Source organism: Jaculus jaculus, chromosome 8, assembly GCF_020740685.1.
Source record: "Jaculus jaculus isolate mJacJac1 chromosome 8, mJacJac1.mat.Y.cur, whole genome shotgun sequence".
Classification (NCBI taxonomy): Eukaryota; Metazoa; Chordata; class Mammalia; order Rodentia; family Dipodidae; genus Jaculus; species Jaculus jaculus.
In genome coordinates this window covers 140518199-140659553 of record NC_059109.1, presented here as the reverse complement: position 1 = coordinate 140659553, position 141355 = coordinate 140518199, and the positions used below count along the sequence as shown (strand labels likewise).

At 48.2% G+C, this 141355-nt stretch overlaps 5 protein-coding genes across 14 annotated transcripts; 2 read left to right on the top strand and 3 right to left on the bottom strand.

Moving 5' to 3' along the window:
• Positions 1-16488: 16488 nt before the first annotated feature.
• On the top strand, positions 16489-17163 carry Bhlhe23 (basic helix-loop-helix family member e23). The gene has a single exon (XM_045155761.1). The coding sequence runs from the start codon at positions 16489-16491 to the stop codon at positions 17161-17163; it is 675 nt and encodes a 224-aa protein (XP_045011696.1).
• Positions 17164-43535: 26372 nt separating this feature from the next.
• On the bottom strand, positions 43536-44737 carry LOC101606237 (aurora kinase A-like). The gene has a single exon (XM_012951430.2). The coding sequence runs from the start codon at positions 44733-44735 to the stop codon at positions 43536-43538; it is 1200 nt and encodes a 399-aa protein (XP_012806884.1). The 5' UTR covers positions 44736-44737.
• A 3538-nt stretch (positions 44738-48275) lies between these two features.
• Positions 48276-62183, bottom strand: Slc17a9 (solute carrier family 17 member 9). Of its 4 annotated transcripts, XM_045157315.1 has the most exons (14): positions 62027-62183; positions 57256-57453; positions 56809-56948; positions 56209-56262; positions 55607-55706; positions 54336-54466; positions 53304-53400; positions 52962-53058; positions 52277-52364; positions 51786-51820; positions 51129-51244; positions 50288-50343; positions 50142-50171; positions 48276-49575 (listed from the first exon to the last, which is right to left on the bottom strand). In XM_045157315.1, exons 1-14 carry the CDS (start codon positions 62119-62121, stop codon positions 49412-49414), a joined length of 1401 nt encoding a protein of 466 aa, XP_045013250.1. In that variant the 5' UTR covers positions 62122-62183; the 3' UTR covers positions 48276-49411. The 4 variants fall into 4 exon arrangements, with proteins under 4 accessions (XP_045013250.1, XP_004669555.1, XP_045013252.1 ...); XM_004669498.2 differs by lacking the exon at positions 56209-56262; XM_045157316.1 differs by lacking the exon at positions 51129-51244 and having other exon boundaries at positions 49404-49575.
• Positions 62184-69159: 6976 nt separating this feature from the next.
• Gid8 (GID complex subunit 8 homolog) lies at positions 69160-79222 on the bottom strand. Of its 3 annotated transcripts, none has more exons than XM_045157713.1 (5): positions 79034-79222; positions 75018-75147; positions 72746-72966; positions 71550-71747; positions 69160-70082 (listed from the first exon to the last, which is right to left on the bottom strand). In XM_045157713.1, the coding sequence occupies exons 2-5, from the start codon at positions 75133-75135 to the stop codon at positions 69909-69911; spliced, it is 711 nt and encodes a 236-aa protein (XP_045013648.1). In that variant the 5' UTR covers positions 75136-75147; positions 79034-79222; the 3' UTR covers positions 69160-69908. The 3 variants fall into 3 exon arrangements, with proteins under 3 accessions (XP_045013648.1, XP_004669554.1, XP_045013649.1); XM_004669497.3 differs by having other exon boundaries at positions 72746-72942; positions 79034-79214; XM_045157714.1 differs by lacking the exon at positions 79034-79222 and adding an exon at positions 78576-78877.
• Positions 79223-79360: 138 nt separating this feature from the next.
• Dido1 (death inducer-obliterator 1) lies at positions 79361-137471 on the top strand. 5 transcript variants are annotated; one of them, XM_045155975.1, is made up of 16 exons: positions 79361-79485; positions 103507-103687; positions 105951-106782; positions 107474-107795; positions 109505-109717; positions 111362-111581; positions 119045-119516; positions 119624-119783; positions 121109-121225; positions 121329-121433; positions 122740-122875; positions 123108-123636; positions 123992-124145; positions 124696-124785; positions 125888-126083; positions 132916-137471. In XM_045155975.1, the coding sequence occupies exons 3-16, from the start codon at positions 105953-105955 to the stop codon at positions 136107-136109; spliced, it is 6738 nt and encodes a 2245-aa protein (XP_045011910.1). In that variant the 5' UTR covers positions 79361-79485; positions 103507-103687; positions 105951-105952; the 3' UTR covers positions 136110-137471. The 5 variants fall into 5 exon arrangements, with proteins under 5 accessions (XP_045011910.1, XP_045011908.1, XP_045011909.1 ...); XM_045155973.1 differs by having other exon boundaries at positions 79394-79522; XM_045155974.1 differs by lacking the exon at positions 79361-79485 and adding an exon at positions 92333-92458.
• The last annotated feature ends 3884 nt before the right edge of the window (positions 137472-141355 follow it).

Here is a 141355-nt window from a genome sequence, read left to right as displayed (position 1 = left end):
AGATGCACAAAGTGGCACATGTGTCTGGAGTTCATTTGCAGTAGCTGGAGGCCCTACAGCCCCATTCTCTCTCTCTTTCAATCTCTCTCTAATAAATGACTCAATTATAAAATACTTAAAAAATAAAAAACAAAAATATCCAAATTGTGCATTTCAGAATCATACTGAGTCCCAAATGCCCCAGCCCATGCTGCCTATTGCTGTCCTAGATGGGTGGTACGCAAGTCACCATCTATGAGTAGATGTGGGTTTCAAGGCCACCCTGAGACTTCATAGTGAATTCTAGGTCTGCCTGGGCTACAGAAAGACCCTGCCTCTCACCCTGGTGTTGGCTGGCAGATGCCACTATGGAGAAGGAAGGCAGGAGACAAAAAGGTGAGCAGTTTGCACACTCTTTGGTGGTGTACTGATGTGAGGGTGCCCTTCTGAATGAAAATAGAGGGCTTAGGGGCTGGCTTTCTCTGTGTTCCCCTAGGAAAATGAGTTTTGTGTGCAGAGAGCTATACCAAAACCCCTGCCTTGATGCTGTAGGAAGGGCAGGATGCTCCCAAGACTTTGAAGGCTTGAACTAGTGCCCCCCAGAGGGATCTGGGAGAGATGCAGGGGTTAGAGTGGGAATAGGGACAGAATCTCACCAAATTCTGGTCTTGTTCAGCCCCAAATCCATCCCTGGCCTGGACCAGGACTGACACCTCTCCCTAGCCACAGGACAACACACTAAGCCTCATCAGATTCACAGGGAACCAGACCCAGTCAGCAAGGAATTTGAGAACATTTTTAATGTTTCTAGATGAGGCACTATCACAGGAAAACATAACCCCAGAGAAAGATAGCAGCAGAAAACAAAATCAATGACAACCTGAAGTTGTCTCTACTCAGGGTCTGTGTTCAAGTTCTGCCATGTCCGGTAGTGCTCAATACAGCTTTCAAAGTAACATGTGCTGACCATTTGTGCTAAGATCAACTGGGCGTGGTGGCTCAGCCCTCTTTCTGGTTGGTTCTCTAGTGTGAGCCTTTGTAAACATTGTCTACTCACAGCCCTTTCTTCCCTGAGAAATTTTTTTTAAATTTTTTATTTATTTATTTGAGAGCGACAGACACAGAGAGAAAGACAGATAGAGGGGGAGAGAGAGAATGGGCGCGCCAGGGCTTCCAGCCTCTGAAAACGAACTCCAGACGCGTGCGCCCTCTTGTGCATCTGGATAACGTGGGACCTGGGGAACCGAGCCTCGAACTGGGGTCCTTAGGCTTCACAGGCAAGCGCTTAGCCGCTAAGCCATCTCTCCAGTCCTTCCCTGAGAAATTTTTATAAGCCCAGGAAAATATATATTTTGTGCTCAGTGGTTAAGGTACCATTGCAAATAAACTCCAGATGTATGCACCACCTTGTGCAGCTGGCTTACATGGGTCCTGGGAAATCAAACCTGCGTCCTTTGGCTTCACAGGCAAGCACCTTAACTACTAAGCCATCTCTCCAACCCATGCCTTTTTACATAAAGAATTAAACCTTTGTATACAGAGTAGCATATATGTCTGGAGTGTGTTGGCAGTGGCTGAGCCCTAAATACACATTATCTCACTAAAAAATAAATATAAATTTAATAAATTGTAAAAATGAATTTAATGAAATAATTAAATCTTGGCTAGATGTGTGATATTGCAAGATGGAACAATCTCAGTGTTTTGCAGAGATTGATGTGTTGTTTTTAAAATTTGTATTATAAATATCACTTTGCAGACATGTAGTACAAAGTGGCACAAGTACGTATAAGGCTGGAGTGAACGCTGGGGAGAGCTGCACCGCAGGCAGCCCTATGGGAGACAGAAGTGTGCATAAGTCTGGAGTGAACGCTGGGGAGAGCTGCACCGCAGGCAGCCCTATGGGAGACAGAAGTGTGCATAAGGCTGAACTGAACGCTGGGGAGAGCTGCACCGCATGCAGCCCTATGGGAGACAGAAGTGTGCATAAGTGTGAACTGAACGCTGGGGAGAGCTGCACCGCAGGCAGCCCTATGGGAGACAGAAGTGTGCATAAGTGTGAACTGAACGCTGGGGAGAGCTGCACTGCAGGCAGCCCTATGGGAGACAGAAGTGTGCATAAGGCTGAACTGAACGCTGGGGAGAGCTGCACTGCAGGCAGCCCTATGGGAGACAGAAGTGTGCATAAGGCTGAAGTGAACGCTGGGGAGAGCTGCACCGCACGCAGCCCTATGGGAGACAGAAGTGTGCATAAGTCTGAAGTGAACGCTGGGGAGAGCTGCACCGCACGCAGCCCTATGGGAGACAGAAGTGTGCATAAGGCTGGAGTGAACGCTGGGGAGAGCTGCACCGCAGGCAGCCCTATGGGAGACAGAAGTGTGCATAAGTCTGAAGTGATCGCTGGGGAGAACTGCACCGCAGGCAGCCCTATGGGAGACAGAAGTGTGCATAAGTCTGAAGTGAACACTGGGGCGAGCTGCACTGCAGGCAGCCCTATGGGAGACAGAAGTGTGCATAAGGCTGAACTGAACGCTGGGGAGAGCTGCACTGCAGGCAGCCCTATGGGAGACAAAAGTGTGCATAAGGCTGAAGTGATCGCTGGGGAGAGCTGCACCACAGGCAGCCCTATGGGAGACAGAAGTGTGCATAAGGCTGAACTGAACGCTGGGGAGAGCTGCACTGCAGGCAGCCCTATGGGAGACAGAAGTGTGCATAAGTCTGGAGTGAACGCTGGGGAGAGCTGCACCGCAGGCAGCCCTATGGGAGACAGAAGTGTGCATAAGTCTGAAGTGAACGCTGGGGAGAGCTGCACCGCAGGCAGCCCTATGGGAGACAGAAGTGTGCATAAGGCTGGAGTGAACGCTGGGGAGAGCTGCACCGCATGCAGCCCTATGGGAGACAGAAGTGTGCATAAGTGTGAACTGAACGCTGGGGAGAACTGCACCGCAGGCAGCCCTATGGGAGACAGAAGTGTGCATAAGGCTGAAGTGAACGCTGGGGAGAGCTGCACCGCAGGCAGCCCTATGGGAGACAGAAGTGTGCATAAGTCTGAAGTGAACGCTGGGGAGAGCTGCACCGCAGGCAGCCCTATGGGAGACAGAAGTGTGCATAAGGCTGAAGTGAACGCTGGGGAGAGCTGCACCGCAGGCAGCCCTATGGGAGACAGAAGTGTGCATAAGTGTGAACTGAACGCTGGGGAGAGCTGCACTGCAGGCAGCCCTATGGGAGACAAAAGTGTGCATAAGTCTGAAGTGATCGCTGGGAGAGCTGCACCGCAGGCAGCCCTATGGGAGACAGAAGTGTGCATAAGTCTGAACTGAACGCTGGGGAGAGCTGCACGGCAGGCAGCCCTATGGGAGACAGAAGTGTGCATAAGTGTGAACTGAACGCTGGGGAGAGCTGCACCGCAGGCAGCCCTATGGGAGACAGAAGTGTGCATAAGGCTGAACTGAACGCTGGGGCGAGCTGCACCGCATGCAGCCCTATGGGAGACAGAAGTGTGCATAAGGCTGAAGTGATCGCTGGGGCGAGCTGCACCGCAGGCAGCCCTATGGGAGACAGAAGTGTGCATAAGTCTGGAGTGAACGCTGGGGCGAGCTGCACCGCAGGCAGCCCTATGGGAGACAGAAGTGTGCATAAGTCTGAACTGAACGCTGGGGAGAGCTGCACCGCAGGCAGCCCTATGGGAGACAGAAGTGTGCATAAGGCTGAAGTGAACGCTGGGGAGAGCTGCACGGCAGGCAGCCCTATGGGAGACAGAAGTGTGCATAAGTGTGAACTGAACGCTGGGGAGAGCTGCACCGCAGGCAGCCCTATGGGAGACAGAAGTGTGCATAAGGCTGAACTGAACGCTGGGGAGAGCTGCACCGCAGGCAGCCCTATGGGAGACAGAAGTGTGCATAAGTCTGGAGTGAACGCTGGGGCGAGCTGCACCGCAGGCAGCCCTATGGGAGACAGAAGTGTGCATAAGTCTGAAGTGAACGCTGGGGAGAGCTGCACCGCAGGCAGCCCTATGGGAGACAGAAGTGTGCATAAGTCTGAAGTGAACGCTGGGGAGAGCTGCACCGCAGGCAGCCCTATGGGAGACAGAAGTGTGCATAAGTCTGAACTGAACGCTGGGGAGAGCTGCACGGCAGGCAGCCCTATGGGAGACAGAAGTGTGCATAAGTGTGAACTGAACGCTGGGGAGAGCTGCACCGCAGGCAGCCCTATGGGAGACAGAAGTGTGCATAAGTCTGAACTGAACGCTGGGGAGAGCTGCACCGCAGGCAGCCCTATGGGAGACAGAAGTGTGCATAAGTCTGAAGTGAACGCTGGGGAGAGCTGCACCGCAGGCAGCCCTATGGGAGACAGAAGTGTGCATAAGGCTGAAGTGATCGCTGGGGCGAGCTGCACCGCATGCAGCCCTATGGGAGACAGAAGTGTGCATAAGGCTGAACTGAACGCTGGGGAGAGCTGCACTGCAGGCAGCCCTATGGGAGACAGAAGTGTGCATAAGGCTGAAGTGAACGCTGGGGAGAGCTGCACCGCATGCAGCCCTATGGGAGACAGAAGTGTGCATAAGTGTGAACTGAACGCTGGGGAGAGCTGCACCGCAGGCAGCCCTATGGGAGACAGAAGTGTGCATAAGTGTGAACTGAACGCTGGGGAGAGCTGCACCGCATGCAGCCCTATGGGAGACAGAAGTGTGCATAAGTGTGAACTGAACGCTGGGGAGAGCTGCACCGCAGGCAGCCCTATGGGAGACAGAAGCGTGTGTCAGGCTGAAGTGAACGCTGGGGAGAACTGCACCGCAGGCAGCCCTATGGGAGACAGAAGTGTGCATAAGGCTGAAGTGAACGCTGGGGAGAGCTGCACCGCAGGCAGCCCTATGGGAGACAGAAGTGTGCATAAGGCTGAAGTGAACGCTGGGGAGAGCTGCGCCGCAGGCAGCCCTATGGGAGACAGAAGTGTGCATAAGTGTGAACTGAACGCTGGGGAGAGCTGCACCGCAGGCAGCCCTATGGGAGACAGAAGTGTGCATAAGTGTGAACTGAACGCTGGGGAGAGCTGCACCGCAGGCACCCCTATGGGAGACAGAAGTGTGCATAAGTGTGAACTGAACGCTGGGGAGAGCTGCACCGCAGGCAGCCCTATGGGAGACAGAAGTGTGCATAAAGCTGAACTGAATGCTGAGGAGAGCTGCACCGCAGGCAGCCCTATGGGAGACAGAAGTGTGCATAAGTGTGAACTGAACGCTGGGGAGAGCTGCACCGCAGGCAGCCCTATGGGAGACAGAAGTGTGCATAAGGCTGAACTGAACGCTGGGGAGAGCTGCACCGCAGGCAGCCCTATGGGAGACAGAAGTCTGCATAAGTCTGGAGAGAACGCTGGGGAGAGCTGCACCGCAGGCAGCCCTATGGGAGACAGAAGTGTGCATAAAGCTGAACTGAATGCTGGGGAGAGCTGCACCGCAGGCAGCCCTATGGGAGACAGAAGTGTGCATAAGTCTGAAGTGAACGCTGGGGAGAGCTGCACTGCAGGCAGCCCTATGGGAGACAGAAGTGTGCATAAGGCTGAAGTGAACGCTGGGGAGAGCTGCACCGCAGGCAGCCCTATGGGAGACAGAAGTGTGCATAAGTCTGAAGTGAACGCTGGGGAGAGCTGCACCGCAGGCAGCCCTATGGGAGACAGAAGTGTGCATAAGTGTGAACTGAACGCTGGGGAGAGCTGCACCGCAGGCAGCCCTATGGGAGACAGAAGTGTGCATAAGGCTGAACTGAACGCTGGGGAGAGCTGCACCGCAGGCAGCCCTATGGGAGACAGAAGTGTGCATAAGTCTGGAGTGAACGCTGGGGAGAGCTGCACCGCAGGCAGCCCTATGGGAGACAGAAGTGTGCATAAAGCTGAACTGAATGCTGGGGAGAGCTGCACCGCAGGCAGCCCTATGGGAGACAGAAGTGTGCATAAGTCTGAAGTGAACGCTGGGGAGAGCTGCACTGCAGGCAGCCCTATGGGAGACAGAAGTGTGCATAAGGCTGAAGTGAACGCTGGGGAGAGCTGCACCGCAGGCAGCCCTATGGGAGACAGAAGTGTGCATAAGTCTGAAGTGAACGCTGGGGAGAGCTGCACCGCAGGCAGCCCTATGGGAGACAGAAGTGTGCATAAGTGTGAACTGAACGCTGGGGAGAGCTGCACCACAGGCAGCCCTATGGGAGACAGAAGTGTGCATAAGGCTGGAGTGAACGCTGGGGAGAACTGCACCGCAGGCAGCCCTATGGGAGACAGAAGTGTGCATAAGGCTGAACTGAACGCTGGGGAGAGCTGCACCGCAGGCAGCCCTATGGGAGACAGAAGTGTGCATAAGTCTGAAGTGAACACTGGGGCGAGCTGCACCGCAGGCAGCCCTATGGGAGACAGAAGTGTGCATAAGGCTGAACTGAACGCTGGGGAGAGCTGCACCACAGGCAGCCCTATGGGAGACAGAAGTGTGCATAAGTGTGAACTGAACACTGGGGAGAGCTGCACCGCATGCAGCCCTATGGGAGACAGAAGTGTGCATAAGTCTGAACTGAACGCTGGGGAGAGCTGCACTGCAGGCAGCCCTATGGGAGACAGAAGTGTGCATAAGTGTGAACTGAACGCTGGGGAGAACTGCACCGCATGCAGCCCTATGGGAGACAGAAGTGTGCATAAGTCTGAAGTGAACGCTGGGGAGAGCTGCACCGCAGGCAGCCCTATGGGAGACAGAAGCGTGCATAAGTCTGAAGTGAACGCTGGGGAGAGCTGCACCGCAGGCAGCCCTATGGGAGACAGAAGTGTGCATAAGGCTGGAGTGAACGCTGGGGAGAACTGCACTGCATGCAGCCCTATGGGAGACAGAAGTGTGCATAAGGCTGAAGTGAACGCTGGGGAGAGCTGCACCGCAGGCAGCCCTATGGGAGACAGAAGTGTGCATAAGGCTGAAGTGAACGCTGGGGAGAACTGCACTGCAGGCAGCCCTATGGGAGACAGAAGTGTGCATAAGGCTGGAGTGAACGCTGGGGAGAGCTGCACCGCAGGCAGCCCTATGGGAGACAGAAGTGTGCATAAGTCTGAACTGAACGCTGGGGAGAGCTGCACCGCAGGCAGCCCTATGGGAGACAGAAGTGTGCATAAGTCTGAAGTGAACGCTGGGAGAGCTGCACCGCAGGCAGCCCTATGGGAGACAGAAGTGTGCATAAGTCTGGAGTGAACGCTGGGGAGAGCTGCGCCGCAGGCAGCCCTATGGGAGACAGAAGTGTGCATAAGTCTGAAGTGAACGCTGGGGCGAGCTGCACCGCAGGCAGCCCTATGGGAGACAGAAGTGTGCATAAGGCTGAAGTGAACGCTGGGGAGAACTGCACTGCAGGCAGCCCTATGGGAGACAGAAGTGTGCATAAGTGTGAACTGAATGCTGGGGAGAGCTGCGCCGCAGGCAGCCCTATGGGAGACAGAAGTGTGCATAAGTCTGAACTGAACGCTGGGGAGAGCTGCACCGCAGGCAGCCCTATGGGAGACAGAAGTGTGCATAAGGCTGAACTGAACGCTGGGGAGAACTGCACTGCAGGCAGCCCTATGGGAGACAGAAGCGTGTTAGGCTGAAGTGAACGCTGGGGAGAACTGCACCGCAGGCAGCCCTATGGGAGACAGAAGTGTGCATAAGTCTGAAGTGAACGCTGGGGAGAGCTGCACCGCAGGCAGCCCTATGGGAGACAGAAGTGTGCATAAGGCTGAACTGAACGCTGGGGAGAGCTGCACCGCAGGCAGCCCTATGGGAGACAGAAGTGTGCATAAGTGTGAACTGAACGCTGGGGAGAGCTGCACCGCAGGCAGCCCTATGGGAGACAGAAGTGTGCATAAGGCTGAACTGAACGCTGGGGAGAACTGCACTGCAGGCAGCCCTATGGGAGACAGAAGCGTGTTAGGCTGAAGTGAACGCTGGGGAGAGCTGCACCGCAGTCAGCCCTATGGGAGACAGAAGTGTGCATAAGGCTGAAGTGATCGCTGGGAGAGCTGCACCGCAGGCAGCCCTATGGGAGACAGAGCGTGTATCAGGCTGAATGAACGCTGGGGAGAGCTGCACCGCAGGCAGCCCTATGGGAGACAGAGGTTGTCAGTGGTGAAAACAGTGGTCACTGGAAGTCTCAAGTTGGCCAGACAGCCCAAATGATGGAATGGGTGCACTAGTGGCATGTCTGCCCTGTCATGTCACTCTCTATTTGGACTGGAGGCCCGCTCTATGGGATGGAATGCATGCCTGATACTAAAATCCTAATCAAAAGCATATGGCAGGAGAGGTCATGTGCTGCCTTGGCGGTATATAGCCTGCTCTTGTCTGGCTAAATGCATATATTATGCTCACCAAACTACCCTGAAAGCACCACACATAAAGTCCATATTCATATGTTAATGCTACTCTCACTTTTGGTTACAGAAGCTTCTCTTTTTAGATGGTGGTGACCACTGGGATGACCCAAAAGGCAACATAGTGCTGAGAAGAAGTGACAGAGCAGTGCTCAGCACTGAAACATCTCTATCACATCCTCCAAGGCTCAGTTTCCATTGCAGAAGAGGTGGTGGAAAGAATGTAAGAGCCAAAAGATGGGCACCACTCCTTACAATGCAACTGCCTAGACAGAAATTGGCCTTGATATCCATGACCTCACAGTGCCTAGCAATACCTTCACAAGACCCTCATAATAGGAGAAAAAGACAATGACATCAAAATAAAAGAGACTAATGGAGAGAGGGAAGGGATATGATGGAGAGTGGAGTTGTGAAGGGGAAAGTGGGGGAGGGAAGGGAAATATCATAGTTTACTGTCTGTAAGTATAGAAGTTTTCAACAAAATATTTAAACAAAGAAGTATATGTAAGGCTGCTGTTTCATAAGTTGTTGAAAATTCTGTCCAACCTCATAGTGCCTGACACTACCTACACAAGACCATCATAAGAGGAGGAAAAGATCATGACATCAAAATAAAAGAGAGACTGATTGAGATGGGGAGGGGATATGATAGAGAATGGAAATTCAAAGGGGAAAGTGGGGTGGAGGGTATTACCATGGGATATTTTTTATAATCATGGAAAATGTTAATAAAAATTGAGAAGAAAAACAAAAAAAAAAGAAAATTCTGTCCAAATGTCAAGGCAAAATTAATGTAATGATTCTTTTTTTTTTTTTTTTTTTTTTTTAGGTAGGGTCTCACTCAAGCTCAGGCTGACCTGGAATTCCAGGGTGACCTGCAATGACCAGGATGGCCTCTAACTCATGGCAATCCTCCTACTTCTGCCTCCCGAGTGCTGGGATTAAAGGCGTGCACCACCATGTCCGGCTGATTTAATGATTCTTTTATGAAACTCTAGTCAGTAATGCAAACAGCAATTTATAAAATCAAACATTCTAGGGCTGGAGAGATGGTTCAGTGGTTAAAGATGCTTGCTTGTGAGCCAGGCGTGGTGGCACATGCCTTTAATCCCAGAATTCAGGAGGAAAAGGTAGGAGGACTGCTGTTAGTTCGAGGCCACTCTGAGACTACATAGTGAGTTCCAGGTCAGCCTGGGCCACAGTGAGACCTTAATTCAAAAAAAAAAAAAAAAAAAAAAAAAAAAAAAAGGATGCTTGCTTGCAAGTCCTGCCAGCCCAAGTTCAATTCCCCAGTATCTACATAAAGCCAGATGCACAAAGTGGCACATGCATCTGGAACTTGTTTGCTGTGACTAGAGACCCTGCTGGACCCATACACTCTCCTAGCAAATAAATACATAAAAATATGTTTTTACAAAAACAGACATGTAGATCAGTGGAACAGAATAGAGGACCCAGATGTAAGCCCAAGTAGCTATAGCCACCTGATATTCGATAAAAATGCCAAAAATACTCATTGGAGAAGAGACGGCCTCTTCAGCAAATGGTGTTTTGAAAACTGGATAAATATCTGCAGAAGGATGAAAATAGATTCTTCTCTCTCGCCATGCACAAGAATTAAGTCCAAATGGATTAAAGACCTTAACATCAGACCGGAAACTTTGAAACTGCTAGAGGAAAAAGTAGGGGAAACCCTCCAACATATTGGTCTTGGCAAAGACTTTCTAAATACAACCCCAATTGCTCAGGCAATAAAACCACAGATTAACCACTGGGACCTAATGAAATTACAAAGATTTTGCACCGCAAAGGACACAGTGAAAAAAGAAAAGAGGCAACCTACAGAATGGGAAAAAATCTTCGCCAGCTATATATCTGATAAAGGATTAATATCTAGGATATACAAAGAACTCAAAAAGTTAACTAATAAGGAATCAAACAGGCCAATCAAAAAATGGGCTAAGGAGCTAAATAGAGAGTTCTCAAAGGAAGAAATACGAATGGCATATAAGCACCTAAAAAAATGTTCTACGTTACTAGTCATCAGGGAAATGCAGATTAAAACTACATTGAGATTCCATCTCACTCCTGTCAGATTGGCCACCATCATGAAAACAAATGATCATAAATGTTGGCGGGGATGTGGAAAAAAAGGAACCCTTCTGCACTGCTGGTGGGAATGCAATCTGGTCCAGCCATTGTGGAAAACAGTGTGGAGGTTCCTAAAGCAGCTAGAGATTGATCTACCATATGACCCAGCTATAGCGCTCCTAGGCATATATCCAAAGGACTCATCTCATTTCCTTAGAAGTACATGCTCAACCATGTTTATTGCTGCTCAATTTATAATAGCTGGGAAATGGAACCAGCCTAGATGTCCCTCAACTGATGAGTGGATAATGAAGATGTGGTACATTTATACAATGGAGTTCTACTCAGCGGTAAAGAAAAATGAAGTTATGAAATTTGCAGAAAAATGGATGGACCTGGAAAGTATTATACTAAGTCAGGTAACCCAGGCCCAGAAAGCCAAGCGCCACATGTTCTCCCTCATATGGGGATCCTAGCTACAGATGACTGGGCTTCTGTGTGAGAATGAAAATACTTAGTAGCAGAGGCCAGTAAGTTGAAAAGGAGACATAAAGGGTGGAGAAAGGAAGGGAGGAGGATACTTAATAGGTTGATATTGTATATATGTAATTACAATGATTGTAATGGGGAGGTAATATGATGGAGAATGGAATTTCAAACGGGAAAGTGTGGGGGTGGGGAGGGAGGGAATTACTATGGGATATATTTTATAATCATGGAAAATGTTAATAAAAATTAAAAAAAATATATGTTTTTAAAAAAACACTCTCACATATTACAATCCCAAGATATTTGATACTTACATACTGAGGAATGATGGTGGGGGGTGTCTTTGCTTTCCGTGATTAAGAAATGAAGTGTTTCTATGACAGCACAAAACCTTGTGTGCAAAGTAACAACACTACAACCATACCTTACACTGGTCTCAAGTCTGAGCCCAGATGGTTTGGGCAGCGTTCGCTGGTGTTGTGGGGTGTGACAGTGTGAAAAGTGAAAAGTACACATGTGTTTTCAGAATCAAGGTTGTGATGAACTCACGAAATTCAGCATGGATACACCCTGCAGAACATCTCGGATTGACATGTCTTTCAGTCTGAATTTATTTTTTGTCATGCACCTTCCTTTTATTGTGGCCAAAATTTCTGCAGCCCCCACATTGAGTTTTGTGTCTGTATATGACTATGCACAGTTTAAGAAGCCAGGCTCTAGAAGACACATGTGTCGTGCCACACACACTTCTTAGGCACTGTCTCAGAGGCTGGCTTCCTCAATGGTGCCATCTCTTTTCTCCAAGCAAGGAGCCATGAGACAAATGTCATCCTGAGCCCCTCTCCCCACATCCTACCTGGCTACATGGGCGCACCTCTTTGCTCCACATCAGCCCCTAGCCTGCCCCACCAACCCTCCCTTCTCCAAGACATGGTGCTGTAGTCAGCTCCACACTGCTGGGATGAACTTCCAAACCAGTGGCAGTTTAGGGGAGGAAGAGACTTATTTGAAACACAGATCCAGGGGAAGTTTCATTAATGGTGGAAGAAGCTGGCCTCCTTTCACAGTTCCACACAGAGAAATCCAACCAGCCAGCAAGCATGCAGAAACCTGTAGAGCCGAACCCCCAGAGCTCACTCTGCATACCTTAGGGCTGGGCCCCACGATCTGTCCCCACTGACACCACTTCCAGCCAGGTGGCTGGAAATCCAAGTTACAAGCTTTGATGAAACATCTGAGACTATTGGAAGATATACATGCAAGTTATTACACATGGTAACCAAAATCCAGCAGCCAGAACTGTGAGTGACAGCTATGTGGATCGTGGAATCTGTCCATCTGCTTCCCAAGGTTCAGATACTGCAGACAGATAGGTTAGGGCCCCACACAGGGACAGCTGCTGCATGTCACACTGTGACTGACCACAGGGAGGTGAGGGAACAGCACCACAGATCTAAGACAACAAACCACATGTGTTGTAGAGCACTGCCCTCCAATCACAACAGCCATTACCATCTTCCTCAGAGCAGCTGCGACTACTTGTAAGAGAAACTCCAGACAGGGCCTGTTGAGGCCATTGTCAATGCTCTGGACTGTCCATCAGAACTACATGGTAAGTCTCTATTGCTGAAAACAACACATATTTTGGTTTCAGGGCACCAAGAATTCAAGCTGGAACTGAACTAGAAGTGTCCTTCCTTTTGGCTATTTACCATAATGCTGGAAAATATTATGCAGGTTGCTGGGAGAGAAAAGTCATTAATCGTTTTAACCAGCAGAGGATCCTGTGAACTAGGCAGCTGACCAGCCAGGCAAGATGTGCCACTAGTGCAATAGTGGCATGACTGTTATCAAAGTAACACCATCTGCTGTCTGGATTCTAATCCCACTCCAAGAAAATGAATTCATACCTGGTACTGAAGACCTAACCAAAAGCCTATGGATGGTATTGGAGTGGTGGCTTAGGAGTTAAGGTGCTTGCCTGTGAAGCCCAAGGACCCAGGTTCAATTCTCCAGTACTCATGTAAGCCAGATCCACATGGTGGCACAAGCACCTGGAGTGTGTTTGCAGTAGCTAGAGGCCCTGGTGCACCCATTGTCACTCTCTCTCTCTCGCTCAATCAAATAAATAACTTTCTAAGGGTTTTTTGTTTTGTTTTGTTTTTCAAGGTAGGGTCATGCTCCAACCCAAGCTGACCTGGAATTCACTATGTAGTCTCAGGGTGTCCTTGAACTCGTGGTGATCCTACTACCTCTGCCTCCCTAGTGCTGGGAATAAAGGTGTGTGCCACCATGCCCAGTTAAAATATTTTAAAAATTAAAATTATTTTTAAAAGCCTATGGTTGGCAAGGTCATAGGTCCCTACAAGGTAAACTGCTACTAATTTTTGGCTAAATGGTTGTGTCCATCAAATTGTCCTTTAAATATTTATGTTTGTGCACATAAATTACTGCTGTTCTCACCTTCGTTGGAGAAGCTTCTTTTTGCAAATGGTTATGATCAGTCGCCACCAGAACTTGTGCAGGTGAGGGTCAGTCAGGCGCCCCTGCGCTGGACACCGAGTCTCCTCACTTCCCACAAGGGGGCGCCAAAGAAACACTCGAATCCGTTCTTTGCATTCCGCTACGGGAGCGATTTCTCCTCAAGCCAGCAGGTGGCAGTGTGACATCAAAAACGCCGCTTGTTTGTTGTGGCTGGTGGTCCAGCGCTGGCTACAGCTGGTGGCCAGCCTTCCCCTTATGCCAGGGCCCTGTTCCCTGACTTGCCCTGTCCCAGCCCTTCTGAGCTGGGAGGTACTACTTAAAGCTCTCGATTAACTTTCTAAGAGCTATTGTGATTTAGAAAGTTAGACAGCCCGAAGCTCAGGACAGACCCAGCACAGGGAATTCTGGCTTTGACACAGTCCCACTAGGAAGTGCCATTGGCAGCCATGGCTAGAACCCAACTCTGAAAGAGACTTGAAAGTCCACCTAACCCACGCCTGAGGTGTTCTGATGACTCCACTATAACATTTCCACTTCCTGACATTGTCCACTCAACATCTGCAGGACTGCCAGGCCCTCTTTCTGAGTATGCCCACAGCAGCACACTCTCCCAAGCCAGTTCTGCAGACTTGAGGCAGGCCCAGCAGGAGTGTCCTCTCCCCTACCTGCACCATAGCAGTCTTAGAAAACACTCTCCTTAGGCTGACTCGCTAAAGCCAACTGCCCTGTCTTCCAAGACACGCTCTCCTGGGCAGCTTCCGTGGCTCATAAGGCTGCCTTCCCCTTTATACTCCACCTTCCTCTCCATCTGTGGGTCCCACTGGCCCTGCTGCTCCTCCCCTGTGCCATGCCCCTGCCTACCACCTAGAGCTCCACAGCCCTGGCCCTGGATTTAAGCAACCCCTCACCTGTAGATCTGAGCCCAAGAACCACAGCCTTCAGTCCATACTGGGCTCTCCACCAACTCCCACTTGCATCTGACCTCATCCTTGGGCAGGTGCTTGGAACAGGCCTTGAAGAGAACCCCGGGGCTGACACCTGCCCTCCACAACACCAGTCAGATGTGGGGCTGCTCGTTGGCTTGTTTCTCTCCCAGGCCCAGAGGTTCCCATGCTCATATATGTGTCTAAGTTCTTGCACACTGGTAATGGCATGGGGCCCACAACTTTCCAGGGAGCACATGGTTCTCACCTATTCACTCCACAAACATGCACTGGAGGCCTATGTACCTTTTGAGAACACTCAGTAATTGAATCATTTCTTCCTGATGAGCCTGGAGAGCAGAGAGGTTGAGTGCCAAGGTCATGGGCTTTCTGAGTGTTTCTGTGTCATACTGAAAGCCAGGACGACCCCACCTCTCACTTAAGGGAGGAGCAGCATCTTTTGCCCATGCCAACAAACCTTCTGACAGGTTCCCACCTGAGAGAAGTCTGAGGTCCTAGCCCTTAGTCTTGCTGGAAGAAGGGATGGGCAGAATAAGGACTCAAGCTTCCTATCCAATGTGGCTGGACTTGCTGCACCTTCGGTACTCTGGGCAAAGTCCAGAACTCCTGAGCACCCTCCACATTAAGGGCTTTAGGCGGCAAATACAGAAGGGCAGCCAGCAGTGCTAAGCACATTCTCCAGCGCTCATCTCCCTGGACATGGAGGGTTGTGCTCTCAGCCCCAGCCTTCTACCTCCCCATGGTATCCAAACTCCATCTTCTCTGCCCCTGAGAACCTCCATTCTCCAGTGCACAGACTTTTCTTTTTTAATAAGTCTTTCCTCCTGTCAGTTGTTTCTCCCCAGGTGTTACAATTTTTTATTTGTTTGTTAGCGTGTGAGGGTTGGGGGAGAGAGAGAGAGAGAGAGAGAGAGCGCCAGAGCCTCTAGCCACTGCAAAGGAACTCCAGATTCATGTGCCACCATGTGCATCTGGCTTACTTAGGTACTGGGGAATCAAACCTGGGTCCTTAGGTTTCACAGGCGAGTGCCTTAACCGCTGAGCAGCTCCAGCCACAGTGCAAGACTTTGAGCTCCAGCGGTGTTCACTGGAGGGAAGCTAAGTCCGTGGCCATCAAATGTAGGCCTGTTCCTGGGGCGGGGGTGGGGGTGAGTGGGACAATCTCAGAACCAGACATCCTAAGCTAGTCAGGGCACCTGTAGTTGCCAGACAGCATCCTGAAGCAGTGCCTGGATGGGTCCAGGCTGGTGTTCAGGCCCTCCGCAGCTGACCCCACCCCACCCCAGTCTCTCACCGCCAAGCAAGAGCCTGGGCTCTCTTCTCCAGCTACCTCTATTCTGCCCAACCTCTATCTTCCCCTCCCCCTATCTCCAAGCCAGAACAGGGACCTCTGCTCTAACCGCTCCCTAGCTTGGGAACCGTTCGCCTGCAAATCCAAGGGAACAAAGGGCTTGTTCCAGAGAAGATATTTCATTCTCAGACGCCAGTCCCCGCCTCGAACCACGACTTGACGCGGGGGGACGTGGGTACCTCGCAGCAAACTGAACTGCTTGGCGGAGTCGCTCACCCAGCAAGCCCATTTGTTGGAAGGTGGCTGAGGGCCCAACCCGCAGGGCCGCAGGATTTAGCTGACTCGGAAGGGCGAGGCGACACGCCCACCCAGGAGTGCGGTGGGCGATCTGGAGGACAGCCCTGCGTCAGACAGTGAGTGCGGCGCGCTCCGGCTTCCGCGGGTGGGGACGCGGAACAGGACCAGACTTCGGCAGGTGCCTGGGAGACGCGCGCGAGCGTGTGTAGCGGCGGCGACACCCGGGACTGGAGGAGGGCCGTCGGCGCGCCGAGAGGCAGGTAGAGCGCTCTGGGGTCCCGCAGCTCCCGCGGCGGGAGGAGCGGGCTGGGTAGAGGCGGCCATCAGGTCCCCTCTGATTGGACGGCGCCAAGTCTCGGCGGGCGACTCCGGGGCTTAAAAACCAAGCTGGGGCGAAGGGGAGCCACTGCCGCCCGGGCCGGCCGCGCGCTGCGGCGAGCAGGCGGAGGTCGACGGCACCGGCCTCGAGGAAGCCCTGGGGCGGACAGCCGGACGCGCTCGCGGGCCTGGGAGCCGCACCGCGGCGGCGGCGGTCTCTGGTGGGCCATGACCGAGCTCAAGTCGCTGTCGGGGGACGCGTACCTGGCGCTGAGCCACGGCTACGCCGCGGCCGGCCTGGCCTACGGGGCTGCGCGCGGGCCCGAAGCGGCCCGCGGCTACGGCGCGCCGGGTGCGGGCGGCGACCTCCCCGCGGCCCCCGCGTCGCGCAGCCCCGCCAGGGCGGCCGAGAGCAGCGGCGAGCAGAGCGCTGACGAAGACGACGCCTTCGAGCGGCGGCGGCGGCGGCGTGGGCCCGGGGGCTCTGGGGACGCGCGGCGCCGGCCCCGGGAGCAGCGCTCGCTGCGGCTCAGCATCAACGCGCGCGAGCGGCGGCGCATGCACGACCTGAACGACGCGCTGGACGGGCTGCGCGCCGTCATCCCCTACGCGCACAGCCCGTCGGTGCGCAAGCTCTCCAAGATCGCCACGCTGCTGCTGGCCAGGAACTACATCCTGATGCAGGCGCAGGCCCTGGAGGAGATGCGGCGCCTGGTGGCCTACCTCAACCAGGGCCAGGGCCTCGCCGCGCCCGTGGCCGCCGCCGCGCCGCTCACGCCCTTCGGCCAGGCCGCCGTCTTCCCCTTCTCGGCGGGCGCGGCGCTCGGGCAGTGCCCAGACAAGTGCGCCGCCTTCTCGGGGTCGCCCTCCGCGCTCTGTAAGCACTGCGGCGAGAAGCCCTGACGGCTGCCCCTCCGCAGCCGCCCTCCTTCCACGGAGCCCGTGACTGACTTTGCCTGCGTCGGCAGGAAGGACCCCCGGGGTGGGGAAGGCGGCCCGACCGACCCCTTGCTTCCGTCCCGAAAGCGACGAACAGGGACAGAGCCGGAAGCCCTGCGCTGGCACCCGCACGGGAACCGCGGTGTCCACGGAGTACTGCGCCGGGGCTCTGGGGATGCGGATGGTTGGTGACCGGCTGGGCTCCTTCGGGCCTCTCTGTCCACCTCTGAAAAGAGGCCACGGCGGAGACGGGTACTGACGGGCCCACTCCGGACAGGCGGCTTTGTCAGGCCGCGACCCGGCCTCGCGGAATGGGAAACGATCCTCGGTCGGTTTGGAGACACCCTGGCTTGCGTCTTCTCTGACACACTGCAGGCTTGTTCCGACCACACGAGTTCCCGAGGACGCGCGTGGTCCTGCACCCCACTTCTGCTGGCTATGAGACCAGATCCCCGCCGCCCAGCGAGACCCCGCAACGCTCCTTCACAAAGGAGGTGGCGGCAGCTGCAGGAAAGCCGCGGAGCCACGAGATTTTCAGCAGTTTTCCAAGTTTGAATTTTTTTCTGTTTTCTTGCCTGCCCCAGAAGAGCAGGAAGGTGTTGCCGACCTCGAAGTCTGCGGATTTATCCCTAAATATCCCCGACCGTTCCCTGCCCACTCGGATGGACACCGGTTTGCGACTCTCTACCCAAGGGGGCTGCCCGGAGTTCGGGTCCTCTCAGGCCGCGGCACCAACACGAACCTGCAGGGTCTGCAGAGGACTGTAGTCTAGCTCCAGGACCAACCAAGCCCCCTCCCAACCAGCTCACCCACCTCCGAGGGAGCAGAGAGGAGGCTGGGCCACCGGTGAGTACCCCGCGTCAGTGAAGGCGACGTGCCTTCCTCAAGGTCGTGCCTGCCCAGAATGCCGCCGCTCTTGGTTCCAGCGACCACCTCCAGGACCGAGCTGTCTCCATCGGTTTGACCCCAGTAGTCCTTCTCAAGGTGCACGACCTTGGCCTTCGTTAACGCGTGCCAATGGGGAGAGGGCCACCGCCCTACAGAACGCCTGTCTGTAGCACATAACTTTAATTAGTACATTTCAAAAAGTCCCTTTGTATTTGCAAAATGATGTGTGATTAACCTTTACTCATAAAGACATACTCTTAACACTGCTTCCTGCTAATTTCCAATTTTATTTCTCCACAGTCCTGCCCCACCTCTGCCCCAACGGACTAGATTATCAATTTTGCACATTGAAAAAGAAACTGCTTTTCAAGCTCCCTTAGGATAAATTAAGACTAGAAAATTGTTTACTCAAGTGTTGCTTCTGGGGTCAATTCAAAGTAACTCCACATCAATCTTATAAATACATACCCATCATAACTTGAAAAAAATCCTGTTTCTGTGAAGACCAGAGATACAGGAAGCATTATGATATGCAGAAAGAAATATTTGATTTCAACTTATTTTACAAAAATAATATGATTAAATTTTAATATTAAATCAAATAGTGTCCATCTGTGACTTGATTTCTAGTTTCAATTTTTAGACAGTGGTGTCAACTTGGGATCCTGCTTCTAGAGCCCCAAAGGTCTCTAGATTCAGAAATTGACCATTAGCAGATATATGAGATCATATGAGAAAGGTGGAGGAATAGGGCATGGTGGACCATGTCTGTGGTCACAGCACTCAGGAGGCTGAAGCAGGAGGGTCAAAAATTTGAGGTCATAAACCAGGCATGGTGGCACACGCCCTTAATCCCAGCAGAGGTTGGAGGATCCCTGTTGAGTTTGAGGCCACCCTGAGACTACAGAGTGAATTCCAGGTCCAGCTTGGGCCAGAGTGGGACCCTACCTTGAAAAACAAAACAAAAAAGTCTGAGCTATATAGCGAAAGGGCAGAGGAAAAGAAAAGGTGGAAGCGAAAAAGATTATCTCTTCCCCTTGGGTGAAAAACAGTTTGCAAGAGCTGGGAATAGTGGATCATACCTGTAGTCCTATCACCATCGAGATGGAGGCAGAGGATTATTTCAAGTACCAGACCTGCCTGAACTACAGCAAGATCCTGTCTCAAAAAATAATAAAACAGGGCTGGAGAGATGGCTTAGCGGTTAAGCGCTTGCCTGTGAAGCCTAAGGACCTCGGTTCGAGGCTCGGTTCCCCAGGTCCCACGTTAGCCAGATGCACAAGGGGGTGCACGTGTCTGGAGTTCGTTTGCAGAGGCTGGAAGCCCTGGCGCGCCCTTTCTCTCTCTCTCCCTCTATCTGTCTTTCTCTCTGTGTCTGTCGCTCTCAAATAAGTAAATAAAAAATTAAAAAATAATAATAAAACAAAAATAAAGGGAGAAGGCTGATGTGGCTCAGTTGGTAGAGTGCTTGCCTAGCATGCTCAAAGCCCAAGGTTTGATCCCCAGAATTTCCGAAGCCAGTTGTAGTAGCACACGTCTGTAAATCCCACACTTGGGAGATAGAGGAAGGAAGGTGAGAAGTTCAAGATAGGCTACATAGTAAATTTGAGGCCAGGCTGGGATAGATGTCATTCTGTTTCAAGAGAAAAAAAAGAAAAGGCTAGGGTGAAGTGGCTATACCGTTAATCCCAGCCCTGGGGAGGCAAAGGTAGGATTGCCATGAGTTTGAGTCCACCTGGGGAGACTACATAATGAATTCCAGGTCAGCCTGGGCTACAGCAAGACCCTATCTGGGGAAAATAGAAAAGAAAAAGGAAGGACACATGTTTAAAACATATAGCCAAAATTTCTCTAGTTACATAATAAATTTTCAAATTAAATATTTGAATTGGCAGGCTGCTTATCTGCTATTCTCCAAAAGGTCAGCTAACCTTTGACTAGTGTTGAGTGAGTAAACTGAGGTTTTATCAGAGTGGAACTTGGTAGTGTTCTCAGTCATGACCACCAATAAAGCGATCTGATCCTAACAAAATAAACGTCATGGGTTTGCACAGCAAGCCTCGGGTTCCAAGTCCACCCTTCCTGGCCCCTGTGTCTACCAGCAAAATTCAACAGCCAGGGTGCCTGCTGCCAGCCTGTGTTGTTTCAAAGCAGCCAAGGGGGTTCTGGTTGTCTGTTCCTTGAGCCAAGCTCCTATGGGTGAGAATGGCTGGGGTCACCAGGGAAGAGCTTCAGGAAGATCTTTGTTTATACCTGGGATTTGAGGCAGTCCTCTGCTGAGCTCACCCCACCGCCAGACTCTTCAGAAAGGAGGTGTGGCTGCTGGGCAGAATAGAAGTGTGAGGCAGCGCTTCATCCTGGGGTTGAGCTCTTCCCTCCATCCCTTTGAATCAGCATGTCCCATTCCAAGAGAAAGACCGTGTGTAAAGGCTACATTTTCTAGTGGCCACATGGAAAAGAGAGCAGGGATGAGTGAAATTAGTTTTATTGATAGCTTTTATGTATCCTAACATATCACTCCAGACTTTCCTAGGTGCCCTTTGCTTTTCCTTTGTTTGATAATAACGAGGAAATGCCACTGATGCAGGGATCCAATTCTAGAACCAGGCAAAATACACAATGCCTGTCCTTATTTCTCTTCCTGTCTTCTTCAGGATGCTGCTGGGGCTGGGGCCAGCAGCAAGAAGAGAGGTGGTGGTGGCTGCTATCCACTGAGTCCCTAGCCCCCCATGTCCTCCCACTTCCTCACACTGGTAGACCACATCCAATGTGGAGGAACTTACCATCACCCAAGGCACAAAGCATGGAGACTAACTGGCTTCCCCCCCTTCACACCTGAAGTCCATTTTGGAGCAGTGCCACCATTTCCTCAGACCTGTGGGCTTCTGCTTGAGCAACTGGTAGACCAAGACTCAGAAGAACTGGAGTCATGAGCCCCTGGCTCGCTCTCCTTAAAGAAGGGTCCTTGGTGAAACATTGGCTTCTGTGAGTCCAGCAGTCCCCTAGGAGCTCCTTGACAGGGTCATGAGAGGCAAGATGCCCAACCAGGTGCTGCAACATCTTCGTTCTCTGATTGCCATGTTCATCCTAAACGCTGCCAGCTGGCCCTTCACCTCAGTTTACCACACAGGTCAGGCCTCCCCTTTCCTCTTTCCTTAAAAATACCCACATCACAGATAGATTCTCTTAAGCTTCAGTGCCTTGTGGTCAATGTAGCTGAGGCATGGTCGCCCCTTGACGTGCTCCCTGACCACACAGTTATCTACCCTGGGGCCTGTAGCATGTTCATTCTCAGCAGCGACCAAGAGTTTGCATGCCAAAAGGCCCTTGTTTCTCCCAGTTAAGAAACACACTGGGCTGGGCGTGGTGGCACACGCCTTTAATCCCAGCACTCAAGAGGCAGAGGTAGGAGGATTGCCATGATGAGGCCACCCTGAGACTACATAGTGAGTTCCAGGTCAGCTTGGGCTAGAGTGAGATCCTACCTTGGAAGACAAAAGAAAAGAAAAGAAACACACTGGGGACTGGAGATATGGCTCGGCAGTTAAAGGTGCTTGCTTGCAAAATCTATTAGTCCAGGTTGGACTCCCCAGCACCTAGGTAAAGCTGGACCCAGAGTAGTATGTTTGTCTGCTATTGGTTTGTGGCAGCAGGAGACCCTGATATGCCCAAAGAGAAAGACAGAAAGAGAAAAAGATAAATAAAAATTTTTAAAGAAGAAAAATACTTATAAAAATAAATTTACTTGGGTGGTACATACCTTTAATCCCAGCACTCATGAGGCTGAGGTGGGAAGAGCACTGTGAGTTCAAGGCCAGCCTGGGGCTATAGAGTAAGTTCCAGGTCAGCCTGGGCTAGAGTGAAACCCTGCCTCAAAAACCAAACCAAAACAAAAAGGGATGGAAAGATAGATGGTTTAGCAGTTAAGGCGCTTGCCAGAAAAGCTAAGTTTGATTACCCAGTATCCATGTAAAGCCTGATGCACAAGGTGGCACATGTGTCTGGAATTCATTTGTGGCTAGAGGCCCTGGCGCACCCATTCTCTATCTGCCTCTTCTCTCTCTTTTTAAGGTAAACAAATCAAATATTTAAAAAAAAAAAATGGGCTGGAGAGATGACACAGTGGTTAAGGCACTTGCCAGCAATGCCTCATGACCCAGGGTCTTATTCCCCAGTACCCACATAAAGCCAGATGCACAAAGTGGCACTGTGCATCTGGAGTTTGTTTGCAGTGGATAGAGGCCCTGATGCATGCATACTCTGTGTGTGTGTGTGTGTGTGTGTGTGTGTGTGTGTGTGTGTGTATCTCTGTCCGTATCTCTCTGCTTGCATATAAATAAATGAAATATTTCTAAAAATAAATAAATTTTAAAAGAAAAGGAGAAACATTTCAGTTTATATACGCCCCACTCAACAGTGCAAAGCCACTGCTGCAGCCCTGTGGCTTGGAGCTGGTGTGTGCTGGCCCCAGCCTCCCCCTTCCACCTGCCTGAGGCTCTCTGGGACTCCTAAACTCTCCAGGTCAAGTTGGCCTCGAAGCTGTTGCATTTTGTTGTTAATTTTGTCCTAGAGTTGAGGCTTTCCATCTTACATGTTTACCAGCATTACTGGGGAATTAAGTGGGTATCTCCAGCACAGACAGGCTCTCTCCCTGAAAACTGGGAGCTCCAACACAAGAGCTCCTTCTTCACAAAGAACAAACACTGTTCTCCTAAAAGGGTCGGAGAAATGCAAGCCAGCCCCGGAGCCACTCCAGTTACCGTCTGGCAAGGGAAGATTCCGAGAGGAATCGCTGAGCATAGAACCTCTAAACCCAGTTAATCCATCGGAGAATGATGACAGCAATTTTATAATGTAAATTTGTTTGTGATCTGTTTTTATTCATTTTTGGCATCCCTTTAGAGGGGATGGAAACAGAGGGATTTGTGGCGTATTAAATTATTTCTGAAACAATTGCCTCTTTGGACTTGTGACTGTGCTCCAGCACCGCAAGGAAAGTCTGTTCTATGGAGCTGGAAAGTTAAGACACATCTGTGAATTCAGCCCCAGAGGATCCATGCTACCATAAGCACAAAAGGCTCTGGTGACTGAGCAAACTGGCCTTCAAAGCCATTGCTTTCCCTGAAGTAAAAGTGATTCGAACTGGTTCTTTTCCAGCTTGAAGTGCCTCGGGGATTTTGACTCATCTACAGTAGAAAAGCTGTTTTTGAATAGCTAACATGAAGGAGGTGGTAGTTGAGGGGTACACAGTGGAAGGGGGGGATTTCTGAACAAACCTGCATTGCCCTATGCTATGGACTTTGTTCTTCATGGTCATGTTCCTGGAAATCCTAGGCACATCCTGACACAAGCAAAGACAAGCCACCTCTGTGGGTCAAGCAGCCCCAGTCAATCTGTCACAAAGCAATGCCTAGCCATACGTGAATCTTCTGATGGCCTCTGTCCCCCCAAGATACTCAAGCCACTGGTATGCCTGCCTCACATGGGGACAATAGCTCTGAGGTTCAGAGTCATGGCCAGCATTTTAGAGAAGCTCCCTCCACCCTCTCCATGCCCCCACACCTCTTCCTGGCCTGCCTCTGCCTGCCTCCATGTCCTGCTTTGTTCAAAGCAATGAGCCCACAGCTGTCTCCCTCTCAGGGACTCTGATTCAGCCTGACATAAAGCCAGTCTCTCCAGTACCACAAAGACAGCCCTTGCCGTTCTGAGATTTCAGCCAGCCTGGGTTTTTGGCCACAATGCTGAGACACACATGGGACCCTCGTTGTTTCCCAATGCCCACAAGGCATCTGACAGGACACACTTTTCTTGCCATCATCTGTAGCCTCTGTATGCTTGCAGCATCCAGGGCTGTGCCCAGCTTTCTCATTGCTTGCTGCTTTCTGACCATGGATTGCACACACACTACAAAATCCCTGGAAGCAAATGGTCTCTGTGCTTCACACATCAGGAAAATATCATCTTTCAAAGCCCCAGGCAACACCTGTGGCATTGTGTCCAGGATGGTTCCCAACCTGCCTCAGCCCAGGGGCTGTAGATGAGGATCAGAGGCAACCCTGAGGGGCATGCTACGACCCCCCTACCCAACTGGCATGGTGTGTGTTAGAACCAGGACTCCGCAGTCCACTTCCACCGGGGCCCTTGTAGATGTGCTTTAGTACAGAGCTGTGGGACACTGACATGATGCAACTGGCTGGGGTCTCAGTACTCCTCATGCTCTGTGGAGACAGAGCTGCCCTCACTCGATGTGTCCTCCACACCCTGCATGGACGATGCCAGGAAGCCAGCACTTCCAACATCGAGGACAAAAGAAGCATGTTTATCTTACATTTAAAAGCACATTTCTAAAATAAATGTCCTTTGCCTATAGCTAGGACACAGAATTCCTCACTCCCCCTAGGGCCCTTACCTAGCCTGTGGGTTGGCAGCTGCACGTGGGAAGGGAGGTACACTGGAACCTTTTAGTTTGCTTCTCCACCTTGATGACTCAGGGTCCTGGAGGGAGGAAAAGCAGCATCCCAGAATGCACAAGGTTTGCACAGGAGAACCTGTGTCCTGGGAGCAGGTCCTGCCAACGTGTATCCCCAGCGGCAGGCACATGCCAGGAGTCACCTCCATCTTCCTCTTTAGTCCCCGATGCTCCTGAAGGCTATCTGGAAAAGTGGGTCCTGCCACCCATCTGCCTCTCTCTGGACAGTTTGTTCCCCATAACCATTGATGGAAACGCTCCTTAAGGGCTGGGGAGATGGCTCAGTGGTTAACAGCACTTGTTTGTGAAGTCTGCCAGCCTGGGTTCAATTTCCCAGTCACCCATGTAAAGTCAGATGGGAGTTGATTGAATGAGAGACTCTGGAAAGCATGAACACACACACAAATAAACAAAAATTTAGTGCTGGAGAGATGGCTCAGAAGTTAAATGCACTTATTTACAAAGCCCGAAGGCCTGAGTTTGATTCCTCAGTGAAGCCAGATGCAGGAAGAAGCATACACATCTGGAGTTCATTTGTAGTGGCAGGAGGCCCTGGCATGCCTATTCTCCCTCTCTCTCCTTGCAAATAAATAAGTAATAAATAAGTAAATAAATAATTTTAGTTTTATTTATCCATCTTTTTGAGAAAGAGAAAGAGAGAGGCAGATAGAGAGAGAACGGGCACATCAGGTCATCCAGCCACTGCAAACTCCAGATGCATGTGCTCTTTGTGCATCCAGTTTATGTGGATACTGGGAAATAGAACCTGAGTCCTTAGGTTTCTCAGGCAAGTGCTTTAACCACTAAGCTATCTCTCCAACCCAATAAAATATTACTAAGTAAAAATTTTTTAAAGAAAAATGCTCCTTAAATATCCCATATTTCAGCTAGGCGTGGTGGTGCACATCTTTAATTCTAGCACAGGAGAAGCAGAAGTAGGAGGACTGCTTTGAGTTCAAGGCTACCCTGAGATTACATAGTGAATTCCAGGTCAGCCTGGGCTACAGAGTGAGACTCTACCTTGAAAAACCATATTTATGCATGTATGTATATGCATATCCCCCAAATACTTTGGGTTTCTGTCACTTCTTGTCCCCAGCAGAGGTCTGGCTGCAATGTCTGGCTACTCTGGACAGGGAGTCCTGGCTGGCCAAGAGGAATTGACAAGCTGTCATCAATCCTGCCTGGGGCAGGTAGACATGAGATGAGGCTGGTGTAGTGGTATTCTGGACATGTGTGTGTCTTATGCTTTATGTGCGCATGTGTGTTTGTGCCATGTGTACACATGCACTTGTGTGTGTCATGTGCATGGGCAGTACTTGGGTATGCACACGTGAGAGTGCATGTGTGCATATGGTTGCATGTTTGTGAACAAGAAGCTGCACACAGCTCTCTCCCTATAGAGTCCCCTGGGTTATGGGCTCCCGGACCAAAGCAAAGCCCCACAGGACAACCAGGTCACCCTTCAGTCCCCTGGCAGGCTCTAAGAGACCTCTGAGCTGCCTTTGCCCTGCTCACATCAAGTCTTATACAACTTACTCGTTAATGGGGACCCATCACCCCTATATCTAGAACACAGGGCCTCACTGTTAAAACCTGCAAAGTCTGACAGGACTGAGGAGCAGGTCATGTATCAAGGGAGGAGGAGCCCAGCCAGTGGCCTGAGCAGGACGATCAGGGCTGGGGGCTGGAAGCCTGCACTCTGCTCCTAGCCTTCTGCCTGTAGGCTTCCTCCCTGAACAGCATGTGAGGACTCAACTCAACTCATCTGTTCTCCACACTGCTCCTGTGCTCAATAGGCTAGAGCATAGGAAAGGGGCCAGGTTAGAAACCAAGGCCAAGGTATTCCAGAATATTCTCACACAGTTGGGGGAAGAGGACCAGGTGCAGCAGATCACAGAACCCACTGCTAGACCTGAGGCCAGAGGTGGCAGGGTCTCCTGTCTGTCGCAGAAACAAACATGGAAGAGGATGTGGAGGGAAGAGGGCTGGGGAAGGTCAAGGCTTGTTCTCACAGGGTTCCACCCACAGCTCCCTACTAGGTCTGGCCCCTCAGGGAGGGAAACGAGGAGCAGGGCTAAGTGGAGACAGAGGCAGAGATGAAGAGGTCCGCCTTTAGTTCCCAGGGGGTTCAGCATTGGCACATAGACAAAAGGTAGGTGAAGTCACCCACAGGTTCCCCATTCTCAAGAAAACAGCCTCTTAGCTGGCTTGAGGATAGGGGAGAAATGAGGACAAATGGCCTTACCTCAGCTGGAACCCCCTCAAACACAAAGGCACTGAGGCCCAGGTCTGTCCCACCCTGTCCCCTGGAGCCATGGAGGAAGTGGGGGTATTGGGGCATGGCACCAAATCCAGGGGCCACTTTGGAGGGTAGAGATGATCAGCTCACAGCATTAAGCAGACTGGCCACCAGAGCCAAGAGACTAAGGATAGAACTATATAGGGCTATTGACCCACCACGACCTCAAGAACCTGGCTCAGCAGCTAATTTGTCACTTGGAACAGGACCCATGCTAGTCCTAAGAACAGGATCCAAACAGTGTGATATGAGCCCAAGCTGGCAGCAATAGCCAAGCCCCCCATATGCATTCTTGATACCAGATGTCCACAGCCAGGGGAGAAAGAACTCACCCAGGCTCAGTGCCCTGAGAGCAGATTGGAATAAGAATGAGTTTTAGACATTCCCACTTTCAGAGCTCTCTGGAGCTGAGTGAAAACTAAGGACTGGAGACAATGAGCTGAGACAGGGGTCATATTGATGAGTTTCTCAGACAGGGAATGTTATTCTTTTGAAAGTAGCAAAACTCAGATTCTCTACTCATGTCTGTCCCACTCCAGAGGCCATAGCAGCCCCGTGCATGTTATCCCAAGGCGTGTAGCATAAGTCCATGGCCCAATTCCAAAGTCCTAGAGGACATGTGATGACAGCATAAAAATGTATGTGGGAGCCTTGCATGGAGACTCACTGCCACTCCCCAAGGTAGTGAGACCTTTCTATGCAAACCAGGAGACAGCCAAGACCAAGCAGGACCCAAGAGAGATGGTGTACTGATGGATGTTCCGCCATTAAACTACAGGAAGCAGGGGCTGGAGAGATGGCTTAGTGATTAAGACACTTGCCTGCAAAGCCAAAGGACCCAGGCTCGATTCCTCAGAACCCACATAAGCCAGATGCACAAGGGGGTGCATGCATCTGGGGTTCATTTGAGTGGCTGGAGGCCCTAGTGTGCCCATTCTCTCTCTCTTCTCTCTCTTTCTGTCTATTTCTTTCTCTCTCTCAAATAAATAAAGAAAATATTTAAGATAAAACTACAGGAAGTAAAAAGGGCCACATTTGGCTACTGTCAGGGTAGGCTCTGCAGGTAGGGGCCCTCCCATGAACTGTGGCCACTGCTGGTCCCCAGTGCTCCCCTGAAAGTACTCCTCCCACTTGGTCAGCCACTCCCCACTCAACCAGGAGCCAGGCTTTGGAAGAGACAGAAAAAGATTACTTCCCTCAGGGACCAATAGCCCAGGATGCAAAGGGAAGATCCAGGTTTGCCCAGACATCTTACTTGAGGAAAGGCCAGGGAGAAGGCACCCTGTGAGTGCTGACTGAGCAGAAATGATAATCATGCCTGGAAGGAGGCAGGCTTCAGGGCCATGCGCTCATCGCCCGGCACTGCAATGAAGCCCCTGTCAGCCCCTGGCTTGAAGCTTATGAAGCCACAGAATAGAAACCAGTGGTGGAAAAACTCAAATGGTGGAGAACCTCAAACGATGGACAGGCAGGGAGTGCTCATAGGAACCACTGAGTGCCTCAAAAGGACCATTACCACTCATGAGGTCACAATGGGCCAGGAAAAGACACTATTGAATGTGCACTGCTTTCAGAAGATGGGAACATGAGAGGGAGGGCACTTACTCAAATCTTGTTTTTAAATTTCCCTCTTCTTCTTCTCTAAACTGGTGATGTCTTTTTCCTTTCTTTTAAAGATGGCTGACCTGAAATTCACTCTGCAGTCCAGGCTGGCCTTGAACTCAAGACAATTCTCAGCCTCCCGAGTACTGAGATTAAAAACATACCATACCTGACACTACCTACACAAGACCATCATAAGAGGAGGAAAAGATCATGATATCAAAATAAAAGAGAGACTGATTGAGATGGGAAGGGGATAGGATCAAGAATGGAATTTCAAAGGGGAAAGTGTGGGGGGAGGGTATTACTATGGGATACTTTTTATAATCATGGAAAATGTTAATAAAAATTGAGAAAAAAATAAAAAAATAAAATAAAAAATAATACCATGCCGGTCATGGTGGCTCACGCCTTTAATCCCAGGATTCTGGAGGCAGAGGTAGCAGGATCACCATGAGTTCAAGGCCATCCTGAGTCTAATTCCAGGTCATCCTGGGCTAGAGTGAGACCCTACTTTGAAAAACTAAAAAAGAAAAGAGTCATACCCAGCCTGGTGTTGTCTCCTTTACTGGGGGTGGTGGAGGTCGGGGGTGGGGGTAATCAAGGCAGGGTCTCACTTTAGCCCAGGCTGACATGACTTGAAACTCACTGTGTAACCCCAAGCTGGCCTCAAATTCACAGCAATCCTCCTACCTCCTGCTCGAATGTCAGGTGTGCACCATCTTTAATAAGTAAAACAAGTCACCAGGAGCTAGTCACTGTCGAGGTGACAGAATACCCTGTATGGCCTTGAGGGTTATCTAAGGCCACTTCATGGTCCACCACAGGGCACACAGGCATTTACGATCTCTAGTGGCAGCAGTTATGCATCTAGCCAACGGATGCTAGGGATGAAGCTGTGATTAAATTTCCTCCTGTAACAACCCTAAGTAAATCTTTGCAATTTTCATTTTGCTGAGAATTAATATAGATCGGTGCCCTTGTTGCTGGCTCCCACTCTAATCCAAAATCGCTCATTAAGTGGAAACCAGCAGACGTCGGTGGGTGAGACCTGTGGCTGAGCCTAGGATGGGGCTACCAGCACAGGCTCCAGATGGACAGAAGCGGCTGCCCTCATTACGTGCTGGGTGCAGATCGGAAATGTTGACCTGCTTCTCTGCACATTACACATATTAAATGGAAGCAGAATTCCAGGGGTTGAGGCCAAATGCCTGAGCAGAGCCCTCTGCTGTGGAATGTCAGATTCAGGAGAACCTGTACCACACAGAGCTTCTTCAAGGCCCTACACAGGGAAAGCCAGCTTGTTTGTATAAAGTAGGGTGTGAATGTCCCCAGTGGTCTCATACAAGGAACTGCCTTTCTCAGCCCTTTCCAAGTCCTATCACTGCCCTCCCTCAAGGGTCTTCTCTTGCTGTCCTGAGACAATGATCACTGTCCTCTGGGTGGGTATGTCTTCCACCCCTCTTCAGGGATGTCCCCATCCTGGGGAGCCTGGTTGATGTGCCTAGTTCTCACAGGGCTCATCCAGGAACAGGACAGCATTTCCCTGTGTCCATGGCAAGGGGCAAGGCCTAATGTGACAGGCTGTGGCTAAGTAGTTCTCACTTCTCAGCAGGTCCCCACCTGTCTCCACAGGGTCCCTCTGTTCCCAATACCCATTCCCAAAAGCCTGCTGGGTACTGTGATGGCTTTTTCAAACCCTTCATTGTCTTCTATCAACAGCAGTAAATGCCCATATTCACTGACTGAAGGGATTAAGCATGATGATGATTTTATAGTATTATATATCTAATCTCCTCTGTGGTATACAGGTTAAGGTTTCACTGTTCTGAATCAAAACCCAGGTTCTACTATGACATTTCCAGGAATACACTGGAGCCTCATGCCCCATCCTCCACAAGAAAACAAGACCTCTCTGATTCTAGGATCCCTGTTTCACTTCTTCCAAAGAGAACTATGTTCCAAGCTTTCTGAGCTCAGCCTATAGGGGTGTAGGAGATGAGCAGAAGATTGAGATGTTCATAGTAAGGCCAAGCTGAAGGCCAGGGCCTGGAGAAATGCCAAGAGTCCTAGGTACACTGAGTCTCAGGGCCCTGGTCTGCAAAATATGCTTAAAACTCTGAACCTAAGCCTGGTGTGGTGGCTTGTGCATGTAATCTCGGCACATAGGAGGCTGAGGCAGGAGGTTTGAAGAAAGTTTGAGGACAGCCTAGTGAGACCCTGCATTAAAAAAAAGACCCCACTTCTAGGCTGAACCAGAGAACCTCTGCCACCATGAGCCTTAGGTCCCCAGGAAACACTTCCAAATGAGAGCTTTCTCCTGTGGAAGTCAGAATACCAGCCAAGAATCACACTACAGGGATGCCTGCCTCCAGAGCCAGAGACCTCCTTCACTGCACCTCCATTACCAGTACCCTTCCCACCTGCCACCTGTATTCCTGCCAACCTGCACCCCTTCCCATCTATAGCTCTTCCTATCTTCCATTTTTGCCCTCCCACCTGCTTTGTGCCACATGAAGACTTTCTATATACTGTGGGGCCATGAGCAGGGCCCAAGTCCATCGGTCAAACAAAGAGCCCAGACCCAGGACTCCCAGCCAGGCCTTTCCACAGGCAACATCCTTTCCATGCCCAGACTGAGCCAGTCTTCAGAAGGCAGGAGACACCATCCTCACCCTGAAGGTCTGTATCATTGTCAATTAAGAAGATAGAGGTACCCACAGGAAGGGTTCAGTACACGGTCACTAACATCAACATCCCCACTGCCATGGCAGATATCAGCCCCAGTAGTGGTGCCACTGGAATATGCAGAAAAGACCCCTCAGAGGACAGCCTCTGTGTCAAGACACTGCCTGTTCTGAACTCATGTCAGTTCTGGATCCTTCCACCTGGCTACATGTGTATAGTGGCTTGAAAATCAACCCCCTGGATTCTCAACCTCAGCTGAGGCGGGTGTCTCATTGAGCCTCACAGAGAGTTCTCAGACCTTCTCAGCTCTTTGCACAACAAACCAATCTTCACTGGGCTTGGGATCCATCCAGGAACTTTGGACTCCTCAGCCTTGCCCAGGCCTCTCTTTGCCCCTCTTCCTGCCTGTTTGAGACAAAGTCTGGCTTTGCTCTGGGCCCATGTCCCTCTACTCAGGGGAGAACTGAAGCCTTGATCTGTTTTACACATTCCTCAGAGGCTCCCAGACTCCACAGAAGTTTGCAAGGAAGCAGGGAAGCTGTTATCTCCAGCAAGCAGAACTGGGAGGCACAAACCTCAGGGAGACCCTGGTAGTGTGGTGCTGCCATAGTCTGGGCTGTGTCCTCTTGTAAGCCCAACTAGGCTCAGGCACGCTGATGGTACTCCCTCTGTACCGAGCCAGCTCCAGGCCTGGTGGTCCCACTTGGGCTGCTACAGAGCAGTGTTGCTCCAAGATCAGATGGATCAGGCTTTGTTGAGCGTCAGGCCACGCTGCAGCGACAGATGGACGCTAGCTTCAAACCTCTGTGCACAGAGCCTGCACAAAGGAGCCCGGGATGTTTTTAATATCACACACTTGCCTCAGGCGAGTTTTCTATCCCCATCTACCAGGGGCTTGGGCTTTTTATCAGGCAAACGCCTTAAGCACTTTGTCAACTTGGACATCTGGCCACTCGGTTAAAAATGTTCCTTTGCTAAAATATTTAGTGGCGTAGCAGGAGCCTAGCTGGAGACTCGAGCTGTCACACAGACACTTGCATACCTTCTCTCCAGCTAAGAACCACAGGCGCCCACTAACAACTGGGGTACCCAGAAAGGATAGGGTTGGGCCACAGTGACTACCAGGCCCTGGCCTGGGAGGAGCCTGCAATTCTCTGCCCATCAGGATTACTGCACCCTGGATAGCAAAATGGTTCTCTGCGATCTCTTTCTACAACATCAGCAACCAAAGGCCCAAGGAGCCTCCTTGAGCGCAGGAGCCACAGTGGTGAAGCACTTGTCAACAAACATGAGAACCTGAGGTTGGCTCTCCAGCACCCATGCAAAAGCCAGGCATGGGGTGTTCACCTGTAATCCCAGTGTTGGAGAAGCAGAGGCAGCAGCGTCCCCAAGCCCCTAAGAGTCACAACTAGAAGCAGGACCTGAGACAAACACTGCATGTTCACACATGGTAGCATTTCTCAGAGCACTCAACACTGCATAGCACTTAGCAGGAGCAACCAGTCAAAATGAATACCCACTAATGGCACAGATAGACATGACGTGGCCTGTGACATGGCCTACACCGTGGACCCTTGAAACGTGCTAAGTAGAAGGAGGCCCTGTGTGCTGTGAGTCCTTTCTACAAACTGCGCGACATTGAACAAACCCACAAGGACCAAGCAGGCATGGCTGACGGGGCTATTGGGGCAGAGGAGAAGGAGATTGGGACTGAGTACTACTGGGTATAGTGTGTTTTTTGAAAGTTGAAAAAGTTACAGAAGTGGGTTGCTGGTTGCAATATTTTTCATTTTTCTTTGGGGGCAGGGTCTCATGCAAACCATACGGGTCCCAAGCTTGCTACGAAGGTGAGCATGACCTTGAATTCTTCTTGCCTCCACCTTCTGAGCGCTGCATGCAGTGCTGGGGGTGGAACCCAGGGCTTCAAGTATTCTGGGCAAACCCTCTACCACCCGAACCACCTCTCTAGCCCTAGATGTATCATCTGAATGTGTCTTGTGTCTCTCTCTTTTTTTTTAATTTATTTATTTGAGAGCAACAGACACAGAGAGAAAGACAGATAGAGGGGGAGAGAGAGAATGGGCGCGCCAGGGCTTCCTGTCTCTGCAAATGAACTCCAGACGCGTGCGCCCCCTTGTGCATCTGGCTAACGTGGGACCTGGGGAACCGAGCCTCGAACCGGGGTCCTTAGGCTTCACAGGCAAGCGCTTAACCACTAAGCCATCTCTCTAGTCCTCTTGTGTCTCTTAAATGAGCCCTAAACAATCACTTAGATGGAGAACTTTGCATCACTCTTACTGTATCATGTTCACCTTGTGCATTCCGCTTATGTGGGTCCCAGGGCATCAAAACTGGGCCCTTTGATTTTGCCGGCAAGTGCCTTAGCTGTGATATCATCTCTCCAGCCCTGTACCATGTTTCAATTGGCAACCATTGCAAAGAAGAGATGCTGGGATATTGACACAGAGGCATAGGTCACTGCACCCGCTCACAGCCACTAGGGCTCGGCGAAGGGCAAAAGCGCCTGGCCATGCCCCAGGTTAATCCAGGGGGCCCTCCAGGCAGGTGACCAGTTCATACAGAGGCCATGAGACAGCACTGTGGCATTTAGGAGAAGAAAGGAGGATGTCTCATGTGGAGCATAAGAAGCTGAGGAGGATGGTACAGGTGCCCTGGATGGAGGGGCATCTAAAGACAGCCCACGGGGGAAGGGACTGGGGTCTGTCCTTTGTCATCTCAGTGGGCTGCTGCTGTAGGAAGGGAGGGATGATGAGGGCAACTGACCTCTCTATGACTAGCAACCCATGTCCCAGGCACCACTCTACCAGAGTGCCTCCAACAAATGCCTGGTGTGCTCACACCAGAACACCTGCCTGTACCTGCCTGCCAGAGCCTTACCCACTTCCCAGAAGAACAGCAGCCGCTGGAACCTACCCATTTCCCAAAGGGCACCTGCCATTGGGAACCAATTCACAATGGGCCGACTGAAGCTCAGACTTGGGCCACGTCTGCCGCTTCTAGGAAGCAGGCGAGGCCTTAGGCCCAAGTTTGGATCCAGAGCTCCAGCTATGCCACAGTGAGCCATCTCTGAAGATAGCAGGAGATCGGAGAGTGGCTCTGCAGCTCCAGGGAGGACCCCAGGGAAGATCCCAGAGAGGGAACACTGGGGTCAAATCAGGCAGTCCTTTGAAAGGGTCTCAGGAGCAGCAGGTTCTGGAGAAGGCCAAGGTTTGCAGCTTCAGACTGAGTCATCAATGTTCTGTGGGGCCAGTTGAGAAGGCACCAGCTCCCACACACTCTCTTTTAAAAATATTTATTTATTTGAGAGAAAGAGAAAGAGAGAGAATGGGCACGCCTTGGTCTCTAGTCACTGCAAACACTCCAGATGCATGTGCCACTTGTGCACCTGGCTTACATGGGTACTGGGCAATCAAATCTGGATCTTTTGGCTTTGCCAGCAAGCACCTTAACTGCTAAGCCATCTCTCCAGCCCTGCACACTCTCCTCAATCACCTTTATAACCACCACTGGGCTTCACATCCTCCCTGCCACCTTCATGGACATCCATGAGACTGGGTGTACTGTGAGACCTAACCACTTAACCTGCTGTCCCCTCAGACCAGGCCTGGGATACCAGCCTCCTGCCATAGCTGGGCTCTACTCTAGCTTCACATTGAAGTAGCCATAACATGGGTTTATTTTTGCCTATTAAGCAATAGCACATTGATTGGGAAGCTAAGGAGGACAAAAGCTATAGCCAGCAAAATGGCCCTAGAGTGGTAACCATGGGCAATGGGGCTTGGCAGAGTGGATGTGGAGGGGCACATGCCACAGTGTTACCAGTCTTAACCTACCACATTGTCTAGGCTTGCAACGGACAGCAAGGGCCATCAGCCCCAGTGCAGGCCAACTGGTGACACTATGAGGGACAGACTGGCTTCTAAAGGACAGTGATTCTTCATGAGGCTTTGCAGATGTAGCATTGGGAGGAAGTTCCTGGGATGAAGAATAGAGGAGGGAGGGCACTGGAGCACATTTGGGGCACCTAGGGCTGGACACTACCAAGCATGTGTCCACATGTCCCACTCCCAGCCACTAGCCAATATCTGTATCCAAGGCCTCCCAGTCTCCGGGTCAACACTGGGCCAGGCTTGCTCCCACAGCCCTTGTTGTCTCCTCTCTTATGTCACCCCCCTCTGCTAATGCCCCAGGCCCTCCATTGTTCCCTAGCATCAGGCCTGTTCACCACCCTGAGAAGATTCTCAGACCAGCTGCTCCCAGGCCCATCCTCATTCAACCCACCCGCCCCAGCCTCTCACACACCTCTACACACTGCTCATAGGTTTGGGGGGAAGGGAAGGCAGTCCCTGGCAACCCCATAGTGAGTAGATCTCTGCATTCCCAGAATCCCTTCTCAGCCCTTATAGAGAAGCGGAGAGCGCTGGGGGATCCAGAACTTCTATGCAGCCAGTTCCTCTGGACTGGTTATTCTTGGAGCCCTTCCTCATGCAGAGGTATTTTGTCATGGCCTTTGCACAGTAGATCTAAACAGTAGATCTTCCCTCTGTGTAGCTGCCTTGAGGAAGCTGTGTTTCCGCCGCCCCCCCCCCCCAAATCCAGGCCCAGTCTTATTTCCCATTGCACAACAATTCTTGAGTTTTACTGAACTGGGCAGGGTAGGGTTAGCTTGGCACCTGGTACCTCAGATATTGCCTAGAACAGCCAGGAGCCAGGTGATTACTGCACTGATCTGTGCAGGGGACAAGAGCAGAGGTAACTTACCCTATGTGGAAGGTAGACAGAACCAAGCCATCTGGGTCTGGCCCCAAGGAAGGGAGGTGGCTGACAGGAAAGTACCCACTCCACCGCAGGATTTGGTGCTTTCTGAAGCCTCTGACAATGGCTCTGCTCACTGCAACTTCTTCAAAGCGAACATTTGTTCTCTCAAGGAGACAGGGCTACTCCCTCCCTGCTCCCCCAAGTGCTCTTTCATGTCCCACCAAGGCACAGTGAAATGAAGTGCTCCCACCTGTCACCTGCCACTTATGTCCTGTCCTGAGGCAGGGCTGTGCTGTGGGGCGTCAGGACAGCACTGCACTACCGATGTTCCTCTCTGCTCAAGAAAGCTCCTAGCCCCTGCCTTGGGGATTCTGTGCTGCCTGCCTGAGCCTGGTCCCTAGGGACCCCAGGGGATCTGGACCCACAGACCCTCCCCTGTGGCACACGAACCCAAGCCACCAGTCCAATTTTGTTCCCTTGCCTTCAGATGTTCAGCAACATGAATATTCTTATTTTTTATTTAAAACTAATTTGGAGTTCTCACTCTCCAAGGGGCTTCTAATCACCCAAAAGTGCCTACGGCAAAAACTGATTGACAGGCCAACGTGGGCACTTCTGAGGAACAAATTGGCCATTGGCAGCGCCACCTACAAAGAGAGATGCTAAGTGCTTGTTATTTATGAGCTATTAGGGAAACGCTCCCCACAGCTGTTTCCCACACGGGCAAAACACCTGTCAGACATCAGCAAACCATAAAACGACTCGCAACCCATGGTTACTTTGTTTAGAAAGTCATTAAAATTAAATGTCAGCTCAAACTTACGGAAACATTTACTCTTCAAGTCCCTTTGAGTCTTGCCCGCAAGCAAACAGACACCAGCCATTTCTTTGTGAGATGAAGATGCAGGGTTTGTGAGCAATGAGGCGGGGCTGGGAGAGAAAACAAGAACCTTCTAGGGTGAGGCCCATGAAGGGCTGTCCTTGCCTCCTGGGACCACTGCCCTGATGGGCCCTGCCAGCATAGGGACTGTGGGCAAGCCGGGCCTTGTCCCTCCCCTTCCTTTTTCTGCAAGTAAACTGAGTTCTATGGCCAGCTCTAGAAAATGGCTGTCTCATAAGGATGGGCATGCTAAGACAGCTGCCCTATCTCCAACACCTTCTCCAGCATCCTCTCCTCACTGATGTGAACAGGCTAGCTTTCTGCACCAGGAGGCAGTTACAGTCCACTGGTCTCTGTAAGAACTGTGAGAAGTGGCCAATTAGGGCCAATTCTGGAGATGCCTTGGACAGACACTTACGGGCCCAGGATGAGATCAGGGGGATTGGCTGGGAGCACACTAATTAAGGAGCCAGGGAGGCATCTCCTTGCCGGAAGGTTGAGGCAAGTGTCCATCTGTCTCCCAAACACAGGTGGGCAGGACAGAGACTGGCCTGGGACAGTTACTGCCCCCAATCTACTCAATATGGGCCAAATATTGAGATGTGAGGGGCAAGAGTTTCCACTATGGGCAAAGCGCACCAGAAGGAGCCTGAGGAGGGCAAAAAGGGGCGGAGCTGCGCCCCAGATGCTGCTGGACAGAAGGAAGCACCTGCACAGGCCACTGACGTCCCATCACAAGAGCGCTGCCCTTGGCTACTTGGGGCTGTGGGCTTGGCTGGAAGGTCACATTAAAGACAGACAAACTACAGGATGGCCACAAGACTACAGACAACTAAGACAGTGGTAAACCAAGACCACCAGAGTGGGAGGAGTCAGAGAGTGATCTTTGACCTGGACCAAGCAGCCAATATGTGCAATAAACTTGTCATGTAGAAATTAACTCTGGTAACAACCTTCAGCCAGTTAAACATGACCATGGATGAGGGGAGGGGGCGAATCCCCAGGGAAAGCCCACTAGCTAATCGGCTAGCTGACTCAGCAAGTGCTGTTTTAAGTGAGAGATCCTGCCTCAGTAAATAGAGTGTAGAGAAGATACTGATGTCAACTTCTGGCCTACACACACACACACACACACACACACACACATACACACAAATACACACACACACTAGGGAGATGGCTCAGTTGTTAAACAACTGTTAAAAGTCCTTGCTTGCAAAGCCTACTCTCCCACACTCAACTCTCCAGCACCTCTGCAGTCAGGTACAAGGTCTCTGGGACCTGTGTAAGGCAGGCCCAGGACTGTTCTCGTGGCTACCAGAGGGAGAATACGTTTCCAGTCTATGTTCTCTCCCAAGGAAGGAGGGAGCATGGGAACCACTCATGAGTTTGGAGGATGGTAATTATGTTAAATGCATTAAATAATTTAATTGGACAGGCTATATTTTATGATGCATGTCTCTGGTATGCTTAGCGGTGTCTCAGTAGGTGTGACCTTGACACAGACTGTCAGCTGAAAGCTTTCTCCTAAAGTAGATCTGAGATCTGGCTGGCCCACTATGCAGAGCTAGTACATGGCTTGTGGGATGGGGTAGGAAGTCAGTGTTTTAAGCCACAATTGTAAGTAGACCAAGATATAGGCCAGTGGGGGCTCTTAAGAGTGGCCATTGGTCAGAAATGGGAGCTCAGGCAGTACTACACAGCAACCCAGGTCTAGCTCCCCAGATATCAGGGTCCCCTACAACTGGTCACTCCAGTGGAGCAGCCTCCTGTCCCTCCTGTAGGAGCAATGCCCCAGCCCCAGCCCCAGTTAACATATGCTTCTTCCAATACCTTGCCTGGCCCTGCATACTCTTTTCTCTGCAGCCCATGATCTCAGGTTCAGAATGATTCTGCTATCTCTGTCTGACACCAGGATATAGCCCAGGGCCTTTATATGGGATCTTCTCCTGTCCCATCCATCCATGGCTGCTACTGCTTAAGAAATAGCGAGCAAGAGAGAGAGAGAGAAGGAAGAAAAAGGAGGAGGAAGAAGAGAAAAAGGAGGAGGAGAAAAAGAAGGAAGGAACTGTTCACAGACATTGTTTTTCTGTCAAGCACTTCATTCTCTCTTGATCTTCAGGGGCTCAGCCAGGCTGCTCTGTCAGACTGGAGCACTAGAGGGCCAGCCTCTCTAGGTGACTTGTGTGAGGACTGAATGGGGTATCCATTCTCACAGTGTGACGGCTGAATCCCATCACTAAGCACCTCAGGAGTCGCAGTCTAGCTTCTGAAGCCACTAGAGTCACAGGGAGGAACAGACAGCCTTCCAGGAGAAAAAAAAAACAAACTTTAAAGTGGCATCAGTTCCCTATGCAAACGCTCCTTTCCTCTGTCCATCTTTGCTTGAGATGGGTCAGAGGTGGCCTATCAGAGCTGGAATTCCTGCCACCTAGCACAGGGACAAGTGTTGCCAGGTGCCTCCTGCTGCTGCCTGGTTTCACCAAGCAGAAAAGTGGTCATAGGAAAAGAGTATGCCCCAGGTGAGGGGCTCCTGGGCTTCCTTCAGTCAATGCCCCACCAAGAAAGGGGACTGGACATCAAGGAGCATTATCCATGAACCCTGGCCAAGAGAAACCCCACTGTGCCCTACCAGGGCTATGAAGTCAGTATACATTGATGTGTGTGCAATGCATGAGACAGCAAGAGGAGACAGACTTAGAGACAGAGAAATGGGTGTGACATGGAGAGAGGTGGAGCTGGAGAGAGTCGGGGCCAGCCACTGTTCCTCAGGAGCCCAGGTGACAGATAGGACAGGGCAGGTGGGGGCTCTCCTCTGGTGTGTGTCAAGGGTCAAGCAAGTAGGCTGTGATTGGCCACAGTCAAGTTCACTATGGAGTGGCTGGCATGTCATCTGTTTCAAGGCTGTCTGGGGGGGGTTATTGGGACATGAGAAGGAAAGTTGGACATAGCCCCAGCCCCAGTGGGGACCCTGTTCATCACAGCAGTACCCCAGGAACAGCAGAGGACAAAAACTCCTCTCTCCGGCCCCAGCCTTCCTCCTGGGCCCAGCACAACTGCCAGGGGATAGGGGGCCTGCCTGCTGGGCTTCAGTGTGCCACTTTTCCAGCCATGCCTCAGAATCCTGCAAGTCCTTCCGGAAGGAAATCCATCCTATGGGTGTTGGAAGCTGAAATCTTGACATGCTCCTGGTCATTGCTGTGCTGAATTAGCAGCTATGACCTCTCTGCCCCCTGCTGGGCAGAGGAATGGCTCTGGCACCACTGGACTCTGCACCCTCTCTGAAACAGTGTTTCCAGCCCCTCATGGGATCCTGGGTCCTCAGGGCTTGTGGCCATGAGATGCAGCACTGAGGACTCTCAGCTTCCCTCCGCCCTGTGGCCTTGAGCCAAGTCCTCCTCCCATGCTGGCATGAGACCCTTGACCCTTGTGCCCCCCTTCCCAGCTACCCCAGCCTCTTTGAAAGTCAGGACCAGCCTTTTTATTCCAAAGGCCAAAGGGCCAGGCTTGCCTTTAATTAAAATGCACGTCCTTTAATTAAAGACCCCATAACACATGAAGGGCATTGCTGAATTACGACATGTGACATAGTCATCACCCTGCTGTTAATTACTAATTAATGAAGCTATTTCAATTAATAGCTTCCCCACCACCACTCCCCCTTACAAGGCCCCGTGCTGGGCGCATCCCCAAGTCACAGACAACTGGCTGCATGCCAGAGCCTCCAACATGAATATTCATGACTTAACTTCAGTGCTTTTCAATTAAACATAATAAAGTAACTCCCATCAAAAGTATATTTCCAACTCACAAACCATCTTTCCACCCCAGTTTGCCTAGCAGGACCTAGGTGAGGGGAAAGGGCTAGTAGACAGGTGGACTGAATACATTGGGGACTCTGGAGGTGCCCCAGCCAAAGGCCCTATCCCAGACTGATGGTTTGACCCAGAGAGCTGATGTCCAAGAGTCCCCAAGAGACCAAGGGGGGCCTCAGGGCATTGTTGTCCTACAACTGAAGGACAATGGCCCAGAAATGGGGAGGCAGCCCAGAGAGGTGGAGGGGATATTAACATACTAATTACAAATATTAAGCAGTCATTAAAGATCCTGCTTCGAAGAAATGACAGACAAGTATCATTTGCAGTAACCAGGAAAGGACAGCCCTATACCTAAGTATGGGGGTACCCTGGGAAGGCTGGTACAGGGCTACAAGGGCGCTGGGGGCAGCATGGGCACAGCCTTGCCTGGAGGGACATGCAGGCAGGCAGACAGATGGAGGTGGGCGGACTCAGGACCAAGGGCTTAGGGAGACTCTGGGCCGGGTGGTGGTGGTGGGAGGATCAAATGCCCAGGACTGCTCCTCCCCTGTAGCCCTCTCCTTGGCTTCATGCCTGTTATTGCTTCACCATGAACTGAATGTGACTCACCCCTGCCACTGCCCACAATGCTCTCCCTGTCCCTTCCCCCTTTGTGCAGCAGAGGGACAACAGCTCTTCCCAACTTTGTCCCAAGGAGAAGAGAGAAGACTGGGTACTTTCAGACTCCTCAGTCCTGAAGACTACACAGCTCGTCCAACACCGCCCTCTATTGGCCAGAGAGGGACCAACAATGGCAGAGTCTGAGGGTTTGAGCTCTATGGGCAAGAGGCACACCAGCACAGTGCAGAGCGCGTGCTACCCATGCACACTCATGCCCACACTTTGCTCACACGGCCCCTGCTTCCAGTGGGTGAAGAAGTCCTCAGGGATCTCATCCACATGAAAGATGTCCTGTCAGGCCTCAACAGGAGACCCTGGTGTGGCTTGAGGGCTCTAAAAACCTGGTCTTAGAAATTGCTGGAGGGCATAGCTGTAAGGCTAAGGAGTCTGCTCCTAACAAGACAGGACTGGCAGTGTGCACAGCTCAGGGATGGAGAGGCTAACCCACCCAGGCCAGCCTGAGCTGGTCCCTATGTGGGGTCAGGCTGCTTCTCACGAAGTTCTCAGCTCTACTCAGAGCTCCTTCCACCTGCTGCCCCTCCCTGCCTGCCCACCTCCTCCTTCTCAAACAAGTCCTAGACAAAGTCACCATAAGACTCTGAGGCCTTCAGGTAGGTGCCTTGTTACCTCATCTGAATGACCCCTGCCCATCACAGCCAGGCCTGTCCACCCAGCCCCTCTCATCCTCAGGACAATCCAAGGGTCCCCACATCAGAGATGCTTTCAGGGTCTGGATTGACTGTGGGAAACAGGCCTGCTGCTGAGTGGATCCATGAAGCATGAATGCATGAGCAAGCATGTACCCAGCCAACTCCACAGATGCTCGTTGGCCTGCTCTAGGCTCAGGCCATCACAGTAGATCTCGGATCTGGTGAGGGAAGGCCTCCCCACCTCCATCCTGACCCAGCTATCCACTGGGGTGTAGCACGTCTAGGTCTGCAGGCAGTTGATTACAGGCTCACAGACCCCACCCTACTGGAGCTTCTGCACCCTCCCTCCGCAGATACCACCTGAGGGAGGCAGGGCCTGGATCTGTGGTGAAGGCCCAGCATGAGGTGAGTAGCATGAAGGGAGCCCCTGCTGCCCATCAGCCAGCACCCCCCAAAGCCCATGTAGCAGCCTCTTCCTGGCATCTACCTACTCATTGAGGAAATGACAGAAGTGTGACCCACAGGACTGGAACCCAGAACTCTGTGGTTTACACTGGAATCTGAGGCCCCCCAGGGTGTTCAGCGAGGTCTGCCTATATGGGATGACCTGCATCACTTCAGGGGGCTCAAAGCACTTAGAGCTGAGGTGACACAGGGTCATCAAGTAATGAATATTTTTCCTCTCACATGCAAAGATTTCTCAGCTGGCTGTGGATGAAACTTAGAGGTTCCAATTGCACACCATTGCACTCCCACATCAGCTGCAGTGTGATTCACACTAGCCGAAGAGCAGAAGTATCTTAGCATCTATCAGCAGGCAGATGGTAGACAAATGGCCCATTTCCACAGTCCCGTCTGAGATAGGAAGATGGCTTGAGCCTAGTACCATAAACAGCCTAGACAATATAGTGTAACTCCGTCTACCCCCGAAGGAGGATAGGAGAAAGATAGCTTTTTTTTTTTTTTTTTGACTATGCATTCATGTATTCAACATAGATTTAACACATAGGCACAACCCCAACGTAAGAAAGAGCCCTTAGCATTAGGAGAAGCTTCAAGACACTCAGTCTCTGTGTCCCAATCAAGTCTCAGAACAGAGGTAGAGCAATGCTCCCATGTGACACAGTGGTTAAGGAGGACCAGAGTCCCATTGGGCTTAAGAAGGCAGAGGAACAAGAGCACTCCCGAGGGGAGGCCACAGAAGGAAAAGTGAAAGTCTGTACAAATCTTTATTTTAACATTTAAAAGAAAACCACATACACATTCCGACAGCTTTTCTAGGCTTGGTGACCCAATAAGTTACACACACACTCAGCGCAGGTGAGGCAGAAGGCAGTGGCCACCTTCCCCACAGCCACACTCTCAAGTTTCCTCCCACCAGGACTCCTTGCCCAGCATGGGCTGTGGGGACAGTTCCAGTCAAACCTCGGCTCCAGCTAACTTACTAAGCCAGTAAAAGCAGCACGATTCTGGGCCGGGCGTTTCTGGACAGCAAGGCTCCACATGGTGAGCCAAGGGCAGTCGAGCCGTCAACGGGAGGGAGGGAGGTCACAGTGGTATCCCACGGAAAGTGCAGCAGCCCAGGCCCAGGTCCCTCTGCTTAAGATGATTTGGTAGTGGTCTCTCTGTTTTTCTGGCAATTTGATGACTTTGAGGAATTTGCCAAGATCCAGGGGTGCTGCAGGACCTCCCCCAGCGTCAACCTCTGGCTAGCATTGTGCTTTAACAGTCTGGAAATGAGGTCCCGAGCTCCCTCCGTCACAAAGCCAGGGAATGTGAATTCCACCCGTGATATCCTTCTGTAGGTCTCTTGGTGCGTGTGTGCCTCAAAAGGAGGTATTCCAACTAAGAACTCATAGCAGAGGACACCCAGGCTCCACAGGTCCACCTTCTCGTCATGCACCCGGCCTTCGATCATCTCGGGGGGCAGGTAGTCCAGGGTGCCACACAGTGTGGTTCTCCTGGAGGACGGGGTGTGGACAGACCACCCAAAGTCTGCGATCTTCAACTCTCCAGCTGACCCAAGGAGCAGGTTCTCGGGCTTAATGTCCCTATGAATGACTCTCTTTGAATGACAGTATGACAGGGCATTTGCCAGCTCGGTAATATACGTAGCAGTTCTCTGCTCATCAAACTTGGACTGTTTCTGCAGTTCTCTATAGACTGTTCCAAGGGGCGCATATTCTAGAATTAGGTAAACTCTGGTGGCATCGTGGAAATAACCATAGAGCCTGAGAATGTTAGGGTGCCGAAGGTGCAACTGGATCTCCACTTCCCTCCGGAGCTGGTGCTCCACCCCCGCCTTCTCCAGCTGGGCCTTGAACAGCACCTTCAGGGCCAGGATGAACTTGCTCTGCTTCTCTCTCGCCAAGTAAACGTTCCCAAACTTCCCTTTACCCAGCGGGCGGCCAATGTCGAAGTCCTCCAGAGTCCACTGCCTCTTTTTTGAGTCTTCGTTTTTCTGTTTTGATGCCTGATCCTTTTCAGAATTATTTCCGGAAGCTGCAGGCTGGGGCTGCGGCGGCTCGCTCTTCTGAGGGATGCTGGCTGGCCGGGAGACAGGTTGTGGCATGCCGGTTGTCTGCAGCTGCTTGGGCACCGGTTTGTGGCTGGAGACAAGCTTTTGGCCTTGTGAAGTAACACACTGGGAGGAATTGGAAGGACACAGGACCCTCTGGGCCTGGCCACTGCTGGCAGAGCCCGGATTCTGCTGGGTAATCAGAACACGTTTCGGACCACCACCAAGTGGAATTGTAGCCTTAACAGACCCCGAGATGCAGTTTTCTTTAGATCTGTCCATGACACCCGCCGGCCAGCTCCTGCTGGTGCCCCGAAGCCCGCAAGTCCTTCCGCAGCTCAGCCATTACAATTCAAAGGTTCTTCTTTTTAAATAGCAAGATAGCTTTTTTTAAGGTAGTTTCAGTTAGAGATTGAGGCCCAAAGAGAACCATGAGATGCCACCCTACATTCCACCTCACCCTGGCACTAGAATGGAACTCTTGGCAGGGATGGAACACATGTCTGATCAAGACTGATCTACAGGGGCCCCTGCTACCTACAGCCTAGCAAGCTATCTAAATAAAATGGCTCTGGTTGTGGACTAGCTCTGGGATCCATCCACCATATTTATGAACCAATCAGGTCTTCCTCTTGCATACCTGAATCTAACCCTGTAAAGACTTCATCTTCCTGGTCCCTCCCTTTCTTTTGGTGTGACCTCCCCCACTCCCTTCTGTGGAATCCTCTCTGGGCTCCCTCTCATCTCTGCTTGGACACATGTGAGTCTGGGCCCCACATCCACCTAACGTGGGGGAGGGAGGGGTTGAGCATAATACAGTTTCTTGGTCTGGATGTGTTCTCTGCTTGCCTCTGCTTTATAGTTTGGGGTAACTTGTCACTTTGATGACTTGTATGATTGCCCTCTAATCTCTGATCTACCACATGGATGCTCTCACAAACTCCAGGCTTGCTACCTGTGTAGTTTCCTTAAACTCTGGGTAACCATGCATGTAACCCTCTTCATTACTCATTTCTCCTCTGAATTTCTTGGTCTCTGCTTTGGAATTTTCCCTCTTCTGAGAGCACTGGTGAATGCCATTTGTGTTTTAAGTCTCCCTGCATCTAAGTTCAATCCTCCATGTGCTTGTGCTCTGCTCCAGTTTTTTCTCCCAAACCTCATTCTCTTCTGCTTTAATATTTTCCCTCCTTAGGAGAACACATTGCAGATGCCATGTGAATTCTTTCTCAGTCTCCATACATATACATCTGAGTTCTGTCCTCCACATACTTGTGGTTCTATTCCAGTTCCTCCCCCCTGCCCCCCGCCACAACAACCTGTTTTTCTCAAATGGATCTCGTGGACTATGCTGTTTTCCACATGACAGCATGTTTCCTACCTCCCACATGTTAGCCTCTCTTCCTAGATCTCAGTTTCTCTCACATAAACCCCACAGTTTGTGATTTCCCCAAATGAACTTAATGATTCATAATTTATTCTTCTTGAGTCTGTCTTTATTAAAGGTAAGACAATCCAAAACTTGGGGTTCATAAATTCTGGGAGACAGCTCCTGAACCCAAAAATCCTGTACCACCCTGTCCAAAATATGACCCATTTGAACAATGGAATGCTTGGGATTGTCATTTTGCTTTTTCTGTGGTGCTGAGATACAACGCAGGTCCTCACACATATGAAGCAGAAACTGAGCTCCGTTATAGTCCCACACAAAGAAGCATTACTCAGCCTCAAAAAGGAAGGAAATCCTGATGCCTGCCACTCACATGAAGCCCCAGAGGAGTCAGCTTCGTCCATGGAAAGACTGATGGGGACTGGGTTCTGGGGCTAGGACAGGGGGAGTTAATATTTCTTGGGTTCAGTTTATTTTGCAAGATAACAAAGTTCTTGGGATGGTATGATAATTGTACAGTGTGAAACTACATAGTGTCACTGCACTAATGTTTACATTTTTAAAAAATATTTTTATTTATTTCAAGCAGAGAAAGATGGACACACAGAGAGATACAGACAGGGAGAAAGAGAATGGGCATGCCAGGTGCTGCAAACTCCAGATGCATGTACCACACTTTGTGCATCTGACTTTACATGGGTACTGGGGAATCAAACAGGGTCATTAGGCTTTGCACCACTGAACCATCTCTCCAGCCCTTTAAATTTTTTTAAAATATTTTTATTTTAAATTTTGTGTGTGTGGTGTGTGCATGGCACAGTGAACATGTTGAAGTTGGGGGACAATTCTGACATGTCTGTGTTCCACCGTCTTTGAGGGAGGGGTTCTTGGCACTGCAAAGGAATGTAGACTAGTTGGCACACATAAGTGTGTGCATGAGTGGAGGCCAGAGGACAACCTCAGGTGTCATTTGTTATTCCTCAAGTATGTCATCCACCTTTTTTTTTTTTTCTGAGGTAGGGTCTCACTCTATCCCAGGCTGACCTGGAATTCGCTATGCAGTCTCAGGGTCTCCTCAAACTAATGGTGACCCTCCTACCTCGACCTCCCGAGTGCTGGAATTAAAGGTGTGTGCCACTGCGCCCTGCTCCCATCCACCTTTTTGAGACAATGGTCTCTCATTGGACTAGAGTTTACCAGTTAGGTTAGTCTGGCTTACTAGCAAGCTCTCAGTATCTCCCTTGTTGTAGTCAGCTCCACGTTGCTGGCATGAGCACCCAACCAGACACAGTTTATGAGAGGAACAGGTTTATTTAAAGCTTATAGATCCAGAGGAGTTTCATTAGTGGCAGAAGAAGCTAGGTCCATTTCTTAGACCCAAGCAGAGATGCTGCCAAACAGCCAGCACCACAAGCCAGCACACTGCCAGAGCTCAGGAATAAGATCTGGCCCCAGTGACAGCCCCCCCACCCCACCACTTCCGAAGGCTGCTGGGGACTCAAACAGTAAGTTTAAATACCTGAGGCTATGAGGGACATACCTTCACATTCAAACTACCACACCCTGTCTCAACCTCCCAAGCACCGGAACTACAGGTGTATACCACCACACGTGGCTGTTACATGACCCAGGTCCTCATGCCTGCAAGGCATGCTCTAACAGCAGGGCTGTCTACACAGCCTAACTTATGTTCTTTCTTTCTTTTGGCTTTTTGAGATAGAGTCTCACTCTGGCCCAGGCTGACATGGAAGTCACTATGTAGTCTCAGGGTGGCCTCGAACTCAGTAATCCTCCTACCTCTGTCTCCCAAGTGCTGGGATTAAAGGGATACACCACCATGTCTGGCTTATGTTCACTCTTAAAAAAACAAGGTGCCTGACTGGGGAGATGGTTTAGTGGTTAAGGTGCTTGCCTGGGAAGCCTAAGGACCCCGGTTTGATTCCCCAATACCCACATAAGCCAGATTCACAAGGTGGCGCATACATCTGGAGTTTATTTGCAATGGCTAGAGCCCTGGTTTGCCCATTCTCTCTCAAATAAATAAATAAAATATTTTTTAAACAAACAAGGATATTGCAGAATGACATCCTCTGAGCATGACATGTGTCTTTTGTTGTCTTGACATCAGAGTGGCTGTGATTACCAGTGGGAGACCCTCACAAGATTTGACTCATTAATATTCCCGCAGACAGAGGGCTCACGAGAGGCAGTGCACCAGGCCCATGAGCCCACTTCCCCTAACACTTGCAGGGAAAGGGAGACTCTTCTTTAGTGGTCTAGCTGCCCATATGTCACCCATATGCCAGTAACCTCAATCAAACTCATTCACCAAGCAAGACTTGAGCGGAATCATTTCTTTGGTCTGTCATTTGTGCTCTATTGCATGAATAAATGTTGGCTCACTTCCCCAGGAAAAATGAATGCAGCAAAGTGTGTTAAAGAAAATAACAAACTTCTCTTAAATAGTTTAGTAGTTATCACTTAAATAGGGCTTTCATCTTATGACTTCTGAACCTTATCAGAGGACTTAAAATTTACTGCAGAGGAAGCAAAGTACTTTTACAACAGATGAATGCCTTTCCTATGATTATTAAGCATTTTCACTATTTACTCCTAAGCTATTATATTAATAAAGAGACATTTTATGAATTGGCAAAAAAAATAAGGCTTTGGTAAGGCTCTTCATAGCTTTAATTTTTTTTTTCCCTAATGGACTTCATAGGCTCCTCAGGGCATAAAAGGGGAGGGAGAAAGACGAAGCCAGAAGGAGGGCATTCACCTTGTTCTGGGGTGTGTAGTACACATTCCCATAGGAGATGTTGATGTGCTCTCCACAGGAGGAGTGTCCAGGCAAAGCCCAAGTAGTACCAGGTGCCTGCCTAGCCAGGGCACATTGTTAGTATCAAGGGATCCACAGGAAGGGAACCAGGGGCTCTGGAGGGTCTCCAGACGCAGGCAAAGTCCTCTAGCCCACTGACCAAGAGGCAGTCTAGTTGCTAGGAGAAGCAGGCATCAAGGCCTGTCTAGTACTATGGCTTCTGTGGGGATGCCTTACCCTGGGGACATTGGGCAATGTATACAGACACCTTTGGTTGACATGACTAGAGAGGATGAGATAGGCGGGTGCTATTGACATGGAGCAGGTGAGGGTCAGAGGTCTCCTGAGCATCTTCCAGTAAATGACACACCCCTATCACAGAGAACACTCTTCAGAGCAACAAAATGTGGATAGGGGTGCTCCCTACAGCACCATGGGGAGAAAGTTCCCAGACATGGTCGGTTATTGGCAGCAACCCATCAAACCCCAGGAGAAAGGCAGTATTGTCCCTACTGCCATGTGGAGACAGTGAGCCTCAGAGAGGTGAAGAGCCCAACCTGACCCAGGCCTGTGAGAGCTCTAGTGTCTGTCCTCACACACCCCTCCAGCTTGTTTCAGTTCCTCAGGCGATGATGGACTTTCTCCTCTTCTCACACACCTGAGGTCAAGTTCCACTGAGTGTCTCAAAAGGAGCCCAGTATTGCCGGAGGCTGCTGGTTCCAGGGTTCTGAGTGGGACTGGAGGGTCAGGAAGCTAGAGATCCTCATGGGTGGGGCGCAGGTCCACCCGCTGGGCCTCTCCAAACACCAGGAAGGTGCCCAGCCCCAAGTTACTAATAACTGCCACCAGGTTGAACACACACGTCCAGGAGCCAGTGGCCTCAATCAGGTAACCACCCAGACACACGCCAATCACACCTAGACCCAAGAGAGACAGAAGCTAGAAGAGGCTCCTGGGAAGTTGGCTTGTCACACCCATGAGTTCCCTGGGCAGAGCAGGGCAGGATGAGGCAGGGAGGGGCCATATAAAATGCCATTAAGGCTCCAGGGTGAATTGAGGTGTCTGAGTTCAGGCTTGGAAGGTGTGGGAGATCGGAGACCTCACAGTCATCACGTATCACCCCTAGGTCTGCCACCCCATATCTTGTCCAAAAGGAAACAAGAAGAAGCAGGGGACAGGAAGTGCAGAATGTGCTCCTGTCCCTCCTGGAACTCACTGGCATTCCTAAGGTGATAGGCATGCCACACCTGAAGTCAGTCAGGGGTCACAGACCACCATCAGCCAAGTCAGGTGTCTCCTCAGCACTCAGGCAGTTCTATGCACCCCTGGGCCAGCCTGGGTCTCCGTGGGACACCAGGACCCCACCCTGCAGTACTGGATAAGCCAGCTGGGATGAAGACCCTCCCACCCCACCACCAGGCTTGTTTCTAGTGAGTCTGAAGCAAAACTGGGTATATCTCCTGAGTCTGGGGCCGAGCCTCACCTGCCAAGGCACCAGCGGTGTTGGCCACACCTGTGAACAGACCAGAGAGAGTTGAGGGACATCAGAGAAGGCCCAATGTGGTTCCCTCCCCCTACCCAGCTGCTGGCGAGGGGAGGGAACAAGACTGGGGTGGCCACTGGCCTTACCAAACAGAAATCCAGCGCAAGATGGAGCTAGGTCCTGGATGTTGACGGAAATGCCGCTATGGGAAACAGGATGGAGGGCAGATGAGTGTCTATGGGTCTGACCATCTGCACTCAGCCTGAAGGGGTTACTGGAGCATGGAAAAGGCTGCCAAGTCACTGAAGGCATGCAAGCCTTCCCCGTGCCCATCCACCAGATGCTGCCAGGCCTCTCTCCCACCCTGCTGGACACAGCACTAAAGCTGCTCCTGAGAATGGTCGCCTGGTGGAAACATTTTGTAGTGGGCCCAAATGACCTTGAATGGTTGCTAATTTGAAACTGCATATCCCACCCACCCACCCACACAGGGATGCCCAGACGCAACAGCTACTGCCATGGAGAGGGGACAGAATCAAAAGAAATAGGATGACACTGGGCATGGTGGCACACGTCTTTAATCCCAGGATCACTGAGTTTGAGGCTACCCTGAGAATACATAGTGAGTTCCAGATCAGCCTGGCCTACAGCAAAACCCTACCTAGGGAAAAAGAAAGAAAGGAAGGAAGGAAGGAAGGAAGGAAGGAAGGAAGAGAAATAGAATGAAAGAAGCATACAGTCTCTGCAGAGGGCCTCAGGCTGGTATTAGCAGTTGCACCTCCCCCCTTGTCCCCTCCACTTGGGGGAAAGAATCAACGAATGATCATGGTCTGCAATGGCTAGATACCTGATTAGCTAGGCTGAGTGAGCTTCCACAGAAAGCCTGCCCTGATCTCACTTTCAGAGACTCCGGAGCCAAGAGGCACTAACACTTAGGCATACCTAGCAGCCTGGACAGCCCTGGTAGAAGGGGCATTGGTCCTTTACCTGTGGTTAAAGGTCTGCAGGCCAATGGAGGCTGATGCAAAGACCATAGCTTTGAGAAAGCTCGTGGTATGACCCAGACACAGGGCGAAAACACTCGACAAGCCGAGGCCCATCACCTGCAAGACAGGGCTGGTGAGAGGTCCCAGGAACCATGCTGGTCAACATGGCCAGTCCTGGCTTGGCTCCATCTGGAGGCCACCCAAGTGCACTAAACAAGGGTCTGGGTGGCCAAACCTGAAAACCTCTCCCAGGCAAGGCCTCCCCAGAGGGAGATTCTGGAGCCCAGAGAGTGTGAGTTCAGAACTCAGAGAAGGGTCTCAGGTCAGTCAAACCAACACCCAACACTAACCCCGGAGCGCCCTCCAGTGGTCACCTATACCAGCCACTGTCTGGTGTCTATTTATGTAGCTTGACCTCTTATGGTTTTACTATCCTACAGGCTTGTGGCCTTGAGTTGATTTCTACCTACACCTGCGAGCAGGTTCCAGTTCCGAGGCTGTGAGCGCTGCTCTCTTGGTGACCTCGGCTTCCCCAGCCCACTTCCTCACTTTGGGTTCAGTCCAAGGAATCTGGTGATTTGGGTATATAACCCCTCAGGTCTCAGGACATGAGAACAAAGGAAGGATGTCCAGAGAACAATTGGAATAGTTTTCTTACCTGCATGAACTTCCTCACAGTGATGACTCTGTAACCTAGGCAGGAAGACAGACTCAGAAAGGGTACCCATCATTTGCCCATTTGAGCTAACTCTTTATTTATTTATTGGGGGAGGGGCCCCTTCCCCCCAGAGGGTCCCCAGAGGTGTGATCTGGGTAGAGAGCATGGGAGGACAGCCATGCAGACCACTGTGGAAATGCTAGCTGTTGCATTAGTGATCTGCCTTCTCTGTGGCTCTCCGAGTTTTCCAGCCTTTTCCAGACAGAGAGCATGCACTACTTTCTATGAAGAGGACTAACGCATTGAGAATGAACACACCTGTCTACGTGCCCTCTGCACCTAGGCCTGTGAGGACATTACCCCAAAGTGGATCCCTCTGTCACAGTATGGTCCTGGAGGTGTGGCCTCTCCCCCATCCTACAGCAGCTCCATCAGGGGAAACAAAACTCTCGAGGGTGTGGTTCTCCCCAAGACTGGCCCCCAACACTCACCCTGACTGATGAGGTAGTCAGAAAGAAAACCGCTGAACACACTGGCAGGAATTGCCACCAGCCAGGGCACCACATTGAAGACCCAGCCCTGTGGGAGCAAGTGAAGTTCAGAGGTGGTCAGGGTGGTATCTAACCTCTGAGAGAACGCATAGGCAGGGGAACGGACTGTCATTAGGCCTCTGGGTAACTTCTGGTCCCCACTAGTGGCTCACTCCTGTGGCTGAATCCCCAACATTGCTACCATTTATGGTGACAGGGCAAGAACTGGGCCACCCTGCCAGGGAATGTAGGCCAGGCACTTAAAGATCACTAGCATGGTGGACAGCTGACAGCTTTTGCACTGAGTCAAGCTGAGGCAAGTGATCTTCTGTCCACGACCTTCCAGGCCCTACTCAGCCTAATAGCCAGACCCGAGAGCAAGGCTGAGTAGCAGGCTAGGTTGAGGGCTAAGAAAGCTGAGGTCACCACAAGGTGCAATGCTCACAGCATCTGAGCCAGCAGCTATTCCCGAAATCATCTCAAGGCCTAGATCCCATTGGTGATAAATTGCCAATAAGCCAAAACCGCCACCATCTGTGTGCAGAGACCAGAATGTCCATATGCAGGCCAGGCCAGACTCAGGGTGGGAGGCCAGGTAGCTTTGCAATTGTCCTCACCCTATGAGGGTCTAGGCAGTGTGACTCACCTTGGAATGAGGGAAGGTCTCCTTGAAGAAAGTGGGCAGCCAGGAGAGGAGGACGAAGAAGGAACAAGCTGAGGACATCTGGGAGCAGATGGCTGCCCTGTATAGAGCACCAGGCTTAGGGATCCACCTAGCTTCCAGGCCCCTCCCTACATTGGCCCAACTGTGTGACCTACTCCTTTCCCCTGGGTGCCAAGGTCCTATGGCTCTGAGATCGAGGCTATTTGCTAGGGTGTCATGGCAGGAGCCCTGCCAAGTACAACCAGGTCCACCACAGAGTGACTGCTCAACCTCAAGCTCTGTTCCCTCCCCACACTCTGCCTGGCCATACCAGCCCCAGCTTACCAGACAGAGGGCTTCCGGAAGAGCTGTCTCCAGGGCACTTTGGAAGGCCTGGCCATAGGCAGGTCTTGCACCAAGATGCCTAGGGCCAGGACAAGGTCTAGGGGAGCAAATGGTTTCAACGTGGTAACTTTCAGAACAGGACACCTTGTCTATTCCTAACATACCAGCTATTTGGGGGCTGCTGTGGGTAGTCAGGGTATACCTCACCATGGTGTCACCCACCATCCTTCTTTATAGGATGCCTATCAGGTGGCATCACCATTGGGAGTCAAGTTCTATGTCCACCCTGGACTTGGTCCTGGAGTCTCCCAGAGCCCCTTTCTTGCCATTTGAATATAGCCTGTTCCATCATCTGACTGCACCTGCTGGGCTCACTGCATCTGCCTTAGCCTCAGATAGAACTATATGAGGATCCAGGGCTGTGGTGGGCTGAAAGCTCAGCACCTGGAGTTTGTGGAGTTGGTCAAAGCTGCCACCTCATGGCCCTGCTGAGCTGCCCCTGCTTCATGGGTGCTTAGAACATTGTCTTCCAAGCCTAATAGCCTTCATGGCCTTCATCATGCATGGGTGATTTCCTACAAAAGAACCTCAAGATGGGGTCATTAGTGTTCCCTCCTAGGGAGGGTCATAGACCCTCACCTGAGCTCTCAGCCACTCCTTCCCAACTGCATGTGGTCTTGGGAGAATATATAGTGTGGAAGGTTAACTAAAGACAGGGAAGGGAGTCCTCCATCTAAGCACTTATGTTGTCATCCATTCTAGGAAATTTTTTGTTTGTTTGTTATATGGCTGTTTTGGGAGTCATCTACGGTTCTGTAAGTAAATCCCTCAATCATCTTCCTGAAAGCAAACTTAATAAACTCATTGGTCCACCAATCTAGACTTGGATAGAACTGTTACTTCGGCATGTCACTGGTGCCCTGTCTGGGGTGGGGAGATGGTTCACCCACCCCCAAGAAATGCTCTCACAACTCGTGCTCAGCACTGCTCAGTGGAGGGAGGCACAAGAGCTGGCCCACAGGACTCAGTTACCTTTTTCACCTAGCAGGTACCTGTACAGGTAGGACACCCAGAGCAAGGTGAGGCCACCAGAGAAGTAGAAGACACTCTGCCAGCCACACCAGTCCAGGAGCACTGAGCCCACGGCTCCAGTCACCAGCGTCCTGAGGAGGACAGAGGGGCATGGATGCTATGAGCTTGGCTGCTATCCCCAGAGGAAGAAACATCTCAAGACTCCTCCCCAATGTCAGCCGAGCCTCCGGAGACAGAGACCCCAGTTACACACGTTCTGCTAAGGAGGGCAAAAGTCATGGAACACTTGGTCCAGCAGGCAAAGGGGTGCATTGGAGGAGACTCGGCACAAGGATGACTGCTAGGGAACCTGAGCTGTTTTAATGTCTTCCTTCTAAACCATCCACTTGGCCCATAATTTGTCACCAGGATGCTTCAGGGTAGGAAGGCAATGAGCAGGGCATGGTGGCTCACACCTGTAATTCCAGCACTCAGGAAGGCTAAGGTGAGCTAGCTAAGGTAGTTGGATGCTGTGAGTTCAAGGCCAGCGTGGACTACAGAGTGAATTCCACGTCAGCCTGTGCTAGAGTGAGACTTTGCCTCAAAAAAAAAAAAATTAAAATTTAATCTGGGTGTGGTGGCACATACTTTTAATCCCAGCACTTGGGAGGCAGAGGTAGGAGGATCATTGTATTTGAATTTGAGGCCACCCTGAGACTACATAGTGAATTCCAGGTCATCCTGGGCTATAGTGAGACCCTACCTTGAAAAACTAAAAAGAAAAAAAAAAAACCAGAAAACAAAAAACTGTACATTGGGGCTGGAGAGATGGCTTAGTGGCAAAGGCACTTGCCTGCAAAGCCTAAGGACCCAGGTTCAATTCCCCATCCAAGACCCATGTAAGCCAGATATATAAGGTGGTACATGTGTCTGGAGTTCATTTGCAGTGGCTGGAGTCCCTGGTGTGCCCATTCTCTCTGTCTGCTCCTTTCTCCTTCTTCAGTAAATAAATAAATAAAATATTAAATAAAAAAACTAGACCTCAAACTGTAAATCCTAAAAAGAACATCTTCCTTCCTTAAGTTGCTTTTGTCAAGTATTGTCATAGCAAGAAAAGTAACTGAACATATGCTTAATCATATATATATATTTTTTTTCACTTCATTCATAAGTAGAAAGCAGCAACCAGCCCTAGCCAGTAGAGCCAGTCTAGCCACCCCTGCTGGTCCTGCAGACCACCCCATGAGAGATCACCTAACTGCCTCTTGAGTCCCTGGAAGGTCAGGCCTTACCCAAACTGAGAACCAGCGCTCACAGTGCTATAGGTGAAGGCTCGCTCAGTCTCTCGTACTCTCTGAGACAGTAGGCTGGTCAAGGCTGGGAAGTAGACGCCTGGAACAAGCAGAGATCATGGTGGCCCAGTGCACAGTGAGGGGCAGCGAGGTGAGGTGAGGCCCAGGCCACCACTCAGGTTTGGGCTGTGACTCCAGAGGATGTCCATGACTCCTTCCCATCATCTCACTGGCCCCAGGTCCAGCAGAGCTGAGCTTTTCATACTGCTCGGCTGAGCAAACAGACTCATTTTGGGTGAGAGTTGTACAAGACGGCATACAGCACCACTAGAAGGACCTCCACTTCCAAGAAGGATGCTCACTCCTGAATACGTACCTATCTTATGAGCTTCCCAACTGCATGACCTCCCATAGGCACATTCATGTGTGCACATGCACAGCCCACCCCGGCTCCCCAGCTATACCTGCACGGTCCTTGCATAAACACATTCATGCATACACAGCCCACACAGCAGCTTCTCAGCTGTACTCTGGCACTCTCATAACCTTACATATGTGTGTCACAAATCAGACATGCGCTCTTCCCAGGAACCAGTACCTACCTGTGGTCTTACAGCCAAAGCTTCCTCCCAGGATTCCCCTGAGGCAGTGGGCTCCTTGCAGATTAAAAGTTTGGAAACAACCTTACACCAAGTGTCCTCTCTGTTATAGTGTTCTAGAGCCCAAGCCTGGAAGGGATCTGTGAGGGATTTTCTGGGGATTGTGACAATAGGAACCCATAGCCTATGTCCACAGGGTGCTGAGTCTGCATTCTGTGTGCTCACCCATGATGGTGACCCAAGAATTATCTGAGTGCTTCCCTCCTGGAACCTTTTATCACAGTGTGACCCTCCAGAAGGCAAGTCATAAGAAGGCCCATGCCTGGAGCTTCTCCAGAGATCAAAGTCTCCTATGCAGGAAAGCCACAAGGCTAAGGAACCTGACTACTCACTGACAACATACAAGATACAGCAAGGCATCCCCACACCCCTGCTTTGTATGAATACTGGCAGGTGTCACTCAGCCATTGTGGCTGTCTTTGGGCCCCTACAGCAAACTTTTGAGCGAAAGATGGCATGCAGGCAATACAGGTTCTCTGCCCACCCCAATTGGTGGCAGAATTGAATGCCAGCACCTGAGGGGAGCAACTAGATGACCCTTACCTTGGAGCAGCCCCGTGAGGACTCGAGAGAAGGTCATGTAGGCCAGGTGGGCACTGCCAAGGCAGGTGAGTAGTGGTGTGGCAATGGTGATGAAGCCCCAGGTGGAGGCTGACAGCAGAATGACCTTCTCACCCCCAATGCTAGAAGGGATAAAGGAAGAAGTTGGGTGGCTATGCAATTGGACTGCAGGGTGTCACCGTTGCATAGAGCCCCAGGGTGAGTGCTTTAGTGACCTGCCCTGCAGAGGAGGGACCCAAAGCTGAGTACAGTGTGCACCGCCGAGCCTGGCCCATCTGGCTGTGTGTCTCTGTGACACTGCCCACCCCAAATACTTGCTGAGTTCTTACACCATGGGCCTCTTTTCCCTATGTACAAGGCCTGGACCACTGCCCTCTCTACAGTCCCATAAGGGTGGCCCCCTCAAGCCAAAGTAGTAGGGTTGGTTACCGATCCCCCAGGTGGCCGCCCACCACCTGTGTCAGGCAATAGCCCCAGAAGAAGCTGCTGAGCACGGTACCAGCCTCCTTCTTGTTCCAGCCAAAGTCCTCACTCATTGCAACAGTGCAGATGGGCATGGTGACACGAGTGCAGTACAGTAGGCAGGTGCCCAGGAGCAGCATTCCTGTCCATGCCTGGCACTCAGGCCTGTAAGACAAAAGGAGAGCGTCAGGATTCGGAGAAGCCCCTCAAACAGCTTTGATCACTCAGAAACCTCTCCAAGGAGTGAGAAATGCAGTCACACATGTGGGCAGGTTGAGAATTGAGATAACCTCTTTGGCAGGTTAATTTTTATTTATTTACATGAGAGAAAGAGATAATGGATGTGCCAGGGCCTCCACCCTCTACAGGTTAACTCCAGATACATGTGTCTCCTGGTGCATCTGGCATTGCATGGGTCCCGAGGAATTGAACCTGGGCCCTTAGACTTCATAGGCAAGCGCCTTAAGTGCTAAGCCATCTCTCCAGTCCTGTTTTTTGTAATTTATTTATTTATTTGAGAGAGAGAGAAACAGAAAGAGGGAGAGAATGGGCACACCAGAGCCTTCAGCCGCTGCAATTGAACTCCAGATGCATGTGCCCCTTGTGTGCATGTGCAACATTGCATGCTTGCATCACTATGCATCTAGCTTACATGGGACCTGGAGATTCAAACATGAATTCTTAGGCTTCACAGGCAAGCGCCTTAAGTACTAAGTCATCTCTCCAGCCCTGTATTTATTTTTATTTTCATTTTGAGAAGGAGAGATAAAGAAAGAGGGAGGGAGGGAGGGAGAGAGAGAGAGAGAGAGAGAGAGAGAGAGAGAGAGAGAGAGAGGAAGACAGTGGGTATGCCAGGACCTCCAGCCACTGTGGCAAACAAACTCCAGACACATGTACCACCTTGTGCATCTGGCTTACATGGGCCCTGAGGAATCATCTGGGTCTTTTGGCTTTGCTGGCAAGCACCTTAACTGCTAAGCTATCTCTCCAGCCTTTTTTACTTTATTATCTATTAGAGAGAGAGAGAGAGAGAGCAAATAGGGTGCCAGGGCTTCTAGCCACTGCAAATAAACTCCAGACACACATGCCACCATGTGCATCTGACGTATGTAGGTTCTGGGGAATGGGGCCTGGGTCCTTAGGCTTTGTAGGCAAGCACCTGAACCACTAAGCCACCTCTGCAGCCAGTTTTTATGTTTTACAAGGTAGCCCAGGCTGACTTGGAACTTTCTAGTCTCAGGCTGGCCTCAAAATCACAGCAATCCTCCTACCTCCACCTCCCAAATGCTGGGATTAAAGGCAACACCACGACTAGCACAAAAAAAAAAAAAAAAAATGTTTTTGTTTTCTAGGTAGTGTCTTACTCTAGCCCAGGCCTCCAACTCGCAGTGATCCTCCTACCTCTGCCTCCTGAGCGCTGGGATTAAAGGCGTGAGCCACCGTGCCTGGTCTCATAGGATTTTTGTTTTTGGTTTTCTGAGGTAGGGTTTCACTCTAGCCCAGGCTGACCTGGAATTCACTGTGTAGTCTCAGGCTGGCCTTGAACTCTTCCTTCTTTTACCTCTGCCTCCTGAGTGCTGGGATTAAAGGTGTGCACCACCACGCCCAGCCCATAGGCTTTTTTTAAAACCTCCTATTGCCCCCAAAGGCTGGAGACATCCCCTACCCCCATCTCTTGTTCTTTTCTGGAGGGTATGGGGTGTGGGTGCAGCTGGCTTCCTGTTTCTTTTTTTTTTTTTTTTCTAAATTTTTATTTATTTATTTGAGAGCGACAGACACAGAGAGAAAGACAGATAGAGGGAGAGAGAGAGAATGGGCGCACCAGGGCTTCCAGCCTCTGCAAACGAACTCCAGACGCATGCGCCCCCTTGTGCATCTGGCTAACGTGGGACCTGGGGAACCGAGCCTCGAACCGGGGTCCTTAGGCTTCACAGGCAAGCGCTTAACCGCTAAGCCATCTCTCCAGCCCTGGCTTCCTGTTTCTAACTGATCTTCTCCAGGCAGCGGCAGGGCTGGGCAATCATAGGTATGCTAGGGAAGGGTAGCATGCTGGGCGAGTCCCTTAGGACTCAGGTGACCCTCTGCTGCTTTGAGCACATGAAGGGAGAAAGCTCCTTTCAAAGGTTCTTTTGGACTGTATGCCTTTTAGAGAGAAATTAGTGTCACTCCCACACCCCTGTTGGGATCCTGGTGTAGCCATCAGCAGAAGCAAATTCCACCAGTGCAGTTTACAGAGACCTTGCCTGGGGTAGGCTCTATAGGGGAGGGGGAGGTAGTTCCTCAGGGCAGGCTGAGCACCCTCAGGAATATCTTCACAGTACCCTGTGTTCCTGCTCCTGTTAACCCAGGACAACGTTTGCTCAAGACAATGTCCTGACAAGGAATGAGAGCCAGGTGCAGGGTACACTGTGCTTTGGCCCTGTTTAGGGAGACTTCTATCAAGTTCTAGAGACAAACCCCAGGAAAGACAGTGCCTGGGCCTGAGTAGTCCCAACCCCTCCAAGGGAGCAACTTCTGGGATCCCACATTTCAAATTCAGACTAGAGGAGGAAGACTCACAAATCTAGCTTCTGGTGACCTGAGAAAGCACCATGCTGGGCTTCACATGCACAAAACACCAACAAGTGGGATCAGAGCCTGGCTTGAATCAACCACTGGCAATGTTCCTCTGGTGGATGAATCTCAGACTTACTGAATTCGGCTGCATTCTTATCAACTGGTGATTCCCTCCACCTGCCAGCCCACCCATGCCTAGTCCTTGAGACTGTGAGGAAAATCTCTGGAATCTGAGGACCTGAGCCTGGGGGAAAAAAAAAAAAAAGAGCCAGATGTGGTGGTGCGCACGCCTTTAACCCCCTCCAGCACTTGGGAGGCAGAGGTAAAAGGATCACCATGAGTTCAAGGCCACCTTGAGACTACATAGTGAATTCCAGGAGTGAGACCCTACCTTAAGAAAGAAAGAAAAGTCTATGGGCTTCTAAGCAGCCAGTGCCCCTGGCCTGACTGACTGGACACAGGGGCAAGGGCAAGAGAGTGGCAGAAGGAGCTAGGATAAGGTGTTGCCTGTTGTTTCCCTGTGCCCACGAAGCCAGAAACCAGGCCGTCTCTGAGTTGGGTGGGTGGTATCAACTAGGCTGATGAAGATTCATCTTCTGCAGTTTCAAGGGACACAGAACAAGGCAGTTGGCTGGAGGGGGCCACCCTGACAAGGCCCAGCTGCCTGAGTACTAGTTAGGACCACAGGCCCAGGCACCCCCAAGTCTGCTGGCGGCTCATGAGGAACGAAGGGGTGGGACTACAGTGCCACCCTGTGCACTTGGGGGTTCAGAGCTCAGCCTGACACCCTCAGAAAGCAAGATAGCAGGCCACTTCCTGTAGATGGCCTGTGCAGAGCACCCATGGCTGAGCAAACAGGTGTTCGTGTGGCATTTGATTCAGGGAAGGGAAATGTGCAGGCGTTTGTGGCCAGTGAACCAGCAGGCCCAGAGAACACTCTAGTGCCGCCTCTCCCTAACTCTGCCCTTCCTAGCTGCCTTCCAAGCCACATAGTGCTGGAGGAGGCTGGCATACCAAGAGTTCTTACTGCTAATTATTATTATCCACATGGGTTGGGAGTGACTTTGACCCCACAAGGGCCCCCCAGAATCCTCAACCACCATCTCTGAAAAGGGAATGTGAAGCAAAGGAGAGCAGTAGTCTAAAGACCGGGCCAGGCAGAGCCATTAAATTGTAACCTGCAGTGGAACAGTCCATAATTCTGCAGGCTCTGGGTGTTGCCTCAGGGGCCAGGTGAAAGAGAGGCAGTAGGATAAACATGGGGTGGGAAGACAGGTAGCAAGCCAGAGAGCCAGGACAGGTGCTCCTCAGAGGCACAGCAAGGCCACCCACTCTTTCTAATTGGCACTGGGAGAGCTGTGATCTGGTTTGGTGCCCAATGCCTCTCTGTGACTCCTGGCTTTGAAGACTTGAGTCCCTGCTATGCCTTCATCTGGCTCAGGTCTGGGGCTCCAGGCAACTGGAAGGTACCAGGAGTGGGCTTTTGGTGGAGTTCACAGTGCCTAGTTCTGGGCCCCTTGGTCTGGGGGCCTTGGCCCATAGAACCAGAGCAGGATGGAGGCTCTGTAATCTGAGGGTCTTTTTCTGGCTCCATTTGGATCCTTGAACCCTCTGTCCCGTGGCCATCTACATCATCTTGATCCTGGTTTCTATTGGGGTCAGCTGCTTGGGAAGCAGTGGAGACAGTAGCAACAGAACAGCTAGTCAGAGGCCACCAGTGGAACTTGTCCTAGCCTGGTACCCTGCTGATTGACCAGTGTCTGCCTCTGTGAGTAACCTTACTTGTGTCCCTGGGTTGTCATCTTGCTAGGGCAGTGCTCCCATCAGACTCTAGAATCACCAACCTGGTGGACTAGAAGAGCGCTTAAAAGGTTTTGGGATTTACTTAGTAGGGGGAGGAGGGTCCCATGATGGGCAGGGCATCTGTCTCATTCTTTCTCCTGGGGTCTGGGGCTGCAGCTGCCAAGGGAGGGACCTGCCAGCCCCAGGAAGAGTGAAGATGGCCTATAACAGAGGAGCTGGGCAGCAGCCTGTTGAGTCCAGCGCTCACCCAGAGCCCAGGTCTCACTGGTAGCATCTTGGCTCCCTCCCCAAATAGAATGTCTGTCTCCACCCCGCCACCCGCTCCCCTGGACTTCCCCAGACTGAACATCTGCCTGTTCTTGCCCATGCCCCCACTTACCTGGACCAGTGGGTATCCTCCGCCACTGCTGCGGATGGAGCCCTGCGGACCTCATCTGGGGGTGGCTGCATCGGGCTGGGACGCTGGGACCGCATGGGCACCGCTGAGTCCCATTGCCCTGCCCTCCCTCCTCCGGCCCAGGCCAACCCACAGGGCAGCGCCGCCCAAGTCCACGTGTCAGTCCCAGTGCTTCCGTTCGGCACACCCAGGACAAGGCGCCCCCGGAATTGAGTCCCCGCCCCACTGTTGTCCTGGGAGGCTGGGCCCAGGACTTCCCTGCCGTGCAGCAATCCCCACCCCCCCGCGTTTGGTGCGCTGGAAAGCTGGGACTTCCGGCTTTGGAGGAGACACCCCGGGGGATCAGGGCCCAGACTTGCCAGCGGTTGCCCCTAGGCAGGAAAATAGCGGTTGGGGAGGGTGCCTCTGGTCCTTATTAACTGAGGGGGGACGGTACTGCCTTCAGAACTGTGCCCTGATGCTGTAGGGACCAATCAGTAACCAAATACAGACAAGTGAAACCAATGGATCTTTCAGGGCGGAACTGGGCTGGTAATAGTTCGGTGTTAAGAGGTGCTGGTTAATACCCACTCAAAATGTGCTGGCTGGTAGTGAAAGTGGGTACTGAACCTGTTGTGGGCAAAGGAGTTCATGAGCAAGAGCCATGAACTAGGCTCTGGGTTGGGGCTCAGCCATGTCTCACTTGAAGGCTGCAGCAGCTCTCCTCACAGACCCTCAACCCCAAATCATTATAGCTAACCTAAAGAAGTCCCACTCCACACAGCAGGCGGCCAACTATAGTGACTACACTCAGAACCCCCAGACTTTACTTCCAATTGTAGCCTCCTGAACATTCTGCAACCCAGCCCACAACAGGACCTTTGCAGTTTCCTGATCTTCACTGCCTTATTCCATGCACAATTGTTGAATAAGGCACTAAAGAATATTAGGACCCGAGCTGAGGGTGTGTAGCTCATATGTACAGCATGTACTTGGCATGAGTAAAGCCCAAGGTTCAATCTCTAGCAATGGGGAAAAAATTGAAACCTAAAAGTGAGGTCAGACATTTATAGATGTCCAGTAGGACCCAAAGATGGTAGAAGAGAAGCTTGCTCCCCTAGAGGCCCTGGACCCATGTTACAGCAGATTGGCATCTATCCTTAAACTTATGGTCCTCTTACTTTTCTGTTCTCTCCCTTGTAATACACTTTCATCACCACACAAGGTCTCTTGATAACTGTCCAAATCTCTACAGGGGACATACAGCATTTCTTTCTTTCCTTCCTTCCCTCTTTCCTTTTTTCTCCTTCCTTTCTCATTTTTCCAGTTAAGGTCTCACTCTAGTCCAGGCTGACCTGGAATTCACTATGTAGTCTCAGGGCAACCTTGAACTCTTGGCAATTTGAGTGCGCTGGGATTAAAGGTGTGTGCCCCCATGCCTGGCTGACATACAGCACTTCTTCTGGGGTTACTGTTCTGGAGTGGATAAAAGCAAAGAAAGGGTGCTACGACAGACAGGTGGAGGTTGGCAGAGGTAAAAGAGCTACAGGGCAGAGGTACACAGTTCAGACCAGACAGCCTCAATAGCAGGAATGAATACCCAGGTGTCCAGATCCTAGGGAAAAGTAGTGACAACCAGTGTCTGGGGTACCCAGTGTTGGGAGCACCTTGGCTTCTATGTGCATAGCTCAGAGTAGATAAGGAGAGAAATGCTATTACATCTTCCAGGCCTTAGGACAAAGGGATTCTGAGTGCTCAGGTTGTGGATGGGAGCTAGAGGATTCTTAGGAACACACCTAGACCCCACATTAAGGCAGGTGTGTGTACAGCCAGAGCTGCTTTTGGGCCACATGTGGTTGTGAAGTCAGCAATACCAGCTGTTGGCAGTGGCTGGGGTAGACACTCTTCAGGCTTCTAGTTGATTCTGTGTTCTACCCTACCATCTTTGCAATTAAAGCTGGAAAATTATGTGAAGATGGCAGTAGACAGGCAAACACCTGGGTACTTGGAGGAAGTGACCTGTGTGACACAGCCGTCACAGTGCACCACGCGAGGGCCTCTTGCTCCTGCAGTCTGTGGTTCCATCTTCCGGTCTCATCCCGTGTTTCATGTAGCCACACCAAGTGGCCTTCTTTAGGGTGATTCACATCTTGCTGCTTAGGCTGTCACTCTGCCCCTTGCCATCTCTACGAGAAGCAAAGGAGTGCTGAGTCCTGACAACCACACTTCATGAAGAAAACCCACAAATCCTCACTCTGGGGCCTAGGTCTCTGCACAGATTACTTAACCCCTGGCACCCTGTTGTAGTCTGCCATGTACAATTCTAATGAAGAATCCAAATGAGAACGAACTGAAAGCATGGATTTTACTTCACTGTTACTGACAGGCAAATTTAAGAGATTATCTTAAGAGTTGGGTGTGGCATTGTGTGTCTACTATCCCAGCAGTCCAGAGGCTGCAGCAGCAGATTATGAACTCAAAAATCAGCTGGCAAGACCCTGAAGATAAAAAGAATTCAGGTCTTAATTTATATCCACAGTGCGGGCTGAATGCACACACAGTAGATAAGGTGACAAGAATCCATGTCAGAGTGCACAGGAAGTCCAATTTCAGAACTCACGATGACACTGTAGGTTCTGCTCCTGGAATGATCAGCCCCCCAGGCTCTGCAAAAGTGCAACCTGTAAAATGCTGGTGCCTTCAGATAAACCTCACAAACACCACTGGTCAGGAATTCTAACTGAAAGTGCCTGAGACTGATTGCAGATAGCCTCAGGATCTGGGAAGTCATCTGCAGCACAGGATAAGCCTAAGGATACATGAGCAGCTACACTGCATGGTGGGAGCCTCAGGAGATTGGCAGTCACATATGGCACAGTATGAGTCTTTAGGATAAATGAGCAGTCACACTAGGAACACAGGAGCCTCAGGAGGAGGGAAGTCATAGCACAGTAAGAGACTGCACTGTAGTCATTAACCTCCCCAAATGCCAAAGGCCCATCCAGAGTCTCCACTGAGCTTGCAAAAAGAAAGCATTCCCTTCAAGTCATGTGCAGACAGTGTACACTACCTTCAGCAATTATGTCTCTTGGTCACAGGTGGGCACAAACAGCTACGTGGTGGCCCCCACCAGTTTTCTGCATTAGGGTCACACTGTACTATTTTAATTATTTGCTTTTTTGAGGTAGGGTCTCACTCTAGCCCAGGAAGACCTGGAACTCACTCTGGTCCCAGGCTGACCTCAAACTCAGTAATCCTCCTACCTCTGCCTCTCAAGTGCTGGGATTAAATGTGTGAGCCACCACACCTGGCTATGTTAGTGGGTCTGTGGTCCAGACCAAGTACCAAGGTCTGACTTCCAGAACAGCAAACCATGTCAGCAATTCCATGCATGGAGCACAGATCCATTCAGTCTGCCATGGCAAGTGAGACCAAGGGCCACTCAAATCCTGTATTCCTGTTGCCATGCGTGATGGTGTGCACCTTTAATCCCAGCACTCAGGAGGCAGAGATAGGAGGATCACTGAGAGTTCAAGGCCACCCTGAGACTACATAGTGAATTCCAGGTCAGCCTGGGCTAGAGCAAGACCCTCTTTGAAAGACAAAAACAAAACAAACAGATCTTGTATTCTTTCATGTAAGTAAGAAGTCACAAATCAGAATAGCATTCTAAAATGAAGGTAAAGCATCTAAGATAGGCAAGTGGTCCCCCAACTCCCTCAGACTGCTGTGTGAGGGATCACATTCAAGCACCCCAGCAAACCCTACAACTTTAGCATTGCCTTCTAAGTGTGAGGCAGCTGTGGTCAAGACTGCCACACATGGCACTGCCAGGCAGGGAACAGGATGGGAAAGGTCCTTTGCTGTGAGCATTCACCAAGCACAAGACATCATTGCAGGGTGTGATTATTGGTGCCCTTGGTGGCTTCCTCTTGGTATTTCTTCCACAGGCTTGAAGAAGTGGCAGTGGTGCCACGTGCACTGGTGCCAGCAGCACAGGAACCATTGCATCAGAGCTGCTGCTCACAGAACCCATAGCCATCTCATCCCAGGTCCAGGAATGTTGCAGCTTTTGGCCAAGTGACCAGTACCAGAGTGGTTCAGTAGTCCTTCCATTTGTATGTTTGGAAGCTTCCTTATAAAGAGGTAGGAGTGGGAACAGAGCCAAAATAAATGAAACAAGTTTCTTTCCATCCTTCCAATTCTAATACACTGACTTGCAATGATACAGTCTAGTACTTCTTTTTTCTTACTGATATATCTATGGAAAGGGGGGGGGGAGGAAAGCTTTCAGACAACCATTCTGGGAAAACCATGAAAACTTTTACTATCAAATTCAGAACAGGCAGTAGAAGCTACCTGTTCTGCACTTCCCAGAAGAAATGGGGCTGGGGCACAAATGCCCCAGGAAGAAGAGTTATAAGTGTGCACAACAGTGCTCTAGCAAGCTAAGGCTTTATGTGACTACTGCAGACAACAAAACTTCTTATGCATCTGAGAAAGCAGTGCATACGATTTATGAAACAAACATACCTGCTCTCAAAAACTGCACATGGTATCAAAATAAGACATGTCACCAAAGCAGCAGTGAGTGAAGGCTGGTGAGCAAGCTGCACCCATGGCATGGTGCATATCACACACAATGTTCAACTGCAGGGACAGGTAGCTCAGGCCATTTGCTCTGAATTTGGTCTTTTGTCCATTCTGAGGCTGGACAGCAACAACCCAAAGGGAATCCTGTTCCATTTTCCAGATGACCTGTAAGAATCCTTCTGGCACCCTGGTTCCTTCACTCTACAAAACTGAAAGCACACAGAAAGAAAAAAATGCAGACATTACACTGCACATTCAGGTATGCAGTGTCTGTGTACATAGGGCCGCCAATCTTCAACCATGTGCCATGGAGACATTGGTCTCAAATATAAGTTAAGCTCCAATCAACACCTGTGTTCTCTAGAACCTGGAATTCATAATTCAAGTGAAAACACAAATTCTCAGTTCACTCTGCAATAATCCCCATGCTTTAAAAGTCCCAAGTTGGGGTTATTCCTTCCACAACTCTATGATATCAGAACAGAGTACCAGAATATTCTCGAATTTCATTTATTTCAAGGCACTTTCCACCAGAAGGTGCAAAAAGAAACTACACTCTGATAAACGTAGTGACACCAAATGAGACAAAGTAGAAAAACCAGATCAATACTGAATGTTCATTATCCCGAAGACAAAGATTGCATCAAGGTGGCTAACAGGAAAAGTCCGTGGAGCACTCCCTCAGATGGGGATTACCAGGCAATAGTAGATTATATGAAGCTAGCAGCTACAACTGAAATTCTCTGTGACACTGGCAAATTAAGCTGTTGACAGAACTGGTGTATAAAAGGCCAATACCTTTTCTTACAACCACTTAACATTTGATGCATGCAACAAAGCCCCATTCAGGCCAGGAAGTCTGCAGCTACCCCTTGCAGAAGGAACTTCTCATTAGTATACATCTCATGTCCCTTAACATGTTGAATTGATTCTAGATTATCTATGTAAATGACCTTACATACATTAATAAAAGATAACAACATGCTGGCTATCTGATGTCTGGTCCTATATTCCTCCCACCACCACCAGGTAGGGTCTCACTCTAGCCCAGGCTCACCTAGATCAGTGATCCTCCTTCCTCTGCCTCCTGAGTGCTGAGATTAAAGGCGTGCACCACCACACCCAGCTTTTTCTTTTTTTGAGGCAGGGTCTCACTCCAACCCAGGCTGACCTGGAATTCACTCTGTAGCCCCAGATATTAGCCTCCCCAGTCCTGAGACTAAAGGTGTGTGCCACCATGCCATGCCAGGCATCTTTTCTCTTTTTGAGACAGGGCCTCACACTGTAGCCCAGGCAGGCTTGGAAGTCACAGCAATCCTCTTACCTTAGCTTCCCAAGTGGTGGGATGACAGGTATGGGCTACCATACCTGGCTTTATCTGATACGTCTCCAAAAAAAAAAAAAAAGTTTTACTGATACCTCCCTCACACTGCCACATTAAATCTACCAGCTACCCTACCTTATTCTTATTCTCGGTCTAAGGAAGGAGAGGACAGAACATAAAAGACAGTCACATCTGAGGACGACTGCTGAAAGCCAAGTCTAGGAGGTAAGGGCAGTAAAGGGACAAGGCAGGAGGCTGCAGTGGTTTCATGGAATGCCAACAGCTTCATCATATCATCTTGTTACTAACACGATGCTAAAGTAAACACTGCCAGAGCACCCACCCTCTGCAGTAGATGGAGAGAGAACAAAGACACCTCATGCACTGCGCGAAAGCAACAGCATCCTATGGGAGGACAAGAGTAGACAGATACCGAATCAAGGAAGCAAGAAGATAGAGATGGCTGGTTTGTCTGTTACTCAATTGGTTCAGGTCCCAGCAAGTTAAGCATCCACCTCCAGCTTGACCCGGTCAGTATGTCTCATTCTATTCAAGAGTAAGACAAGCAACCCCAACTCAGCTGCTAATGATTTGGCTAACAGGCCCCAAGCATAAAAACTCCCTATTTCAGGGTCAGGACTCAAGTTGAAGGGCAGCTGAGCCATGATCTTGCAGACAAATGGGATTTTGACTACAGGATTATGCCTATATTATCTCCATCACCGACAGCAAACTAGCCAAGGGCTCCACAGTTCTACGACACCACACACCAGCTCTTTCAAGCCTGGACTGCTGCTGGGAACCCAAACTTTTCTTCACTCTGAACTATACTTGTACGTGTTCATCATCCCACACACAAACCTGCACATGCACCACACCCACACCAAATGGACCATGTCCATCTTCTACTGAGTAGGCGAAATATACCTGGCAAGAAGAACAGTGCATGTTGGATGATACTGAAGCAAGAGATGAGAAATGCCTCTGGCAAGCTCAAGTTCCCACCAGCCTACCTCAACAACCAGTCCTTCTAGGCCATCCAGTCCTCATTGCCAGAACCAGGGTTGGCTAGCTGTTACACAGAGCATTCCTTGGACACATGGTCCAAAATGGTTGTGCAGCTATGGGTACAAGTCCTATCACTGTGCAAGATGGGAAGGACGTCTGAAACAACGGCTGTTTCAGATGAGAGCTTTTCAGAGGCCACTGTGGTCATTCATGAAATCAAAGAGAAACCTTTATTTTCAACAAAGCTGCCTGTAAGAAATGGTTCATTGATCTGCTATGAATGAGCCTCTCATCACATACAGCACCAAAATATATTTGAAAAAAATAAAAAAATACACATCCCCACCCCTCACACACACACATCTTCCAAAAAAAACCACACAACCCAAACCAAAAGGCAAAAACAAGTCAAACTTGATACCCACACACAAAAAAAATCATCTTTGAATTAGGATTTACAAATTTATATAGTCTTTCCTGGGGGGGGGGGGAGAAGGGAAGGAATAAGGGAGAGAGAGAGAGAAAGGAACGTGAACATGAAGTCCTGACAAGACTTAAGAAAATAAGGAAAACATACCGTCCGCCTACAATCTAACAGAGAGCAAGAGAACGTCAGTGCTTCTTCCATACTTCAATCATGAGGCCTTCAGTTGAACTGACACTCTTTAGCAATGCAGTGCTCAGTGGCAAACAGCTCTTCCTGGCAGCAACACCAGGAGCACTGGAGAGTCAGTCAACTGCAGCAAGTGCAGCCCTCAGGATGCAGAGTACACAGACCATGCCAGGCTTCCAGAGATGGTGTCCTTCACCATGGGTTTGCCAGCATTTAAAAGGCTCTTTTTCCTTTTAAAATGATGTGAGTTTAAAGAAAAGTACAGGGGAAAAGGTTCTCTATTGCAGTGAATCTGTCAGTGGCAGCCTGAGGGGAGATGAGTCCTGTGTGCTGGGTCTACACAGGCTCTACTTGGGCTCCTCAATCACACCTTTGCTGAGATCTGTCATTTTGGGATATTTTACTTTCTTCTGGTCCAGTTCATTCTGAGCCCAAAGTAGCAGTTTCAGTAATTTTGCCAGCTTGGGTGTGGACTCACGATTTTCATAATCTAGAACAGCTTGGTTAACTTCACTCCACACCTAGAAAAAAAACACATCTAATGAAGACACCACTCTGGTGGAGCCACAGCAGTCTACCTATAATTCTTGGGTATATTTTTCCCCTACAGTCCTAGGGATTGAACCCAGGGCCCTGAGCATACTAGGCAAGTGCTCTACCACAAAGCCACAACTGCAGCCCCTGTGGAGACTCTATACATTGAGTTTATTACTCATTTACTTGACCATTGAGTATGTAACTACAAACTATTCCAGGGACACTAAATGGTTCTTATCTGGAGAGAATATTATGGTCTGATCAGCAATGTCTTACCCAGCCTTGAGACTAGCTAAGGACCACAAGGCTCTCAAAGTGTTGTAGGAACTACAAGAGTAAAGACCAGTACAGCCGACAATGCAAGCTCTCAAGATCACATCTCAAGAAGACCTTCCAGGATGAGCAGTCCATCCAACATGGTGCTGGGAGGACTGAGCTCCAGGAGGATATGGGTCTGAGAAAGCAACGAGCTGTCATGCTTGCCAGACATAGGAGTAACAGTAAAAACAGGAAGGTTTTAGAAGATTATATTGATTTTGAATCGAAAATACTTAGGACACCCATTTCTAAGTGCTTCTACATAGACGGAAGTCTAAGATAAGTAAGAAAAATTGGCCAAAGGGGTTTGGATACTATCTAACAGTCTTAATATTGCTGTTCCTAGTTTGACAAGGTAAAAAAAAAAAATAGAAATTAGGGCCAGTGCCGGGCGTGGTGGCGCACGCCTTTAATCCCAGCACTCGTAGGTAGGAGGATCGCCGTGAGTTCGAGGCCACCCTGAGACTACATAGTGAATTCCAGGTCAGCATGAGCCAGAGTGAGACCCTACCTTGAAAAACAAAAACAAAAACAAAAAACAAAAAAAAAAAAAAAGAAAAGAAAAGAAAAGAAATTAGGGCCACGGAGATGGCTTGGTCAGTAAAGTGCTTGCCTTGGCAAGCATGAGGACCCAATTTTGATCCCCAAAATCCATTAAAAAAAAAATAAATAAGTAAAAGCACCTGATATTGGTGATGCATGCTTGTAATCCCAACAATGGAAAAGCAGAGACAGATCTCTGTGATTTAATGGCCACCCAGTTTAGTCTAATTGGTGAGTTTCAAGCTGGTGAGAGACCTTGTCTCAAGAAAGTAGATGAAGGGGCTTGTTTGGAGAGCTCTAAGGCCCAGGTTTGATTCCATAGTACCCATGCAAAGGCAGATGCACAAAAAAAGTAGATGGAGTTCCTGAGGAATAACACTTGATGTTATTCTCCAGCCTCCACATGTATATACATGCAAGTACATACATGCACACACAGAGCAGAAATAAGACAGACATTCTCACCATCTTATTGGAGGGTCCTGAGCACAGGGCCATTTGTTTCACCCCACACAGGTGTAGCACACATGCCAGCTTCTTGCAAGACTCTACCTGCCCGGAGAGACTGCAAAAGCTCTTCCTTTACTGACCTTTTGCCTTTGCATCATGTGAAGGAGATCTCCAAAGGGCGATTCCTCAGGACTGTCAAAGGCTAGCAAGGCCAGTGTGCGCTCCATCTCTGTGAGGCACTCTCTGCTTTCTTCACCCTGCTCTGCCAGCTGCGTCTGGGCAAACTCCAATGCTGCCTCAGTCTCACGCTGGCGGATGAGTTCAATCAAGTGCTGTTGCTGATAAATGACAAAGACAAACAAGCTGAGCCAGCACACACCAAGGTGAACAAAACCCAGTGGTCAACAGCAGATAGCCACACTTGGCCAGCACATACCTAGATGAATACTAAGTACTTGGTTCTAGTTCAGTGCACCTTGGGCTGAAGGGATGGCTTAGCAGTTAAGGCGCTTGCCTGCAAAAGCCAAAGGACCCAGGTTTGACTCCCTAGGACCCATGTTAGCCAGATGACATGGGGGCACACACATCAGGAGTTCGTTTGCAGTGGCTGGATGCCCTGAAGTGCCTGTTCTCTCTCTCTCTGCCTCTTTTTCTCTCTCTCAAATAAGTAAATTAAAATATTTTTTAAAAAAGTGTACCTTGCCAGGTGTGGTGGCGCACGCCTTTAATCCCAGCACTTGGGAGGCAGAGGTAGGAGGATCACAGTGAGTTCAAGGCCACCCTGAGAATACAGAGTGAATTCCAGGTCAGCTTGAGCTAGAGTGAGACCCTATCTCGAAAAACCAAAACCAAAACCAAAACAACAACAAAAAAGTGTACCTTATAGGATGAGGGTGCAACTCAGTAGTGGAGTTCTTGCTTAGCATGCATGTAAAGCCCTGGGTTTCATTCCCAGAACTCCCCTTCCTCTCCCCTCCAAAAAACCTCAAAGGAGAGACTTTTCTAATATCTCTAAGTTATTAAATTTGCATTTAAAAGACAAAAAGCAGGGTTGGGGAGATGGCTTAGCTGTTAAGGTGCTTGCTTGCAAAGCCAAAGGACCCAGGTTCAATTCTCCAAGACTCATGTAGCCAGAGGCACAGGGTGGTCCGTGTGTTTGGAGATGGTCTGCAGAGGCTAGAGGCCCTGGTGCCCATTTTCTCCCTCCCCCTCTATCTGCTTCTTTCTCTCTCATTCAAATAAAGCAACACTTTTACTAATGCAAATTAGCCAACAGAGTTCTGAGCCACTGTAAACAAGACTAACTCACTGTGCCTCCCGGCTGCTTAAAACTCACCTGCAGATGGAAGTAGAGGTACCGATTTGTGTCCAGGAGCTCTGGGTGGAGGCTGTTGATTAGGGCGATGGCCTCCTGAATCTGACCCTTCAGAATCATCTCCCGAATCTTGATCCGCTCATCAAGCGTTTCTAGATCCACACTTGGTTCAATACCAGATTCCATTCGAAACTTTTCTGCTGCTTCCTTAAAGCCCTCTGAAAAGAAAACCATCTTCACTTCTAGGAAAGACCACAGACTTTGTATAGGTAGAGAGCCCTACTACTTCCACTCATCTTTAATATGAATCACTTTCCTGGGCCTCAGTTTTACTACCTGTGTGATTTATACTGTATGCCCTCAAAATGCAGAAATGTAATGACTGCATTTCATTCCTTTTCATTCTATTCCCCAAACCCGAACATATCACAGTGGTTACAGGCTACAGGTTGTGATTCTGACACAGCAGCACTGGCTCCAGGTGAGGCAGACCACTAGCTGTACCTTCATCATGGGGCCTCTGGCCTTGCCTGCAGGAACATGGAGACCCTCTTTGAGCCTAAGACTATAACTTTCTCCAACACCAAAGCCAACCCTAAGATTTTCTTATTAGCTTTCTAAAGAATTTTAGCAGAAGTTGGGGGAAAGGCATTAATGGGAGGAAAATTTTTTAATTTTATGGTTTTTTTTTAACTGAGTAGAGATATCAAGATGTTATTGGAATACAGTTAATTATTTTAATTATCAGTACCACATTTAACAATACCATTTAATAATTAACAACCAAGTTACACACTCAGCATGTTCTCACACAAATTTTAGATGTTTAAAAATTTGATCGTTTTCTCAAAAAAATCCACACATTGATGATTATTTTTGGTGACAAATGCCTGTAATTCATACAATCTTGAGGATGATGTATGGGGACAATAGTATCAGGATAGCATTAGCTAAAATATGAGTTCACAAACAGTACTGACTAGGTATTAAGACCATGTCTCAAAAATCTACAATTATGGGGCTGGAGAGATGGCTCAGCAGTTAAGGCATTTGCCTGCAAAACCAAAGGACCCACATTCAATTCCCCAGGACTCCCATAAGACAGACGTACAAGGTTGTGTAAGTATCTGGAGTTCATCTGCACTTGCTATAGGCCTGGCACACCACTCTGTCTGCCTTTCTCTTCTCTCTTTTGCTCTCAAGGAAATAAAATGAATAAAGTATTGAGCCGGGCATGGTGGTGCACACCTTTAATCCCCACTTGGAAAGCAGAGGTAGGGGGATCACCATGAGTTCGAGGCCACCCTGAGACTATCTAGTGAATTCCAGGTCAGTCTGGGTTAGAGTGAGACCCTACCTCGAAAAACCGAAAAATAAATAAATAAAAAATAATAGCATATTCAAAACAATTTTTACTTATGTGCAAGCAGAGAGACAGAGAGGAGAGACAGTGCAATAGGGCCTCCAGTCGCTGCAAACAAACTCCAGATGCATGTGCCACTTTGTGCATTTGGCTTTATGTAAGTACTAGGGTTTTGAACACCGGTCATTAGGCTTTGCAGTAAGCGCCTAAACCACTGAGCCATCTTTCCAGTTCCCCAACTGGCTTGAAGTATTTTTATTATTATGTTTTAGAGAGAGAGAGAGAGAATGGGAGTAGCTGGGTCTCTAGCCACTGAAAATGAACCCCAGTCACACACGCCACTTGGTGCATCTGGCTTTATATGGATGCTGGGTAATTGAACCTGGGTCCATAGTCTTCGCAGACAAGTGCCTTAACTGCCGAGCCATCTCTCCAGCCCCCCACCTGGCTTTAAATCTACTTTGAAATATACATATATATTTGGAGGTAGTTAGAACTCTCAATCTCTTGCCTCAGTCTCCTGAGTCAAAACAATCACAATCTCAATGATCTTGATGATTTAAGTATAAAACTATCAAAGACAAGAAATAGGTTGGTGCTCTGGTCTCAAGAGACCTAGAACAATTATCCCATTTCAAGGTAAAGTCACTTTTCTGGAGTTTGAGGGTATTTAATAGTATTCTCACTAACCCAGGCTGGCCTCAAACTAAGAATCTTTCTGCACTGGCCTCTCAAGTGCTGGGATTACAGGTATATACACAACTATGATGGGCTGAGAAAGGCCATCTTTAACATGGCAATTTAATTTACAAATGTCAAGTTAGTACTGCATTTTTATAATGTCTGGAATACAACAAAACTTTACCATCACACTTTAGGGGTAAAGAGAGAACCATGATAGAGGGATGACACCTCATTGCTAGCTTTTACCTGTGACCAGGTAGTTCATGATGAGACGGTTCATGTCTGCTCGTTGCACATGTAAGTTATTGAGTTTTTCCATCCACTCATCTTTTGTTATTTCATCGGGCTTTTCTGTATAACTCATTCTGATTTATTTCTATAGGAAGAAAAAAATAATTGGTGAAGAATCCTATTCCTATTTTGATTATTTCACAAAATAAAGAGCATTGCAGTAGTGTGTGGATAAGATGGGACAGTACTTTCTTTTTAAAAGATGTTTATTTCAGTGTGTGGGTGTGCATACACGCACCAGGGGCTCTTGTGGATGCAAGTGAACACCTGGTCCAGCTTTAAGTGGATGGCTGGAGAATTGAACCTGGGGCTGGCAGCCTTTACAAACAAGTGCCTTTAACTGCTGAGTCATCTCCTCAGCTCCCTGGAAAGACACTTTCAATCCTGAAAATGGCAAGCATGAAAGGTCTACAATCAAGCAGGATGAGTGTTTACTAAGTAGGGATAATGCAACAAAGAGCCAAAGGTCTTAGAATGAAGAGGCCAAGAGGTCAGGTGGTATTGATAAAGGCAGTTAGATTCCCCGCTAAGTGCAAAGGGCAGCCACTGGAGAGCTCTAGGATGGAAAGTTATAAGTTACGATGTACATAAAAAAGGAGGCTACAGGGCTAAAGGCGCTTGCCTGCAAAGCCTGCTGGCCTGTATTTGATTCCCCTGTGCCCAGGTAAAGCCAGATGAACAAAGTGGTGCATGCATCTGGAGTTTGTGGGCAGTGGCAGGAGGCCCTGGCATATTCATTCTCTTTTTTTTCCCGTGTTTACAGAGATTTTATTAAATTAAGAGAAGAAAAAGAGAAGAAAGTACAGAGCACTCATGCCATGTCGAAGGCAGGAGGGGTAGAGAGCCTACATGAGACTAAAGATCTCTCCCCTTATCTCAGCACAGCCAGCCAAGCTGTATGAGGTGGGGAGGCCTACCAGAGCAGGAATGTGAAGGTTCAGCTTTAAGAGAGATGAACAGCCAACTTTTTTTTTTGAGGTAGGATCTCACTTTAGCCCAGGCTGACCTTCTCGAATTCACTATAGAGTCTCAGGCTGGCTTTGAACTAGAAGTGATCCTCCTACCACTACCTAGGATTAAAGGAATGTGCCACCATGCCTCTCTTAAATAAATAAATAAATAAATAAATAAATATTTTTTAAAAAGAAGGCTGTTTCTGGGAATGGTGGTGGCACACCTTTAACCCTAGCACTTGGGAGGCCGAGGTAGTTCAAGGCCAGCCTCCTGGGTGAGTGAGTTGTTCCAGATCAGCTTTAACTAGAGTGAGACCCTGGCTTGAAAAAAGCAAAAAAAAAAAAAAAAAAAAAAAAAAAAAAAAAAGAGGCTACAGTTCTACCCTCATGAGACTGACACAAATTATAAATGTTGAGCAAAGGCATGGGGCTTTAAAAAAAATGTTTTTTTTTCTTTAATTCTTTTACTCTGTTGTTAGCATAGACTTATGATGAAAACAATCATTTTCTGCAAAGCATAGTGCTCTTTGCAACCCAGCAACTCCTGCAAAATCTGTATCTTAAAAAGACTTTGGTACTGGAGAGGTGGCTTTGCAGTTAAGGCACTTGCCTGTAAACCCTAAGAAGCCAGGTTTAATTCCCCAGCACCCAGACGCCAGATGCACAAGGTAGCACATGAATCAGGAGCTACTTCACAAGCAGCTAGAGAACCTGGCCTGCCCATTCTAATAAATTAATTAAAAATATTAAAAAAAAAAAGACTCAGAAGCGTACCACAGAGCATACAGTACACAAGATGCCAAAAATGTTGAAGGTACCTCCTTCCCAAATGGTTACTCAACAGGAGCCTGGATAAAGGAAAGTGATACATAAAACTTAAGCCTTTGGGGAAGGGTTTTGTAGACTGCACACAGATGATAAGGCACAAATGGCTATTTTATAACAACCTCACCAAGGACTGGGAAGCATGACAGTGAAACATGACTGTTTACACTCCTGGGCTCAAAGACTTTACTAAGCCAAGTTGTACCACCAAATAGGTTAAGAAAAAGACAAAACTAGATTTCAGAGTTACTCATGTACCACACAGTAAAATCTAATAAAGCCATTAAAATAAATAAATAAAATCACACATCATCACAGGGAAGATTTTATAATCAATGTAGAATGTAGATGAACACATTAAAGCACAGGAACAGGACCAACATGGCTTTAAAAAAGTACAAGGGAGGCTGAAGGGATGGTTTAGCGATTAAGGTGTTTGCTTGCAAAGCCAAAGGACCCAGCTTCGATTCCCCAGGACCCATGTTAGCCAAATGCACAAGGGGGCGTGTCTGGAGTTTGCAGTGGCTGGAGGCCCTAGTGCACCCATATTCCCATTCTCCCCCTCTTTCTCTGTCAAATACATATTTTTTAAAAAAAAATACAAAGGGCTGGAGAGATGGTTTCATGGTTTAAGGCTCTTGTCTGTGAAGCCTAACTCAGGTTCAATTCCCTAATACTCATGTAAGCCATATGAACAAGGTGGTACATGGGACTGGAGTTCATTTGCAGTGGCTGGAGACCCTGACGTGTCCATTTTCTAATTGCCTCTTCCCTTCTCTTTTCCCCTCTCTCAAATAAGTATTAAAAAATAAAAAAAAGACAAACTACATGATATGTGCTTTAGTAATAGGCACACTGTTTTTGCTTTGTATTTTTAAGAAATGAATGTGACACTCAAGAGGTGGTTACCTATGGGAAGAAGGCAGGACAGCAGAGCCACAGCTCCGAGGCACCAGCTAAGGCTGTTTTTATACTTCAGTGGGGCTCACGTAATACGTTATGAATATTACTGTACATACAGAGCAAAGTACGTGTTGATTGGCTCAAATAAAAAACTGATGGCTCTAGTTTTTGTGATGACAGTGGGACTCATACTGGGAAGGGGGAGAGCAGAGTAGCAAGTCCAACAGAGACAACCCGGTGAGAAAGGACAGTAGAAAAGAGACATTCAAATCAAGCTTTGGTCCTGAAGTCAGGGGCAAGTGCTGCAGGTCTAAATGTGAAGGGACAAGAGAGAGGAAGAACCTAGGACGATCAGAGGTTTCAAGAACCACAAATAAGGTGGGAGGACTGAGAGAAGAACAGGTTGGAGAAGCACAGCAAGTCTGGGTGTGGAAGAGGCAAGCAGATGGGGAGGTGTAGCACGATTACAGGTTCTGGGCCCCACGCTAGAAGTAGTAATTAGGGAAGCACGCGCGCACGCACACACACACACACACACACACACACACACATACACGAAAGTAACTTAAATCCAAGACTTAAAAAACACATATACTGACACACACACACGAAAGTAACTTAAATCCAAGACTTAAAAAACATATATACTGAAGTCATGTTTACAGCGAAGGCCGCCTAGGGAGAGTGTGGACTGGCAAGACAGAAAACTGAGATCAAGTGCAATGGGAGGTTCCAGCAGTCCAAGCCCTGCTGGGGGCAGCAGGGATGGCGGGAGGCCCTGTCACCAGGACCAGAGCCTCTCCCGCAGCTACAGGTTAGCTGCAGAACTCACCAGGCAACGCGGTGACCTAAGGACCACTCGGAACTCCCCCCGTAGAAGGCCCTTCCCCTCCGTCTCCACGTTGGCCCCACACCGCGGTGCTAAGTGCTACTGAGGCCGCGGAGAACCCGCCCTTCTGTCCCCGCACGACTCAGCGGCGACAAACTCCGAGAAGCATCCCGAGACGAGGAGGGCTGGCGACACCGCAGCTAATGTCGGCGCCAGTTCGTTTCCCGCGGTTCGCGTCGCACACACACGCACGCACGTCCAGTAACTCTCCCCGTCAGGGCCAGAAACCCGCGCGCGAGCCTGGCCTCCAGCACGCTATCTTCCTCGCCGGCCCGCTCGCTCGCGCCTCAAGGGCCTGCGCCCCGCAGCAAGGCGGTCAGCCCACCGACCCCCGACCCGGGCCTACCCGGGCCCGGCAGAGACGCTTGGCCCGGCCGCCGGCCCCGCAGCGGCCATCTTACCGTGCGGAACCCGCCTCCCGCGAGACACGGTGTGGGCGGCGGCTCCGCGGCCGCTCCCGAGGCTGGGGAGGGACGGAGACAGCGGCGGGAGAAGGCGAAGGAGTCGGAGGCGGAGGCAGAGGTGGAGGCTGCGACGGAGGCGGGGGCAGGGCGGGGAGCTGGAGGGTAGACCCACCGGAGGCCGCCCCTCATACAACTCTCGCGAGATCGTGAACAGCTAGCCAATGGAGCCCTCCTTCGAAGAGGAGGGGTGCCCCGGCTACAGGAAGTTAGGGTCTTGAGTTCCGCTCTTACGCACTAGTGCTTGGCGGTGCCCGAGCTCTACGGGTTGGCGCGAGAGTCAAAACACTTGTGTGCACTGCCTCTCCTGCGCAAGATGGCTACCGCGGGGGCGTTAGAGTGCGGAGTGCTGGCGCCGGGATGGAGACGTGAAGACTGATTCCAGAGCGAAGGTTCCGGTTCCCTTTTCCTCGTTTGCGCGAGGCAGAGGTGGGGGATGGGGCAGAGTGGGAAGGCGCCCGGGCGTGAGATGAGAAGGGTGGGCTCCAGCTCGTAGCCTGCCAGGCTCCAGTCCAAAGGCCCAGATAAGGCCTTCCGAGTGGAACGAGTTTCTAGGGCTTACTCCGCGGAGACTAGAGCTGAGGCCAGGTCAGTACTCTGAACCGGCCTCCTTAGGGCGACCCTGTCGGCCGCCCTCCGCGGTGGACGGCGGAGACCCCTGGCCCGGGGTGAGGAGGGAAGTCCTGGCTTCTCGGCGCTGGCGGAAAGGACCTGCTTCTGAGGTGCTCACTGAAGGAATTCTCTGCTGCTGCGCGCTCACGGAGGGCGCCCTCTGCTCCTGGGTGCTCAGTGGGGACCCCTGCTCCTCCCGCGGGTGCCGGCCCTGGGACGGTCTGGAGAAAGAGGTGTCCTTTAGGATGGGGGCGGCTAGTAGCCTGGAGAGATGCAGACGGGAATTGGTAAATGCCTATTTGCATATTGATTTGCTTGTTTTGTCCTCTGGAGAAGTATGCAGACTTAGTCGCTGTAATGCAAAGGGATTCTGGAGTACTTCCGGAAGAAATGTTTAGAAGTCGGATGAGTTGGTTTCGTGTGATTGTTTCTAAGTAAACTGAGTCCTGGGAAAGTAAATTACGACTAAGTTCAGTTTGGTAGGGAGGTTGGGCATTGACCACTGGTTGTCCATTTTTCTTTAATGAATTAACTCTGATCCCCAAGGCTGCTTAAAAGGCAGCTGCAGCACAGTCTGTAGCGATCAACTTTGCAGTGGTTAGCCCTGGGTAAAGTTATTGGATGTTAATTCCAGAGTCTGCAAGGGAAAGGCTTGGGCCCAGTACCTTTAAGGGGAGACAATGTTCCATTTGAAGAGAATTCAGCTGTACCTTTAATGTGTTAGCAGCCCTACCCCAGCATCCAGCCAGGGGCTGTTCCTTCCTCCACAGTGCTACGTACAAACTAGTCCTTGTTTAGTGTTTCCCTTGAACCCATTTTTTTGGTTTTTCGCTGTATGGTCTCTCACTCTAGCCCAGGCATACTTATGTAGTCTCAGGGTGGTCTCAACTCATGGCAATCCTACTACTGCCTCTCGAGTGCTGTGATTAAAGGCATGTGCCACCACACCTGGTATTTTTTTTAGATACTTAAACATTCTTTTTTGTTTTTCATTTATTTATTTGACAGACAAAGGGAGAGAGAGAATGGGCACACTAGGGCCTCCAGCCACTGCAAACGAACTCCAGATGCATGCATACCCTTGTGTGCACCTGGCTAACGTGGGTCCTGGGGAACTGAACCTGGGTCCTTTGGCTTTGCAGCAAATGCCTTAACTGCTAAGCCATCCCTCCAGCCCTCTTTTTTTGTTTTTTAAATATTTTATTTTTATTTATTTATTTGATAGAGAGACAATGGGCACAACAGGGCCTCCAGCCTCAGCAAATAAACTCCAGACACATGTGCCACCTTGTGCATCTGGCTTCTGTGAATCCTGGGGAATCGAACCTGGGTCCTTTGGCTCTGCAGTCAGGAAGTACCTTAACTGCTAAGCCATCTCTCCAGCCCAAGATATTTAAGCATTCTCAAACACTAAGGAATGCAAGACACTTGAATCACTTCAGGGCAGCAGAGGCTTTGCAAGTAAGGTCCTTTGAGCACTGAGCCATCTCCTCAGCCCCAAACACATCTTGCTGCTTGGACACCACAGTAATCTTTCCCAACATGTGTCCCAAATTCCAGCTCACCTCTAAAAGACACAGCAGAAAAGATGATCTCACCAAAGCCACTTTCCTCATCAGACCCTTCAAGCCCTCTCCAGTTGCTTACCTAGCATGAGCCCTGCTCTTGCCTTTTCTGTTCCAACTATTCTTACTTCTGTAGTTCCCCAAGTACTCATCCCTGCTCTGACAGGCAGGACCCTATGTGACTGCTCAACATGGGAAATCTTCCTTAAGAAACACTGAATTCAGTGACTCTCCCTTGTGCTCAGGTGATATATTCTAAACTAGGACTTAAACTTTTTCTACCCAGGACCCTTTCCCCTTAGAATTTTTTACACAATTCTGGGTGGGCCTAAATATACATACAGTGAGTATAGAAATAAAACATTTACTGATAATCAGTTGTAAAGAAATTTATTTTAGGGGTTGGGAAGATGGTTCAGTAGTTACAAGCTCTTGCTTATAAAGGCTGCTGATGTGAGTTCAATTCCCATGTCACCCAAGTAAGCTAGAAACAAAAAAATAGCTCATGTTTCTGACATTTATTTGCAGTGGCAAGATGCCTGCATGTGCCTGCATGTGTGCACATACACTCAAATGTTTTTTTTAAAAAACTTATTTTAAAATAATTCATTGGTACAAATACAATTTTGTCTCTTTTTTAATTGTTTTTTGTTATTTTTATTTATTTATTTGAGAGCGACAGACAAAGAGGCAGAGAGAGAGAGAGAATGGGCGCACCAGGGCCTCCAGCCACTGCAAACGAACTCCAGATGCATGCGCCCCCTTGTGCATCTGGCTAACGTGGGTCCTGGGGAATCGAGCCTTGAACCAGGGTCCTGAGGCTTCACAGGCAAGCGCTTAACCGCTAAGCCATCTCTCCAGCCCCAATTTTGTCTTTTTAAAAAAAAATTTGAAAAAGCCGGCCATGGTGGCACACACCTTTAATCCCAGCACTCAGGAGACAGCTGTAGGAGGATTTCAGTGAGTTCGAGGCCACCCTGAGACTACATAGTGAATTCCAGGTCAACCTGAGCTAGAGCAAGACCCTACCTCAGAAAACCAAAAAAAAAATTATTTGAGAGCCGGATGTGGTGGTGCACGCCTTTAATCCCAACTTTTGGGAGGCAGAGGTAGGAGGATCATCATCAGTTCGAGGCCACCCTGAGACTACATAGTGAATTCCAGGTCAGCCTGAGCTAGAGTGAGACCCTGCCTCGAAAAACCAAAATAAATAAATAAGTAAATATGCATACATACATACATACATACATATATGTATATGTATACATACATACATACACACACACACACACACACACACACACACACATAAATATTTGAGAGAGAGAAAGGGTGCATCAGTGCCTCTAGCCACTGCAAACAAACTCCACACGCATGAGCCACCTTCTGCATCTGGCTTTATGGGGGTACTAGGGATAAGAACCCAGATCCTTAGGCTTTGCAGGCAAGCACCTTAACTGCTGAGTCCTTAAACCTAATTTTTTTTTTTTCCCGAGTTAGGATCTTTTTCTTTTTGAAGGTAAAGTCTCACTGTAGCCAAGGCTGACCTGGAATTCACTTTGTAGTCTCAGAGTGGCCTCAAACTCAAGGCAATCCTCCTACCTCTGCCTCCCAAGTGCTGGGATTAAAGGACTGTGCCACTACACCTGGCTTTATTTGTGGTGGGGGAGGGGAGAAAAGCACATTTAATTGACTTGTATGCGCATTTGCTCCCATTCATTTAAGGACTGAGGTAAAAGCATTTGTTTGCAAAGCCTGCAGGTTGAGGTTTGATTCTCTAGTATTTACTTTAAAAAGCCTGTTGCACAATGTGGCATATGCATCTGAAGTTTGTTTGCAGCAACAAGAGTCTGTGACACACCCATTATCTCTCTCTGAAATAAAAATATTTTTTAAAAAAGAATTAGGTTTTAGGTGCTGAGGAGATGGCACAATGATTAACGGCTCTTGGTTGCAACATCTGATGGCCTGGTTTTGATTCTCCAATGTACACATAAAAGCCAGATGCACAAAGTGGCACATGTGTCTGCAGTTTGTGTGCAGTGGCAAGAGGCCCTGGTGCATCCCACTCATTCATTTATTGTCTTTCTCCCTCAAATAAATAAAATAAAAATTTTATTAAAAAGAACTGGGTTTTGGCTGCATGTTTGATACTTCAGCATGTCAAGCATATCAGTGTTGTTCAGAGTTGATCCATATTTTGACTTGATACATCACTAATACTGTGAACACTAATACTTGATACATCACTAATACTGTGAACACTAATCTTCATAAATACATGCTACAAAATGGGAGTACTGTTTGGGGTCACTTCAGAAATTGTTGAAAATTTTGTCCTGATCTCAAGCCAAAACTTAATATATGATTTGTAAAAATGAAAATTAGGTCAATAACTCCAGCATTGTACTAATTTGATACTTACATGGCTAACGATGGTAGGGGGTAATAAGCATTTATTTTCATAACTAAGCCATTATGTATCTTTTTGTTTGTTTTGGGTTTTGAGGTCAGCTCTCTAGCTCAGGCTGACCTGGATGGAATTCACTATGTACTCTCATTGTGGCCTTGAACTCATAGCAATTCTATCTCTGCCTCCAGGGTGTGGGATTAAAGGCATGTGCCACGCCCAGTTTATTATGTATCTTTTATTTATTTATTTATTTATTTATTTATTTTTGGGTTTTGAGGTAGGGTGCCACTCTAGCCCAGGCTGACCTGAAATTCACTATGGAGTCTCAGGGTGGCCTTGAACTCACGGCAGTCCTCCTACGTCTGCCTTCTGGGTGCTGGGATTAAAGACGTGCGCCACCACGCCCAGTTTATGTATCTTTTTATTATTTTTGCCATCATTTTTCTATAAGAGCAGGCAATTGATATGTACAGTAGAAACTGCAGTTATAACCTTTGCCTCCCTCCTATCTATGCTGAGGTGGATTTGTTAGTGTTACTGGTGGGACAGCATGAATAGCACAAAGTGCATGTGTTGTGTTCAGAACCAAGGCTGCAGCAAGGGTGCACTTTACAACCTGTGTGAATGCTGCCAGCATCAGTTTGGATTCACTGTGTGTTTTATTTTGAAGTAATAACAAAAGGTTGTGATGTATTCAGAAACTTTTCACTGTTGCCAAAATGTTCATGACCCCCACGTTCAGCAGGGTTGCAGCCCACAGTTTATGAAACTGGATTCTAAACTATCCTTTTATGGCTCTTGGCGTCTTGCCCAAGGAATCAATATCTGATAATATGTCATGACTTACCTTAAAAATGTAAGGTTCGCATTTACAAGGGCATGTCTGATAATAGTGGAAGTGTTAGGCTGGAGAGATGGCTTAGCCTTTAAAGTGCCTATGAAGCCTAAGGACTCAGGTTCAATTACGCAGTACCCATGCAAACCAGGGGTGCATCTGAGGTTTGTTTGTAGTGCCATTCTTTATCTGCCTCTTTGTCTTGCTTTCAAATACAATAAAATAAAAATAGTGGAAGTGTCCAGTAATTGCTCGAATTTGATAGGAATATGAACCCCACTTCCCCCTCCCCTCCCCCTGCTGGTTTTTCAAGGCAAGGTCTTACTCAAGCCCAGGGTAACCTGGAACTCTATTCCAAACTGCTTCCTCCACCAGACTCTTGAGCACTGGGATTAAAGGCATGTGCCACTGTGCCTGGTTAAGGGCTCACTTTTTTTTTAATTTTTTTGTTTTTTCAAGGTTGGGTCTCACTCTAGCCCAGGCTGACCTGGAATTCACTATGTAGTCTCAGGGTGGCCTTGAACTCACAGTGATCCTCCTACCTCTGCCTCCTGAGAGCTAGGATTAAAGGTGTGCACCACCACGCCTGGCTTTTTTGTTTTGTTTTGTTTTAGGTAGTTTCACTCTAACACAGACTGACTTGGAATTTACTGTGTAGTCTCAGGCTGGCCTTACACAGTGATCCTCCTACATATGCCTTCCTACCTCTGTCTCCAGTGCTGAGATTAAAGGTGTGTGCTACCACACCTAGCCATGGATTCACTTTTCACTCTCAGGCTTTGAGATTCATTTGAAGCACCCAAGTGTGGAGGTTTGGTTGAGCAACTGAAAGGATAAATACAGATCTAGCAGAGGAAGATGTGTGTGAACTCTCTGCAATGTGTAGATTTGAACCCTGGGCCCTAAAGACCCTTGTACACGTTGAGGCTGTGGCAGAGCAACAAACAGGTGGGTGTGTCCTGAGATGGGTCACATTGTCTACCATCTGGGGCAGTTGCCAAAGTAACCAAGATGCTAGCCTGATGGGTTCAGGGTGTGGGCTTCTTAAGAGAGGGAAGCCATAGGGTCTTGCCCTGTGGCTGGGAAGCACAGACTGGTTAGTGGTACCACTGCTCTTCAGGGCTTTGAAGTGGTTTTATTTATTTTGTTTGTTTTTACTTTTTTAATGTTTTTTTCCAGGTAGGCTCTTGCTCTATCCCAGGTTGACCTGAAATTCATTTTGTAGTTTCAGGGTCACCTTGAACTCATGGCAGTTCTCCTACCTCTGCCTCTTTTTTTAAGTATTTTATTTTATTATTATTTTATTTTTTTAGCAGAGAGGAGGAGGAGAGAGAGAATTGGCATGCCAGGCCTTCCAGCCACTGCAAAGGCATCTGGCTAACATAGGTCCTGGGGAATTCAACCTGCATCCTTTGGTTTTACAGGCAAACACCTTAACCACTAAGCAGTGCCTCTAGCCACTGCAAACGAACTCCAGACACATGTGTCCCCCTTGTGCATCTGGCTAACGTGGGTCCTGGGGAATCGAACCTGTGTCCTTTGGCTTTGCAGGCAAACAGTTTAACCGCTCAGCCATCCCTCCAGCCCTGAAGTGGTTTTATTTTGAAAGAGAATAGCAGTGCTCAAAAAAGAAAGGTATATGTATAAAAGTATATGTATCCAAGGAACTTTTCCAAGAGGCTAAGATTGTAGCTTTTTATTTAAAATATGAATTTATTTATTTGAGAGAAAATGAAGCAGAGAGAAAGAGAGAATGGGCATGAGCTGGGGTCCTTAGGCTTCACAGGCAAGCGCTTAACTGCTAAGCCATCTCTCTAGCCCTTGTTTCTGTTTTTTTAAAGTGAGGTCTCACTCTTGCCCAGGCTGACAATCTGTAATTTGCTATGTCATCACGGTCATCCTGCCTCTGCCTCCCCAGTTACTGGGATTGAAGGAGTGCCCAGCTCACAATGTAGCTTCATATAGCAAGTTCCTAGTAGGTTCAATGCCTAGCACTAAAAACAAACTTATTTACTTATTTTGGTTTTTCAAGGTAGGTTTCACTCTAGCTCAGTCTGACCTGGAATTCACTATGTAGTCTCAGGGTGGCCTCGAACTCGTGGATCCTCCTACCTCTGCCTCCCCAGTGCTGGGATTAAAGGTATGCACCACCACGCCCGGCTAAAACAAACTTTTATAAGAGGGGAAAGCATGTTGGGGACAAAAAGTGCTTACATTAGTCAAATCAGTTACAGGAGCCAGGGCTTTTTTTTTTTTAACCCATCACTTTTTTTTCTCTCCCAGTGGTGAAGATTGAATCCTACACATTGTAGTTAATATTGATTGCTAACTTGACAGGATTTAGAATCACCAATGAGATGAGCCTCTAGGCTAGTCTGTGAGGGATTTTCTAGATTAGGTTACTAAGAATGGGGGTAGGGTGGGAAGAGGGATGTATAAAGCCAAGGGAAGGGAAATGGATACACCCCCATCCCCAGTGTGGTCTGAGCCCAGGTGATGGGCCTGGAAGACACTTGGATTTAAAAAGGAACCAGAAGAAAGTGCAGAAAGCTCGTGCTGTGTAGATGGCAGGAGGGGGAGAGCCCATGTGGGGAAGTAGGAGTCAGGAGGGACTAAGTTCTGGAGGGATGAATGGACAGCCTAGAGGTCGTCTTTTTTTATAACCCTATTGGGGGGGGCTTCCAGTTCAGGTTCAGGTGAACATGAGTGAGGGCTGATTGGTCTGGGCCAGTCAGTGTGGCTGGTTGAAGAAGAGGCCAGCTATGAAGCTAAGTTTTGGGGCTAAGCTTAACCAACCACAGTGTCAGGATCAGATTTAAATTCTAGGAAAGGGAAATTCCTTCATAGAGGTGCTCAGATTGTTCATGGAAAACAGGTCTAGGGAACTCTTTTAGACTAGAGATAAGGAAAAGAGATATCTTTGATCTCTAATAAAGTGGAGATTGCATGTACAGACTTAAGGTCATTTTTGCTGTTTACATTCATGGTCCAATCACCCTAAACTACCTAAGAAAGCTACCTGACTCCCTCTGGAGAGGTTGACCTCAGGTGTCCTCTGTTGCTGTCGTTTTTTTTTTTTTTTTTTAATTTTTAATTTGTTTATTTGAGAACGACAGACACAGAAAGACAGATAGAGGGAGAGAGAGAGAATGGGCGCGCCAGAGCTTCCAGCCTCTGCAAACTAACTCCAGACGTGTGCACCCCCTTGTGCGTCTGGCTAACGTGGGACCTGGGGAACCGAGCCTCGAACCAGGGTCCTTAGGCTTCACAGGCAAGCGCTTAACCACTAAGCCATCTCTTCAGCCCTTTTTTTTTTTTTTTTTTTTTTGAGACAGGGTTTCTGAACCTAGGATTCCAACTGTGTATGCCACTTCAGCATTTTATATTGGTGTTTAGGATTCCACGTAACATCCTCAGGCTTGTGTGGTAAGAGCTGTACCCACTGAGCTATCTCCCCAACCCCAGGAGCTGATTTTGCATGTCTCCTTTTTCTTTCCTGTGCACAACCATAAAAGGGACATCACTGACCTTTCACCCTTGGTGTGCACATTTGTGCAGATCTAATACCTGGTTTCTTCTAGGGACATATCAGTTTACAGTTTATTGTAAAATTAATAAATTGCATATGTACACACACATTTTTCATACAAGGACTCCCTTCTATATCCTGGGCTGGCCTGGAACACACCATCTGTCTCAGGCTTCTCAGTGCTGGGATTACAGATGAGCATTGGCTACAAAGTTGTAGTTTTATTTATTTTATTTATTTATTTATTTATTTTATTTTGAGGTTGGGTCTAGCTTAAGCTGACACCCCCCCCCCTTCTCTCTGTTTGTTTGTTTTTTACAAGGTAGGGTTCCACTCTAGTCCAGGCTGACCTGGAATTCACTATGTAGTCTTGGTGGCCATAAACTCACTGTGATCCTTCTACCTCTGCCTCCCAAGTGCTGGGATTAAAGGTGTACACCACCACACCTGGCCAAACTTTTCTTTTTAAAAAAATATATTTTTAATTTATTTGAGAATAAGAATGGGTATACGAGGGCCTCTTGCCACTGCAGATGAACTCCAGACACATGTACCACTTTGTGCATCTGACATTTCTTGGGCATTGGGGAATCTAATCTGGCCCAGCACATTTTGCAAGCACGTGCCTTTAACTGTTGTGCCTTCTCTCCAACCCAAGTTGTAAGTTTTTCAGTTGCTTGGTTTTCTTCCTCTTTTCCATTCTGCTAGTCCCCTTAATTTAGCCACTGCTTTACTTGGTCCTTAGTAAGCAGTGTTTGCCCTACTGTCCGACAGTTCTGCTGAGCATGGAAAGCAGCTATTGTCCTCAAAGAGGAACAGAGTACTTGCTTGCTGTACTCTGCTTTGCTTTGAGGAAGCTACTGTCTATTTGATTGTTACCAGGTTGTCTCATCCTGTGCAAGTAAATTTACCTGAAGTTAACTTTTGTGACTGGTACAGCATTGCCTAGCATGTGTCTGACCCTAGGTTTTGTTCCCAGCACTGCAAAAATACGTTGTCGAAAATGTCTGTCTTTGTTTTTTGGTTTTTTTTTCCCCTGAGGTAGGGTCTCTAACCCAGGCAGACCTGGAATTCACCAGGTAGTCCCAGGCTGGCCTCAAATTCATGGTGATTCACCCACCTCTGCCTCCCAAGTATTGGGATTAAAGGTGTGGGCCACCACGCCCTACTAAAATGTTAGTTTTATAATACTATAAAAGAAATGGGTGTACCTGGTGGTGCTCACCTTTAATCCCAGCACTTGGGAGGCAGAGGTAGGATCACTGTGAGTTCAAGGCCACCCTGAGATTACATGGTGAACTCCAGGTCAGCCAAGGCTAAAACGAGACCCTATCTACAAAAAAAAAAAAAGAAAAGAAAAGAAAAGAAAAGAAAAAGAAGGAAAGAAAGAAAAAAGAAATAAATTCATCAGTTTTGCAACAAAACAAAAACCAATGACCCTTAGGCCACTTTTCTTAGCAATAGGAAAATACATTTACGCCTCACCTACCCCCATCTATCACAAGTTCTGCTGCTGGAGATTCAACTAGAACTAGCTGGGACACCCCCAGGAAGCTTAAAGGCTAGCCCTGTCTGGCGAACTAGGATGGGGGAAGCAAGACCAGGAAGGGTGCGGGCCTTGCTTTGCTCATTTCCCTCTTACCATCCCGCTTCTTCCTTGGCGTGGGACCCAAGTCGTGCATCCTAGGCCGGCGACTTGCAGTCGACCCTCGCCGGATGGGAACGCCGCCTGCCGCGGGCCGAGCTTTGCTTTCGTGGAAGGAATTTGGTTTGAGCCTGGAACTCGCTATCTTAATCTCTTGGCCAGCTCTGTCCCGGAGCTTCCGCACTGTGTGTCCCCAACTTCCGGGTGAGGTCGCTACATGTGCAGCTTTTTTGGGTTCTGGAAGAATTGACGTTCTAAGTAGTCTTTGTCCAAAGGAATTTCTTGAGTCAGCTGGAGACTTGTCTTCTGGGACTTATTTTTAATTTAATTTAATTTTTTTTTTTCGAGGTAGAGTCTCACTTGTTCAGGATGACCTGGAATTTTCACTATGGAGTCTCAGGGTGCCCTAGAACTCACGGCAATTCTCCTACCTCTGCCTCCTGAACGCTAAGCTTAAAGGGACTCATACTACCATGCCAGTATACAATTTCATTTTACAGCTATATATATATATTTTGAGGCAAGGTCTCACTCTAGCAGCCCAGGCTGGCTTGAAACTCACTAGGTAGCCCAGGTTGGTCTTGAACTCACAGTGATCTTCCTACCTCAGACTTCCAAGTGTTGGGATTAAAAGTGTGCACCACTACACCCAGCTAGGAACTCTAATTTTTTTTTAGGTAGGGTCTCACTCTAGCCGAGGCTGACCTGGAATTCACTATGTAGTCTCTGGGACTTGAACTCAAAGCGATCTATCTATCTCTGCCTCCCGAGTGCTGGGGTTAAAGGTGCACCACCAGATCCGGAGGTGGGACTTTTAAAACTGAAGAATTTCTTGGTTTGTAGAGTTTGGCATAAAAGCGCCTCAACTCTGGGTCTTTTTTCACCTAGGAGAGAGATTCCCTGAAGGAAAGAAAGATAATCAGATAAATGGTGATGAGCTGAAACAGATAATTGCTCTGCAAGCCGCCTTGTAGGTAGAGGTGGCCATGATAGTTGAGCCTGTTTCTCCAATGGGAGCTCTGTGGGGTCTGGCCAGGAGGGGTCAGACTGGAGGTAAGTTCCCTGAGCACCTGAGTTTTCTGTTTTAGACCTCTTCTGAGAGTGACTGATTGATGGGAGACCGAGTCAGCGACAGCTCTCTAGAACTCTCACATACCGGTGCACTTTTCTCTGAAGGCACATGCTGAAACCACTTGCTAGTTAAAATCTCCTAAAATCAAGCTTGTGGAAAGTACTGCGGGTTTTGCTCAGCCAGTGACCCCATTGTAGAGAGACTTCTTAGGCCTTTAGTATGAACTCCCATTCTGCAGACACTGGCTCAAGACCACACTGCTTTTGTCCAAGTTGGTATCATCCCTGCTTGTCTGGCTGCACCCTGACCAATAGGTGAAACCCTCTCTCAACTAAAAAACACAAAGGTGTGATTTAGGCCCCGCCCTCACAGTCCACCAGGTGATCCTGATCTCACCAGAGGACGCCCCAGATATTGGCATATTCTTTGAAAGCAAACCTGCTCAAGCCTTGGCTCCCAGAGGAAGTATCAGAGGCCTCCACTGTCGGGTGCAGCTCTTGGCACCTGTTTGCCCTAGGAAGGGGTTTAAGACAGGTTCCTGGTCCCATGGAAAGTATCACCTTGTGCGTAAAATAGAAGTTGGGGTGGAGAAATAGTTCAGTGATTAAAGGCACTTGCTTGCAAAGCCTAATGGCCTCGTTTGATTCCCCAGTACCCACATAAAGTCAGATGCACAAAGTAGCACATGCATCTGGAGTTGATTTGCAGTGGCAAGAAATCCTAGTGTGCACATTCATTCTCTCTCTGCTTGCAAATAAATAACACTTTATAAAAGAAGTTGGGGGGCTGAAGAGATGTCTCAGCGGTGAAGGCACTTGTCTGCAGAGCCTAATGACCAGAGTTTCATTCCTCAGTACCCACGTAAAGCCTGAAGCACAAAGTGGTATGTGCGTCTGTAGTCCACTTGCAGTGGCTGGACTCTGTGGCGCGCCCATTCTGTACGTCTCTGTCTGTCCTCTGCTTGCAAATATATAAGTGCTTTTTTTTAAGTGGGGGGGGGGAGGGTGTAGAGAATGGGCCAAAGCCTGGGCCCCAGTGTTAACTTTCAGGACTTGTGGCCAGAGTTCACAGTTCCTCTAGGGAGTAGCGCACGCCGTGTTTTCTAAGTACTCCAGGACAGGCGATGAAGTGTCTTAAGATAACTGAAGCCAAGAAGTGGCAGATCTCTGACCTCGGTAATAAATGCGTGGCGGTCCACTCCCGGTGCTCGCATAGTTCCAGGAGTTAGATCCTGGCTCTTAGGTATTTCTGAGGGGGAAGTAGACAGGGCTTCAAGGCCTAGGGCATGGCGGCCCTGGAGCCAAGGGAGCTGTGCTACCTGCAGAGGCAACCTAGGCCGATCTTTCATGGTGCCCCCCTCGCCCACCTCGGACACGGGTTCACCTAAGAGCGCTCATCCCACCTTGCGTGGAGCCTTTAAAATGAAATAAATGCTGGACAGAGGGCTGCCCTGAGGCCTGCGAGGTGTCAAATTTCAATTTAGCGCTGCGCGCACACGGAGGGTCTCGGGTGGGCGCCACTGCGCAAGCGCTCTGGGCGGCGCAGGGCCGCTCTGCACCCGCTGCTCTGTGGTCGTCTTCCTTCCGGTCGCTACGTGCTCGGCCGCTCTAGGCCTGTCGTCTCGCTGTCTTCTGCTCCAGCACCCCCTCCTTCTTCAGCGGCTGGGAAATGGCTGCGGGGCCCCGGCGGCCGCGGTGAGTGCCCTGGGTGGGGCACGGCGGAGGAGTGGGCGTCGTGCGGGCCACGCTCGAGATCCGCACAGCGCGTAGGTGGCAGCAGTCGGAAAACGAGTGCGCGCGGGCTCGCCGAGCCGAGAAAATGGCGGCGACGCGGCCCTCAGCGTCCGGCGGCAGGGTCGGCGGGGGAGCCGCGGTCGGGCGGCCTGAGCCCGGTTTCCGCTGAATCACCGGTTGGTTGTGGGGAGTCGCGCCGCCCGGGCTCTGCGAACCGGGTGGAGGCAGTGGAGCTGCAGGACGTATTGGCGCTTGCGTGGGCGGCGCCGCGAGCCGCAGCTCCTCGGCATTGGAGGCAGGACGTGCCGGACCAGGCCTGGCTGCTCGGCCGAGGCTCTCCGGGAGGCCGGCCCGGTGCCCGCACCCGCGGGTTGGCCGGGTGTTTGGTAGTCGCGGCTTACCAGTGGTTCTCAAGGAGTTTGTTTTAAGTGCTTGTGCATGCTTAATTTTCTGAGACTTTTTCACAGGCGGTGCCCTTTGTTAGTGGTAGTGGAGCAAATTGGGGTTCTGACAAGCAAACACAGTTGCGTGAGGATGAGCAAGGGCACAAATAAGGTGCCGTGTTACTGGCTGCTCCTGCTGGCCCTCGTGGCCGTTGCTTTCTTCCTAGGCATAAAGTGCATGTGTGGGCATCACAATGGCTTGCTGTGGACACGTGCCAGTGTGATGACTTAGGATGTAGGCAAGTCTGAAGGCGAAGAAGCCTTGTGGGCTTTCTGTGGGTTGGACGTTCGTGGCATGGCCGGTTTTCTGTCTGTGGAGCTCCGGGCTCCTGGTACGCCTATTTGGGGCCGGAGGATCCTACTTCCTGGGTCAGTGCTGGGTAGCTTGAGGAGTGCTTCTCGCCTGTGTATGCGGGCTGTGCCAGGTCCTGTAGCAGGACATGCTTTACCTTGCTGGGCACCTGTGCCATGATGCCAAGTGACTTCCATTTGGCCCTGGAAGAGCAGAGATTCAGTGCAAACCAACTCATGGTTGTTTTGGGGCCCCTGCACAGTTTCCCATGTCCAAGGACCTACTTCTCTCATATGCCTGGTGGACTTTGAAGTCTAGTTAAAATTCCCTAAGTTGAGTCTTTCTTTTTTAACTACTGGGTCTTTTATGATAATTAGTCTATGGCTGCATCAAAATTTTGTGCTGATTCAATTACAAAGGTTGTGTGTCAACAGCCAGTCAGTGTGCTTATTGGGAAAGAGGTCAAAGTCTGAAGAGTGTATAAGCTTGCTTGTGACTTTTGTTACCCTACCTTCAGTTTATTTTCTGAGTTTATTTTATTTTTGAGGCAAAGTTGGTAAGAGAAGGTGGATAGGTAGCTATGTTAGCTTTTTAGGAAAAATTTTGTAGTTGTGCCTAACCTATCCCTATGTGGCAATTATTTTAAGTAGTTATTTAGAGATAAGTAAATTGTACTTAATATGCCTTTAAAAAGTAAACCAAGCCAGGTTATGTGGCTCACCTTTAATCCTAGCATTCAGCCCTTGGGATACTGAGGTAAAGGGTCTCGGTGAGCTTGATGATAGCCTGGGCTAGAATAAGCCCCTACGTCAAAGAAAAAGAAAGATTTTTTTCAAAATGGTAACTCAAAAATAAAGGTGATTTTAATGTGTGTACCTATACAAACATGTAAGTAATGTGTTAAAAAAAAATGAAAACACCAGAAAGGAAGCCCACATTACAACTATTCGTGTGTTTCCGAACAGAGATGTGCTTGTGGCTGGGCATTTAGACTGTGACCCTGCATGGCTGGTGTTCACTGTCCTGTTCCTATGTAGTGGAACTTTCAATAGCACTGAGTGTTGGACATGCACCACCTGTGTCTCACAGAAGTCCATCACATGGATTTTTTGTTTTGTTTTGTTTTTGAAATGTTTGTTGCTAAGTCAAAGTGAAGCCTAAGCAGTTCCCTCTCCATGAGAATAGGCATGACACCTGCTGTCCCCTCTGCCCATCATCTTGCTAGTTCTTCTTGGGACACAGGTGTTATGGTTTGGATGGGTGAAGTTGATACTAGGGTTGTACACTTGGCCAATAGGGTGCTGATCCAGCAGAGTATTGAAAAGCCTCTTAGGAAACTGGGGTGTGCATATTCCCCATTTCAGTCAGGAAATTGCAGCCTAGCACATTGCCTAGTACAGGCAGAGGCTGTGCTTACAGCCAGGTCTGAAGGCTTAAAGTCTGCCTGAACTCCCTTCCCCTAGTCATCCAGCCCTAAGCAACTCAATGTCTGAGGTTTTGCTGGGTGGTGCTGGCTGCTGGGGCAAGCAAGACTAAGAACTGTGAACCTGCACCCAGAGAGCTGATCCTCTGAGTAACCCTCCAACCCAGAAGTACACAGAGTGGATGCTAGTCAGGTACTATCTGGATTTGTTATGTTGTAATTTAAAAACACAATAATTGGATCCCCTTCCCCCTTTTTGTTTTTCAAGGTAGGGTTTCACTCTAGCCAAGGCTGACCTGGAATTCACTGTGTAATCTCAGGGTGGGCTTGAACTCATGGCAGTCCTCCTACCTTTGGCTCTTGAGTGCTGGGATTAAGGTGTACCCCACCACACCCAGCTCCTCCTCTTTAAGTGGGAGAATTGGTGTGTCAAGGCCTCAGCTAACAGCCATCACACTGCAGACATTTGCATCACCTTTGTGTGTCTGGCTTACATGGGATCTGGAGAGAGATTGAATCTGAGTCCTTAGACTTCTTAGACAAGCACCTTAACAGCTAAGCCATCTCTCTGGCCCCATTTGCCCTCTTTTTAACATTGTCTTTAGTAGTGGTAGATCTTTTCTTGTTATGGGAGCCATGTGGTACAAATGAGTAAATAATGTGAATTTGCAGTTTAAGCTTAGACTTGGAATTCAGCTATATTTTGCCCAGAACTCCTTTGTCAGTGTTTGGAACTTCACTCCTCCCCAACCCCACTTCCCAAATATGCCAATCCCAGAGAGGGAAGGAAGGTTCCAGATGAAATACTTAAGTCTTCAGAGCCCATTGGGCTTTGATCTGAACTTAGGTGGCCCCTAGAATAACAGCTGAAACTGAATGAGCAGACTCTTGTCATTGTCCTTGTGAGTTCTGGCTGGGTGGGAAAGGTGTCTCATGAGGCAGTCAGTAAGTCTGGCAACTCTGTTCCACACCCCTCCGTCAGCCAGTCGAAGTATACTCAGGTTCTCTTAAAAAATCCCTGGGACCCCAAAGAGCTCTTGTTTAAGCTTTATAGGTTTATGGCTCACTATGCTTTATTATTATTATTTTTGTTTTTTTGTTTGCAAGCAGAAAGAGATGGAAGAGAGGCAGGCAGAAAAAATGGGGCACACTGGAGCTTCTGGCTGCTGCAGATGAACTCTGGACACATATCCCACTTTGTATCTGGCTTTAGGAGGGTACTGGGGCTTTTAAAAACATTTTTACCTAAATAAAATGTACATATTAACCTAAATATTTTGTGGGAATTACTTTCCAAATCCAAAAGAATTTGATGTGAAAGGTGGCATTTGTTTATTCATTTATTTATTTGTGAATCTCTGGCTTAACTGACAAGTGGTTTCTTCCATCTACTTATGCCTTAAGTGGTACGTCACTGTCACTTAACTTCTAGAAAACTGAATGTGATCCTCAAAGTGATAGGAAGAAGGGTATATGGTATAGTAGTGCTGTGCAAGTAGCTTTGGTATGGGGATCCAACACCCTTCTCTAACCACTGCTTTCCACAATGATTAGAGGTGTTGGGTAATGAGTTTAAAATAAGAGTTGACCCTTGAGGCTAGTAGTAGATGTGGTTCACTTGGTGGAATGCCAACCTGTGAAATTCTAGGTTTGGTCCCAGCACCACCAACAAATTAGGTGTGATAGTTCACCCCTGTAGTAACATCTGAAGGATCAAAGAGTTCAAGGTCATCCTCAGCTACATAGGGACTTCACAATTAGCCTGGACTATGTAAGACCCTGTCTCAAAATAAAAACAAGGCAGGAAGGAAGGAAAGAAGAGAAAAATAAAAATAAAAAGATAGTTGACTCTAAAACCCCTGGTAAGATTACCTTTATATGCTCATGGGAAATGTCTGAACTGTTTTTAATGGCCTCAATCAGTTTCTTGCCTTTTGCAGAATGTGTGGAATAAATGAGTTGCTGCCAGGGCAGCATGTGTTGATGGTGTGAGGGACAGCCATTGTCAAGAAGCTCAGGACAGGGCCTTGTTCTCATGTGGCCTTTTTCCTGGGGCCATCACAGGAGCAGTGCCATGAATGTGTATTCTGATGGACCCTTTGCTCTTAGGTGTAATGTGTTTTCACTGGTTACCAATCCCATGAGGGTCCCCTTGAAAATGAGGAAATGGACAGTGGTAAAAGCAGATTTCATTTGGGGCTGAGGACTCAATCCTGCAGTGTCTAAAAGGCAAGGTGAGAACTGAAGGGGATGGTTTACTGTAGGGTGCTGAGGAGAGGGTAGTGAGTTAAACCGCACAAGCAGTGCAGGTATACTTGAAGTCCAGAGAAGCATGGACACAAATGCAGGGTGCAAGTGGAGCCAAGGAAGAAGGGGTCCACAGTGACCAGAATCACCAATTCCTGTATAGTGACTCCATGTCCTTTGCCTGTGGGGCTGTCCTGGAAACAGTGAGAAAGAGTCCTCCTTGTCATACACAGGCACACAGATTGTTAAGTACTCAGGCCAGGAATGCAGTGTATTACTCAGTTTTCTGATGAGCTCAGGATGTGGCCTTGGGAGCAACAGTTACCCCATACAGAGCCTAGATGTCTTTAGGAATAAAGAGACTGGAGAGAGCACAGATAGCTGCTTAGAAAGGAGACTTTGTGGCCTGCCCATAAAATAGCAATGACAGCCTCACAAGTTTCTGGTTCCTGGCCACCACTGAGACAATAGAAATTTCCTACTTGAATTGCTGTTGGAGGTATAAGTCTGCATTTGCACCAGAAGCTGGGTAAGAAGGAACTTGATTCCATATGTCTGGGAAGTGGTTGTTGATTTTCCTCAAGAAAAACCTGGTATGAGACACCTTTGACTTCACTTTGACTTCAGAATAATGTAGTAATGTGATTCAGGCAAATACAATTTATTTACTTATTTATGGTTTTTCAAGGTAAGGGTCTCACTGTAGCACAGGCTGACCTGGAATTCACAGGGTAGTCTCAGATTGGCTTAGAACTCACAGTGCTCCTCTTACTCTGCCTCTCAAGTGCTGGGATTAAAGGTGTGTGCCACCACACATGGACAAATACAAATTAGCATCTAAAAGATGTAAATGCCATTTTTGCTGCTAAGCAGTAGATGCTAAAATAAGCAAAAAGCTGTTTTTTTTTCTTTTTAATTATTTACAAGCTGAGAGAGAGAATATGAGTGTGTGTCTGTGTGGGCATGCCAGGGCCTCTAGCCACTGCAAACAAACTCCAGATCCATGGGCCACTTTGTACATCTGGTTTATGTGGGTATTGAGGAACCAAACCCAGGTCATGAGGCTTTACAGGCAAATGCTTTAATTGTTGAGCCATCTCTCCAATCCCAAGAGCTGGGGTTTTTAGTTCATGGACCCAAACTCCAGTGTGTGGTGGACAATCACAAGGTCTTGGTGCTGCAGACCTTGGGGTCCAGCCTTGAGAGCCAAGCATTACTTATGGGTGGGGATCTTGCAGACTACCAGCAACTTCTTACTGTAGTTTAAATATTCTAAGCACATTCTAATTATTAGTACACTGTTATGGGAGTAAAACCTGAGTTATAAAGGAGGCTTCACTGGCATGGTGTTGCAAGCCTTTAGTAGTCGGGAAGCAGAGGTAGGAGAATCGCTGTGAGTTCGAGGACAGCTTTAGACTACATAATGAATTCCAGGTCAGCCTAGGCTAGAGACTATAACTCAAAAAACAGAAAAGAGGCTTATCTTGGCAGTTTGTTTTTAGAAATAATTTTAGTATTCTCAGTCCTTACCCACTCACTTAACAAAGATTGCAGACAAAAGACTTGTAATAGAAAACATAAGGCTCAGCTGTGGCCTAGCCTACCATAGTGAGTAGAAATTCTGAGTTGGAAATTCAAATAATGTGGTTTTATTTCATTGGATGTAATTTCTGACTGACAGATTAAAATTCCTTCAAAATTAAAATTGGGAGAGGTTAGGGACATAGTTCAGTTGATAAGAGAACTTGCCTAGTGTGCATGAGGCCCTGTGTTTGATCCCTAGCGCTGCATAGTTGGACACACATAAAATCCCAGCACTTGGGAGGTGGAAGCAGGGTGATCAGAAAGCGTTGGGAAGTGGAAGTTTGAAAAACATGATGCCTTGGTACCAAGTAGAGCTTAGTGCTTAGGGCTGTTTTCTTAGAGTTGCTGCATAGGAACTTCATTCTGCTTATGTCTCATTTCAAAGTGTCTCTTTAAGTGGACTGCAGTTAATATTTAAAGTTTAAAGTAACATTTAATATTTTGGGAGGGTATGTTTTACTTAGTTACTAGTTTGTAGTTTGTAATTTGCTGCTGTGTTTGCCGAATCGGGAATTTGATGGAACATATCTACTAAGGGTGAATGTACAGTGTTATCCTAACTAGTAAAACTTGGCATTGTAGCCACAGTTTTCCAGCTGTTTTCCATAGATTCTTGAAGCGGTCCTGAAACCATCACCTGGAGTTGATAGGTCCAAACTTTATGAGCAGTAAGAGACCAGTATGGTGAGCTTCCCCAACAGCTGACATCTTTGCACCCTTGTGGAAGGGACCTTTTGTTCCCATGTGCTCTGGGTGTGTAAATATGCATTTCCCATAATGTCCTTAATGAAGTGGTACAGTATTGGTTTTATTAAATATTAGCCTTCAAACCCACATCTGCTTAGCTTTCACTGTGGGAAAATTGGTCCTCATGCATCCCCATGGGGCAGGGAAGGCCAGCATAGCTTCTTTTGGAAGAGCAGACATGGTAACTGTATAGTTTGGCAAGCATCTTCTCCAGTATGAATGATGTGAGTCTCAAGGAAAGCAACTTACTGAAGGTAAAATTTGTACTTTCAAGGGAAAATAAGAATTGTTCTGTGTACCATTAATGGCTTCCCATTAATTAAACACTAAAAGAAATTTGAGCTGATGTTAACAAATGTCTTTTTTATCTTCTACCTGAAATTCAGTGAACCAGTGCTTTCTAAGGTGCTCTTTTTGCATATTAGGTAGAAGATGCAAGTGGATACTAGATGCCATATTGTGCCACGAGGACAGTGGGTTACTGTAAGAAAGGTTTTAGAGGGTTGGAGGGGATGGCTTGGCAGTTACGGAGCTTGCCTGCAAAGCCAAAGGACCAAGGTTCGATTTCCTCAGGACCCATGTAAGCCAGATGCACAAGGTGACACATGCATCTGGAGTTTGTTTGCAGTGGCTAGAGGCCCCTGCGTGCCCATATTAATATCCTCTCTCTCTCCCTTCCCCCCCAAAGGCATGCTTCTGTGAGGCTGGGCTTTTCTTCACATATTTCATTCAAGGAAGTCATGCAGGGCAGAAGCATGTTGAAAATCCTGCTGTGTTCTGTGAAGTCAGAGATTGGCAAAAACTGTAAAACACTACCACTCATTAATTTCTCTGTGATTCTGAAAATAAAACAAAGTATGTTAAATGTAATAGGCTTTTAATAGATGGCTAAAATTTTGGAAGTGGCAATATACCACATGAAAGAAGCTCTTTAGACTCGTCAACTTCTAAGGTGTGCTAAGACCAAAAGGTTTGAGAGAATGTTAGCAGAGAATGCTGATCATCCATATACCCTGCTCCTATTGGTCACTTCCAACATGTGGTTGACATCCGTGTATTTGCAGAATGTTCTTAACAGAGCTAATGAGAAATGCTGTAAATACGCATAATTTTTTTTGAAACAGGGTCTCATGTAGCTCAGGCTGGCATTGAATTTACTGTGATCCTTTTTGTTTCTAGGCTTTTTGCGCACCACTATACCTGGCTTAATGTGGTGTTTTGTTTGGTTTTGTTTTGAGGCAGCGTCTCACTCCAACGGAGGCTAATCTGGAATTTACTATGTACTCTCAAACTGGCCTCCAACTCACAGCGACCCTTCTGCCTTGGCCTCCCAAGTGGTGCTTGGATTAAAGGCATGTGCCACCATGTCCAGTTTATGTGTGTAATTTTAATGCTAAGATTTCATTGTATTATCCCTACTTCTGGGTAATAGGAAACAAAGCAGGTTTTAACAGAAAGATTACCATTAGGATCTGGTATAGTGACTTGTGGCTCTAACCCAAGCAGCTCTTAAGAGACTGAGGTAGGAGGATTGCCATGAGTTCTAGACTGCCTGGAATATGGAATGAGACCTTGTCTTTTAAAAAAAAAAATAGTGGATCCAGGTATGGTGGCACATGCCTTTAATCCCAGCACTTGGGAGGCAGAGGTAGGAGGATCACTGTGAGTTCGAGGCCACCCTGAGAATACATAGTGAATAGTGAATTCCAGGTCAGCCTGGGCTAGAGTGAGACCCTGCCTCGAAAAACAAAAAAGTTGAACTGCTCTCCAGATGGCTTGGTATGTGGTTAAGGCAGTTGATTACAAAGCTGAAGGACTCACGTAAGCCAGATGCACAAGATGTGGTGCATTTGTCTAGAGCTCACTTAAGGGGTAAAAAAGTAGAAAAAAGAAAAAAAATGCTTAGAAATGTAGAGTTTTGAAACTGGGGAGATGGTTCAGTGGGTAAGAGAGTTTGCTGCACAAGGGCTTTGATATGATGCTCAAACATCCATGTAATAAAGCTGGGAGGGGCCATATAACTGTAACCCAGGCTGAGGAAAGTACAGACAGGTGGATGGCTGGGACTTGCTGGTCAGTCAGCCAAGCTGAAAAACTCAGGTTCAGTCTCAAGGAAGTAAGGCAGCAGATGGTAGAGGACACAGATGTCCTCCCTTAGCCCCTGTACATGAGTATGTGTATCTGTGTTCAGTGTACATACATCATGCAGGCACATACACACTACACATAGGCATACCAGAAGCTTTTTTAAGAAAAGATGTAGAGCTGGAGAGATGGCTTAGCAGTTAAGGTTACTTGCCTGCAAAGCCTAAGGTCCCAGGTTCGTCGGACATGCACGCAAGGGGGCGCACACATCTGGAGTTCATTTGCAGCAGGCTGAAGGTCCTGGCATGCCCATTCTCTCCCTTCCTCCCCTCCCCCAAAAGGAAGAGTAATTGTAAACGTTGTACAGTGTTAGTCTGTTCTTTCATCTTCCTAGATTCAGAAGTGCCCACTTACATTTCCTTCTGGGGAGAAATTATTAATATATGATGACAGTTTGTGACCACTTACCACATGTAATATACTGTATAGTATGTGTACAATTTTATTTTATTTTTATTTATTTATTTGAGAAAGAGGGAGAGAGAAAGAGGCAAATGAACTCCAGACACATGCACCACCTTGTACATCTATCTGTCTTATGTGGGTCCTGGGGAGTTGAACCCAGGGCCTTTGGCTTTACAGGCAAGTACTAAGCCATCTCTCCAGCCCTGTGTTTTTTTTTTATCAGTATGTAAATTCTAGGATTTTCTGGAAATATAAATATAACCCAGGGTCTTAGACATGCTTGGAAAGCACTCTACCTGAGCAGTAACTCAGCTAGTTGTAAACTGAATGTTTTAAAAATGATTTCCAGTTCTGGGAAACAAACCTTTATTGCCTGCTCACCCTGAGAGTCTGTACTTTGGGGTTGTTTTCATTTTGCTGTGTTTCTGGTTTTGTGAGGTAGGGTCTCACTCTAGCCCAGGCTGACTGGAATTCACTTTGTAGTCTCAGGCTGGCCTCAAATGTACACCACCACCACACTGGGCTTTGCTGCGGTTTTGAGGTGCTGGAGATTTACCTCAGGGCTTTGTGAGTGCTGAGTAAGAAGAGTTGGCTCTTTGTGTATGACTTTCTACATAGAGATCTGTGGCTGTTGGCCTCCAAAGCTACTTGGGTGTGCACTTGAGGTCTAAAGGGACACTGTCCCTTTAAAGAGAGTTGGAATGTTTGCCCTTTGTCCTGGGTTGTTAGGGAGACCAGTTAGCCAAAAGGCAGTTGAAACCTGGCCCCTGGGAGGTGAGAGGTGGATTCTGCCCTGGGGAGCTGGCTCTGGTCTGCGTGGTGAAGAAGACCTGGTTTGAAAGAACTGCATCTGGAATGAGCGTGTAGATTATGGTTGGTTGGTTGTCTGTCTTGAGATAAAGTCTGAGAACATTGTTGTTAGGGCTGAGTTGCCAGGAAGATCAAATGAATGTTCTAGAAAATTTCTTTTTCTTTTTATAATAGGGTATCCCTATGTAGCCTAGGCTGGCTTCAAACTCATGATCCTTCTACTGCCTCCGTCCTCCTAAATGCTGAGATTATGGATGTGTGCCACCATTCCTGGCTAGATAGGGTCAGTGCTTTTAAGTGGATGAACCACAGCACATTAGTGCTTAGTAAATGTTAGTCCTCTAAGTTTTTTAGTATTTTTAATTAAAATAGTACTGGTATACTGCTAATTTTTGTCCTGATTTCTAAGGCAGAATCTCACCCTAGCCCTCCCTGGCTGACCTGGAATTCAGTCTTTAGCCCAGGCCAACATTGAACTCGGAGGGATAAAGCATGAGCCACAGCGGGCTTTATATTACTGATGTTTTAAAAATAATTAGATCTGTTGTTTTGTTGTTCATTCTTTGTACTCTTTGCTTTTCTACTCTGTTGGCTTTCTTTGCGCTGGGTTTGCCTCATGATTAGGCTTATAATTGGAAAGACGTTGCTGGTGCCTTTCTCTCTGGGCCTCTGCTGCTTTGCCTAGGCTATCCCAAAATTGCGACTCCTCCTGCCTTTGTGGTCCCGTCCTGTCCTTTTTCTCACAGTGTACCAGAAGAATTTGCCACTGGGTCAAAGTCCTTAGACCCTTGTGGTTGCTTTTTTCTGACTTCCTAGGTGTCTATAGGTCTCAAATAATTTCTTTAGAAAATGTTTTCTTAGTTTTGTGGCTTAGACAATTACTGGGATTTATAACATCTTCTATTTCCTCTAGGACTCACTCACAGAACAATCTCACCTTCCCATTGATTGTTGGAAGCTGGAGAATCTCACTGGTGAGCTGTGGTGACTGGCAGCAGCGTGGTGAGGCCTGGCAATCTACAAGACCTGTTCACTAGGTTGGGTGTTATATGTAGGATTTCAGCAAGAACTTTCCAAGCTTTCAGCATTGTCAGGTAAAGCATCAAAGTGTAAAACTCAGTAAGCTTATGTTGTCTTTTTTAAAATTTTTTGACAGTTTGTATATACATATATATATAAAATATAACATATTTTGATCTTACCCCCATTACTTTCTCTTTTTCCCCCTTCCCACAAAAACCCTTCTTACGTAATCCCATTCTGCTTTCATGCTTTGTTTTGCTTACTTGTTTGATCACTGAGTTAAATTAGGGTCACTTGAATGAACACGGGCAGCAGGTTTTTATTGGATGGGCAGTTTATCAATGAGGAACATGACCTCTTCTCCAAGCAACTCTTAGCTACTCTGGGAGGTATGGGGTCTTAGGAACTTCCAGTACCCCATCCAGGATGAAAATATTGACAAGGTTCAATCTTGTTCAGGAAACCACAGCTGCCGTGAGTTCATGAGTATAATGGCCATGGCCTGTCCAGAAGCCAGCATTCTATAGCTTCTCTCCCCTTCCTACATTATCTATATATTTATTTAAAGTGGCATTATTTGTAAAGATGGCTATAATATAGAATTCATATTTATTTGAAATATTCTAAACTATTAAAGCTATCACAAAGTTTTTACATGAGTATTTTACTCATGACTCTGTGCTCCTTTAATTTTGCATTTATTGTTTTGTTGGTATACATACCTTTGAATGTATAGTCCAATGAGAATGAAATATCATAGAGAACTCTTTCCTTACAAAGCTTCACAGAGGAGCTTCCTGGGTTCTGGAATTGGGGGGGTGGATTTAGGAGGGGAGGCTGGGCAATGCTTCACCCCCCAGACTGCATCTTAAACAGAAGTGCAGTGCTGCATGGAAATTAGGGCTTGATCCTCCTTTGAGACGCCATATGGTTTACTACAGTTGTTGCTAGAACATATACATATGCAGAATTTGTTTTACCTAAGCAACCAGGACCAAAATTTTCTGGCCAGCATGAATAAGCAATTAATTAGTACAGCTTGATACTCACCTGTGTGTGATTATAAGGATTCTGTGTCAGCCTATTGAGGCCAGCACTTCTTACTGCTGGGTCAGGGCCCAGTCTGCCTGCCCTTTGCAGATGCCATCTCAGGAATTTGTATTATGACTCAGAATTGCTGTAGGTACCTGACTTAGTTGTGTCTTTCAGCAGTTTTGAGATCACATCAAGTGACCAAAGAAGTGATATGGTCCTTGACTCCTCAGCTTCTAAGTAACCTGAAGAGTACAGGCCAGCGTTACAGGGTGATAGAGGTCAGGCATCCTCACTAGCTGAGTGACAGCTGTTTTTCTTGATGGCAGGAAAGCGATCTTTAGAGCACTAATAATTTTAAATTTTCTATATTTTGCACTTTTAGGATTTCAGCTTTTAAAAATTATTTGTTTATTTTTATTTATTTATTTGAGAGAGATGGGGAGAGAATAGGCATACCAGGGCCTCCAGCCACTGCAAATGAACTCCAGATGCATGCGCCACCTTGTGCATCTGGTTTACGTGGGTTCTGGGAATCGAGCCTCAAACTGGGGTCCTTAGGCTTCATAGGCAAGATGCTCCTTAGGTTAGTGGGGACATTGGACTTAAACAAGACTCGTATCCTGTCTCGAACCTTGTGATCAGAAATCTGGGCAGTCCTCCTTACTCACATTTGATAACCACAAGGGTTATTCTACATCAGCTGGCATCAGAGCTCAAAACACTGTCCTTCCTAGTCCAGGCCCCGGATATGGGAGAAGGTAAAAAATTCAGGGCCAAAGTCCAGGACGGACATGGCCAGATTTGTAGGCCAGGCCCAGAAATGACACAGTATCAAGTGCCCTGGGCTCATGGTCCTGGCCAGCTCTACTCCACATAGACGCCTTGAGAGTGGCACAGCCTCTAGCACTACTTATGGGTCTGTCAGCTTCATTCGAACATATCCATATGCTGTTGCTCCTTTCTTCATTGTTTCCTGCCCATTTGTAGAGCTGTGTCCTAAGCACTTAATTGGTGAAAGTACATATTCACTCTGTTGGCTAGAGTTTTCTATTAAACATTTGCTACTTAACCGTTAGAATTTCTTCATGAGTCACTTCATCTCACATTCCATATCACTGGAAACACGGGTCAGAAGCATTTAGTTCATATGCAGCTTTGCTTCTTAAAGTGTTAATGTGTCCCATCTGCCCAATGTTGGTAAGGGTGGCTCACCAGATGCTTCTGGTGTGCCATCCTAGGCTACATGGTGGTGTGGCTTGGTGGTTTTGTTAGTCACTGTATGATTGCCTTTATCATTAGGTATGGATGATAAAGGGCACCCACGCAATGAGGAAGCACCTAAGGCTATCAATCCAACCAGTAAAGAGTTCAGGAAAACATGGGGGTTCCGAAGAACCACAATTGCCAAACGTGAGGGTGCAGGAGATACTGAAGCAGACCCTGGTGAGCAGCCACCACAGCAGCACAACCTGTCCTTGCGCCGGAGCGGGCGGCAGCCAAAGCGCACAGAGCGGGTAGAAGAATTCCTCACTACAGTTCGGCGCCGAGGAAGAAAGAGTGTGCCTGTCTCCCTAGAGGATTCCAGTGAGCCGACTTCCTGTACAGTCACCGATGTGGAAACCACTTCAGAGGGAAGCGTGGAGAGTTCTTCTGAGATCAGAAGTGGCCCAACGCCTGGCTCCTTAAAAAAGGAATGCCCTCCCTCTTCCAAAAAGAACAAGGATGGTGATGAGGAGGACACTTCTGACAGTGACAGTGATGGCCTTACCTTGAAGGAGCTTCAGAACCTCCTTCGAAAAAAGCGTGAACAGGAACCAGTGGAGAGGTCCCTGAGAGGCAGTCAGAATCGCCTGCGAAAGAAGTGTCGTGAAGAGGACCCTCCTACTGAAACTGTGGGTGTCCAGGCGGGTGGTGCTGATGGGGACACATCTCCCTACAAGCAGGAGCCCGAAGGAGATGAGGGAGTGGTGACACAGTCAGCAAAAGATGACAGAGAAAGTCAGTCGGAGAGCAAAGTGGCTCAGGGAACTAAAGAGGAAGGTCCCAGAGACACCAGCAAACCAAAGCCTGAGTGTGAGGTGTATGACCCCAATGCCCTGTACTGCATTTGCCGCCAGCCTCACAACAACAGGTAGGTGAGGGAAGGGAAGCTGCTGCCCACTCTTGAGAGCCAAGGGATGGAGATAGAATTTCCATTTTGATGTTAAAGAGCCTCAGAGTTGTACTGGCCAAGGAGTTGGTTCTTTTGAAAAAAGATTAACAAGTCGCTGGGAAGAAAAACAAAAAAACAGGGCATGATGACACAGTCTTTCAGTCCCAGCACTTGGGAGGCTGAGGTAGGAGGATCACTGTGAGTTCGGAGTTTGAGGCCACTCTGAGACTATAGAGTGAATTCCAGGTCAGCCAGGATTAGTGCAAGACCCTACCTTACCCTACCTGCTAGTGTTGATGGGGAGGACAGCCAGGGGTGATGGCGCGCACACGCCTTTAACCCCAGCACTCAGGAGGCAGAGGTAGGAGGATAGTTGTGAGTTGGAGACCACCCTGTGACTACATAGTGAATTCCAGGTCAGCTTGAGCTAGAAATAATAGGTGAAGCCTGGTGCAGTAGTGGTGCACACCTTTAATCCCAATAAAGGTAAATAAATAGATAAAGCAGATTTGGGAGACTGGTAATGACAGGTATGTGTGTTTTCTTACTCTCCACTTTTCACTATATTTGCATTTTGTTTCATAGTAGGATGTTAAAACAATTTAACTTTGTAATATGGACAGTACCTTGCTACTGCTTTCCTATGCCTAATAACATTTTGTCATTTCAGGTTTATGATCTGCTGTGACCGATGTGAGGAGTGGTTTCATGGGGATTGTGTGGGCATTTCTGAGGCCCGAGGGCGGCTCCTGGAAAGGAATGGAGAAGACTATATCTGTCCAAACTGCACCATTCTGCAAGTACAGGACGAGACAACTCCTGGCATCACTGATGAGCAGGATGCTGGGTGTGGACCTGGAAGTGCTGATGGCACAGACTGTACAAGTATAGGGACGGTAGAGCAGAAGTCTGGTGAAGACCAGGGGATAAAAGGTAGAATTGAGAAAGCAGCAAACCCCAGCGGCAAGAAAAAACTCAAGATATTCCAGCCTGTAAGTATTTGTCTGCCAAGGCAAACACAAAGGGGCTGACTTGCTCTTGGCATAGACACCAAGACTAGGAAAATGTCTTTCCTTTGGGATAGATAGGCTCTTGCTGGGCAGGCATGGGGTTGGGCCCAACAGGGAAGCATCCTACCACCATCCCAATGGCACCTTTGTGCAGCTTGTTTATGTTGCTTAGGCTATCCTCCATTTGATGATAATCTTACTGCCTTAGCCACCACACTGCTCTTAATTGTCCCTTGAAAATCTCCCATCTTCATACCCCTCTTCCCCACTGTCATTGGCTGACTTGAAAAAAAAAATAGACATCTTTTTACAAGTTTCTGGTGTTAAATATTTAAGAATTAAAAGAATTAATGAAGAAAAAATATACCTCTGGACCCCTCTCATCATCTTGAGCTGAATGGTAGTCACACACTAGTCATTCATTATGTTTTTGTTTTTTTTTTTGGCCTGGCCACTGTTCTCCATCCTTCCCACCTGGTTCAGTGGCCCAGCCACCAACCTGGGCCATTAGTGTCACATCTCCATTGGACCAAACCATCAGCCTCTGCTGCAAAGGAGAGCTATCTCCTACTCCCAACATCTGTGTTGTACTTCACCATTAGGGGCGCCATTTGCAACAGTCTTGACCTGCCCTACGGCTTGTCCTCTAGCAAGTGTAGGGTCTGGAGAAATTGCTGTCTCAGAGCATCTACGCCTTAACACACTCCTCTGTGTTTGCTATAAGATGAGCAAGTGAGAGCACTGGTGTTCGAGATTGGCGAAAAACTCATCAATTTCATGGTTTTATTGATAGTATGTCTGGCAAAAGTCTGGATTTTATTCTAATTAAAGTTAAAAGCAGAGGGAGCCAGGGGTGCTGCTTATTTCTGTTGGTGTCGTGTTTCTATTGCTGCCTGACACACCACAGACTTAGCTTAAAACCACACATCCTCATATCCTCTGGGTCAGAGCCAGGCATAGCTCAGTTCGACCCCTTGGAGCTAAGGGTCTCATAGATAAGGTCACAGCTGGGCTACACTAGGGACAATCCCTGCCTGAAGCGATCACACTGTCTGGTGTATGCAGTTTTTGTGGTGTGCTTGCGCTGCATAATTAATAATTGTTTATCTGAAATCCAGGTTTAACTGGCTGCCCTGTTTTATTTAGCACTGTTACCTTTAGCTTCTAGCCCCGTTTCAAAGCACAGTAGGAGCTTGCTTCAAAAGCAGTCATAAGATCTCTCCTTAAGGAAAAGCTCAGTCCCTTCTGAAGACTTGCATGATACAGCTTGCCATTTTGATTCTTACTGATTAAATTTGAGACTGTATAGGGGATTTAAAGTTCTACTTGTACATACAACCCCCCTCTCATCCTCTTAAGAGAGGGAGATGTGCAGAGGTTGTATGCCAGGGGCTACCTTGAGACACACAGCATGCAAGACAATCTACACATTGGTGCCCTATACAAAGAAGTGGAGTTTGTGCAATTCAAAAAAAGATTTTTCCTCCCCTTGTGTTTTTGGAGGCAGGTTTTGAATTTGGGATCACATTATAGACTTGTACCACAATGTCCAGCTAATGATACCTTTTCATTCATGTAAGAGTGTTGCTAGCATCTCAGACACTAACCCTGGCATCAGTAGTGCTGTCACTGAACGCTCATTACTGGTGCCAGCACATACTTTGTCTGAAGTCACCTGTTTCATTCTACAGGTCATAGAGGCTCCTGGTGCTGCTAGGTGCATTGGCCCTGGGTGCTCCAGTGTAGCCCAGCCTGACTCGGTGTACTGCAGTAATGATTGCATTCTCAAACATGCAGCAGCCACTATGAGATTTCTAAGTTCAGGTAAAGAACAAAAACCAAAACCTAAGGAAAAGGTCAAGATGAAGCCAGAAAAGCTCAGTCTTCCCAAATGCAGTGTTCAGGTAAGATGACCGAGGTTACCTTCAGAACCATTGAAGCAGAAATTGTGCCAAGAATGCTTTTCCCTGTAGACTTATTTCTGTTTGCTTGAGGAGTATAGGGCACAGCAGATGTTAACAAAATTCTGTTCACATCACCTTCACCACTTCTTCTGTGTCCCCTGTTAGTTAAGGGTTAGTTGTCGTGAATGCAGTAACACATGTATAGGTGCCTGGCTGCTTTGAAGAGCCAGGACTTTGGGATTCAGAGCACTGGTTTGCCCAGATAGACAGCTCCTTGGTAGAGTTACTTTGCAAAGTGCATTCAAGCTCTGGACAACGTCGTGTGCTTCTTTTTATGATGGCTTTTGAGCTAAGGCTATAGCTCAAGGTAGAATACTTGTCTGACGTGTACAAAGCCTTGAATGGATCTAAGGAAAATCCTCTCACAGCTAGGCAAACATTTGAGAATAATGAGGATAGCTATCTGAACAGTAGTCATGTCATGCTTCATGTGTAACACACAGTGAGGCTGTGGTAGCCACGGACAGGAGAGCCCTAGCAGTGCCGCCAAGTTTAAGACAACAGTTTATAACTTCTCATCTGTGATAGCTTTTTTGTTGTTGTTGTTAGTGTTTTGTTTTTAAAGGTCAGGGCCTCACACTCAATAAAGTTGCTTAAGCTGGTCTTGAGCTTCCTCTGTATGTAACACAGGCAAGCTTGAAATTGGAATCATCCTGCCCTCTCAAGTAGCTGGAATTACAGGCCTATACCCCCATGCCTAGCTCCATGACTTGATTTTTTTTTTTCTTCTTTGATTTTTTGAGGTAGGGTTTCATTCTAGTCCAGGCTGACCTGGAATTCACTATGTAGTCTCAGAGTTGACTCAGATTCAACAGTGATCCTCTATTTCTGCCTGCAGAGTGTTGGGATTAAAGGCTTGCACCACCACAACCAGCTTATTTTTATTATTTTTATGAGAGAATATTGGCATACCAGGGTCTCCAGCCAAAGCAGTCAAACTCCAGATGTGTGTGTGTCACTTAACGTGCTTTCGTCGCCTTGTGCTCCTGGTTTATGTGGGAGAGAGTTGAACATGAGTCCTTAGGCTTCATCGGCAGGTGCCTTAACTGCTAAACCATCTCTCCAGCCCAATTTTAATTTTTTCAAGGCTGGTTTTCTTGGCTCCTAGAACTTCTAGGAAAGCATTGCTGTATTTAGTAAGAGAGTTGCAGTTATGTGCATGGGAGTCTAGTCAATTTCTCAGTCCCCAGGTTTTCTTTTGGGAACCCAGAAATGCCGTTCATTCTCAGCTTTCCAAGTCATTGCCCTCCCTGCCAGGTAGTGAGTGCTTCCATCATGCCTACACACAGAGACCCTTTTCCATATTGTCCTTAGTTTGTTTCATTGCCCTGCTGAGTGATTCATGCTTCTGTTATCTTAGCTGACATGGCCTCACTCAGAGACCTTCATATCACCCAGTTAGTTAAATCCTTAATGTCACATGAGGGTGCTAAGTGTTGATGGGTGTGCAGACAAAGCTACATTTAAATGTAGTATGTATAGAAGCCAGATGAGTGAGGGGTCTTTCTTTGCCTCAAAAATTGTCATTGTAGTGAAGATGTCATGTCTGCCTCCTTAATGATTGAGGTTTTACTGACTATCCAGGCAGGGATTAAAATCTCTTCTGTGCACAAGAGACTAGTTCCAGAGAAAAAAGAAAATCCATTGAAGAAGGTGGTGGTGGCTCCTAGGAGCGAAACCTTAGGGAAGGAGGTGACCTGTGAGAGCACCACACCATCCTGGGCAAGTGACCACAACTACAATGCTGTGAAGCCGGAGCAACCTGAGAAGTCCTCTGCACTCTCGCCCACACTGTTGTGTAAATGTACGTATCGCCCAGGAGCTGGCCTCCCGGGCCTCTCCCACCACCTCTGGATGGCTGCCTGGGGTTGTCCAGGATTGGAGTCCGGCGTGTTTTAATGCTGATGGTAGGCAGCATCTCACCGCCAGCCAGAAGCAAATGCCAGGATGCCTCTGGAGCCCATTGTTCCTCCCTAGTCTGTAGAATTTCTCCGCCTGGGTCTTTCCTAAAGAGCAATGCAAGCCTTCCTGCTTGAGTGTCTGGCCTTGGCAAGGCAGTTAATCTTGCAGGGCCTGGTAAGTATTTGCATTGCCCCCAACAAAATGGGATTGCATCAGTTCACTGGTCATGCTCCAGACTCATCACGGTGCAGACATCAGTTTTGTCATAGCCCTGCATTAAAATGGGAAGAGTTTTCCACATTACCCACAGTGTGCACATGAAGTCATCACTGCTTTTGTATGCTTCGGGCATCACTACATGTATCTGATGACTGAAGTGTGATCTTTCAGGGGCTAGAATATTTTTGACAGGACAGGTAGACTGTTTGCTCCCCCATACTACACACCCACATAAACACAATTTTGAAGGCCATTTACTGCTGCTTAACCAACTTAATGGTGCTCTTTTAGGGCAATGTTCTTGTCAAAGAGGTAAGAATTGTGGCCTAATGTCACAAGGATAGTGGCTTCCTGGCTCCCAAGTGTTTAGACTTTCAGATTTCAAATCACTGGGATGACAATAGTTCAGATAGCTTTTTGAAACCCCACATTATATCACACAGCTTGGATTCTTCCTTGTTTCTTAACCCTATGCTCTGCAGAGCACACCTGATCTCTTGTATATTTTCAAGTGAATTTTCACTTATGATCTCTTGATAGTGTTTCCTTCCCCTCAGGTAGGGTCTCGCTTTATCCCAGACTGACCTGGAATTCACTGTGTAGTCTCAGGCTGGCCTTCTACCTCTGCCTCTGTTGGGAAATTGAGTCACAAATAGATTAGCCAGTTAGAGCAGGCCCCAGCACACCTTAGGTTGTTGAGTGGGGAGTTTCATGCTTTCAGGTGAAGGTCTCGCCATTCCTCCAGTTTTGCAGCAGCTCCACAAATCAGCTTTCCAGAGCTAATGATTGAGAACCCCTGAGTGCTACCTATCTGAACAGGGGAAGAGCTTCCTTTTGACTGGGCTCGAGCGCTTCAAGTGGCTGTAGGCACATTACAATAAAAGAAAATTCGGGATATAACCACAGCCCAGAGAACTGGAAGGACTGGAGCTCACTCGTCTACATCTGGGCACCTAGAGTGGGAAAGCTGGAAAGGAAGATGGGGAATGACGGGCCTAAAGTCTGAATGTTGTCTTCTGTCTTTTGGGGGAGGGGTTGATGGAATTCCAGGGTCAGTGAGGTCTATGCTCAGAAGTTCTTTTTCTTTGACCTGTCCCACCCTGTCTTGCATGAGATGAGGCTCCTCTGTGGAGCTAATAGGCTTCAGGGCAGGAAGCGGGGGCAAATTCACTGCTGACTAATCCTTGCACACCAACACCTCAAATTAGGATTGATGGACATCCAAACTACAGCACATCAGGGATGTCTAAGTTGATTGCTTCTCCCTCTCTCTTTTTTTTTTTTTTCTTTTCTCAATGTTGTCCCATGTTATCTTTCCAAATAATGATGGGCAGAGAATAGTCATTGGTGAGTAGCAGTACCCCAGCTCTACCTTTCTTTCTCCCCTCAAACATTTTTACTCCTGCAGGTAGCAAGGCTTGTTCCCTACCCACCCTTCACAGTGGCAGGGCACTACCCCACGGCCTATGAAACTGCCTCCCTGCTGTCCACAGACCTCACTGGTGTGGTGGGGGCTCACAGCAAAGCCAGTGTGTTGGGAATACCCCTCCCCAACCTTGTGAATGGATCCATGGTTGGCTTGCTATGTGAAGATCCCATGGCAGAACCAAGCTGTCTTATCGCCATCACTGCTTCCTGCCCCCTGCCCCCTTTGTGTTGTCACTGGTGCTGACCTGAGTGTGGATGTAGGTAGGCAGTGGACAGCCTGCACAGGAAACGCCACTGCTCCATGCTCAGGTGATGCAATTTCACACAGACGTTCCTGTTTGCTTTTTAACATTCTGTTTTAGAATTTCTGTACAGTCTCCTTAGGTCATAGAAATTGGTATCATATTTAAATTTTTTCCCAAAGACCCTGATGCAACGTTCATGTGTTTATATACTCCTGTCGTCCCGTTCCCCTCCCCCCTCCATTTATTTTCACTGTTTACCTGCCATGGCTGTGGTGGGGCTGTATGTGGGGGTCGGGTGGTGAACACTTCCTAAAATGTTCAAGACAGTATTTATACTGTGAGCACAATTGCTAGTATTTTGGGCTCACTAAATGGCTCATTAGGTGACTTAAAACAACAGGGTTCTGAATGTATTTTGACCAAGGAATATTTCATCTGGCTGTGGCAATTAAAGTGGAAAATCTCCATCACCTCTAAACCCACGTCCTGGGGGTTGGCATCATTCCAGGCAGAAGCACTTTCATGGTCTAGGTGACATGATGGGGTGGACCAAGGGAGCATATAGGTTCTAACCAGATACCTCAAGTGATAGGATCCAGAAGCACATTGGAATCATGGAACAAATTCCCTGTATTGGGTAGACTACGCTAGATGCCAAGTGTGTTTCATAGAAACCGAAAGCTGAGGGTTGGCCTGTGTTTTCTCAACTGCATGAGCCATTTACTCTCCAAGGTTGTCAGCGCCATAAAATAAAAGAGGAGGAGCCTGACTTTGCACATCTAAATCAAGCCTCTCCCAATTATTGGAAAAGTCAAAATGGGTACAGATGTAGAAATTTCAGTCATCCTTGGAGCAGGAATTTTCTTGTCAGAAATGACATTTTTTTTACAACTTAAAGTGTTTTTATTTTTTATAAATTGAAAATATTAGCCTACTGTTGAAAATTGGGTCACATCTGTGTAAGTTTGAACCTGCCAGGTGAGCGAGCCCTCAGCACCCTACAGCTGTCTGTTGCTTTCCTGGGGAGGTAGTGAGGGTAGAACTTTCCTGCTTTCGGTGACCTTCCTATTACCTTTGGGAGCAAGAGTAACACTATGGGAAGGTTCCTTTGATGGCATTGCTGATTTCACAGAGTGCAAAAAAGCTCACCTCTGAAGATGCTGCTACGATTCCTCATTACGATACACAAGCTTATGGTGTATGTGCATAAACTTGTAAATTACATACCGGTACACATCAACACCCACATAGTTGTATGAGCTTCTGAAAGAGAAGTAAACTTTAAAAATTGATGAGAATCTTTGCTGCTTTAAAAGAAGGTTGAGGCAACACCGATTTGCCACAAACCTGGAAGAGCTCGGCAAGAACCTAAGGTAACTTGACTGCATTCTCCTCACCTGAATCTCCACTGTGCCATCAGTTTTGGACCCTTTTTAGGTCTGAAGTGTCCCAGGGCGGGCAAGTGACTCTTAATCTGTTCTGTTATGTTGCTTTTAGTAAACAGTTTAGGCACAAAGAAGTGTGTGGAAATTGAACCTCACTAAAGTCCTCTGTGTCTGATGTTGGTGGGCAATCTCTGAATGGCTCTGCTCCTCAGAGTGTAAATGGGGCAGACAACACCCACATTGCCTTCACACTACAGTCCAGTGGTTTACCTGAAGTATTTGAGAAATTATCTAATTATCAATTCCACATGACACATTTTTAAAGTTTTCAAGATACTATGTGAGATAAAGGAAGGGCCATGTGGAAATTTCTTAGCATTTGCCTCCATGAAGATGGAACTGATATTGGGCATGAGGGTGGGTCAGACTAGGTAAAGTTCTTGTCTCCAGAGGACAGGCCATGAGCCACAGCAAAACCCACAGTCATATTGGCCATCTGAGGACTATCCCTGATTGTATCCTATACTACTGCTTATCCAGGTTTCATTTTTTTTTTTAATCATTAAATCAGTAACTATGGGGAAAGAGAAGTGTTTATATTTTTTCCAGACACATATGTGTCCCAGGCTGTCTTCTAGCTTGCAGTCCTGCCTCAGCCTCCTAAGCTGGAATCATAGGCGTGTGCTGCAAGGCCCTGCTAAAGGAAGAGCAAAAGCAAAACATTTCATTTGGCACTGTAACCTGTTTTTCACACAAGGGAAAATACAATGATGAAACACCTGATGGATACTACCTTGACCATACCAGTTGCATATGAGGTAGCTCTCAAGCTGGGAGCAGGATTTACTGCCAGGCATGTTTTACACGTGTTGGTCACAGACACTGCTCACAACCAGAGCCATTAGGATTCAGGATGGGGCCCCTCTCCCTCCCCCCTTGCAGGCAACATTCCACAATGCTGGAGGGGGTTGTATTTGCACATGCTAATGCTTTCCCCCATTCCTTTGCACGTGGGGAGTGGAAAATCGTTTCCTGAAGTGATACGTGGGACAATGGGGCCTGTATGGACTTGGTCTCCGGCCCCTCGTTTGGGACCCTTATACACTATAAACTTTTGGGCAATTGAAGGGTTCTACTTTGGGAAGCACAAAAACTGGATTTTTCAGTGGATACTGGTCTAATTTTATTGTGGCTCAATAGTGCCATCCAGTGACCAATAGTGTTATAACATCCCAGCCGTCTCAGTGATTTCCTTGTCCTGAGCAACCTGCTTCTGTAGTCCGCTGAACCTCGACATTTTTGCCACCATCAAATGGCCAGCCCTGGTAGCAGCAGTTCACCTGAGGCAGTGGCTTACCCAACTGGGAACACCATGCTGCTGCTGCTGCCAAGTTCCAGGCAACGCCTGCTTCACAAGAAGTCCCCAGGACGAGAGAGTAAAGGAGGCTTCCAGTAGAACAGCTCCTCCAGCAGGTGGAGCAAGCACCCAGACAAGGCCCTTCCCTGGCCATGCTTGGCATGCAGTAGAGGTCATACTGTTTCTAGATTTTGACAGTTAAAGCTATTCCTCTCCTGTTAGCTTATGCCCATAGTCAATTTAAAGTGGCTTTGGGTTGTGGCCCTGGCAGAGCACTTGCCTAGTACGGGCAAGGTCCTGGCTTTGATCCCCAGCACAGAGGGTAGACTGGAGTCATTCATTTATATATAGCTCTATTCAAAGTGAAAGTGAGTCACTGGCATTGCAGCAGCAACTGACCGGCGCCCAACACTATTTCCACCTTAGAGGGACTAATGTAAGTACAAGTCACTTAAGCAGTTGTGCCGAGCTGTTAGCATGTTCGACACATAGAAAAGGCTGTGGCGTGTCCTGATATGCCAATAGGTATACCACCACAAACTAGCTATTGGATCTGCAAGTTTTAGAACATTTTACCAATTTGTAATTGTCTTGTGCACATTAAAAGCAGCTAAAAGGTCCCTAAGAAACAGAAGCCACTGAAGTTGTACTGCACAAGCATGGTGGCTAGGGGCTCTGCTTTTTAACAGTTGCCATTCATATTTCACGTATGTGTCCATTGGGTAATTAGTATGCTAGGAACAAAGTAGTTTTTCCGAGTGCAGAGCATGGACTCAAACCAGAAGAGGTTTGATCTAATTTGGAGCCTGTGGTTTTTGAACCCATGTTTGTAGCCAGACATAAGACCTACATCACACATCACTGAGGATGTGTTTCAGGTTATATCACAGTTGAGTTAGTATTTGTTCAGTTTCTGGAAATGTCTTAGGTTAGCCTTGTAGTAAAAAGAATGTACAAATTCTCAGCAAGGTTTGCAAGACAGCGAGTGAGCTGGGTTTTAGGTCTCACTTATCCACACCTTCGATTTTTGTTGATTTCAAGATAGGGTCTCACTCTAGACCAGGCTGGCCTTGAATTTATAGCAATCCTACCTCTACCCTGAGCACTGGGATTAAAGGTTTGCAACGACATGCCCAGTTCCTACATCCTTAATCTTTTCATATCTGAATGGCTAGCTTTCTAATTGTCAGTCTGGTACACAGATCTGTTGTACCTTGCTTAGTGTTCTTGCTGCTTTCTGAATGTTCACCTCTTCCCTGGCCGTTCCACAAGAAAACCAAAAGATACACTAGCAAAGTAACTGCTGGCACTAGAAGATATGTCAGAACTATACATCCAGATACCAGCTGCAGCTAGTCCTCGGATGTGTAAACCTGATTGGCAGATCATCAAAATACCCCTTACTCAGAAACAGCTGGGCAGTAAAATATGTGTTACATCATTGTACCCTTACTTTCTATTGACAGTCCAGCCACTTCAGTTTGTCTTTCATCAAGAGGAATGAAATATTCAAGTGGTGCAGCTGTAGATAGACGTCACTATCAGACTGCAGCCTCATGGGGAGCTGCAAAGCTGCGGCTTAATGTGCTCCTGAGCACCGGTCTTAGAGACCACCCTTGACAAAGGGCCATTGGGTGAGATTGGAAAGACTCTCAAGATTAAGTGAGGGAAGCTTGTAGCTGCCAGATGAGTTGATCTCATGGCAGTGATATAGGCTACTGCAGGATTGGTGGCCTAGATTCCCTGAACTTGAAATGTCTTGGTATTCTAGTCACCTTTGACTCTTCCCTGAGTTCTCCAACCTCTCTGAGATACTAGAAATGGTCATAGGAATAGAAGATTAGCAATTGTTTCAATGAGCATTCAAATGTAGTTCTTATACTGCAGGGGTGGCTGGAGATAGGTTACCCCATGTAGGGCTAGAGGTTCACCAGCATGGGGCAGATGTCTGCCTAGGAAGACGTGGTAGTCCTGGGCCACATGTTCCCAGGCGTCTCCCTCCATTTAACTATGGGTTTTATGGCATGGACCATAGTGCTAATGCCCTACTTAATCTGATGCAGTATTTTAATGAAACTGAATTATGACTTTTTTGAGCTTTTTCTTTGGACTAAAATCAAGTCATCTCACCATGTTGGCAGTTACAGCTTAAGGATTGTGTGAGGATTTGTACAAATGATAATGTGACTCTGGAAATGGGATCTCTATATTAGCTATTTGAATTAGTTGTGTCTTCTCCAATAGTCTTCCAGAGGGAGGATGAATTAATATGCCCTGTGCTCACAGGAGGACACCAACCTCTGTGGCACTTAAGGTTGGTTATTTATGAAAGGAGAAATTAGCTGTTTTCCTCTTTCCTGAAGAGAGATTTGAAATTTACAACAAAATGCTGTGCTTAAGTTGTCAATGAAAGTACCCTTCCAAATTTCCTCTTTTTTGGTAATGTAAAGTTTGTTCCTTAGTTTACCACTTAGTGATTAAGTGAAACCTCTTGTGGATTGATGATTAAAGTAAAGATTTAATGTAACATTGTTCTAAAGCCTTTTATTTCTGAAGCGAGGTATAATTACTGTTATAAAATATTGTTGACCTTCACAAGTTTTTAAGGTTTTAGAATCCCTTTTCTCTGAACATGTCTCACACAACAATGCCCAGGAGATGCTGCTTATCTTAGGATAAGCTCTGATGTCAAGAGGCAGTGCACTCAGCATACCTGCATTCTGTTTTGCAGCCACGAAGGATGACTGGAAAGCAGAGGACAGGGTGGCGGCGGCGGCGGCTACAGCCCCAAAGAAAGCAGCTCCTCCAGGCTCTTTGGTGGGCAGACAACCATCACCTAGAAATCTTGTTCCAAAGAAATTGCCACCTTTTGCTAACATGTCTGGAACCAAACCAGCCATTAAGAAGCTGCCCACAGGCTTCAAGGGCACCATCCCCAAAAGGCCATGGCCCTCAGCTGCTCCATTGGGCACTTCTGCTGTCAGGCAAGCAGGGCCAACTCCTGTGGCTGTGCCCACCGCTTCCAAAAAATTGCCTGGTTCTAATGCCATGGTGGGAGTACTCAGGAAGCCAATGCCCACCAGTGTTTCTGCAGCCTCTCCAGTCCCAGGACGTCTTGGGCCTATGAGCCCTGCCCCTTCACAGCCCAATTCACAGATTCGACAAAATATAAGACGCTCCTTGAAGGAGATTTTGTGGAAAAGGTGGGCTGCTGTTCATACCTTTTGGCGATGTCATTGAAGTCATTGTTTAAAACATGGAGTATGTGCAAATGCAGTTGGTTTATGGGGTCTCTTCTCATTCCATTCAGAGTCAATGACAGCGATGACTTAATTATGACAGAAAATGAAGTAGGGAAAATTGCCCTCCACATTGAGAAGGAGATGTTTAACCTGTTCCAGGTTACAGATAATCGCTACAAGAGCAAATACCGCAGCATCATGTTCAACCTTAAGGATCCTAAGAATCAGGTCTGTGTGTCTTCACTAGATAGAACTTTCTGATACAGAGAGGACTCCTCCCCCCATTCTAATCACTGAGCTTCATGGTAACACACCAAACTGCATTTTGAGATGTTTGTAACATTTCCATGTTTTGGGGTCCTTCTCTGCCATGACTGTTGTCAGGGATCCTATAGTCTCCTGTTTCACTGGCCTAGCCTAAGCATTGCTGTAAAAGCACATGTGTTTGCTTATTGGCCCACAAATGATACTGAAAATTTATCTTGGTCTTTGGAGATGCCCATATTCTAGCTTCAGGCAGTCTTTTTTACCTTTTTAAGCATTCCTCCTTAACTGAGGTTTCATTGATTTAATGAAGAGGACCACCATTTGTATTTACAGCCCCAGGCATTGCCAGCCTGATGACACTAGAGTACTCTCCTTCACCTTTGACCCCTACCTATGTTTTGTAACCAGGATCAAATGTCTTAACTACATTTGCCATACTCAGCAATTTTCTAATAAAAAAAAGTTAGTTTTGGTTTTGTAAGGCAGGGAGTCTCTCTCTTCCAGGCTGACCTAGAACTCATGCTACAGTCTAGGCTGGCCCAGCTCACAGCAGTAATCTACCTACCCCAGCCTCCTGAGCGCTGGGAACCATAGGCATGAGCCACCATGCTTAGCTTATTTATTTATTTTGAGGTAGACTCTCATTCCAGTCCAGGCTGACCTGGGAATCATTATGTAGTCTCAGGGTGGACTCTGCAGTCCTCCTAACTATCCCTCCTGAGTGCTGAGATTAAAGGCATGTGCTACCATGCCCAGCCTTTCTCACTGTTGTTTTTTTTTTTTTTTTTTGAATGCAGGGTCACTGTGTAGACCAGGCTGACTGCCTCTTTGACCTGTATTCTAAGCTGTGTACATGATTTGTTTCCTGGGGAGCCATTGGCTTTTTATTTGTTTATGTGGCAGGTAGCTTTGAAGTCAGCTTTCAGCTGTACTACCTGATGCCATACGCCAGGAGGTTTTGGCGTGGGCTGAGGGTGACCCTTGCCCTCCCAACAGGACTTCTTGTGCTTCCTTATTTCTCCCATACTGCCCCATATTAAAAGATACTCACTAAACATTTTTGTAATATTTTACTTATTTATTTGGTACAGAGAAAATGGGTGCACCAGGGCATCCAGCCACTGCAAATGAGCTCCAGATGCATGCACCGCCTTGTGCATCTGGCTTATATGGGTCCTGGGGAATTGAACCTAGGTTCTTTGGCTTTGCAGGCAAGTGCCTTAACTACTATGCCATCAACCCTCACTAAAATGAGTTAAATGGATTTTTTTTTTTTTCTTAAATAGGGGCTCTTCCATCGTGTTCTACGGGAAGAAATCTCACTGGCAAAACTTGTGAGAATGAAACCTGAAGAACTTGTATCTAAAGAGCTTTCTACATGGAAAGAGAGGCCAACAAAATCTGTGAGTGCTGATGGGAAAGGCTAGAGTTTTCATTTTCTCAGTAGGAAAGATAGTCCACCTAGAACCAAGACCTAAATGTTTGTTTCTCTCCTTTTCATCATAGGTGATAGAGTCAAGGACTAAGTTGCATAATGAAAGCAAGAAGAATGTCACTAAGGCAGAAACCATTCCAGACATGGAAGATTCTCCACCAGTGTCAGATTCAGATGTGAGCATTTGAGTTGTTCAGTGATCATATAGGGCCTAAAATTAATCCTTCTTGCCTGCTTTAGGTGACTTAAATTACTGAGCAAATACTTTCCAACAAGTACACATGATTCTGTGTATTTGTGAAGTGCTGCTACTCAGTGGGCCTCTTTTGGTTTGGTTCTATTTTCTTTTAAAAAAATATTTGTTTATTTACTTGAGAGAGAGGAAAAGAGAAAATGGGCATGCCAGGGCCTCCAGCCACTGCAAACGAACTCCAGACATATGTGACCTCCCCTCCCCCGTGCATCTGGCTTATATGGGCCTGGGGAATTGAACCTGTGTCCTGAAGCTTCGCAGGCAAACACCTTAACCACTAAGCCATTTCCTCAGCCCTGGTTCTAGTTTCTTAAAGACAGGGTCGCACTATTGTAGCCTAGGCTGGGCTGAAACTCTTGATTCCTCTGTCCCACCTCCTAAATGCCAGGATTTTTGGCTTTGCCACTGCTGCCAGCCTAGTGGTCCTTTTCTCTCTCCTGTGTTGTGTGTATACAGATGCTATATATCATACATGTGCTTTTGGAGGCCAGAGGAAAACATTGGATGTCCTCCTCTTTTTCTTATCTGTACATTTCCTTGAGACAGTCTCTCTGAGTGCAGAGCTGCAAATTTCATGAGCACAGTCATTTTTTGGTCATGTCCAACAGCTTATCTAGGCACTAAGGAATCAACTTAAGACCATCTCGGGCTGGAGAGATGGCTTAGCGGTTAAGTGCTTGCCTGTGAATCCTAAGGACCCCAGTTCGAGGATCAATTCCCCAGGACCCACGTTAGCCAGATGCACAAGGGGGAGCACGCATCTGGAGTTCGTTTGCAGTGGCTGGAGGCCCTGGTGTGCCCATTCTCTTTCTCGCTCTCTTATCTGCCTGTTTGTCTGTCACTCTCAAATATATAAATAAAAATGAACAAAAAAAATTAAAAAAAAAACCCATCTCAAACCCTCATTGCTGCAGGGAAAGCACCTATAACTGCTAAGCCATCCCCTCAGCCCCTTTTACTGATTCTTAATTGTGAGGCTCTTTCATGTGTACTGTTAACTTGGAAATGGATTTGAAAATGAAATCACCTACTTGAGCCAGACATAGTGATGCTCACCTACCTGTAAGGCCCACACTTGGGAGGTGAGAACTGGAGGATCAGGACTTCTGGTCACCCTTGGTTACACAGCCTCAAATTTGAGGCTAGACTGAACTACATGAGACCTCACCTTTTTAAAAATAAATAAATAAATAAATAAATAAATTACCTACTTGCTCTTTTACTTGTAGGAACAGCAAGAGTCAGTACGAGCTGCTCCTGAAAAGAGCACAGCACCTCTTCTTGATGTTTTTAGCAGCATGCTAAAGGACACGACAAGTCAGCACCGGGCCCATCTTTTTGATCTCAACTGTAAAATTTGTACAGGTGGGCGTAATTTTGAGGATTTACTTTAGAAATGAGGTAAAACTTTGTGGTATGTAAAATCACTTACAAGGCAACTGTATTCAAGCCATATCAGACAAAGTGGCTTTGGTTTTCTTGTGCTTAGTTCCTACTTTTATCATGTTGCTTTTTCTCATAAGAATCCTCTACTCAAGACTGAACTGTGCCCTTGAATGTGCCAGGCTTCCCACTGAGAGTTCTTTATACTCCTCAGGTCAAGTTCCATCATCAGAAGATGAACCAGCTCCCAAAAAACAAAAACTGTCAGCTTCTGCTAAGAAAGAAGACTTGAAATCCAAGTATGACAGCTCTTCATCTGATCCAGTACCTCACTCGGCTGATGAAGGGATTGCAGAGACTCTGCCTGAAAGTGCTTCTGAGCCAGACTCAGAAAGTGTGTCTGGTTTGAACCAGGAGAGAAAGTATTTCTCTGAATCCCCAGGAGATGGCCATCCTGAGCTCTCCCCACTAGATGGTCTCTCCTCTTGCCCAGCCTCCTCTGGGAGTATGGTGGTCACCACAGTTACAGTCTCTGGCCGGGACCCTAGAACTGCTCTGAGTGGGTCAAGCACAGTCATGACCTCCACAGCACCCCATCTGGACAGCACCCATACAACAGAACCCAAACCAGATGTGCTAAAGCCTGCTTTGACTCCTGCAGTGGTGCCCAAGTCCATACTGGCTAAGCCATCCTCTTCCCCTGATCCAAGATACCTGTCAGTTCCATCATCACCAAGTACCAGGTGTGTGCATAGGGTAGGTTCTGAGCAAGCCCAGAAGCTCTGGAAGGAACTTACTGGGAACTCAGCTTTGCTCTAGTGTCCTTAAAAGGCCTAGTTTATAGGATGCCTAATTAACATTTTGATGTTATTTGGACCTGAGATTTGAACTTAGGGCTATCCAAATTTGTTTGCCTGTTGAGCTTGTTTTCTTGGTCACAATGTCTATTTACATCATTATGATTGAAGTTGTTCCTCAGAGAAAATAAGCCACCAAGCTTGGAGAGGTTCACTTTTGCTCCCAATATGAAGCATTTGTACTTTGAAATCTCCATTGCACAAAAAGAAAATAACATTTTTTTGTGGTTTGGTTTTACAGTGTCTCGGAATCACGATCCCCTCCAGAAGGTGACACAACGCTCTTTTTGACTCGGCTAAGCACCATTTGGAAAGGATTTATTAACATGCAGAGTGTAGCAAAATTTGTCACTAAGGCGTATCCTGTCTCTGGGTGTTTTGATTATCTCAGTGAGGTTAGAACCAAAAAGTATGTCTCTGTCTCTGTGTGTCTCTCTCTCTTTAAAGAATCCAACATGTGCCACTCTTTCCAGTTACCCAGCGTGGTGAAGTAGCAGGTTAAGCAGTGTGACAAGGGGAGTAGAAATTTGGGCAAGAAGTCAGGGATTCCACTTCCCTGTTTGTTTTACGGCATTACTGTGTGTGTGACCTACCTTAGCATGGAATAGCATGTGTAGCCCCATAATGAGACTTTTGTCTTTCAAAACTGAGTAACCCTATCAGTTACAGTTTTTGTCAAGGCCCCTACACCCTTGCTGTATGCTTACATGTGAGCAGTGCTTCTGAACATAAACCCTTTGGGCAGAAGGTGGCTCTCCTTGCCCCCTTGGGTTCAGTAACCCTGGGCAGCACCATTTTCCTTGAAGTGATTTTGGATTTTTTTTTCATTTGTTGTCTGTTTGCATGTTTTGTTTTGCTTTGAGTAGTCTGGTACCTTGGAAATCCTGCATCAGTGTCTGAAGGCTACAGGTTCTCTGGTATTTACTTCACATTCTTTTTCTGTAGGATTTGCCAGATACCATCCACATTGGTGGAAGGATTGCTCCGAAGACAGTTTGGGATTATGTTGGCAAGCTCAAGTCTTCTGTGTCTAAGGTATCTTCCCACTGTGAGATCACTGCAACAGTGAGAAATGGTATTTGTTTAAAAGTGTCTTAAAAAAATTTCCTTTTGATGGGCTAAGCCTTGAAATATCAACATGAACTTAAGAGATGCTTAAAATGCTTATGATTACATGAATGGTTATATAGATGTAGTATATAGGTATATAGATGTAAGGAAAAGTAGTAATAGGAGTTTGTCATCCTAAGGATGTGTGAACATACACATTTTAGTAAAAATGCACAGGCTAAGCCGGGCATGGTGGTACACACCTTTAATCTTAGCACTCGGGAGGCAGAGGTAGGAGGATCACCGTGAGTTTGAGGCCTGCCTGAGATTACATGGTGAGTTCCAGGTCAGCCTAGGCTAGAATGAAACCTTACCTAGAAAAATAAAAAATAAAGCACAGGCTTTGCTTCCTTTTTGGTTTTTCAAGGTAGTCTCACTCTAGCCCAGGCTGACCTGGAATTCACTTTGGAGTCTCAGGGTGACCTCAAACTCAAAGCGATCCTCCTACCTCTGCCTCCAGAGTGCTGGGATTAAAGACATGCGCCATCATGCCTGGCTGCTTCCTTTTTTATGAGTGAGGGAAGAATGGAGACTTGGAGGTATATTAGCTCAGGTACCTGCCTGAGCACTCAAGAGCAGCTGGTTTTGGCTTCCTGAGAACACCTTAGACCAGCTATAATTGATATGTGTAATTGTCCTTTGCAAGTGGTCTATAGTTTGCATTGTTTAGAACAGGAGGTATGCCTTCTCATCTTGGCTGGCTCTCCAGTGTCCTGATGGATATGAACCCATCATCACACACATAGTGAAAGCATGCTGTATGTAGGTGATACTACACACTGGTTATTCACATACAAAAGACACTTGTGAGGTGGAGGTGAGAATTGCATGCTATAACTGAGATTCTATTCTAGCAGGCTGAAACTTGTGCCTGTATTTTCTTACATTAGACTTTAACATGTAGGACAATTAGGACTGTGATGTGAAGATCTGCATCAGAAGCTTAGGGACAGACTTAGGTTTTAAAAGGGAGCTTGTTTGGAACAGCCCAGGTGCATGTCTCGCCTATGTTCTGTTTGCTTTGCAGGAGCTCTGTCTGATCCGCTTTCACCCAGCCACAGAGGAGGAAGAGGTTGCCTACATTTCTCTCTACTCCTATTTTAGCAGCCGCGGCCGCTTTGGGGTTGTAGCTAATAACAACAGGCATGTCAAGGACCTCTACTTGATTCCACTGAGTGCTAAGGACCCTGTGCCATCCAAACTCTTACCCTTTGAGGGACCAGGTAAGTGCCCACTTTCTAGAAGGTGATTTAGGAACATCTGATCCTCACACACTCTTGAGTCCTAACTGACAGAGTCTTCTCAGGTTGTTGCAGGTAGATCTTCCACTTGTCTCAAACCAAGCTCCAGTGGGGACAAATTTAGGACAGTCATTGAGATGGTACATGGCAGAGGAACCTGTCCTCTGGTATGTAGGAATGTAACCCTGGAAATATCCCTACTTGTGTAAAAATTGTCTCAGTAGTTTCAGAAAGATGAAAGACTACTGCTTACAGCCAGTCTATTTGTAACCTTGGACCAAGAAATTACAAATACTCAAGACCAAGGAGTAACCCTGAATGAAGAAAGCTAGTACCTGTGTGGCTCCTGAGTTGTACTACACTCCAGACAGAGGCTTACTGTTACCACTTAGGTCAGAGTGAACCAGTTATCAGAGTAGACCTCTCTCACCTCAGACACTGGGGTTGGATAGACAGAACCTTAGGAAAACATTTTTCAAAATAATTACTTTACAGTTACTGCTCATTTCATTTCATCTTTGGCACACTATTTTGTACTTGCTCACTGCTTGAAAGTAAGTACTGCTTTTCAGACTATATGTTAGAAACTATTAGAGATGTTCCCAACATGTCTTGGGTTGAGGTGACTCCAAGGGATCTGGTCATTGACATGCCTTCAGTTAGGGAATTGGTAACTGGGTGCCTGAATTAAAGTGTTCTTGGCCATAATGTTCCTAGAGGATTGGTCTTGTCTAAAAACCAATGAGTTTGACACATGTTAAATACTCTAAGCCTTCATGGTGCAGCACAAGCCCTGCACCCCTGTCCTTTGATCCCCTCATCAGGCCTCAGCAAGTGTGCTGAGCCCTGTACCCCACACCATGCAACACACACCTAAGTTGGCCAGGATCCCCAGGACCTAGCATGGCCCTCAGCCAACTGGAGTCTGCTTCTTGCACCTGGCATTGGCATGAGTTCTCCCAGGCCTGCCTTTTGGAATTATCTTCCCATAAAGGGATTGGTGTCATTAATCCCAGAATTAAATATTAACTGGCATGATATATTACTGCCATGCACATTTGAAAAGCAAAGTGCTGTCTAGCCCTATTTGGAACAAAGAAATGTCACCAGCTGGGTGACAGAAGGTGCCCTGAAGGTGGCAGCCATGCGAAGAAGAACTCTCTGGCCAGCATATTCATGGCCAAGGGAAGTAAGTATCCAGTTTTCCTGGAAGTGAAGACCCAGAAGTTGACACACCCTCGGCACCTCAGAAGAACATTCGCTCACTTAGAAGTATGTCAGCTGGCGGGTAGGAGTTAGTGTTCATTTGTAGTGCCTGTGGTTGGGACGGGTTGCCCCAGCACTTTTCTGTCGGGGGGTGAGTTGGATTTCTTGCCTCCCGTTTTGGTAAGCATCATTTCTTCATTTTCAGCTGTCCCTTTCCTGTCTCTATCTTGGCATTACCACATGATGGGGGACTACTGGGAGTGTTGAGCAAGCCTGGAGAGTGTGTGTGGGCATGGGGCTGCACAAGGCCTTAGCCAAGCAGGACTTACAGGAAGTTCCCTGCAGCAGACAGTGATGGGGTCATAGAACACCAGAGAGCAGCACCTCCACTGTGGCTGAAGGCAGTCTCCTTGGTACAGGGTTGTGGGGCACCTGGTTGGCACAGGAACAACAGGGCCACACTGTACTGCCAAGATGACAGGGATAAGGGACACCTTTTCCACTAAGGAGTGGATGCTGTCCTCCCCACTCACACTCAGTGCCTAGCCAGGTAGGCTGCATCCTAACCCACCAAGGCATTTGGCTGAGGCCATGGCACTGCCTGAAGGGGAAAAATGATAGGCAGAATTCCCATTCACAATAAAGCACTAAGGTGTTAACATAGGAAGGCATTTTAGAAGTCAATGATGGAATATTGCCCATAACTTACAGATTTTAAGTGTGCAGTCTATATTCCTGAAGCCACTATAGACACATTACATGTATGTGGCATTTGCACACTGTCAGTTCATACATCCTTGGCCCAGCCCAGGTTCTTGGCTGGACTTGACTAACATACTGATGGCTTGACTTGGCATTTTCTAGGTACAAGTGTATATGTATGTCAGGGGGGGGGCAGATGGAGTGTATATGTGTTATGTGTCACTATTCCCATCCTCACAGCATCTAATATGCACAGAAACCCTAAATGGTTGCCATGTTTCAGCAGATCTGCAGCCCCATCTGAGAACCTGCTACATGGCAAGCTGGTGTCCTTGTACTGCCCTAGGTCAAACACCTTGAAAATGGTGAGGCCTAGGTCTGCACAGTCCCCCTGTACTCCAAAGCCTTTCTCTAATGCCAAGGCTCTATTGCAAGCTCTGTGCTGCTCAGAGCACAAACTTGAAGAGTCATGTGCACCAGCCTTGAACTGCCTGTCCTTGATGAGGGCTGGCAGCAGCTGGCATGAGAAAGCGGGGTTAGCCCCACACAGAAGGTTCTCAGAAGTGTCCTGATGCAAGAACCATGGCCTATTCATGTACGAGCCTCAATTTCCACCATATCAAGTCACATGTGTTCCTTCCCTCCTGAACTCAGGGCCAAGTGGTTTCTCACAACACAGAGCTCTTTGAGCTCTGCTAGTCATGCTTTGCAAGAAGACAAAGCCCTGAATGTGCTTAGGCCATGTACTAGGAGCACCTAAGTGGTCGTCCTTTGGCCAGCATTTGCTTTTTGCCCCAGCCACATGCAACACACAGAGCTGCTGGATTTTTTTAAGGACACTTGAGTTGGTGCTTTTCAGTGATTGCTCCACAAAAGTGCAAGGTGATCTTTTTTTGTTAGACAGTAATGTCTTTAGTAACCCAGTCTGGTTATTGCAAAGGACAGTAAGGAAGCCTGAGGTCCTTCTAACCCAACTGACCATCCTCCACACTAGTTTAGATGCTAGCTCAGCTGAATTGCAGAATCACTGACTGCTTCTCATGAAGGGACTTGGGGCCTTAGCCATGGGAACAAGTCCTGTGGAAGCTTGTCCAGTCTATCTGCTATGGCCCTTGCAGTATTGGGTCTTGATGCCAGTACCCGTTACACTGTCCAAGTTCTTGTCATACCCAGGTTCTCTTTAGGGAAAAGACCAGTCTCTGTACATAGAAAAGCATTCCTTGGGGAATGTCTTTTTGTATTCCCTTCAAACTACTTCTCATTGCCTGAAATGCTGGCAGGTAAGCACAACTTCAGTTTTCATGTGTATGTATCGAAGCTTTGCACGGGAACTGTAATTGAAACCTGCAGATTGAATGGAATGTACTATTTTCTCGTTCTAAATCAATAAAAATATGTCATGGAAACTGGTCATTGTTTGTTTGACTTGGAACTACGTAATAGCCCTTGGCCACCTGCTCTAGGTCCACCTTTACTTCTTGTAAGCCAGTGAGACCTGCCTCTGGTAGTATAGGGGCTTCCAGCGGCCTGCCAGATGGTATGCAACAGGGCATGCAGGATGGCCTGCTCCATGGTGTCCTCTGCACTTGGGCACCTAAAAGAAGACTATCAGCCCCTTGTTACTTACCCCACGTGTTCACTGGGCCCAGTGGCTTTGTTTGGGGTCTTAAGGCTTCAGAATCTAGGAGGGAGGTTCTTTGAGAGTGTGTCTGTGGGTGTGTGTGTGTTTAGGTTGGGAAGTATACTAGTCCCCTCCTCTCCTCATTTGCCAAGTGTGTCCAAGTCATACTTTTGTTTTAACAGATTCAGATCATATGAGGGTTTTTATCTTAAAAGAGAATAAGCCATTAGATTTGGGGGATAGAGGTGCCATTTTGACAGTTGGGAGGTCAGTAGGACTTAGCTTTCAGGTGTCCACCAGTACCTTTCTGTCACACGATATGCCACCCTGGGAGGTCACAAAGCACCATCCCACAGTCTCTATAGAAGCCAGTGGTTTTCCTCAGCCACACTTCAGGTTCCTTTGCTGACACACCTGGATGCACATTCTAGGAGAAGAACTAGCTCTCATATTTTCATACGTACGTTTCTCCTTTCATGTCTGATCCCATTGAGTCTGAGACTAGACTTGGACTTTGGTGCACCTAGAGGAGACAGGGAGCTTAAAGGGCTGGCTTTATATACAGATTCCAGTGGAAATATTGACCATGTTGCATCTTTTGTGAAAATGGGACAGCACATTTTAAAGCCAGGAAGTATTTTTTGATGTCCCACTACCTAATTGTTTTTACTAACTTTTGTTAATTATCAGCCTCACAAGAGCCCTAGACAGGGAGATGGATGAGGACGCATCCTTGTCTTTCTCATGGCCCTCACATCTACCCTCAGCCACTGTGCTCTTTGCTTCTCTGGTCATATGCCTCACATTCCAAGCTGCAGAACCCAGCATGGTGGCTAAGAAAATACAGAGTGATGTTGGAAAATGGGCTCAGGAAACCAGGGCCTCCAATATTCCTAGCCAAGACATGATTTTCCCTGTCCTGCACACCTCACACCATAGAGCTTAGCTTTAGGACACATTCCCTCTTCAGCAAAGATGCTTCCAAGGCCCAGGATAGATAATGACAGAAAAGATCTCTTTCTGTAGCCCACGCTGGCCTGGAACTTACTGGTCTAGACTTAGAGTATTGCTCAGTCACTAGGACTGATTTCCATGTGAGATATGGTGCTGCTATAGCTAATAACATGAGGCAGGCAATGAAGATTGGGTCAAGACATGCATCACCGTCATTGAGCATCTTTAGGAAGATTAGCCAGAAGTTGTAGGTATACTCACCTGCCTGTGGTCTTCTAGTATGCACATGGGATTGTCAGATGATTATAGACAGCTGCTGGTTGGATGCCAATCTCTAGATAGCCTGCTGTGTTCAAACTCAGTGCAACCATTCACCTCACCTTCCTGTGAGGGCCATGATAGCAGAGGTCACTGGAGCATCCTACCAGGCCAGGACACACCTCCCACTAGTGAGTATGTTGGGACACTGAATCTTGGTTGCAGTGGAGTGCTGTTCAAAGGCAGGGGCCTTAGCACAGTGCTGGGCCATCACGTGCACTTCAATGACCTGAAACACCAGCCATCATTAAAAGCTGATTATTTTCTGGAGTAAGGTAGCATGGCCCCTCTTGTAAAGCACTGGTGGTCTAGCTTGTACTGAGCTGCCCACCTGCGTCCCAATGCCAAAGCCCAGCCCTACAAGTTTTCAAACCTATCCTGCAAGCTGTGAGTCTGTTTTAAATAGACCTGTCCAGAAAGGTCATTAAACGGGTATAGCAGTGGGCCATACCCCAAACTTTGCATCTTAATAAGCCACAAAATATTCAGTGGGCAGATAGCGACTGCTGTTTTAATAAGCACAGTTTTAAGTGTAAACCTCTCTTAACTTATGCTTCTTAGGAGATGACATTAATAAACTGCCCTTCACGTTTGATGAGTGAAGTTAACTTGAGAGATCTGGCTGGCTATCCAGTCCCTGTTCCCTCCCTCCCCTGCACAGCTCTCCCTCATGCACTAGGCCATTTCTGAAGTGAGAGAATAGTGGGAAGGCTAAGGACATGGTGCAGTTAAAGCCTCCCAGGAAGCGGGAGGCTGACTTCCTGAGGCTCCTGGAATAATGTGGGAGGAGAGCTGCTGGGTGACCAGCTCCCTCTGACATGCTTCCACAACCTCATAAGGGTGGGTGAGGACATCCCCCCTGAATGCTGTCTTTCTGGAATTTAGAAAGAGTAACAACTAGAACTATATAGTAGTGTCTAAAAATAATCTTGCTTTAGTTGTAAGAAAATTTCAGCCTGTGAATACCTTTTACATAACAGCAAGTTGAATTGTACAGTTTGATTCATTTTAGATGTTTCTCTTGAAACAGTCATTTTCCCCTAAGTTAAACTTACAACTTGGACGTTCTTCTTTGGTCTTCATGACTTATGATGAGCATAGGAGTGGTGTGTGTCAGGAGGGTGGCTGTCACTGGATTAGTAGCTTTACTGAGCTATCTTACCCCATCCTAGGAAGTTCAGAATAAAAGAGGCCATTGTCTTTAACATTACTATGTCCTAAACCCCCCTGTATGCTCGTCCCTCCCTGTGATGTACTCTTCACCCTAGTTTGTAGAATACCTTGTATTTATTCCAGCACTTCACACTGTATGGGGGCTCTGAACAGTAGCTAACTGGGGATTCTGCCCAGGCATACATCAAACTCATGACTTTCCTGCCTCTTCCTCCTGAGTGCTGGGATCACTACGCCTCTCACGCTGTGCCAGTGAATACTTGATACTTTAAAGCTCAGTGAGTTTTGCTCTAAGTTGAACTGTTGTCTCCATTAATTACAGCTCTGAAACCAGACCCTAACTGAATCACTTGTGCTTTATTGGTCACTGTAAATCAAGTCAACTTGTTCCCTAACTAAACATTTACTAGCTTAGTTTATTTAGCTTGACGCAAGTGTTACAGCCTATGTTAAAGGGTCAAATAGGAGAACACAGCAAAGACTATTAAAACATCCCACCCATGCCTGCCTGCCCTTCTGCCTCTGCTGCAGCTTTGGTGATACAGTAACTGTAAAAACATGAGTTCTCATGATGGGATGATTTGCTTATGACCTAGGCTCTTGGTCCACTTGTTCTGCCCCTGGGTTAGTCATGGACCCCTTTCCAACTGCCACCACCAAGGAAGAACAGGTGGTCTGCTAGTAGTCAGGGAATGGAATCCCTGGTCTTGTCAATAAATTTCTCAAGTCTTTTCCTCTGTCTTTTAAATGGTCCCCATGAAACCCCTTAGTGAAAGTTAGCTCTAAATGGAGAAAGCCAGGCTTAAATTCTAAAGTTTGCACAAATATTTTGTTTTTCAGGTCTTGAGTCACCACGTCCAAATATAATCCTTGGGTTAGTAATCTGTCAAAAAATTAAACGTCCTTCAAGTGCTGGAGAGTTAGACAAGATAGACGAGAAACGGATGCGGCTCCAGCCAGAAGAAGCAGATGCTTCCGCCTATCCCAAAGTAACCGTAGGCCCCCCAACTGAGAAGAGGCCCCCAAAATATCCGCTCCACACAGCAGATACTGTGGTTAGCACCACGCCTCCTGGCTCTCCTCCACCTCCACCCCCTCTTCCTGAACCCCCAGGGTTAAAAATGCCACCTCTCAAGCCAGGCCCTTCCTGCACTGCCCCAGCACCCACTACAGCAGCAGTGGTCACCACGGCCACTTCCAAAACAGCTTCGCCTTTGGAGCACATCCTGCAGACTCTCTTTGGGAAGAAGAAGTCATTTGAACCCCCTGCCAAAGAGTCTGTTGGACCTGCCCCAGTTTCCCATCAGGATCCCAGAGCCAAAGGTGAGGATGGTACATCTGCAGCTCCTTTGTTAGATCCAATTGTACAGCAGTTTGGCCAGTTCTCAAAAGACAAGGCTGTGGAGGAGGAGGAGGAAGATGACAGACCCTACGACCCTGAGGAAGAGTACCGCCCAGAGCAGGCCTCTCACCCCCTGCTTGCTGAGCCAGGGAGACACCACAATGCTGCAAAGGCACCCGAGACAGCAGAGAGGGAAGAGGTGGCCTACGACCCTGAGGATGAGACCATCTTGGAAGAAGCCACAGTGGCCATCGACGACCTGCCCAGTCGGATGTGTGTGAAAGCCAGCTCTACAGAGAGGCCTTCCGACTTCACTGACGCCTCCACTGCCTCCCTGGTTGAGCAACAGAAAATGTTAGAAGAACTGAACAAGCAAATAGAGGAGCAGAAGCGTCAGCTGGAGGAGCAGGAAGAAGCTCTGAGGCAGCAGAGGGCTGCGGTCGGCGTCTCCATGGCACACTTCTCCGTGTCAGATGCATTGATGTCACCACCTCCTAAATCTTCTCTGGCCAAGACAGAGCTGTTTCCAAGGGAACAGCAGGCCCCGGACCCGGGTCAGGGAGCTGCAGGGGCAAACCACAGTTCAGATCCAAGGCAGAGTAGAGACCCGCGGCAGGCCAGGCGGCTGGCCACTGAGAGCAGCGAGAGCGAGCCTCTCTCTAAGGCCTCAGCAGGCAGCACACAGGGTCTGCAAGGCACCCTGCTTGTCAGGGAGAACCCTACCGGAGAAGCAGTGGTCCAGGGAACCATGGCCCCAGAAGCCAAGGACTTAGCGCCTGCTCCCTGGGCTTCAAGTGAAAAGGCTGTGCCGAGGCCTGAGAATGACGGCCAGAGGTGTGAGCATCCCATGAACCCCATCCCACTCCCCTCAGAGAGCAGCCATCCCCCTACAGCTGGGGATGGCTCAGCCAGACCAGCCCCACCCCGCAGAGTGCTGCTGCCCACGCCCCCGAGCACTTCCTTCCAGCCTGGCTTCCCTGTGCAGCCTGATGCGCAGAGTTTTAATTCGGGAGGAAGGGAGCCTTTCTCAGGTCCCATGTTCTCATCTCAGGATAAGACTCTCAGCTCATCCCAGTATGAGGACCTGCGGACTACTCAGTCTGCAGGGAAGGGTGACAGCCCAGTAGTTGACAGTGAGGGTAGCAGAGAGCCACAGCCCAGGCCTAGCGAGGGCACAAGCCAATTTCCCCCTCCGGGGCAAAGGGGAGTAGGCCCTCAGCCTCAGTTTCCTGGCCAGCGTGAACCCACACCACGCCCTTTGGGGATGCCAGGACTTCATGGTCCCAGTTTCCCAGGACCTAGGGGGCCAGTCCCTCCTCCATTTTCAGAAGAGAATATTGTTTCTAACAGTGATGGACCAAGAGGACCGCCACCTGTCAGATTCGGGGGACAGAAGGGACCAATTCCTTCTTTATTCTTGGGGCAGCATGGGCCTCCTCCTTATGGAGACAACAGAGGGCCCTCACCTTCTTACCTTGGTGGGCCCAGAGGAGGAGCGCCAGCTCAATTTGAGGAATGCAAGGATCTCCATGGGGAACAAAGGGAATTCCAGGATACACCTCCATACAATGAGATGATGGGAGCCCCTGCCCAGTGTGAAGGACCAGAGCAGGCTCAGTTCATGGGGAATAGAGCACCTTTCCAGTTTGGAGGCCCTAGAAGGCCTCTGCTGACTCAACTGAAAGGGCCTCGAGGAGGACCCCCACCCTCTCAGTTTGGAGGCCAGAGAGGACTGCCCCCTGGCCATTTTGGGGGCCCACGTGGGCCCCATCCTGGCCAGTTTGAAACTGCCCGTGGCCCCCACCCCAGTCAGTTTGAAGGACCCAGAGGCCAAACACCGGGTTTCATGCCAGGCCCCCGGGGCGTTCAGCCTCAGCAGTTTGAAGAGCAGAGGGTGAATTCCCCACCTCAGTTTGCAGGCCAGAGGGCACCCACACCACTGCCATTTGGGGGACCAAGAGGACCTGCACCTTTTGCTGAGAAAAATGAACAGGCATCTTCCCGATTTCACTTCCAAGGCCCACCTTCTCAAGCTATGAAGCCTACTCCCAGGCCCCTGCTGGAGCTTCCAAGCCACCCTCCCCAGCACAGGAAGGACAGATGGGACGAGGCTGGCCCTTCTGTCCCCCTGCCCTCTAGCACAGCACCTGGACAGGGCTCTGAGGCTGATGGGCAGTGGGCATCATCCGAGTTCCGAGAAAGCAAAGGCCATGAGTACAGGAGCCAGAGTTTTGAGGGGAGGAGGGAGCGGTTTGAAGCTGGGCCCAAGGAAAAGTCAATGGATGACCCCGAAGCCCAAGGGCCAGAGAACAGACAGAGCCGGGCATTTGAAGACAGGCGACGAGAACGAGACCGGGAGCGTGGCAGAAACTGGAGTCGAGAGAGGGACTGGGAGAGGAACCGGGACTGGGACAGACACCGTGAAAAGGACTGCAATCGGGAGTGGGACAGAGGCTGGGAGAGGAGCTCCAATAGGGACAAGGAGTGGGACCGAAGCCGAGAGAGAAGCAGAAACCGTGACCGAGACAGGCGGCGAGAGCGGGAGCGAGACCGTGACCGTGAGAGGGCCCGGGACAAGGATCGTGAGCGAGGCCGTGACCGGAAAGACCGCAGCAAGAGTAGAGAGCGAGCTCGGGACCCAAAGCCTGAGACCAGGTCCTCTGAGGGTAGCACTGCCTCAGCTCAGGCCTAAAGGCTTTGTACCAGGGCTGTGGTAGTGTGGATGTGTGCATAGACTTGCTGTTCTTGTACATATAGGCTCAGCCTGGCAAAGATCCTTTAAAGGCCAAGTTCATAAAATGTTTTGAGCAAAGAGTTTTTGAACTAGCTATGAACTTAGATGCAAGATAGAATATTCTGGACTTCAGGAATTACTGTAATTTTGTGTATAATGGTTTGTTACAAATTTCCCCATCTTTACAATTCTGATGCTTTTTAAAAAATATTTCCATTTAAGATTACAGAAATGGGAAAGTGTACAAAAGCATATTGCTTTTATCGATATAAAGTTATCTTTTCCAACAACTTGACTGCTGTAAATTTTAAGGTAATTTCAGTGGACTTCAGGACCCCTCCCTCTGTTAGCACCTCATCTGTTTCGTGTTTCCAAAGCTGTTCTTGGCCTGGTGGCTTTCCTGGGCCGGAGAGCACTGTTGGGTGAGAGAGTTGGACCTGTGCTGCAGCCGTGAGCGGGGCCGTCTTCCTTGCTCCCCTTGAATGTACCAATTACAAATTATTTTCAGAAACAATTAGAAACATCTTTCCTAGTAGGAATTGCTGCGTTTTAAATAACAATTTATTTTTAAATGTTCAATTTTATCAGCGTAAAGAGTAAACCAGTTCAGTGTGTTTTAAGAGAAGTGATGGGCATCTTCCTTCGACGTGCAGCCAGGAGCATGTTGTTCACCGCTGCGCTCTCTGAGTCTCTCCCCAGGTCCTCAGACTTGCATTCAAGTCGATCTGTCCTGAGACAGTGGACTTGAAAGCTCGTTAGTGGAATGAACTGGGCAGTGTGTACAAAGTGGGGATGGTTCAGGACAGTTGGTGGAATGGCTCTTCCTGCACATCCCCAGGTGCTTCTCGAGGTGCAGTGAGTAGGCCAGCTGACTTACCTGATTGCACATATGTTTGTGGTTCTTTTTATATTTTCATAAACTTGCTTTTGCAGATAAGAGAATGAAGAGTTTCGTTTGTTTGTTGGAGTCTTTCCATTGTACATCACTACAGATTTTTCACTTTATAGCACAGGTTTTTAAGTTGAGAAAACATGAAGAATGTAGCAATTTGGGGTGCTTGTTATTATAAACCAAGTGTTGATGGTTTAAACTACATGAAAGAGTTTCAACATCTAATATGATGTGAAAGGTTTTTTTACATAAAGCAAATTTTTCTAATTTAAATACACAAGTGTAAAAAATCAAGTGGGTGTGTTCTTTAGGGTTACTTGATAGAAATTTCTGTAAATTGTATTTTGTATTGCAGAGTATATCACTGTACATTAAAACAGGACTTAATAGGTTTTGTTACTTGAAGTAGAATAAATATCTACAGAGTTCTTGTGTTGCTCTTCACTCAGCCTTGACCCCCAGCTGGCACAGGTGTGGGCAAGGGCATCGCATCTCAGGTCCTCATGTTGGATCCTCCTGCCTCTTGTTGCATGGCATCAGGACCCAAACTAATGTGCCAACTGACATGGAGTGGGCTGGTGGTCCATGCAAAAAGCCCCAGCTGCAGGTCCCTGGGCTTACAGGAAGCTGGAGAGTAAGTCACCAGAGGTGATGGGTGAGGGTTAGATGCATAGGTAGCCTTTGTGGGGCCCACTGTGCTGCTGGCTCAGCCTTAAAAGGAAACTCCAGATGCCAACCTGGGCTGCTTGGGAAGCCACCAATTTGGTAGAGTTGGTGGGCCATGGTCCCCGCACATGGCCCTGCCCTTGACCACTACCTGCTGGTAACACTTGGGGCAGAAACCCTGTAGAGAGGTCCTGACATGCACCCAGCACAGCCTAGCCCTGCTGGTGGAGGGTTTGTTGGAGCTCTCAGAGGCTCTGACCATCTCCCTCTTTGCTGAGCAACTGAGGCAACCTGCAGGATACTGTCCCACCCCATCACCTCTGAAAAAGGCTGTGGCCTGCTAAGTGTGCCAGATGAACATGAAGGCCCCTTGCCCTAAAGAACTCTAGAAAGCTCCCACAGTAGGTTTTGTCAAGATTGGCTTGGCACTGCACCAGCTGCTACATAGGTGAGCCTTCATGGCCTGCAGGCTGCTGTCAGAGAATTAATCCCGAAATATGTGGGAAATGTAACCCATTTTAACTTTTTGTTGAGATTGTTTCACTACATAGCCCAAGATGACTTCAGACTTGTGGCAGTCTTCCTAAATTGCTAAGATTATAGGCATGCGCCACCACATCAGGCTCCCAGTCTCATTCAATCCTTCATGCAGGCTTTGGGTGTTTTGTGTGACTCTTGTTCATACCAAAGCCCCATGAAAGACTACAGGATCATGTAGACATGGCTATCAGCTCTGGCACATCTACAGGTACAGCTCTTGGGAAAAATGAGCTGTTGAGAAAACTCAAAGGTCGGGCCTTCAAACAGCAGTGCCGAAAAGGTCTAGCCAGCCTTCACCCTACGCTAGGAACCTAGCCACATCAGTACATTCAGGAACAAGGGATGGTGCCCACTGTGCCCCAGGGAGAGCAAATGGGCACCTGGGGCCATGGCCAAGCTTTGAGGAGAGGGGTAGGCTGATCATTAGGGCAGACAAGGCAAGTGTCCACAAACAAGCCTGGACTATGAGCTTAGGGAGGCAGCTGATAGATGCCATTGCTTCCAACCACAGCACCCACCACCTATAGAGCACTTAGGAAGGAGGGAGGTGGCAAACCATAATTTTATACCCAGTACAGACTGTCAGTAAGATTATTACCCATATGTGCTAGTTTTTCTCCTTGATGTGACTTAATGTCAGACAAAGGAGGTTTCAGAAGATAGAGTCCATCATGGTGACCAGTGGGGAGGCTCCATCTCTGACAGCCCTTGCTGCATGGTGTGTTCACACCTTCATGGATCAGGAAGGAGAACACTGAGGACCAGGAACAAGGCTGGGTTATCCTCAAAGGTCCATCCTTGGGGTGGCCTATGCCTGTCAGCTAAGTCTCATTTCCCAAAGGTTCTGTTACCTACCAAGACAGCTAGGGACCAAGTGTTCAAACATTTCAGACCCTACCATAACACTTGAATATTTTTTCTCTCTCTCATATTTTCCTTTTGTACAATTGGGAATTTTTACAGGATGTTGAGTTAATTTTTTTTTAGGTAGGCCCTCTAACCCAGGCTGACCTAGAATTCACTATGTAGACTGAGTAGCCTCGAACTCATGGGCGATTCTACCTTTGCCTCTTGAGTACTGGGATTAAAGGCATGTGACACTACGCCTGGCTATAAAAATATATATATATATTTAATCCCAGCACTCAGGAGGCAGAGGTAGGAGGATCACCGTGAGTTCAAGGCCATCCTGAGAATGCAGAGTAAATTCCAGGTCAGCCTGAGCTAGAATGAGACCCTACCTCAAGAAACCAATATATATATATATTTTTAAGTTGTCACATCCCAAAAGCATCAAACATTGTTTTACAAGGGATGGGGAGATGGTTCAGCATTAAAGGGACTTGCTTGCAAATTCTACCAGTTGGATTCAGTCCCCCTAACCATCAATAGTAAGGCTGACACAAAAAGTGACTCAAGTGTCTGGTGGTGTGTTCATAGAGACCTGGTATACCCAAAGTATTGTTTACATTTTGCTTTGTTCAAAAGATTAATATCTTCTACTTTAAAATTTATCTGCTCACCATGTGTTATGTGCATCTGTAATCTCACACTCATGAGGCTAAGTGAGGCAGAAAGATGGTGAATTTAAAGCCAGCCAGCCAAAAAAAAAAAAAAACTGCTGGGCATACACCTTTAATCCCAGCAGTAGGCAGAGGTAGGAGAAGCGCCGTGAGTTGGAGGCCAGCCTAATACTACATAAGGAATTTCAGGTCAGCCTGGGCTAGAGTGAGACCCTACCTTGAAAAAAACAAACAAACACAAAAAGTCCTGGTGGCCCACGCCTTTAATCCCAGCACTTGGGAGGCTGAGGTAGGAGGATCATTGTGAGTTTCAGACCACCCTGAGACTAGAGTGAATTCCAGGTCAGCCTGGGCTAGAGTGAGACACTACCTCAGGAAAAAAAAAAAAGAAACTTTGTTGCTTTGTGAGGTCCCAAGTCCAGGTCCTTGGACAGCCACTGTGGTGGCTCACCCACTCCCCTTGCTATCTCTGCTGCTGTTGAGAATTGGGGGTATAATGCCATAGAAACAAATTTACTTTCCAGAAATGAAGCTCACTGAGCAGAGACTTAAGCAGAAGGCTTTGTGTGTGCCCTCCCCATGAGCCTGGCACAGGTTGCCAAGTGGATACTGTGGCCCCATGCAAGGGTCCAGGTTTCATCTGACTTCTGCCCAGCCTGCCCCCTTTTGTATTCTTTGTCCTCATGATTGCAAGAGGGTTGCCTTGAAGGCCTTGCATAACTTGTGGTGCCGAGCCAGAAGGGAGTAGGCCCCACAGGCATGCTTGCTATACCTATGTCCCTTGTTAAACTCATGGCCATCTCTTAGCCTGGCACGGTTTGAACATCCTGGGTGCAAGAGGGCCGGGTCGGATGGAGCTCTGTCTCTGTGAGGACAGGGGCACTGAGAGCACAGTAGATGGCTCTACAGTGCACGCCAGTGTGGTGTGTCAAATGTTGGCGCAGGACAAGATGCAGAGCAACTGGGGCACACTGACGCAAAAGGTAAGGAGGTCAAGTGTACCTAAACCCCTTAGCAAAGTGCACATTTCTCAAGTGACTTACCATCTAGCAACCTTTCTGCCACCCCACACGCCCAGTGCCTATGTTGTCTAATCGGCCAAAAGAAAAAAAAATGGTTCCCAGAAACAGTATTGAGCTATTAAGGAAGCCATCGCTCTGCACAGACCAGCTCCAGAGTAGGCACTTTGCCAATGCTAGAAAATGCTGGAAGCTGGAAGATAGAATGAAGTGTAAAGAGGTCCCAAGATCACTTTTTTAAAATATATGTATGTGGGGGTAGGTACATGTGTATGCTGAGGCCAGAGGAGAGCTCTTCTGTAGCTCTTCCACTGTATTTAATGAACCTGGAACTGGCACTGTTTTTCATTTACTGGCTGACCAGGAAGCTCCAGCGGTTCTCCACCCTCCTCAGCACTGAGGTTGCAGACATAAGTGGCCACACCCAGACTTCTGTGGGGGTTTTGGGAATCAAACTCAGTCCTCATGCTTGTGCAGCAAGAGCTCTGACCCTCTAAGCCATCTCCCCAGCTCCATGCTGACAGTTATTTTGTAAGATTAAGAAGCATTGTCAGGCTGCTTAGT

Coding starts and splice junctions, on each gene's coding strand:
- Gid8 (XM_045157713.1), bottom strand. CDS start 75,135: ATGAGTTATACAGAAAAGCCCGATGAAATAACAAAAGATGAGTGGATG. Junction 72,967..75,017: donor CATGAACTACCTGGTCACAG/GTAAAAGCTAGC, acceptor GGTCTTTCCTAG/AAGTGAAGATGGTTTTCTTT. Junction 70,083..71,549: donor ACATGATGCAAAGGCAAAAG/GTCAGTAAAGGA, acceptor TTTTTTTTCTAG/GTGTGGAGTGAAGTTAACCA.
- LOC101606237 (XM_012951430.2), bottom strand. CDS start 44,735: ATGGACAGATCTAAAGAAAACTGCATCTCGGGGTCTGTTAAGGCTACA.
- Bhlhe23 (XM_045155761.1), top strand. CDS start 16,489: ATGACCGAGCTCAAGTCGCTGTCGGGGGACGCGTACCTGGCGCTGAGC.
- Slc17a9 (XM_045157315.1), bottom strand. CDS start 62,121: ATGCGGTCCCAGCGTCCCAGCCCGATGCAGCCACCCCCAGATGAGGTC. Junction 55,707..56,208: donor CTTTGGCTGTAAGACCACAG/GTAGGTACTGGT, acceptor TGCTTGTTCCAG/GCGTCTACTTCCCAGCCTTG. Junction 51,245..51,785: donor CTGTGAGGAAGTTCATGCAG/GTAAGAAAACTA, acceptor CCTGTCTTGCAG/GTGATGGGCCTCGGCTTGTC.
- Dido1 (XM_045155975.1), top strand. CDS start 105,953: ATGGATGATAAAGGGCACCCACGCAATGAGGAAGCACCTAAGGCTATC. Junction 119,784..121,108: donor TTAAGGATCCTAAGAATCAG/GTCTGTGTGTCT, acceptor TTTCTTAAATAG/GGGCTCTTCCATCGTGTTCT. Junction 121,434..122,739: donor CACCAGTGTCAGATTCAGAT/GTGAGCATTTGA, acceptor TTTTACTTGTAG/GAACAGCAAGAGTCAGTACG.